At 35.7% G+C, this 112,702-nt stretch overlaps 4 protein-coding genes across 8 annotated transcripts; 2 read left to right on the top strand and 2 right to left on the bottom strand.

The window, feature by feature from the left end:
- Positions 1-231: 231 nt before the first annotated feature.
- Positions 232-13,850, bottom strand: LOC121419323 (iodotyrosine deiodinase 1-like). Of its 2 annotated transcripts, none has more exons than XM_041613734.1 (5): positions 13,295-13,850; positions 4,515-4,712; positions 2,316-2,536; positions 1,740-1,835; positions 232-1,434 (listed from the first exon to the last, which is right to left on the bottom strand). In XM_041613734.1, the coding sequence occupies exons 1-5, from the start codon at positions 13,578-13,580 to the stop codon at positions 1,252-1,254; spliced, it is 984 nt and encodes a 327-aa protein (XP_041469668.1). In that variant the 5' UTR covers positions 13,581-13,850; the 3' UTR covers positions 232-1,251. The 2 variants fall into 2 exon arrangements, with proteins under 2 accessions (XP_041469668.1, XP_041469667.1); XM_041613733.1 differs by having other exon boundaries at positions 4,515-4,715; positions 13,295-13,832.
- A 6,798-nt stretch (positions 13,851-20,648) lies between these two features.
- LOC121419322 (potassium channel subfamily K member 2-like) lies at positions 20,649-25,729 on the bottom strand. Its single transcript, XM_041613732.1, has 3 exons — positions 25,124-25,729; positions 22,322-22,707; positions 20,649-21,758 (listed from the first exon to the last, which is right to left on the bottom strand). Exons 1-3 carry the CDS (start codon positions 25,584-25,586, stop codon positions 21,591-21,593), a joined length of 1,017 nt encoding a protein of 338 aa, XP_041469666.1. The 5' UTR covers positions 25,587-25,729; the 3' UTR covers positions 20,649-21,590.
- Positions 25,730-29,613: 3,884 nt separating this feature from the next.
- On the top strand, positions 29,614-55,789 carry LOC121419321 (ribosomal RNA processing protein 36 homolog). Its single transcript, XM_041613731.1, has 10 exons — positions 29,614-29,722; positions 34,617-34,661; positions 37,971-37,986; positions 42,508-42,568; positions 43,855-43,935; positions 44,123-44,189; positions 45,106-45,210; positions 45,674-45,748; positions 51,338-51,455; positions 52,175-55,789. The coding sequence occupies exons 1-10, from the start codon at positions 29,711-29,713 to the stop codon at positions 52,318-52,320; spliced, it is 726 nt and encodes a 241-aa protein (XP_041469665.1). The 5' UTR covers positions 29,614-29,710; the 3' UTR covers positions 52,321-55,789.
- Positions 55,790-56,632: 843 nt separating this feature from the next.
- LOC121419320 (mirror-image polydactyly gene 1 protein-like) lies at positions 56,633-89,114 on the top strand. 4 transcript variants are annotated; one of them, XM_041613728.1, is made up of 11 exons: positions 56,633-56,849; positions 61,522-61,595; positions 62,397-62,573; positions 63,978-64,642; positions 66,570-66,675; positions 67,180-67,364; positions 70,605-70,775; positions 71,439-71,525; positions 82,619-82,713; positions 83,241-83,471; positions 86,080-89,114. In XM_041613728.1, exons 1-11 carry the CDS (start codon positions 56,635-56,637, stop codon positions 86,144-86,146), a joined length of 2,073 nt encoding a protein of 690 aa, XP_041469662.1. In that variant the 5' UTR covers positions 56,633-56,634; the 3' UTR covers positions 86,147-89,114. The 4 variants fall into 4 exon arrangements, with proteins under 4 accessions (XP_041469662.1, XP_041469661.1, XP_041469664.1 ...); XM_041613727.1 differs by having other exon boundaries at positions 61,522-61,691; XM_041613730.1 differs by lacking the exon at positions 56,633-56,849 and adding an exon at positions 57,013-57,053.
- Positions 89,115-112,702: the final 23,588 nt, after the last annotated feature.

The following is a 112,702-nucleotide window of genomic DNA, read 5'->3' as shown; positions in this document are numbered from 1 at the left end:
TAAATCTGAATAGCCTTTTGAAAATAGTCCTAAGAAGCAACAATACAACATTTTTTATGGATAAATAAAATAAGCCGTAGCTACCCATCATATTCAACGATGAGTCTAATAACATTTCAGCTTGAAAGAGGTAGATGGTATAAATTATCTGTCCTATTTATGATACTACAATAAAGAATCTGACTATCTGAAATTCAAAGACGCATTCCTTTCTGTTTTATCATGAGACAAACATTCATATTCATAATATTGTGTTCAAATTTTTACAAAATATATTCCTAAATTTTAAAATGTTATGGGATGTTACCTGGTCACTTACATTGAGGATATCAGCCAACTTTGTCAACTTAGCGACCAAACTACGAATACGATCAGATTCACGTCAAGATTTAAATCTCAGCACTAACATCGAATTTCCTGGTAATAATCATGACCTGTCATTGAGAACCATGGATAGGTGGCATACTGCATTCTCTAACATTTTACCGATGGGGGCAGTATAATGGAATACAGAATTAAGCAGATATTATAAATTTTTGCTATTTAACTTCATAAAATAATTACATGTTAGGTGCATGCTCATCAAACTCTTAAAATCAACATCCTATAGTACGAACGCAAAGTACATTTTTCTTGTATAATAAATAGATTAAGGCCCGTCCGTCACCTCTGAATTTGTCAATGAAATTGATTGCCAATATAAAGTCTTTAAACATTAAAGTTGTAGCTCTAGTTAAGAACCACTTTCCGCCGGCTTTCGATCACAACTTTGGCAAATTCGGCCGTTTACATTAACAAGGCAACCATTACTGGACAGTGTTATACCATCTAATTCGAAAAGATCCTAAAAATGTAAAACCGTCAAAGTTAGCAAACATATTTGGCAACATCCAAACGATGAGACCTATCATTACGGTCGCTACACACTTTTAACATAACCTATTTATTTATTGGCATACAGATGTGTGTGTGTGGGGGGGGGGCTTGAGGGCCGGCCAAAAAAATTATGAAAAGGAAAAAAAAGTGATAAAAAGAAAGAAAAGGGAACGGAAATGGTGAGAAACTATACAACTTTCCGAATGGTAATATGCCAAAATCTGTAACAATATTAGGTGTTTGTAATAAAAAAAAAATAGCTCGCTCGCAATTTTTAAAGGGTTCCCCCCCCGAAACGCCAAGTCTGCATGCCCCCTCAAAATTGTTTGCTCATTACACTTCTGTAACACTGTATGAAGACTGTATAAATGCTCTTCATTTGACGATGAGAATTTGATCCAATGGTTTGCGTTTAAAATCAGGAACGGTAGCATCTTTAGCAGGGTAGCCAACGGGTAGAAGTAGTAGCACCTTTTCGTTAACTGGTCTGTGTAGTAGAGCACGCAGTTTGGGTCCAGCATTCATCGGGGTGCTTGTTAGAGTAACCAAACCAGCATTCTGGGGAGAAAACAAAATATTCATGAGAAACATTTTGATGGTCAAATTACATATAAAATATGGTTTTCAGCCAATCAGATTGAAAGATTTCCTATCTAAATAACGATGACGCCGCCCCTGACAAAGAAATGGGTTTTTCAGTCTTTGGGGGACATTCAAGAGCATGGACATCAAGGCAATCCTGAACATCAATATGGTTATCATTTCGATAACACTGGCAGTGAGAAAAGGACAGTAAATTACAAAATTACATAGGTATACATAATCAGAATCACTCCCGATTTTCTTTGGTGGAAACATTTTACCTGAATAGCAGCGAGTAGGAGTCCCACAGATATTCCCACACTCGTCTCATGGTAATAATGCGTTTTTCTTCTTCCATCAACTCGAAACCCATATGACTGTTAAAACAAACAAAGGTATAGAAGAGGGAAATTAATAATAGATCATTGTCGTTATTTTAATCAGACAGTAGACCTTGGCCTACATCACCAAGGAAATTCTTCGATTGGCCAACTCTTCTGAATTCCTAAAAACGTGGATCGGTCATTGGCTAAAAATCCCGCTTAAAATCTACTTACACTATCCGTCACAACTTACTCCTGTATTTTATGAGAACGAACAGGTGTGTGTTCATTAAGCATAAAGCATATCACATAGCACGAGAAAGGATCACCAGTCGTATCTTACGAACAGCTTTATGAAACACCACCAACATGACCAAGGGTGATATTCTCAGTCCAAGATGCATCTTGTCTACAGTACTTTAAAACTTAGCACTTTAACCCTAATTATTCCCGGTTTTTTACATTAGGACCTACCTTCACATGATGCCTTCTATTAATTTTGACAGTTTTTACCTAGCTCTTTCTATAACTTACCTGTTTGAAGACAACAATGAGATAAGGAGCAGTCTTTAGATATGGCTTTCTCCATGAAGTTCCTACGCTTTTGAGATCATCAAGCCAGGTTTGACCCATTCTTTTCTCGTAATTAATCTTTTCTTCTGCTTCAATGATCGTCGCTATCTGTTCTTTGAGGTCTGTATCTTTCACAGCCACGAAGGTCCATGGTTCAGTGTGCGCCCCACTAGGACCAGTTCCTGAAAAAAAGTAAAGATGTGCATCATGCATGGTGACGATCATGATTATGAAAATAATAAGTAAGCAGTGGCGTACAGACTCGGGGGCTTGTGGCTCTTGAGCCCCCAAATCTTTCACGACCAAGATATAAAAAAGTAGAGAAAAGGGAAGACAAAAGAGGGAGATGTGATATTATTTTTGTAAATATTATTCCAAAAATCTACCACAAAATTTCATGTTTAAAAAAAAAAAAACGTCGAAATTTTTGCTCGCTCGCTACGCTCGCAATTTTTTGATTACTTTTGCCTGATACGCCGTATCTAGCCCCCTCAAATTTTGTTTACTCATTATACTACTGCTGGTGAATATATGATGGACAAACTATAATAGGCGAATCGGATGTAGGATGTGGAGGGGTGGGGGGGGGGGGTAGTTAGCCGTGAATGTCCAGATCGTGCCTGTATGCAGAGCTGTTTGTCAGTTACGCACAACATACACGGGACTGGTAAACTTTTTTTGCGCTTAAGTAGATTCTCAATAAATTATATTCCCATCAACTAACAGCTAAAGTCGAATCTTTTTAGAATAAAAGAAACATTGTTAACAAGCGTTCGAATGCTGCTTTGTTATTTGTCAGTATTTCATTTTAATTATAGAACACTCATTCAAATTATGAAATTCTGAGTATATCATTTAGCATGAGAAAATAAAAGATCTCCAGTCATCTGTAACTTGATAGTAACGATAGTGAGTTCAATATTTATTTATATCATCAATATTTCTGCTATTACTACTACCACTGCTATTTACACTCTGATATTGGTATTGTTTCCACTTGCACATGCACTTCTACTACCTCTTATTAACATGTGACACAATTATTCAAGAATTACTATTATAGTAATTCTTGAATTTGTCTCTGCATGGGCATATATCAAACTCCTCTGAAAATCATTGACCGGATCGTTAATGCAAATTGCATGTTCTGCCAAAACCCTTTTATAATATGCATTTATACAGTGCGTATCAAAAAAAAGTTTACACTTTGAAAAAGCCCTGGGAATTTAAAAATATACAACATGTGGGTAATTTTTTCACATATAATCTTTGGTTTGGGTCTCATCTATCCAATGAAAGTAAAAGTTTTGACAGAATGTTACACTTGAGTGAGCACTGTTCGTTTTTGTAAAGCTCGCAGAAATCTGTTTGCGCAGAAATGCTTGTTTTCACGCTGTGTCAAGGGGAAAGGGCGAAATCAAACTCACCCTGTGAAGCATTTCTCATAAATTTCCCAAGCACCTTTAGCCAAACGAAATAAAACGGATATATTCAAGCATTTTGTGACAATTTTCAACATTTAGTAAGCACAACCTTTACCCTTTTGTGCCAGCTGAATCTGAGGACATAACTGAATCTGAACAAAATTTTATATCAGACATCTCCAGCATCTTTCACTAAGTTTTTATCATTTAAAGTGGGTTTACATTTCATTTTTCATTTAATACTTGTTTCTTCACACTTTTCCCAAGCTTGATAATGATTAAAAAAATGGAAATCAAGCCTAAGCCATTTCATGTAAATCACAACTCAGTGTAAAGCAAATATCGTCACGATGGCCTCAGTTTGTGGGGGAGTGGGGTGGGGTGCAATGCACTCTTCGAAGTGTTTTGGGCAAGTAAACAAGTCAAACAAGGTCGAAGATATCTTCAAATCAATTTTACTAGCTAAATTCCACGTGTTCTTCATGATTAAGGTCTACTTTTATTCGCATAACTATTTCAAAGTTCTGCGCAAATCATTTTTCACTGACTATTCAAAAGTAAGTGGTGCTCGCTCAAGCGGAAATATTTTTCGAGAGTTATATCGTCATTTGCTTAAATGGATCTGTACCAAAGCTAAAATGTGGAAAAATCGTCAGAATATTACAAACATATAATTTTACAGGAATTTTTGTAAGTGTAAACTTTTTTTTGATACGCACTGTATAGGCCTACATACCTGCAGTCCTTATAAGATTCCCGATGACCGCTGCTGGTACTGGATCCGTAGAGAACATTCGTACGGAACGCCGTTGATTCATGTCGTGGTAAAATTTCTCCGACCGCTGTGTCATTTCTTCGTCACTGTAACGCGGTAAACCATACGGTATGTGACGCCCTCCTGAGGCCAGTGCTTCCCAGTCAACGTCCACGTCATTATCTGGATTAGACGAGTTGAAAATCAAGATACATAGGAGGATGAAATGACGATAAAAATTATTTGATTGATAAGATTTGTATGCTCTTCAGGTCAAAATATAAAGCAAAATACAATATTTAAAATGTCCCCTTATATATAGGTTTACATATATAACAAATTTAAGTTCGCATATCGCTCACGCAATATTTGATATTTGCTAATGATTACAAAAATAATTCTTGTCTTTTAGGTCTAAATATCAGAAGATTTTAATCGTATATATGCGGTTTGCGCTCGCGTTTCTTTATTATTTTTGTTCGGAGATATACATGAACGTATCCTCTTTATCATTTCTCTGTATGTCTAACAGCGCTTAAAACCTTCCTATTTTGTGTCAATATTACATGGAAATAATAATAAACATTTTTTTATGAGAAAAGTGACATTATTAAAATAAGTTCTCAAATTGTGTTCAGGAATGAATAATCAACAATTTTCGCGCTCACGTTATTGAGATGCGTTTCCTATCATGAATTTCTACGACAGTCCTTTGAAATTTCCAGTTCTTCATGCCAATATACCTGGATACCGAATGACTCACATTTTATATTTTGTGGCTCCACCCAGTGGTGAATCAATGTAGGAGCATATCCGGCCTGTGCTCCCCCCCCTCCCTTCAACAAAAATTAATGATTGTTAGATTGTTAGGGGAATATGTCGTGCATACGCAAGTGAGGCTCATTTTTGTTTGTTTTTGCTCGTCAAATTTTTATTGACAAAGATCACTATTGATTGGGAGTGACCTATTTTTTGCGGGGGTGAGGGCTTGTTATTTTTTTTCTGTATAAAAATGCCACCACCCTTGGAAAATCCTGGATCCGCCCCTGGCCCCTCCCCATGCTGCGACCCATGGTACGCCTTTGGTAGCAATGTTCTATTGACGGCACTGTGCTATTGGAATTTGTATTTGGATGCGAACATTAATTTTGTCACTTGACTGTCTTAAAGGGGAAGTTCACCCTGACAAAAAGTTTATTGTAAAAATAGCAGAAAAAATAATAACAAATATTGCCGAAGGTTTGAGAAAAATTCATCAAATAATTAAAAAGTTATTAGAATTTCAATTATTTGATTTGTGACGTCATATGCGAGCAGCATTTCTACAAAGCGAATGGTAAAAAATCAATGAAATGTCATTTTCTCAGAAAATTGAAAATGGTTTTCAATGTAACTTTTGTATATCAATAGACAAATCATTTCACACCCGATCATGAAAAGAAAACAAAATAAAGTCATCAGGAACCATACAAAATTTGAAATTCATACATTTTATATTACATAACACATGTGGCAGCTGCTCGTTTATGACGTCACAAATCCCAAATTTTGAACTCTAATAACTTTCTTACTCTTGAACGGATTTTCCTCAAACCTTCACCAATATTTTTTACTATTTTTTCTGCTATTTTTACAACAAAGTTTTCTTCAGGGTGAACTTCCCCTTTAATGATGCTTTGTAAAAGAGGAAATTGTGTTTCCATTTCAGCTCCCAAACTCTAAAAATATATGTTTTGTACTCATAAGAATAGACAGACGGATTGTCAATTCTTTCTATGCATCAGATCTGAAATCATCAATGACAGGAAATATTTAGTCAAACAGTGGCATACGTAATTCCTGTACATAGCATTCGTAGTTTAATGTTTTGTATCAGTACAAAAGTCACATTCTTTTTTTTCTTTTTAATTTATGTTTATGTTCAGATGTTATTTCAATGTTCACACCCCTCATTGTTTCTTTAGTTAATTTCTATTCCATGTTTTTGGCATTACTACAAGTACATACAGGGGCATAGGAATGATTTTCAAAGTGGGGGGGGCTGACCATGCAAAAAATCACGATCGTATATGGTCATATTTGCGTTTTTGTACACGGTTTTGGGAAAAAGTGGGGGGGGGGCTGAAGCCCCCCGCCCCCCGCTTCCGCGGCCCCTGGACAAGGAGAAAAAAGGGTTTTATTCCAAAGTGAAGGTGTTTTTTTATCATAAAAATTGAGAAAAAATTGGTCTCAAATTTCTACATAGCATACCAACCTTATTTCCAGACAGATCATTGGGGGTACCCCTCTTCCCAAGGCCGTGAGTTCAGAGCTTACTCATATGCTGTAACTATCTAATGCTGTCACAACACATTAAATGACAGCTATCTATTATGTCGTGATTAATGAGTTTGCCATGGGTACGAATATTGCTCGGGTCATGTGATGTATCACCTGATCAACAGGCTACAGTCACACCACTTCAAACAGACTGATTGTATCTCATAGGTGACAGTGTATAGTTTTGATCGGTCTGGACTCCGTAACCAAAGGTTAGCGATATTGCTAATTTAAAACAACCATTCCGATTGGTTCTTAGTCAGTCCACGGAACAAAATGCGCATACAACGATGATCTTGGTAGGCCAATTCATTTAACGATTAATCGCTGGCCTTTGTGTTACGGGGCCCAAGTCTCGATTTTACCCGTGTTACTTTGGCATTAGGCCTTGGGACATGAAAGGTGAATTCATGTTGGCATGTATGTACAGACATAGGTACATAACCTAGTCCTGATAGACGAGGAGTATTGATGAATCATTGCCTTTAAAACATGATCAAGGTCAATATTATATTATTTAGTCAGGATAACCATCTGTGATTCGAATGTCTAAAAAGTGTTTTTTTTTTAATTCAGATTTATGGTCGGAGATAGTAGAAATCAAAGCCCGATGGTATCGGTTGGTTATCATGGTCATGTAAGAACTTTTGGGATGTTGTTCCACAGGTTCTACATTCATGTAGCATCTGAGCAAAGCACATCCCTTTTCTAGTACGGTTTGAAAATTGACTGGTTTAAAAATGTTGCAATATATAAGGTGTTCAGTACACATTCCTTCCTCATTACTAAACATGCTAAAGGGGACACAATAATGGGGCATAAGTATTGGTGTACAACTTTGGTCTGGAAGAAGGATGTACCCATAAACCCCTGTGGGGTGGATCGGGCCTGGGTGTCAAAGTTTGGTATATAAGGTTTGTAAATCTTTGGAACACTGCTGATCATTGGATCTGGATCTGAATGTGTACGATGCAGGGCCCTCCTGGGCATAGACGCATCGGGTAAATGAATTGGAATCTAATTAAAAATGCTCCATTATTCAATCTCGTTTAAACCCACAAGTCAATGAATATTAGATTATTCAATATGAAACCATGGTTCCGTAACAATAAGTGAGACGAGAAGTTCACAATGAGATCATGAATGATGACCAACGAAGTGTGACTCGAAGCCATTTGATTAACATACGAATTCTGAGTAACACTAGCACATGAAAAACAGTATAATAATTCTTGGGTTTTTTACGTTTGTTGAGTCGATTATAATGTTCATCTATGAATAGATATTGTATGAAATCAGTTAGTGTTAGTATTTCAGTTTCTTAGTATGCCACGTAATTGGAGTTTTTGACAATAGCATAAAGGGGGGGGGGGGTAAAAATTTCTGCGTGGAATGTGCGTCAATGTACAATGTACATGTGATTTATGTATAGTACAGAGCAAAGATCAAATCAACGATCGTCTGCTTTTAATGTCTGAATGATAGGACAATCCTTCATTGTAAATAATATACTAATATCCATTTCAATGTGAACAAAGTACAAAGTAAGTTTGATTAAGCAATCGGCAGTCGAAAAAAAATTAATTCATCTGTCAAATGATTTGAGTTATTCCAAACCAAATGAAACATAAGTGAACTCTTAGAACATGCAAATAGAAACATGAATGTATGCATTTTGTGGTAGATGTTTGAGTTAGATGCATTATTTGACGTTTAGCTCTCTTTAACACAATGAATTGCTCTGACCTCTTCATTCACAAAATAACACTCTCAAAATAACAATAAAAAGTATTCACTTTAAAATGAGTACCTAGAACAAGAAATTTCCCATAAGCACAATCGTTTACGGAAACTTCCAGAGGACAAAAGTGAATTCAATGTTGATGCAACAATTACTGACATAAAAAGGTGTGTTATCGATGTTATTTTTTTTATAGACTCCTATTGTAAAGGCACGTCAAAGGATAACAACTTGTGTGAAAATTGTTGTAGTTTTCTTTCATAACCTCCGGCCAGAATCATGAGAAGTTCGCACAGGCAAGGGTCTAATGGCGTCAATCACACACAAACTTTACACGTTAGGAGATATATATATTTTTCGTTTTGAGAGTTGTTATGAATTTTCCTCTTTCCGATGACATAAAAAGACAAATATTAACCGAACACTGACAATTCATAACCAGAATGTTACAAAATTAATAACGGTCTTGATGATGGTCAAATCCTCATTATTAGTGTACATAATTAATCCTCATGTAAATACAAATTAAAGATTATAAACAAAAGGCACATAAATCATACATAGTTTTACAGCACAGGCAAAAACTAAAAAAAGCACGAAATATTATATCAACAATTAAATGTATGGACGAGTGACAACCTTTTATATGTTGCATTTACCACTTTAAATGAATCGATCCAACGTTTAAATTGTTGGATTCAGCTTTATACAATGTTGGATATAACATTTGGAGAAGGTTGCCACTCTTACAACCTCTCAGTTGTTAATTTAACGTTTCAGTTAATCAACTGAAACGTTTCAGTTTTTAACGTTTCAGTTAATCAACAATTAAATGTATGGACGAGTGACAACCTTTTATATGTTGCATTTACCACTTTAAATGAATCGATCCAACGTTTAAATTGTTGGATTCAGCTTTATACAATGTTGGATATAACATTTGGAGAAGGTTGCCACTCTTACAACCTCTCAGTTGTTAATTTAACGTTTCAGTTAATCAACTGAAACGTTTCAGTTTTTAACGTTTCAGTTAATCAACAATTAAATGTATGGACGAGTGACAACCTTTTATATGTTGCATTTACCACTTTAAATGAATCGATCCAACGTTTAAATTGTTGGATTCAGCTTTATACAAGGTTGGATATAACATTTGGAGAAGGTTGCCACTCTTACAACCTCTCAGTTGTTAATTTAACGTTTCAGTTTTTAGAGTGGAGCAGCTCGTTTTGATTGTTGGTACGCCTCCTCAAATCATCGTTTTGATCCAAGTCATTTCATAGGTTAAGTCCAGGTAACTTTTAAGACCGTAACATACGTTCGACAAAAGTGGTCTCTGTTCACAAAAACACGAAAACTTGTAATTTTATGCCATATGATACAGGAAACTTTCGGTTCTTCATTAATGTTTCAAATATCCCTGCATATTAAGAAACTTATTTTGAATAGACTCCCAATGGTGATGCAGTTTTCATTTTTCTTATGCACCGTCTATACGCAAAACGACGACATTGGCATCTGATCTGCCCAATAACAGGTAAAAAGAAAATTTGATAATTAACATATCAACTAGGTATGTGGCGTGGCTTGGTCAACATTTCATGAAAGTAAAAGCTTGGGGTTGACATTATTCAAGGTAAAGAACAAGGATTCGAAAAATGATAAGCATTTTTACTTCCTACAAGGTGAGAACATGGGCGGATCCAGGATTGTCCAAAGGGCAAAGGGGGGGCATTTTCTCTAGGAAAAATTAGATAATAAAAAAAGAGGGCGGGGGCACACATCCGTTTTAACGGCATTTTTTACATAACAAATTTTAACTGTGCCTCTAACGGGGGGGGGCACAGCCAGCCCGTGCCCCCCCCCCCCCCATTGAGAGGCACAATTAAAATCCGCCAGTTGGTGAGAAGATCATTAAAGGGCATTATTCCGCTGCATACTAAGACTTTTTAAAACCGTAAATGAAACTTTTACCAACCTTTTAAGATGTAATCTTGCACCATAAAATGAGCAGCTTTTCATCTTTTAAGGTGCATAATAAATGAGCATAAAATTATTGCACTCATTAGCACCCCAACCCCTAAGGTTCAAATTTGAATCCATATTTCTCTGTGAGTACACATCAAATTGTCATTTTATTATACGAAACTATTATCTTATCAAACTATTTACATACTTGGAGGTGTGTATGTACTTTTCCATGATAAAACGGGGCCCAAATATAAATTCCTAAATTTATGTCACGAGGGTCCAAAGGCGTGAGCGAGCAAAAATGTATCGTGGAAGGTTAAACCATGGAGCTTATCCTTCATTGAAGTTTATAAGTAAGGACTCCAGTATGCCAAGAAACTTCGCAATGATCATTCAAACGTGACATCTGTCGTAAAAAATAATTGCATCAATGATGGAAACAATATGACTAATGACATATTTTCATGCATATTGAATATCAATTAAAAACTTATGAATTTTTAAATCTAAACATAGCATCTGAAATGAGATTTTGTACCAAACCAAAATAAATTCCAGTTAGACTGATATGAACACACAAGTGGAACGCTAGCAGTCTCACCTGCATTACGCAATTCGATGCAGCAGCAGTGATGCCTTTGAAAACAGCTAATTAATAAATATTCACAGAAGAAAACACTAATATGATAATAAAATAGCATGTCCATTGACCCAAAATGACCTTTGACCATAATCATGTGACCTAAGACATGTGCAAAATAATCATTCATACTTGATTACCTTTATGTCGATGTTTCATGAGCAAGATCCATAAATTTTCTAAGTTAGATGCCAATTCAACACGTACTCCTCAAATGACCAGTGTTCATTGACCTTTAAATGACCTTCGATCTTGGCCATGTTCCTGAAACGCGCACATGGTATTCAGGGATGCATTGCTGCTCTTATGTCCAGGTTTCATGAACTAGATCCATAAACTTTTAGAGTTATGATGACAATTCCACAAATACCTCCAACATTACCAATGTTTGTTGATCCTAAATGACCTTTGAACTTGGTCATGTGACCTGAAACTCGCACAGGATGTTCAAAGATACTTGATTGCTCTTATGTTTAAGGTTCATGAACTAGATTCATAAAATTTCAAAGTTATGATGACAATCCCTCAAATAACCCCAACATGGCCAAATTTTGTTGACCTTAGGTGACCTTTGACCTCAATTATGTGACCTGAAACTAAGGCAGGGTCTTCAGTGATACGCTATTACCCTTATGTTTAAGTTTCATGAACTAGGTCTATATACTTTTGAAGTTATGACATCATTTAAAAAAATTAATATTGGTTAAGATTTTTATATTGATTCCCTCAACATGGTCTAGGTTCATTGACCCTAAATGACCTCTGACCTTGGTCATGTGACCTGAAACCCAGGCAGAATATTTAGTAATACCTGATTACCCTTATACCCAAGTTTCATGAACTAGGTTTACACACTTTTTAAGTTATGATGACATTTCAAAAACTTAACCTTGGTTAAGATTTCAATGTTGTGCTGCACTCAACCCAGGTGAGGTGAATGAGTACCTGATAGGAATAAATTCCTCGAACGCTCGAGTGCCTAGGTAGCCAAGCTAAAGCCGGTATATATAGCAGGGCCCAGTGGGAGAGCTGTTTTCAGAACTGAAGTGGCTACCCTGGGTAAATATACCGTTATTAATATTATTGTTGTTGTTATTTCACAGGGAACCCTTTGGGTTCTTAATACACTTTATAGGTTCTTGATGGTGTAAAGAACCTATACAAAATTGGTTGTAGTACCAAAAAAAGCTCTAAAGGACATTTTACACTCTTAAAAAGGTTGGGCAAAAAAAAACAGGCCCAATTTTTAACCATCACTGGGCAAAATACTGTCCACAGGGGCCGCGGAACGGGGGGGGGGGCTGACCATGCAAAAATATCACAATCATATGGTCATTTTTACGGGGTTTTTTTTACACGGTTTTGGAAAAAATTGGGGGCTGAATCCACCCAGCCCCCGCTTCTGCGGCCCCTGGTCCACAAAACTTTTGTTAAATCTGCCCAACTTGGGTAATAAAAACTAATAATTGGGTAATGCTCAATTGGATTATTGCCCAGAATATTTATATTTTTTACCCACATACATTACCCAATAAAGTGGAGTATGTTGCCCAACATTGCAGAACCCTTTCTCGTTCCTATAAAAAAGTTCCAAATACGGGACAAAGGAAGGCTCTAATAAGTAATTTTTTCTAAAAGTGTATTTTTTGCTTCGGAGCCAGAAAACTCGATCTGTCTTTCTTTGGCTACGGTTGATCGCAATTTATGATAGCTAATCTTCACTTCTATACGATCATCTTACGATGTAATTTAGTCTGCGATGTAGGGGACATCTAGAGGTGGTTACGAGCTCGATTTATCGTACCTGCTTTCATTTGTAAGGCCTCTTAAAAAGAGACAAAGACAAGGCCATACAGAGGCCGTAATGAGGTTATTAGCAATCGTACGAAGGTCGTGAGGAGATGCAAGGAGGTCGTACGTTGCCTCGAGGAGGGGAGGAATTGATGGTCTCCGGTTTGTTCCCTCACTCCTACGCAAGCATCTAAATACAGTAATCATGAATTTTTAATATTTCACCAAAGCGAGTCTCAAATTTGCTCGATTTTTTGTATTCTTTCTAAAAATCATGAGATTAGTAAAGAGTTGTCTTACCTCCAGTGTCGTCAACATCGGTTGGTTCGCACGATTCAAGTTTCGTTTGTGCATCGACAAGGCGATCGATGTCTCCATTCGCAACAGAGCGTAATTCAGCAACATTGTTATTTTCTTTGACAGTGTGATCACGGTTCTTTCCCAATTGTTTGGCTGATCGGGACCCATCTCGATCACGGATTACATGAACAAAGCTCGCGACGACGAATCCAATGATGATGGCGAGTATATGCGACCAATAGGCCGACAGGAATGGCGCGTATGTGTCAAACATGGTGTCAATCATGAGACGAAAACTGGCAAAAATAATCAGCTCCCAGACGGAATCTCGAATAATCGTAAAGTTGATGGAGGTAATAAAGCGAAGATGTTGTATACCCGGGTCGTACTTTGTGAAATAAAATAATGCACACGCCAAAATGTCGACTGTAGCACAGCCACGTAGTTTTAACTAAATTGTCTGTTGAGAGCAAGCGGAACGATAGATCCGTTGGCCCTTTGATGCTCCCATGCAACAATAGGATTTACGGAGCACGTTATTGACTCGGTACTACTATGACGTAAGCTACATCAGAAGAGCTGTAATCTTAGCGATGAAATCGAGTCAGGGCATCGATTCGGGTGCAAATAAGTTGTCGAACATCGCATGCCTCTGGGAAGCAGGGGTGCTGAATCACTGACCCCCAAGATTTGTCTGCCCATTCAAGCACCCACTGGAAATATGGTAAATGTGCTAAAAAGTAGAAAATTAACGCAAATCACCTTCATTTGACATTTGGAGCAAAACCCATGGGAGTATGGCAGTGAGTCCAAACTTCGCGCGTGTCCAAACTTCGCGGACGGTCATTATCTCCAAAACTAGCCAATATCCTTAAAATCTGACATCATCAATGTGAAAAGCGACCTAAAATTACCCTTCGCTGAAAGTTTCTTTAGGATTAGTCCAGTAGTCATGAAAATATTGGCAAAAGATCGGCAAATTTGTCACCGTTAGCGCCCGTTTTGAAGAAAGCAACAAGCATCACGATATCACCATTTTACAAGCAGAAATCATAAAAAATGTGAGTTAAATTTGGTACTAACCTATTCCATAGCATTTTGCCATCAATCTGATATAAATATTTCTTTTTTTGAGCTTGAGTCTTTGTTTGAATCTCCACAAAAGCTTTGGTGCGCGAAGTTAGGTCACACTTTTTCTGAACGGTTTTCCAGCACAGCCCGCATTCGCCGATCGGAATAGAATTTTGAGATCGCGATACCGGCGAAACCCCGTGACCTACTTTACATTTTCGTCCATGATTTTATAGTTTACAATCTTGCCGTCAATGTGGTAACTATTTCTTGAATTGGTTTTGTATAAATTATGAATAATTTGTGGACAAAATTAAGCCTGATGAATATTTTTGAAAAGTGCGCGAAGTTTGGACACCCCATCATACATGTATCGCAAAGTTCATCAACATTTCCATCCGACGAGATCTTACAACATTCCTTGATTTTGATTAGTTGAGGATTACTGTTTGTATGGTAACTGTCGGATAAGACAAAGACTTGTCGGATAGAACGTCTGACAAGTCCTTTCATGAAACACTCCCCAGCACCCCTCTTAAAAATCATTCCCAGTGCCCTGGGGTGGTATTCTGAGGTCATTTTATCTTTAAAATATTTTATTTTATCTCTTAAAATGAAATTGGTATTCTGAGATGACATTTATATCTCAGATAAATTTACAATTTTATCTTGCGTATAAATTTTATCTTGCGTAACTTTTAATGATACGCAACAAAACAGTGCCTGCGTAGACAAAGGCATCGCGTATATCTGGGTATTGCAACGCAGATGTGCTTGCGCCCAAGATAGTTTGAAGAAAAAAATGAAATAAACTTAAAAGAGGGTAGGGGCTATTTTATCTCCGCGACGTTGATTTCACCAATATTTCTAGGTGAATTAACCCCAAATGTTGACATGAAAATGAAGAAAAATTATATATTTATTAAGAATAACACCTTAACGTTATTCCTGTACATTAAGAAAGTATTTCAGAAGACTTGTCTTTACTAATATTGTCTTTGAAATGATGCTTGAAAAGATGCGATACAGAACTCGAAAAAAGATGAGAGCATAGTCCTTTTTTACCGTGTTTACACAGGGACACGGCTCGGGGGTTCGACACGCGAGCCGTGTCGAACACGGCAATTTTATGCTGTGTAAACGCGATCACTGTGATCCGCGAGCCGTGTCGAACACGGCTTTTTTGATCCGCCAAAGTCGTAGGTTTCAACCCGCGAGCCGAGTCAGACTCGGCAATTTTTTCGTGTGTAAACAGAAAGCCGTGTCGAACCCTCTTGACCTAGGTCACTGCGCGCGCTTTCACTTTTGGCATTGTTGTTGTTCGCACGGACAAGATTCGATTCCGGCGGTGAATTTCCCGCCTTTAATTTGCGACGTCATAATTCTTCTTCCGTTCGAGATCCGCGAGCCGTGTTGAACTCGCCTTTTTATATGTACGTATAAACGCGATCACAGCATGCCCTCTTCGCAGCGTTCGACCCTGCTTGAGGATTCAACACTCGAGCCGAGTCATGTGTAAACACGGTATTTGTTAAAAAGAAATCTCTGTAAAGACGCGCGAGCGAATAGTGCAAGCGTATTTGAAGTCAAAAATTAACGCAATCTCACCCCTTTGCCACACCTAATGGATTTCCATTGGTTGACTGACACGAAAGAGCTATAAAAGCGCGTTTCTAATTGGATATTGATTAAAAAGTAGGTGTGTCTTACAGAGATAAAATGAAGATAAAATGGTTCTCAGAATACCAATTTGGAGAGATTTTAAGGGCATTTTATCTCACTGATTTTAACGGAGATAAAATATTTTATTTCATCTGAGATGATCTCAGAATACCACCCCTGATGGCCGGGCCCTTGCACAGAGGGAGCTGAAGGGCGCCGATACAATGGGAACCAAGATGGGGCTGGGTTGAGCAGTGTAAGATTATGTTTCAATTGGAAACCAACTTAAAGGTCAAGTCCACCTCAGAAAAATGTTGATTTGAATCAATAGAGAAAAATCAGACAAGCACAATGCTGAAGATTTCATCAAAATCGGACGTAAAATAAGAAAGTTATGACATTTCAAAGTTTCGCTTATTTTTAACAAAATAGTTATATGAACATGATGAACGAGCCAGTTACATCCAGCATTTGAGAGAGTCGATAATGTCACTCACTCACTATTTCTTTTGTTTTTTATTGTTTGAATTATAAAATATTTCAATTTTTACGAATTTGACGATGAGGACTTCCTTGCCTGAAGCACAAAATGTTGAAATAATGTAATTCCACGTGTTCAGGGAGGAATGAAACTTCATTTCACATGACAATGATGAGGAAATAAAAATATTTCAGATTTCATATGATAAAATACAAAAGAAATGGTGAGTGAGTGATGTCATCAGTTCCTCATTTGCATACCGACTGAGATGTGCATATAACTGTTTTGTGAAATGAAGCGAAAATGCCATAACTTTCTTATTTTACATCCGATTTTGATGAAATTTTCAGTGTTATGCTTGTTGCATTTTAGTCTTTTTATTCAAATCAATTTTTTGTTGGGGTGCACCTTGTCCTTTAAGTGCGAATATTTTCTTTTTATATGCCTCAAATTGAAAAGCAGGATATGCCTATTAGAATAAGCAAGTCAAATAATCTATTATTTGATGATTAGAATGAATATAAATTATCATAATTCAAATTTTGATAGACTGAAATCCATTAACTTTGAATAAAGATAATTACTTGCATACAAAAATTTCAGGAATTTAACATGCAAGAAGCATAATCGGTTTTGAATCTTTGCCAGTCGTAAGACTCATTGCTTTTTTTCTTCATCAAGTTATTCAATATTCAAAATCAAACAAAGGAACATATAGAGGTGAATGCATAATAAAAAGGAAATAATCCCAGATCAGGAACTAATATAAGATACATGAAGGCAACAGAGGTAACTTACAGAGAAAACGGATCATAATAATATAAACAACAGTTCCCAGTTAATCGTAATGTTCTCACTTAATCGTAGAGTATTCGTGGTGATCTAATCATAGTTTTCTTAAAGGATCGCACGATAGTGGAAACGAGGTATAGACATTACTACTACTATATAGGACATATTTTAACTTCAATATTTATCATAAAGTTTAGAAATAGATTATGATTTGGAGAGGTTTCCATGTGCAAAAATCAATTTTGTGTACTTCCCCCTCCCGTTAAGCTGAAGTAATAAAATATCAGGTTACAGACACATTTGTTTTAGGCTCCATCATCGAATTTGAAAGAGAATAACCATTATTTCCGCCGAGCGACAATGCCGTTATGTCATGTATCAGACACGAGAAACAATATTTATAACAACTGTGAATATCCTATATTTAATTTGTGTAATGCATGAAGAAAAGTGGCGCTTGAAAATGATTTCGGGTGCCTGAAATGGGAACAGGCGCAATATTATTTTATATTCGGTGGCTTTGATAGCTTGATAAAGTGTACACTGTCTAATATCACTGGCAAAGGTATTTCATATGACTGTTGATGTGAACAAGATGTGTACAATTTAATGTTACATCCTTATCGATTAGCAGATTTTGCCGCATGAAGACATTTGATTCCAAGTTTGGAATACCGTTATATCTCCCAAATGCATTTAGCTTGAATATCATTTGAATTTAGTGAATTGAACCATTATGAGATAAAGCTGACAATAAATGGAAATTATTCAAAGCATTGCACATGAAAAAATAAACATGATAAACAAACGAACAAAAGAACATGTGAATAAATAAAAAAAATAATCAAAAATTACCTGTGCAATTTATTAAGATTCTATGTTTAGAAGAAATAAAAATGCGATCCTTTATCGGCTGCTTTTCAAAAGTTGTTGTGGACATTTATCAGTTTTCTGCTTATTTAAAAAAAAAAATCTGACGAATTGCGACTATGATTACTATACCACTGACGTTCGTGCTGAAAAAAATAATATTCATCTTTGCAATTTGCGATATTCAACATCTTTAAGTATTACAGTAAGTGGGCTCTAATAGCATTTTTCCAACAGATGTCACATCCCCACTGTCTTGTTCTTTTGTATTTTATTACATGAAATTAGGTTTATTCATTTTTTTTCCTCCAAGAACTACAAAAATTGGATTGACAACTGATTTAGTGCATTAGATATTATTGCTGCAACATATTTCCTTATAAGGGAGACATATTATTCACACAAGTATGAAATAATGAAAAAAAAATATGATTTTATGTAATAACATAAGAAAACGGAATGTGGGGATGTGACATCATCAACCCACCTAATGAATATTCATGACGACTGTTTTCACAAAATATTGCTAAACTTTAAACTTCAATAACTTTGCTATTTGTTGTCCGATTTTGATGAAATTTTCGGTATTTTGGTTAGTGAATTCTACTCGATGTAATAAGATTTAAATATTTTCAGCCCGGACCATCCCTCTAACTATCAATAGCTATTTTAAACTCCATTTTTGGAAGACATCTTTGATTTTTGTTTTACACACCAGGCCACTGGCTGTCCTTTATAATTGTCCCGATGTACTTCTTCACCCTTAAAACCATGAAATAGAAACCAAATTAAAGCCACTTAAGTGAGAAATTGATGAATTGTGGATATTGAGCCTACCTCAGCCATTTGGGGGCCATCTTTGATTTTCCAGGTAAACTGGTGTACTTATATACACTCTGACTTGTATCAGCAAATTCTTTTCCCCCTAGACCATGGAATATAAACCGAATTAGGATTCTAGTAGATGTGGCGGCCACCTTGGACGCCATCTTGAAAATAAAACTATCCCGGATGCCGATTTGGGTAGATTTTTAGTATTTTATTCCTGACGTCAAATACTGCCAGAAACAGTTTAAAAAAAAACTTTTGTTGCAATTTGTACCGGGTCAAACCATGTATTGACCCTTATATTGTCCTTATTTGAGTGAATACCACCCATGTCAGTTTTTATATTGTTGATGGAGCTAGCTATCCATCTAAATTAATGATTTCCGCCTTCGAGTAAAATTATGTTCGTTTTCTGGAGAGTTTTGAATGATTTTCATTCTATCTTATTTATTCATGCGTGTATTGGTATATACATGCACATACAGATATTGATCAGTAGCACACGCTGAATTGATCAATTTTCAAATTCATGAATCACAATATGATTACAGATTAAATAAAAACCAAAATCGTAAATACAGGATTGTATCAAAACTTAGTCTACTTGCAAGATTATCTCACGACATGGAAGGTAATATAGAAAAAAGGGGATAGCTTTGCCGGGGAGATAGAGAGAAAGAAAGTGACTGGGAGAAAAGAAGAGAGAGAGAGTGAGAAGGTGGAGAGAGATGTGTGAGAGAGAGTTGAAGTGGTACTGGAAAATAAAATGAGAAAATTGAGTAAAAGAGAAGGGGAGAGTCGAATGAAAAACATAGACGTAAAAATAAACGATAGTTAATCATGATAAGCAAAATACATACTAGGCACATACATATTTAGATACAAACAGAGATTTCCACATTGTAATGCACTCAACCCAGGTGAGGTAAATGGGGTACGGTAGGAAGTAATCCCTCAAAAAGCTGTGAGCACCGAAAAGCCGGGGTAATATCATGAACATAGGAGCGCTTTGAGCATCTAACAAGGTGGATACGTGCGCTATACAAATTTCATTTATTTTTTTAAAATTCTCATTTAATACATTCAACTTGAGAATCATTAAGATAATAAAATATTTCAACAAGACAATAATTGCAGTCATTCTAAACTTACATGTATGTTTATACTCCAGAATGACGATGGAAAGCCAAAGAAAAGATTCCCCCAAAAAAAGAGAGAGAGGGGGGATACTTAGTGAAGGGTGTGCAAGAAAGTCATAGAGAGGGGAGAGAGAAACAGAGGGGAAGGGGGGTGCATGTACACAAGGTATACTATTTGTATTAAAAAAAATGGAATCAGAAGGCATGCTGATATGGTACCATTGAGATTGGCTCATTTGCCTGTATATAAAAAATACAGGGAGATAGGTAAATCTACTTCATTTTCTTTGCAAATTGAGGGTTGGTGGATTGACGATATCTGTCAGTATTTTACTTGTGAGGAAATCAGTCATGTTTCGCAATTGTCTAGTGCTAGAAAACGGGCCATGTGTATAAAGTTTTTATAATTGTTAGTTTCGTAATTTCTGTCCAAAACTTAACAAAAGTGAGTCCCTTCTGGAAGATATATAATGAAGTGAGTTTGCCTATTACTAGAGCATCATAGTAATTAACGTTAAAAAAAATCATAGGACCTATACAATTATATTGACTACCCGCTTTGGAACACATTTTAATTTATCAGATTATTTGATGGTGATAGAAGTGTGAGAGACAGGGGAAGCATATCAGAGAATGAACCTGAACAGTACAGTCGCCATATTATTAGCTAAAGTTGCCTCCGAACAATCTACGAGATGCTTTGGAAACAATTTCTGCAATGTGTAGGTTTCATTTGAGATCAATTTGAAGAGTAACTGCTATTAGTTTGATATTTCGAACAACATTAAGTTGGGTGGGGTTAAGGGGGAAATTAAGACAGCTAGTTTCTTTTAGAATAAGGTTACATTTTTATGGTCTGGGAAAGACATCGTCATCACTACACCATGTTGGCCATGTTGGAAGACAATCAAGAGACAATCGCAGTGTGTAATTATCGTAACGTTTTACTACTTTTCCAATATCAAATCAAAATAAGTTCCCAAACTGGGAAATTATGAATGCGCCCCTGACATATATTGTAGCTTTCCTATCATGTCCAATAAATTGTATCCCCGAGTACGTCCAGACCGACACGTATTTTGTGACCGATATGGCGTCAGTAAACCATAATAATATACTTGTGTCTGTGAAAACTACTTGAAACAGACTTGCAGAATCTCACCCCATTTCCCAATCCTACTGGAAAGAACACAATGTGGAACACATTGTGAAATCACCTTCATACTGTAAAATCTGAGCATTTCAACAGTGTGAATCCACATAGTCGGCCATAGGTCAACACGCTGTAAACAGTCACACCGTCGAGGTGTCCACAATGAAAATATCTTCTCACTGTTGAATTTGAGTGAATAAATTTTTCACATACTCCATACTGTGAACACACACACTGTGTTCGTTTCAGCAGAAATCACAATGAGGATTCCCAAAAACGTCAAATTCTTCCAAACTCGACTTAGTTATTAACCCTCTGCTTCTGTTGCCGCCGTTTAGTGATATTTTTAATGTATCGGGAAAGACGAGTCGAGATCAAAATGAAGAGCTCTTTTTGGAACTCTCTGAAACTGTTGACAAATGAGGTCACAGCGCCAAGGCACATGTAGAGGTAAGAGAAGATCAAGATCTGGAACAAAAAGAAACATATAAAACTTTAGTCAATTACAGAGTGATTTTTCGTTGCTCACACCACTTCCAAAATGGATGAGTCAGATCGGATTGCTTTAAAATGATGATTTCAACATTTGGTCTGATGGTATAGCTTAACAAGATTTCTAACTCACAGGCTTCATGATATTGTCTCTGGCGAAAACTGCTTCTATATAACACCTGCAAAACAATGGACCTACTACATAGATTCATGGCAAAACATATCCCTAAACGTAATCCTAATCCACACATCTCAAACTCTAGCATAACCATGATAACCCTAATCTTAACCATATCATGTATAAATTAATGCAGAAGCATCGACATGGGAGCTTATATTGGCCATTTCTGATGGTAGGACTGCGAGTTTAAAATCACATGACCCTAACTCTGCAATAGCACTATTTCGTGTTGTCAAGCATCCCATGTATAAATCCTAAATTCCTGGAGAAAAGTGTCAGAACAATCAGAAGCAGTCTTAGGTAGCATCATTGGTCTACTAGTCACATATCATATACCCCTAAGATCAACATGACTTACTCTTAACAAAACCAGCTGAAAAACAGAAATTCCTGAGAAGTCTGGTCGAATATCTCCGAACCCTATGGTGGTCACAGTCTCAACGTTATAGTAAAAACTGCTTGTGAATGTCCAGTTTTCCTGCGTGAAGGAGTATGCTAAACTGGGCGGGATGAGCATCAGTATGACGATATGATATAACAAAGTCATATCAGCAGAAACAATTCCAATTTTTGGACAGTGATTCAGACAGATCTGTAGACCCATACTGATTCTGTTGAGGCAGAGCCTCTGAAGGATTTGACCCACTGAGCTAATTAAACTCCATGTAAGTAAGATGCCTACGACAGCGTAAGGCATGCAGAAGATCTGAGCCAGTCCCGTACGTGGAGAACAATAACCAAATCCTGAAGAAAGTATAAAGACAGATAAACAAACCCTAAAATAGTTATCATGGTTCATGAATATATATAGTTGCCCGTGGGGGTGGGCATAACTCAAGTCTTATTTCATCTAAATGACAATATGAGTGAATATCAAAAAAATCGGAAAGGACCCCAAATTACAACATTAACATTTTCGGTTGACTCATGATGTCCATGGGCTGACTGATAATAGTATACAAATAATGAATGTATATGAGTGTAATGGACAAAATACTTCATGAGGTGAAATATGAAATGAAGAGATCATCATTTATTTCATCTTTCACCGAATAGAATATTCTGTCCATTGCACGAATGGAAACATTCATTATTTGGTTTATATATGAAAACTAAAAAAAAAATTTTTCCTATGAATTTTATGAATTTTGAAGCAAAATATGCTCATTCGAGCTCGGTCTTTTGATTGTCGCGCAAATACAGCATGCGCGGTGCAAACACGTGTGCAGTCTCGTTGCGCGCGTGCAATGGACAAAATCGTATGGATCCAAATTTCCAAATTGCACGGTTGATGACGTCATTGTAAAATGGGATGAATGATCTATATCAAACAACCAATCAAATGACAACCATTAACACAGTCAGCTTCATTATATCTATATTTTGATTACCCAATCTTCATTTGGTATCCGTGGGTTCACCTCATCTCAAGCACAAATCTTTTGCCTTTTACTTTCCGTGCAGCCAGTTCGGGATTTAACAAAGAGAACACAATGCTTTTTTGTTGACCCAAAAGTTCGGTTCATAATCTATTCATAAACAGATGAAGGTGCGCATCCCATGACGCAAGTATATTCCTTATTTTGAGTGTGGGTTTGTAATTCAATTCAATTCAATTTATTTCCATTCTTCAAAATAATACAAATAAGTACAAGATAGATTGATTCAATTTAAATAATAGCATAAACAAATTTCAATATTGAAAAAAGATGATATACATATTCGAAAATGATTAAATATAAATTAACATACATGTCAAGTTTAAATCAATATAATCAATATCATTAAATATAATTAAATCAATGCAATTATATATTATATGAAGAATGGAGAGGTCCACAGAAAAGCAAAGCTTGTAGAATGTGGACCCCTCAAAAAAATAGATACAAGGAATATAGAAATATACGTAAAGATTAGTTATAATTGAACAGTTACCATTAACATAGTCAATTTCATATATCTTTATACAACCCATACAAAGATTCTTGTATTTTGATTGGTTGAGAGCCATTTAATATTTGATCCATTTTGTGCTGCATGCAAATTTTATTTTCCATTGCACGTCGATCGTGCATATTTTTCTATTTTTCCATTGCAGGGTTGAGCTATCTCGTTCAGTGTGTATAACACTAATCATGTGCGTGTACGTACATTTTGGATGTGTGTGTGTGTGTGTGTGCGCGCGCATCTGTGCGCACTCAGATTCATGAATCAAAATGCGTCACAAAAGAACAAAAACTATTATCAGCTTTCACCTTTCAATCACCTTTCTTCTTCTCTTTTCCATTTTATTCGTCTTTTTATTTTATTTCATTTTTTTTCTCGTCTTCCCCTGTATTGTCACAACCTGATAAATCACGGGGGGGGGGGCAGGGTGTCACCTATACTACTGTAAAGTGTAACGCCGCATCTGCTACTTCTTGAACAACGCTTCTCATTATCGGTTTGTACATTCTATATTATGTAGATTACGGGCATACACTGCCCCTTCCAGCCCTTAAGTTAAACAGTATGGCCCATGGCACAGATTTTTTATATTCATTATGGTGATATCACACGAGTAGCCTACAACTCCCCCATTAACACTAAAAACATACGCACATTCAAGCCTATGTTTTGCTCATTCTGATGATATAGGACATATAATCCATGATATAATGTTGAGAAATGATCTGTATTATATGTCATCTCATAAAATTGAACACTGATGATCTTGCGATATAGACTAGATAAAAGATGGAAATTATAAGTAGGGAGGTTGCCTTATCTTGTTTGTAAGTTTAAAGCTAATAATACATGTATATATACTTAAACATCAGTCTTTAGGACTACCCCTACCTGGCCCCTACACCCATTAAAATCCCGCCTATGGCTCTTGTCAAAAGGAATAGGATTTCTAGTAAAATGTTTGTTTAAAAATCAAAAGAAATGTTTCATTTCACTTTATTTGAAAGACTATGGAAGTCGGAGAAGAGGCATAGGCCCTATTTTATATAAACGTATTTTCGTGTTCGAGTAAATTGCTTTATTTAGAGTATGCTTGAAAAGTATGTTTTCTAGTACATTCCCCTTTTTATCTTCATCTTATTGTATTTCGTTTCAATTCCATGACCATTCTTAGCCTAGAGACTCAACGAGCTTGTATCATCATGAATCTTACCAACTGTAGTCACCACTGTTAATGCAAAGAAGTAAGAGCGTTTTACGCTCCATGGACGGTCAAAATAAGTGTCATCGACCGTTCCTGTGCTGAGTTGGGAAGAATAAGGATGACCGCTCGAGTATCCCCCGTCTCCTATGGCCGTGGTCACGATCCTCATCATCTCAGCAACATCCTCCTCCTCAACGCAATCATTTTCTGACGAAAGTCGTCTGAGTGCTTCGTGAAAGTCTTCATACGCCTCCAATGCAGTCTTACGCTCGAATGTGGTAAAAATTACTGCTCCAACAAACATATATGCCAACACAATTGCAAAAGTAATCAAAATTATCACCCATTTTGTCTTTTCCGGTGGCGATATTTTCCCTTTGTCTTCATCTTCATCTAAATTGTCTACAGTCTCTCCCCCTATACCACTTTCTTTCTCCCCATTTTGACCGTCGATTATCACGATATCTGTCATTTTCTAGTCATCATCAACTGCTTACAGATCGAAATGGAAACACGAAATCACGATATAGTCCATCACCACTAGACCGAACATAAGAAGAGGTGTCAATGTATATCAACTACCTTCTCTGTACGTTATAACTTGAAATACTACCAACGTTATTACGTAAGATCACCTAATTTCAGAGCTCATATATATATCCACTCCATAATATACCTCTTTTGCAACAATTATGCTGGTGGACTAGTTACGTATTTTCCAATATCTGTCTGATTACCAGATCAAACCGATTGGATACTAGTGGTGGATCCTTCATTGACCAGGTGGACAGTCCACCTGGTCAATAAAGGATCGTGGACTAAGCCAATGATCGACGTCGAGATCAACTGAATCTTTGAGTGTGAATAAAAAACCCAGAATCGCACTGCTTCATAACCATGTAACCATGGAGGTATTTGAAATAAGGTTTCGAAAATTTTATCTGCACAACTCTGATAGCAACATGCCTTACAGAACCTACGGCAAATGTATATATACATACATACATACATACATACATATATATATATATATATATACATATATATATATATATATATATATATATATATATATATATATATATATATATATATATATATATATATATATATATAAATTATATATATATACAGTTGAGGCCGAAAGTTTACATACACCCATGGAATTCAACGAAATTTGTTCGCTTGCCAAACATCGTAAAATTTACTATATCTTCAGAAATATAAATACTACCATGACAAATTTGGTATCAAATGAAAGCACATGTTTAGCTCTTTCACATGATGGGGATGCCGTTGAGATTAAAGAATATTTCAGTTGAAATTTTCTTTGAAGGAAAAAATTAATATTCATGCCAAATGTATTCTATTGTTTGTTATTATATTTTCAAAAATCGTTTCATAGACATATATAAATTCAAATCTATGATTTATATTACACTTTCTATCATGATATGTCACCACTGAACAAAAAATTTGAAATGTTTGTGTTGAGAAGTAACTAGCACAAATATGGAAAAGTTTTTGTCAAGTTTTTATTTTTAATTTGTAAAAATATGAAGATTCTTGGGGGAAAAATGACACCTAAATATTTTTCAGCTCCTAATGACAAAGCAATGTGATGAAGGGGCATGACGTACGCATTTGTTTGATATCAAATTCGTCATAATAGCACAAATATTTCATAAGATACATCTGAAAGGTTGGAGGAGTGACAACATTTTCTAAATGTTGCTTTTACCACTTTAAGTGGTTCTACCTAACACTTAAAATGTTGGATTCAGCTTTATACAAGGCTGGATTTAACATTTGGAAAAGGTTGTCACTCCTCCAACCTTTCAAATGTTGATTCAACATTCGAATTTTTAGAGAGTATATGTATACATATATATATCACCAGGGGCGGACCCAGCCTTCGCCAACAGGGGGGCGGAATTTTTTTCAGCCATATTTTCCCCGACCGGCCGCTCGAAGATGATTTTGGGTTTCTATAAAGGGGTAGTCCTATTATAATAGTCACTTCTTAGCTTTAGTCTTATAAATCAACATAAATATATAATATCATAATCCTAATTTATATAATGCGAGTGCGAAGCGCGAGCTTAATTTTTTGGGGGAAATCTTGTGTATTTTATCCTTAAATTTGAACATTCTGGGCAATGTCTGTTATCCTGACAAAGATGTGTATGCAGCTTAATAATTACTTACGAATGCGAAGCGCGAGTAGAAATGAACTGATGGAAAAGGTGCATGTTAAAGACTACATTAGCCATGAAGACGTTACATATTTTGAAAATCAAATCAAGCGTGAGCAGATTTTTTTTTACTTTTTTACCTAAAGAAATGGAAATTCTAAGCACTTAACTTAAACAGAATAGGTATGTATCTGAACAATTGATGCGAGCGCGAAGTGCGAGCGGAAAATTTTGAGATTTAGACCTGCTGAACGAGACACTTGATTTATTCATGTTTTGTAAATCATGAAAGGTTGAGTAATTGGGGATCTTCCTAGTTACATTAATTAGTGCAAAGTGCGGGCAGAATTTTTTTATATACATTTTGAACTGATCGAAAAGGTACCTGTTAAGGATTGCTTGCACTCAGCCATGAAGACGTTACATGTTTCAATAATTAATTAATGCGAGCACGAAGCGCGAGCTGAAAAAATGACATTTCTACATAAAGAGTGGAAAATTTTAATCAATCGTGAACAGGATAGCTAAAAAACTGAACAATTAGTGCGAGCGCGTAGAGCGAGAGAAAAAAAATCGAGATTTAGATTGACATTTCTACATAAAGAATGGAAAATTTTAATCAATCGTGAACAGGATAGCTATATAACTAAACAATTGATGCGAGCGCGAAGCGCGAGAGAAAAAAAATCGAGATTTAGATCTAAAAAACAGTACACTCTATTCATGTTTTGTAAATTATGAAAAGAATTAGTAATAATGGATCTTCTTACAAGCGGCGAGCACAAAGCGCAAACAGAAAATTGTTGGTATTGTGATCCGAAACTGGATAATGATTTGAATAGAGAACAAGTTGAGTATCTGAATATCTAGGCATTATACATAATTAACAATTAACTATCATCTTTTTTTAATGTATTACTTTATATAATCACTTTATCACTTTATTCACTTTATCATGCTTTATACGTCCTTATTTTAATAATATCATATGGACTGATGATTGTATATGTATTATCACCATTGACTGTTTTTAATTGTATATAGTTGTATTGTTTGTTATCCAGGGCCTCATGGAAGATCAACTTTTGTTGAATGAGCTACCTTGGTGAAATATGAATGAATAAACAAATAAATAATCTTTTATTATGAAAATCAAAGCGAGCGCGAAGCGCGAGCTTAAACTATTTGATATTCCAATGTGAAAAAATTCAATTTCAGCTCTATACTTTTTCACGCACTTTAATTGTGAGGTGGAAAATAAAGACTATCTTCCTATTCATCTTGCTAAGCGCGAGATGAAACAACAGGGAGAATTTGATTATTGAATTAATATCTTATTCATCAATGCCTAATGAGGTCGCAAAATCTGATGATATTATGGCCTGATAACTGGACATTTCTAGCACTTTTGTAATTATAAATAGGATGCATTAGTTAATATATTTTTTACCATTAATGCGAGCGCAAATTGCGAGCCTATTGTTTTTTTTATACATTGTAATGAAAAGGGAATTTTAAGTATAGTTTGTTGTATAATCAATAATGACACATACATAACTCGCCAATCAAAATGCGAGCGTGCAGCGCTAGCTGATATGTTTTGACAATTAGACCTGAATAGGGGATATTCGATCCGCGGTGAAATATGTTTTGTATATTGATTTCCAAACTTGATAGTTAAACTCCATGTTGAATAAGAAATGAAAGTCACCTAAAAGGCAATGCGAGCGCGAAGTGCGAGCGAAATTTTTATGTAGTGACATGAAAGTTTTTTTTAATTTTCCAAGTCTTCCCCTCATCTTATTTTATTCACTCGTCTCCTCTTCTTTTTTCTCCTCTCTTTTCACTCCCTTTTTTTCTCTCTCCTTTTTTCCTTTTTTTGCTCCGCCAATGGGGGGGGGGGGCTGGATCCGCCTATGTATCACATACACATGGGGTTGGGCAAGACGACCCAAATCATTGAGGGCCGTTGAAGCCTTGGGTTAGACCTGGGCGTTGGGGTTTTAGTTCTTGACCACGACATTGGTGATACGATATTTGGGTTTTGCCATGTATGGGCGTGGGGGTGTGTGTATTTGAGTTTTGTCAGACGTGTATCAATCAGATATGCTTATTCACGTCTGCATGGGACCGACCTTTAACGTCACCATCCGAAAGACGTGACCAGGGCTCGAACCTCGAACCTCTGCATCAATTATTTGTAACTTCCCCACAGCTTGGATTACACTAACAGGCGCATTGGCCTACTCCTCGCATTATTATTTCAATTTTAATTTGCGAGGTCTCGGACGCATTCGTACGAAGGATTATTCTATGCATGCGGCATGCCCGATTTATACAGTGCCGGTGGCTGTGGTTTCTGAATAAATCTCAAACTAAGGTCGAGTTCTGTTGATCAAGAATGGCAGAAAAGGTATTTGAATGATGTTTAGCCTACTAACGTTATCTTTGACAATACATATGTTTTGTCAAATTACTAAAATTTTCATAAGCTTCCTTTATAAACAACAATCGACACAAGTCAAGGGCACAACTACCCCGACAACTACAAGCGCAAGCCGAGCGGCTAGCGGAGGACGCCAGCCGGCGCTGCTCTGGCCTGGTCAACGTACGGTACCGTACCGGTACCATGGGTATGGTTGGAACTACCCCTTATCGACCACCTAATCTTCTAAGCATCATATCTGCGAAAATATTCATCAATTTTACCCAGTTTTCGTCTCATTTGTGCTGAAAATTAAGCAGATCAGATTCCCATGTTTCGCACGGCGACTCCGATTAATTAAATCCGCGTATATATCGACGAACAACAAATACGACGATTTTACATTTGCTCATTTGCACCCATCTTTTGAAACCGACCACCCGCGATACACTAAGTTTACGGCCGATTCTTGTCGCGGTGGCGAAGAATTTTAACTCTTCCAAATCAGTTCTATGATGTCAACATGCTAAATGATCGTCTCACTACTTCCATTGCGAGCTCCGGTACATGATTCGACGATTGACGACGGAAATTTGTTCTAAAGCCGTTTCCTATCGGATTTCTTGGTTTTTCAGCGGGGTTTGGGTCTGGTCAATACAATTTTGATTAATTCTACTCAATTTATACTTTTTGTTGCTTCCTTTTTTCTCGTAAAATCGATTTTTACCGTTTCTATGGACACTGCGCCTACTCTCCCGCGCGTATCGTTTGTAATACGCAATAATTTTAATGCGCGCAAGGTGGTCGGTTTCAAAAGAGGTGGTCGATATGTGGTAGTCTCACCATACTAACCTCGCATGTATGCACTTGTTCACTGCTACCACCCTGCCTGTGGGGAATCTACAGGTAGGACTATGGTTAGACCAAAAGCTTCGGTCTCTGTTTTGTTGGTTGTTCAGCTGAACTTCGTTGGCTTCACTCACCAAATACAGAGACCGAAGTTCTAGCGCGATCTGTACAGGGGACTCAATGGCCATATGTTTATGTACTTATTACTTAAGATCGGATAAAACGGGGAAGTGAATTTGCGCGACAGCCGAGGTAAGTCACTGTTTTTGTTCCATTTAACTTCATTTTTCTCCGTTTTTTGGCAATTGATGCCAAGAGGATATATAAATTTGCACTCTGGTCACTATAATTTTCGAAATTTTTATTCATTAAAGACAAAAATTGAAAAGCCCCGACGGGGGGATTTTGCATTGCAAGTCCCCTAATGGTGGCTGCACGATAGCGAGCCGTCTGTGTACGAGGAGAAATAAAAAAGAAAAAGTTAAAAAACTCCTCGAAACAGACGGCTGCCAGCTGTCTAGACTATGGTATGCCAATGTTGTACAGAGCACACACTTTAAAAAATCATTAAAATATCACTTTTGTGACCAAAATTACTAATTTCCATACAGTTGCAATTTATTTTTCATAAGTAACTTGGGAATAATTTTTGTATTCACCAGAGCGCTCAAAAACTTGAATTTGGGGCATATTTTTTGGTACGCCCTCTATTGGTGGAAAGTAATTAATATGGCAAGAAAATTTTCATTTTTTTATCTCTATTTTTAATTAAGAAAAAAATAATTTAAAGAATCAAATTTAAATAAAAGTCAAGTTGTATGAATAATAGGTGTAATGGAGACTGTCAGTGTAAAAAAATCAAGCATTTGCCCCAAACGAAAAGAAAAAATAAGCCAAACATTGCCACCCTTATTTTGTCACACATGGAGATATAACTGAGAACAAGGTTATATCATAACCTTGTTCACAGAATGAGTGCATGTATGATGTTGTGTGAGTGTGGGTACCTAGTCTTGAGGACGCAATGATGATGATTTTTTTAGATATGTCATATACTTCATCATTGACGTCTTGACACTCTCTCCATAGTGTCTTAAGCGAAGGACCAAAACAGATGGATTTCCCCAAGAAATCCATCTTTTTAAACCGAAATCAAGAAAATTCTATCAATTTTATTAATTCTTACACCTTTGGTTTTAAATATCATTACATAAAAATATAAAAAAATGAAGATTTCTTACCTAACTGATGCCGCGTAGACCTCTCGTTCCACATGTAAACAACGGAAATACAATAGCGTCGACCCTTGAACCGCTTATGTATGACGTACTTCCGAAAGCAATGCCGTCTAACGAACAATTGAGAGATAAAAATTCTTATTTAACAAATATTAAAATTTATTTCGTGATCATAAATAATTAATATATAATAATATGAATTATTTTCAATCAAAAAATAAATTCTTATATTTGTTAAATAAGAATTTTTATCTCAAAATTGTTCGTTAGACGGCATTGCTTTCCGGAAGTACGTCATACATAAGCGGTTCAAGGGTCGACGCTATTGTATTTCCGTTGTTTACATGTGGAACGAGAGGTCTCCGCGGCATCAGTTAGGTAAGAAATCTTCATTTTTTTATATTTTTATGTAACGATATTTAAAACCTTCCTACGCATTAGGCGTAGGAAGGTGTAAGAATTAATAAAATTGATAGAATTTTCTTGATTTCGGTTTAAAAAGATGGATTTCTTGGGGAAATCCATCTTTGTTTTGGTCCTTCGCTTAAGACACTATGGAGAGAGTGTCAAGACGTCAATGATGAAGAAGTATATGACATATCTAAAAAAATCATCATCATTGCGTCCTCAAGACTAGTGGGTACCCCTGCTCGGCCCGGTAGCTACAGCTGGCAGTGGCAGCCATCTGTTTTTTTAACATTTTAATTTCTTTTTATTTCTCCTCGTACACAGACGACTCACTATCGTGCAGCCATCAGGGAGTTAACGATGCGAAATTTCCTCGATGGTGCTCATCGATTTTTGTCTTTGTTTAGGCCTATTTCATTTTCATAAAAATAAAGAACTACCAAAATGAAGATTCTGTTTTGCCTTTTGGTCTGAAATGCACCAAAACTGGAAAAAAATAAACCTAAAGGTCAAGTCCGCCTCAGAAAACTGTTGATTTGAATCAATAGACACTCATTCAATGAACAAGGTTATGATAACCTTGTTCTCAGGTTATATCTCCATGTGTGACAAAATAAAGGTGGCAATGTTTGGCTTATTTTCTCTTTCCTTTGGGGCAAATGCTTGATTTTTTTACACTGACAGTTTCTTAGACCTGTTAATTCATACCGCTTGGCTCTTATTTAAATTTGATTCTTTGTATAATTTTTTCTTAATCAAACATAGAGATCAAAAAATGAAAATTTTCTTGCCATATTACTTTCCACCAATAGAGGGCATACACAAAAGTATGCCCAAAATTCAAGTTTTTGAGCGCTCTGGTGAATACAAAAATTATTCCCACATTACTAATGATAAATAAATTACAACTATATGGAAATTAGTAATTTTGGTCACAAAAGTGATATTTTAATGATTTTTTAAAGTGTGTGCTCTATACAGCATTGGCATACCATAGTCCTACCTGTAGATTCTCCACAGGCCAGATGGTAGCAGTGAACAAGTGTCAATAGATAGAGAAAAATCAGACAAGCACAATGCTGAAAATTTCATCAAAATCGGATGTAAAATATCAGTAGAGGCGCTGGTCCAAAAATTGGGATTGTCCCAGAAAACAAGGATATCCTCATAAACCAATACAAATCATGTCTTGATAAATTGAGACTGTCCTTGTTTATGGGGACGTTTTTTTTCACTTCCCCCTACGGGACAAAGTCAGCAATTACGGAAATTGAGAGTGCTAAAAATAGATTCAGTGACCTCAATTCCCCCCAGTTCACCATCTATTTTTCATGACTTACCGTCTTCCAATAATCTTGTTATGAAACGTGATATGTTTACATTGACTAGCACACTTGATTGGTGTAGGCACTTGACAGGTGAATGAACTTTCCTAGATTTCTTGTGTGAAGAAATCCTTATAAACTGAGACAGTCCCTGTATGTAAACTGGGACGATCCCAATTTTCTGACCAGCGCCTCTACTGAATATCAAAGAAAGTTATGACATTTCAGAGTTTCGCTTATTTTTAACAAAATAGTTATATGAACGAGCCAGTTAAATCCAAATGAGAGAGTCGATGATGTCACTCACTCAATATTTCTTTTGTTTTTTATTGTTTGGATTAGGCCTATACAATATTTAAATTTTTACGAATTTGATGATTTAGGACCTCCTTGCCTGGAGCACAAAATGTTAAAATAATGGAGTTCCACGTGTTCAGGGAGGAATAGCCTGGAGGAGTCTGGGGAGTAAAATCCTCTACCTATGTAGGGTTACTCCCCTAACGCCTGGCTCAGCTTTATATGCCTGGCTGTAGAGGAAAGGATTACCCGTGGTGAACCTTGACCTAAATCACCAATTTTATTATTTGTTTTTCAATTTTCACCCAAAGTTATGTACATGGGCAAGTTTTATGTTTACTTTTTTATATTTTCTAATTTTCATTAAATAAATAGTAGTAAAGTTGAAAAAGTTAAGAGCAAGAGCGTTCACTTACCCTGTCTGTTTACGTCGCCATTTTTCTTTCTTTTGTTATCGATACCTAGATACCACACGCGTGCAGAGCTGCAACCTAGATTTTAAAAATACATTTGCCGATTATTATCACGATTTGTAAAATATTTGTTTCGGTTGATAAATATAAAGTAATTTATATGATATTTATTGATTAAAACAAATATCTTGCGATTCCTGATCTATCGGCAGATGCAAGTATTTTTTTAATCCAAGTTGGCAGCTCTACACTGTAGGTAGAGCCTTTGCGACCATTGTATGTAGTATGGGGATAGCACCACACAATTGTTTACACCAATTCTCTCACTTTTCTCTTTTGATGTATGCTCTAGAATTCTCATGGACTTGGTAAAAGACAATCAGATAGTGATAAATTGGTAAGTGTTTATAATTTGAAAACAATCTCAGGTGGTGTGAACACATGCTTTAGATGTGGATTTTTTAACTGTAGCATTTTGATCAATTAACTGTTTAATCTGTATAATTAAGCTAATCTGTCCTATGGCTTATCCATTTTCATTGATTCTACTTTGGTAAATTGACATTGACCTTTGAGGCATTTCCATAGAGATATTTTAAAAGTACATAATTAGAAAAAATTGTATTTGAACAACAGAGAGTGATAATTGAATATTTTCCTGATGTTTGAAAATATAAATATGACTCAATGTTTATACAAATTACAATGATCAGTTATGTGTTACAAAAGAATGACTTTTATATTGTGTTTTAACAAAACAAATTTTAATCCACTCTTTATACTTGTATAGATCTGAGACCCAGATCTGAGATTGTGTATCTACAATGAATCCAATCTGGCAGGCAGAATTGAGCTTGAATTCTTTGTCTTTATAGATCTCTAAAGTCAAAGATCTCATAGAATACAAAAAAACAACAAAGTACTCATTCATTTATCAAAAAAATTGAATGTTGAAAAAGATAAAATAAAGTTGGCGATGATATACTGTATCATGGGAGTAAGAGATCCAGATCATGAGTGGATTTCTTGGTATTAGTATCAGCCTCAATGTCAAAAGTTATTTACAAAGTATAAGTTTATAAATTTCATAAGTAACCACAGATGTTTAACATGTGGGTACCTCTTGAGTTTGATCTTCTATCCTTTGAAAATTGGAAGGATGATTGCATTATGGAAATGTAACATTTCTTGTAAGATTATTGTTTGGGCATATTTTTCTTGTACATGTAGTTCAGATTGATTAGTTCAATTGTGATGTACACATTTTTGTTGTTGTTTTGATCTTGTTTTCAAAACATTTGCTCATGTTGATATCATTAGTGGGCGATTCCACACTAGAACTTCAAAAATATCATAAATTTCAACATGCTTTCAATAAGTCATAAGTAGTGTAATATTTTACTATGATACCTAAATTTTATGAAAATTATGAGTTTTAACCAAAAGTGAAGACAGATATAGTTTTAATTGGGGGAACAATGGAATTTTAAATTTTCAATAATTTTGCTAATTAAATAGTCAAGTACAAACACAGCCTGAAACAATTATTTGCAAAGCAAGAGAAGATTGAAAATATTGCAGATCAATAGAATAATATATCATTGATGGTTCCAAATAATATCTACAACATTTTCATGATCCATAATAGGGGCAGCCCTGATTTTTCCGAACCTATTTTTGGCAATGTCCCGTACGACACATGACAATGCAAAAGTTTTTCCTACAATTTTATTTTTGATGATGCAATTTCATAAAATCAGTTTCTCTTTGTTTGACCCATGGGTGATCGATTTATCCCATAAGGATCTAATTACTGCCCTTCATTTTTCAATTATTGTCCTATTAAAAGTTGTCCCGTACGACACACGCTGTGTCGTACGGGACATGTCCCGTACGACACACAATATAATAATGCATTTAATTGCAGGATTTTGATTCAGAAACCATAAATAGTAGGCATATTTAAATTCATTTAATTGATTTAACATAAAATGAACTGAAAAAGTATTTTGTTTATATCCATAGAACATGAAATAGGTGATTCTAAACATTTTAATTGACTTCATGTAGGCTTATTCTTTTGTGAATCCCTTCAGCTGAACTGGTGATTTTCACTGATCAGAGCAGGTTAGTTTCTTTTCATTGAGCATGAAAAGAAAACTATAAACTATAATTATTTCAACCTAGCCTGGAAGATGACTTCCTCTTGCATGCTAATGTGGATTTATTATAACTGTATAAGATGTAACAAAAAAATACATATCAATCATCATGGTCATCTATTTGGACTTCCCTTGATGATCACTATTTTTATATACAGTATTGAAACTCCTTACTTTTTTCAAGTTGTAAAAAAAATCTGGAAAATAAGACAAACCATATGGTTTCATGAAATGCAGATGGGTTTGAAAAAGTAGAACCGCATTTCTTTAGAAAAAAAATTGTGGAATTACAAGTGACAGTTGTGACATATATCATGTAGATATACATTTTATATAAAAAATTATAACATTTTAGCCCCATAATTTACACAAAGTTTCATTCATTCATTGTTTAAATAGTGTTTGGAAATCATCAATTAATTCCCTAAAATATAACTTCACACAAAACCTCAAGTTTTTCAGCTCGTAAAATGCTGTGAACACTTGTACATTTCCCATCATGAAAAAAATTATAACATATTGCTCCCAAATGTATATAGATTGAGGTTACTTAATTATATTGTCCTGAATGACTACTTATTAAAAGATTTTTCATAAAAAGGAAGAATTTAGGGGCAATGCTCCTTCTGATTGATAAAAAGTTCATTTTTTTTATTCAGGCTGCCCAGTACAACACGCAAGTGCCCGTACGACACACAAGTGTCCCGTACGACACAGAAGTGTCCTGTACGACACACAATTGTCCCGTACGACACATTATTTTGTTTATGATATATTGACAGAAATATTCAGCTAATAGCGGTTTCTAACCTAATGAATGTCTTAGTTTGATAGGATTATCATTATCATCAGCCAAATAATGTGATTGAAGAAGTCAAAGTGACATAAAGTAAGAAAGTTTGGCTTCAATTTAGAGATGTCCCGTACGACACATTTTGAATGTCCCGTACGCCACAATGTTCTCGAAAATTATAATTTGCTTTATTTATTCATGAATGTTTATTTTGGTTTCTTTTATAAATGTGTTTGTTCTTGGGTAATTGAGTGTCAATTTGAGTTCAGTTTCTATGAAATTTATCTGCCCAACTCACAGAATTTTGAGTACAAACTTGAGGTTTCTAAAAAAGCCACTTTTTCTGCGTCCGTACAACACATTACTATTTTAAATCTGTATTATACAGGATATGAATTCAAGTCATGTTAAGTCTTGGTTTTTCTAACACTCTGGTAGTACTTGATGATCACCTATAGTTACTGGAATATTTTTTTGTTTTTTCTTGTCAAAAACTGTCAAATGTTCTCTCAATGTCCCGTACGACACGTATGGAATCACCCTAGTGCTCAAGGCTATGCTGTAAATCAAGCCAGGAATCGAACCCTGGACTTCCACAATACAAAACAGTTGGATAGTTTATACGTTTTTTTTATCCATTTTGCTTGCCTGTTTGATCTGTGTTGGCTCATAATGAAAACATTAACTACCTAACAGCAAAACTTTATCTTTACCTTGTTCTCTCTATTTGTTTTCTACATTTCCATTGCAGAAAGCAATCAGAAAAGGTGGGTGCTATAATTTTTATATCTTGCATGTACATGTAGATTTCAAAATACATTAGTTTTATAGTTTCCAAGAGAATTTCAATACAACCTATTTTTTATGTTTTAGAGCCTAATTAGGTTAGTTAGAGTATTATTTGTGCATTTATAGGTTTTGCTGATGTGGTTTACGGTACACCATGTGGAGTGTTATAGAAGCAGTGGATAGAAGAAGAGAGGAAGTGGATAGGCGAGAAAGTGGAGATTTTGAGAATAGAGTATTCTTTCTTGAGAATAGTCCTGAAAAGGACTGTAAACCAGAAGGAATGTTGAGTGAGAACAGCTTGAGTAGTAGAGCTGATGAGGAGATGCTGGCTTGCGTCGGCGAGTAGAGATGATGAGTAGTAGAGAGACTCGACGTTTCGGACAGGTTGACTCTCCGTCTTCAGGAGTGAGTGTTCGCTCGGCGTGCGGCGGTACTTATGGCGTGCGTGCGGACGTGGGGGAAAGCTCTATGCCGGCGGTCACGGCGGGTTGACGTCGTAGGTGGCGCTCTGTGTGTGGGTCGGCGGTTTTGGCGGGAAACGAGTGGGCGTCGTATGCGGACGTGGTGAGTAGACGGCGGCGTGAGTTACGGCGGTGTGTGTGTGTGTCGGCGGTGTGTACATCAATGGTGGCGTTCTGTGCGTGTTGGTCGGCGGACTCGTCGGGTGAGCTTCGGCGGGAGTGAGTGGGTGGCCTGGTGTACGGATGAGGTGTTGGGTCGTCGGCGGAGGTTGTAGCGAGGTGTCGGTGGCGGTGGTGTGTGTGTCGGCGGAGTCCCTGGTTGAGTTGGTGATGCAATCAGACTGCTGTGTTGGGTAGGAGGGCTTGGTGGAGTGACGGTGGACGGCTGGTTGTTTGTGGATTGGTTAGAAGTTTGATGGTGACGTAGGATTGGGTGCCAGATGCTGTTGATGTGGAGGCCAGGATCTTGAGGCACAGTGTTGTGTTGATGTATCTCAATGGCTTCCCTGACCCTTCTGGTATTCCAGTGCCGGATGTTGGTGATTAGGTGGCTCCTTTCCCATTCTATGCGGTGATTCTCTTGTTGTGCGTGCTTGACGATGGCGGATCGGTCCCAGTCGCTGCGTCGGTGGTGGGTCTTGTGTTCCTTGAGTCTGGTGTCGAAGTCCCGGCCGGTTTCCCCAATGTAGACTTTACCGCAGTCGCAGGGGATCTTGTAGACGCCTGGTTGTTTGTTGGATGGGTGCTTGTCCTTATGAGAGTGAAGGATGGAGTGTAGTTTTCGAGAGGATTGGTGTCTGACGAGGATGTTGGCAGAGTGAAGGATGCGTTGTAGTCGGTGTGAAGTCTTGCCGATGTAAGGTAGTACTATGGTGGCGACGGGCTTGGTTTCGGATGGGTTTTCGGTGCTGTCGGTGCTGGGTTGATGGTTGGGTGGCTGAGTCTTGATCCTTCTTCTGGGGTAGTGGTTGATGGTGGTGAGTGCATTGGTCACGTGCTTGAGTTCTTGATGTAAGTGTGCCTTGTCGCTGAGTTGGTGGGCTCGTCTGATGAGTGTGTTGGCGACTGATTGGTGGATGGACGGGTGGTGGTGTGAGCGGAAGTTGAGGTAGCGGTCTGTGTGGGTAGGTTTCCGGTACACCTGGTGAGATGGGAATCCAGACGGTGTCTTAGTGATGAGAACGTCTAGAAATGGAATTGAGTTGTCGCGTTGGGTCTCCATGGTGAACTTGATGCTGGGGTGCTGGTTGTTGAGGTGGTTGAGAAACTGGTGAAGGTCGGGTGTGCTGTGCGGCCAGATGACAAAGGTGTCGTCGACGTAGCGGAGCCAGAGTGAAGGAGGTTTGTCCGCAGTCTTGAGTGCTTGGTGCTCAAAGTGTTCCATGAAGATGTTAGCGATGATTGGTGAGAGAGGTGACCCCATGGCTGCTCCTTGTAGTTGTTTGTAGTAGTTGTTGCGCCATTTGAAGGAGTTGGAGTTGAGACAGGTGAGGAGGAGGTCGTGGATCTGGTCTGGTGTGAGATTGGTTCTGGATGCTAGGTCTGAGTCTGTGATCAGGCGTTGCTTGATGATGTCACATGCTTGGTCTACAGGTACGCTGGTGAAGAGGGAGACGACATCAAAGCTGACGAGTGTGTCGGAGGGCCGGATCTTGGTTTTGGAGATGACGTCTATGAAGTGCTTGGAGTTGGTGACATGGTGCTGGGTCTGGCCTACGAGTGGTTGGAGGATGTTGGCCAGATGGCGTGCTGTGTTGTAGCAGGGTGACCCACGAGTGGAGATGATAGGGCGGAGAGGAGTGTTAGGCTTGTGTATCTTGGGTTGTCCGAATAAGATAGGTGACTTGGCTGAAGACGATCTGAGTTGGAAGTAGAGTGCCTTGGGTAGTGCATCAGATCGGTGTAGGGTCAGCAGTTGTTGGTTGATTTTCCTTTCGTTGGCCTGAGTTGGGTCTCTGTTGAGTTTGGAGTAGGTGTCCTTGTCTTGGAGAATCTCTTCGATCTTGTCATCGTATGCGTCTTGGTCCATGATAACGGTGGCGTTGCCCTTGTCAGCCTGAAGGATGTGAATGGCTTGGTTACGTCGGAGGTCCTGGATAGCAGAGCGTTCGTCTTTGGATAGGTTCTGTTTAGGTGGCTTGGCGTCGGAGAGGGCATTGGTTACCTTAAGTCTAATTGCGTTGGCGGCCTCTTTGGAGAGAAAGCGGAGCTTGGGTTCGACTTGCTGTACGATGTCGGAGAAAGGGATCTTCTTAGGAGCTACGGCGAAGTTGAGTCCAACCCACACACAGAGCGCCACCTACGACGTCAACCCGCCGTGACCGCCGGCCTAGAGCTTTCCCCCACGTCCGCACGCACGCCATAAGTACCGCCGCACGCCGAGCGAACACTCACTCCTGAAGACGGACAGTCAACCTGTCCGAAACGTCGAGTCTCTCTACTACTCATCATCTCTACTCGCCGACGCAAGCCAGCATCTCCTCATCAGCTCTACTACTCAAGCTGTTCTCACTCAACATTCCTTCTGGTTTACAGTCCTTTTCAGGACTATTCTCAAGAAAGAATACTCTATTCTCAAAATCTCCACTTTCTCGCCTATCCACTTCCTCTCTTCTTCTATCCACTGCTTCTATAACACTCCACATGGTGTACCGTAAACCACATCAGCAATTGTACATGCCACCATGCAAACCTTCAAACAACATCTGATTTATCAGTTTGTTGATATATGAGTTCTACATGTATACTATACTTAGGACAGTTAAAAGATAAGGAGAATTGCTGGCCTCTCAAGTCCTTACTGGTATATATTAGGCCAGTATGTACATGTATTTTTTTTTTTGCAGGAGTTTCTGCATTTTATTCGGAAATCAATGATAAATTAACATGTTCACATAATTGAATGAATACAAATTAAATGTGACAATTTAAAAGATACAATGTAAATAATACAAACAAGACTGATAATTAAATCATACCTAAGCATGTGATATAGTTCGGTAAAATACAGGGGCCAGCTACTATAAGCACAGAGGTGCTTGAAGCAATAGCAGCCAGTATTGTGGACTAAATTCTTATGTCTATTGATTTCATTGTCAATCTTTTTGTAACGGTTAAGAGCAGGATCTTTTTAGTGAGTGGATATGTATAGCCCCGAAACCTATGCCATGGGGGTCCAGGGGGACAAATAACTAGACAATTTCCAATTCATCCAATTGCCAACTCGTCTAATATCATTTGGTCTACCATCAGTTTGTCCACTATCCACATGGTCTAATTGCCAATTTGTCTACTCACCATTTTGTCTAATAATCATTGCGTCCAATTGCCATTTTAGTCCATATACCATTTGGTCTAATTGGACTAAGTGTTAATTGTGCAAAATGAATGAAAATGAATATTAGACCAACTGATTATGAGACGAAATGGTCATAGATGAAATGGTGATGAGACAAAGCGATGATTGAACCTAATGGTGATTGGACCAAGCGGTTGTAAGACGAAATGTTGATGGACGGAATAGCACTAAACTAAATGAAGGTAGACCATGTGGTGAGTGGACGTGTTGGCAGAAGACAAATTGGCAATTTACCGTTTTCACAGTATAGGCCTACAGAGTTTAAAAAAAACTACAATTGCATATTTGTAGGTGAGAAGTCATAATATTTTTCCTTCTGTGAGTTTTGAAATAGTACTGGGTGGATTGGTGTGATAATTGCCATGAGTGCTGGTTGGAAAAAGAACCTATTGTACACATGGAAATGACATTCTGATCATAATTTAGGTTTATGTCCAATTTCAAATGTTGCAAGGGTCAAGATTGTATGATGGATTACTGGGATCATCATGTACATGTGAGTGATTGGATTTGGTGGTCAAAACTCACACTCTAAAAGGTGTTAGAGGTCATGGCTTATTATCAAGGCAGATTGTCACATTAATCTATTGATTGAGTGTTTGTAATGTATTTTTGATATCTGGCAATCACAGTCCTGAGTATTCATTTAATCTCATTTCTTCTTTTATTTCTGCGATTAGAACTCTCAGAAGTCCCATTTGGTGAATTACAGAAACTGCAAGAAAAAATTGGATCCAAAAAGTGAGTCAAATATTTCAGGTTATGATTTTAGTCTAATTAACAGTAACTATCATTAAAGCAGATACGAACCAATAGTGCCATCCTGAGTCCTCAACTACTCATACCTGGCCAGTTTCCTGACCCATACTGCTAGTGTAGTCTAGTAATTTAGACCCACTTGAATGATAACATGCTAATTAACTAAGTTTTTACCGCAATAATTATGTTACCAAGTAGCAAAACAATTACTTTTCCTCTAAAAACATTTTAGTTTCTAAATACAATTATAGGTCAATTTATTCTCAGTAGTATTAGTAGATATATCTGAATATATTTATTTATAACACAGTCAGTGAGAGACCACACACAGTTCACTCACCTTGAATACTTGGTATAGAAGGAGAATTTACTTTTTTTTTCATTTCTTGAACGTCACTTAAATAGCAAAAAAAAAAATTTTTTAACTGGCATGGTAAAAAATACTGAATTTATGTAAATGTAAATGCAAGGTGGAAATACATGTGTGTGATTTATTTCGAAGATTTAAACATTTTGATCAGCACAGGGAGCTCTTGTCTCTACCCATTTATGTGCATATTTGTGTGAGTTGTTTCATCATAAAAACATTGTCAGGGATTCTGTCTTTTACCAGGAGAAATATTTTTGCTGTGGCTGATCATGTTTTAGGTACTGTATCTTAAGTTGAGACCATATTTCTTAAAATCATTGTTCTGCTACCACAAGCTCTTTGAAAATAATTTCTTTGCTAATCCTCTGATAATAAATCACCAGTCTCTCTTGTTAGAACTCAGGTTTAATTCTATGAAGGGATTAATACCCAACCTAGCCATCTGTCTCTAGAATTGATTGGTCAATTAAGAGCATCCTTTACACCCTTCTTTCAAGATTAAATTCTGTTTCGTGTTTTCAGAGTGGGACTAGTCTTAAGGGATTGTGTTAATTCAATAAAGTCTACATTTAATTTAAGAAATGTACCACACACAGCAAATTATTAATTCTATGGTGCCAGATCACAGAAAAAGGAGATAGATATTTTGGTCTGAAGAGGTAATTTAAAGATAAGGGGGGAATAATATGTTGCTGATTCCCAAAGATATCAATATTTCAATGTACTTGGTTTAAAACTTTGTGGCAAATTTTCTGGTATGTTTGCACCATTATGAATATGTTATTATGCTTGCAGAGAAAAAAAAAGCTGTATGCAATTGCAAAGTTTGCCTCATGATACACTTGTGTTTATATCGGCTGTATATTAAAGATAGTTTCTTTTAAAACACATTTCACAGGTACAATGAAGCCCTATTTGGCAAACAGGAGCAGAAATCCCATGATGCATCTAAACCATTCAAACGTGCCAATAAGAACAGGTTAGTGATGTGTTTAACTTTGATTTATGAGACCCTGTGATATCTATGCAAATGAAGATGGCCATTACATTCATTACAGTATATCCATAAGATCCATGCTGACATTAGATTGCAACAATATTTTCTGTTATTTCGTAACATTCTATGTCCTGACATTAATTTCAAAGATTCTTTATGATTTTTCTAGACCACGTGAAGAATCTTCTAAGAAACCTGTATCAAGATTCAGGAATGTGGTAGAGGTGAAGAAACAGGTCAGTGTTCATAATCCTTTTGTCACACAAGAATGATTCATACATTCAATGATGCACAAATCTTGGTCTGCTGCAAAGATATTAAGCTGAATAATATTTCTATAGGCCTGAGTGTTTTATGTAAAATGCCAGAACCTTTCCAATGTGAATTAAGTTCTGGCAAAGTCTTTCCAATTCTTGTCCTTATATAACAAACGACAGCAGCATCATTAGGCCAATAAAATCAATCTGAGAGTAAAATGTTTGGTACCAGTAGGGATGTACGTCTTGGAAACATTTCAGGATATTTATTATTTATGTTAAATTTTTGCAAAGATGCAACTTGTGCACATGTGCTCTTCCACATGTTAAAAGAACTATATAAGTATGTTAGGAGATATATGCATGTTCTAATATACATTTCAAAGTTCAGACAACAATTAGAAATATGATTAAGAGATTGCATCTTTCAACTAAAAAGTCACAGAAAAATGTTTTTTAAGGAAAGATTCCATCGTAATTGATATACATGCTGAGCCTGAGCGGCTGAATTAACTCACTCACATGCATGCCGACTATGATCTAGGTTGTGAGTACATGACACATGCGCAGTGTCTTATAATGACATGAACTTACACCAGTTTACTATGGTAACTTACAATTCTAAAACTCCTTATTGTAGAATAAGTGATTTTGGATGGGAAAGTGAGGAGGTGCTACATGCTATAATCCTGCTTTGTGATTTCATTGATGATGGTGTGGAAATCAAAGGGATTTGTGGATGTGGCCGAGACTATGCATTGAGCAATGATTTATTAAAAGCAATATTTTTTTCTCTCTCTCCCTGTCTATGACACATGCCTGCTCTCCAATCAGTTACTCTCAATAAATTTTACATTCATCTGACCTTTTTTTTTTCTCTCACTCTTTTTTTCAGATGGCAAGAGATCCTCGGTTTGATGATCTGTCTGGAGATTTCAGGGAAGAAACATTTGAAAAGAATTATCAATTTCTTTCTGACATCAAGGAAAGGGAGAAAGGGGTGAGCTTACAATTAAAGGGCCCTGTCCCCTTTGTTAACAGCTTTATACCAATTTCATTTTATCTTTTTTCATACCTAAGCCGTTGAATATGGAGTTAGGTGAATACTTTGGTAAAGAACAGTTCCCTAAGGCATTTACCTATACTGAAAATTTGCCACTGTTGCTTTTTTGTATTCTCTATGACAGTTATGCCCCTCCCTCAGCTTATAGGCTCTTTCTAGACATATCATTGGGGCTCATTGCTGGAAAATTAAATTAGGGTTAAGTCTTTATATTACAGATTGGTGTGAAGTGGCCAGAAGAAAAAGCAATTTTTTTCAAAATTACTTTCAAAGATTAAATATGTGGCACAAAGACAGACTTATGATAATTCACATTAAATTTTTGGTAGTGGAATGTTTTGTCTATAATAATCATCATTATGATTGTATTTTTCCTCTTTTTTTATCTAATATTGTATAGGAATTGGAGAAGTCAATGAAGGAAACTAATGATCCTCAGAAGCAACTCAAGATTCAAAGATATCTCTATAAATTGGTGAGTTGGATTTTCTTTCTTTGGTTGTCCATTTAATTCTTAAAACTGTGTATCTCAACCAGGAGTGTGATTGATGGCACGGTTTCCACAGTCATGGAAAGTCCTGGAAAAATTTGTGGTCATGAAAAGTCAGGGAATTTGGAAAATTTGTGAAAAAGTCATGGAAAAGTCATGGAATTGCATTTACTTCTTGGCTATGGCAGCTTTCCAGATTGTCCTGTCTCGCAACTCTCATACTCTGCTATTATAATTGGTGTTCATGATTTCCATTTTTCCCAGTTTTGTGACATCCCAAATTCTGCATAACTCCTGGGATGTCACAGGAGGTCATGGAAAGCAGCAATATAGTCAATTAAAAGTCAAGTAAAAGTCTTGGAATTCTGTGATGGTTATTAGTTAAGAAAAAGCTATATGGAAATGGACACCCCTTCACAGAACCTACAAATACAATGCATGACTTAGTAAAATATTAATAAGGAGCATTGACTTTGAAAGGAAAGAAAGATAAGCATATTTCAGTATTGATTCTTCCATACCTACCAAGGTGATGCATTGTACAATTTTGATAAATGATATATGCCTTCGCTGCACTGGCTCCCTATCAAAAACCGGATTATCTTTAAGATTTTGTTGCTTGCCTTTCATAGTATTCGTGGATCAGCACCACAATACAGTCTTTCATTTACCAATCACTACAGACCAGGCAGATCTTTGCGCTCATCCACCTCTGGCTTCCTTGTCATTCCGATAGTTTCAAAAACTTTGGGGGAAAGATCATTTGCTTTTGCATGCCCCACTTTGTGGAATAGCCTTCCTGAAGACATAAAAAAATGTACCTCTGTCGAAACTTTCAAAAATCTTCTAAAAACTTTGCTATTTAACTCTTAGCTCTTTATGCGCCTTGAGCACTCTACAGAGTGGATTTGGCACTTTACAAGTCTCATTATTATCATAAAATTCTATATTGGGTTATTGTTGAATTGACCATGTTGTAGTATGCATGCAGGGAACTAGTTAAGATGTGGCTTTGTCTTGGCAATATGATTAACCCTAATACTCCCGGTTACACTTCGTAATTCCGAAGGTTCTTTATTCCGAAGGTTCGTAATTCCGAAACACGTAAATTGCCTATACCTCGATGTTCGTTAATCCGAAAACGAAAAAGGGTTCGTTAATCCGAACATTTGTGGCGTAATTCCGACGATTCGTTATTCCGAAGGTTCGATAATCCGAAAACGAAATAAGGTTCGTTGTTCCGAAGGTTCGTTAATCCGAAAACGAAAAAAGGTTCGTTGATCCGAAAACGAAATAAGGTTCGTTTTTCCGAAGGTTCGTTAATCCGAAAACGAAATAAGGTTCGTTTTTCCGAAGGTTCGTTAATCCGAAAACTAAATAAGGTTCGTTAATCCGAAAACAACATAAGGTTCGTTAATCCGAAAACAAAATAAGGTTCGTTAATCCGAAAAATGAAAACCGGGAAAGCAGAGGCAAGGGGAGGGGGGCGGGGGACACTTTTGCCGTTCAATTATTATGAGGATGGGAAGGCAAGGGCGGCCGAACGAATTTTCGTTGGGGGTAAAGCCAAAAAATGACACTCATACGTCAAAATGGGCACTTTGGTGATATTTTCACCTTAAGATTATCATCTGCTTGAAGTCATTGTGTGTTTGATAGTGATTAAGTAGAGAAAAACTTTTTTGAAGTGACTTATTATGGCAAAATGTATATTTAGGCTTTATTTTTCGGGAGAGAGTATAATGAGCGAGCGGCTTGGTAAAACAAATTCAAGGGTGAAGTTGTATAACGTTTTTTGTGGTCAATTATTCTTAAAATGGCATTATTGCGAGGTGTTGCGAGCGTGAATCACAAGCTAAAACTTAAGGTTATTTCAATAAAAAATGAAAATTAGTTTTTAAAAATCCGAGCAGATTTCTGCTGTCATTAAAAAGATGTGCATCTAACTAAAAAATTAACACGAGCGCAAAACGCGATCTTAAACATATTGACCAGAAAAGGAAACTGTTAAAGAAAGCATTTAGTGACCTTTTTAGGATGCATATTTCACCGATCGAATGAGAGTGCGAAGCGCAAGCTGAAAATTTTCAATATTCCAGCCTGAAAACTTAATTTAACTTGTATACTTTAAAAAGAGTATTTTATTTCGAAAAAAAATATGAAAAACGGCATATTTATTTTTGAAAAAGGAACTTTCCCATTTCGGAAAATATTAATTCCCCTGTTTTTTATTTCATTTTTGATGCCTCCTGCCTCCCTCCCGGCGGATCCAACTTTCGTCAAATAGAGGGGGGGGGCAATTTTTTTAGCCATATTTTCCTTGATCGGCAGTTTAAAGTTGATTTTTGTTTGTTTCTTTGAAAGGGTAGTCCTAACAGTCAATAATTAGCTTTATCCTTATGAAATAAAGTAAATATGTAATAACATGATAAACCCTTTTTAAATAATGCGAGCGCGTGCTACATATTTTTGTTAATATGATGGGCAATATGTTTGTGATCTTCAAAGCGAGATGCCTATGTAACTAAATTTAGACAATAACTGCTAGCAAGAAGCGCGAACAGAATTTTTAAATATATAAGCTCTGACCTGATCTAAAGGGGACATTTTAAGAACTTTTTGCAGTTAGCCATGAAGACGATGCGTGTTTTAACCAATGGCGGCGGAACTTTTTGTGGGGGGGGGGCAAAGCAAAAAAAAGGGGCCAATAGGGGCAATTTGGTGCAAACGGATATTTTCACCATTAGATTATCATCTGTGTAAAGAGGTTGTGTGTTTTGTAGTAACTAAATTGAGCACAAATTTTTAAGTGATCACTAAAGTTATATATTTACGTTTCATTTCTGCGAGCGTAGAGAGCAAGCGGTTTGAGGGAAAAAGTCAAATCTGAAGATGTAAAATTCACCTTTTTGGTCAATTACTGTTAAAAGGGCGTCCTTGTGAGATGTTGCGAGCGAATCACGTGCTCAAACTTTTGGAAATTTCATGTGGGCCTAGAATGATATTGATAAAGATATTATTTACCCAGGGAAGCCACTTCAGTTCTGAAAACTATTCTCCCAGCTATTATTATTTTTTTACAAGAATGCTTAGTATTTCCAGTTTTCAGGTTTGAAAATCAGAAAAATTTGGCTCACGTTTCTCGCTCGCATCAAGTATTGTTTATTGAGGAACTCATTCTATTCCTGGTTACAAAAAAGAAGTATGAAATGTCCAGTTTTCAGGTTGGAATATCACAAATTTTAAGCTTGCGGTTCGCGCTCTCATTATTTAGTTCGTGAGATATATATTCTATTCATGAGTCACTAAATGCAGTCCTTAAAAGATTACTTTCTGAAGCCTGTTGCATAAAACTTTTTACCTGAGAAAACTCTGGTAAAAAATGAAAACTAAGGTTAGTCTGATTTCCGCCATTGACTTTAGCACAGGGCAAAAACTCCTGTAAAAACAACCTGAGTTTTCTCAGGTAAAAAGTTTCATGCAACGGGCCCCAGGTCAGTATATAAACAAATTACAGCTCGCCCTCGCATTAGTTCTTTAGAAAGATACACATCTTTCTCGGGATTACAAAAAATGCTCCGAATGCTCACTTCACGTCTTGTTACATGAAATGTCTACTAGTTTGAGCTTGCGATTCGCTTTCAACATCTCACAAGGATCATTATTAGTATTATTTTTATTTTTATTACCAGCAGAAGCTGTTATTAAAAATGACGTCCCCTCCAATACAAATCCTATTATCTAGAGGTTGCTCGCACGCTTCCAACACACTTGATCCCCTGCATCTTTAATTAAACCATTTGCTTATAGGCAGCAATTGCTCAGATAAAATCGAAATTAGCCTATGCTTGATCAGGGCGTCTATGCTTTGGCCCCAACACACGCATGTATCATCGATCGTTATTGCATAATATCGTGTAATCTTGTAATGACAACATCGTTTTTGTTACCAAAATGAATTATTTTCATTTTCGGAAATACGAACCTTATTTAATTTTCGGATTAACGAACCTTATTTCGTTTTCGGATTAACGAACCTTATTTCGTTTTCGGATTAACGAACCTTCGGAATTACGAACCTTATTTCGTTTTCGGATTAACGAACCTTCGGAATTACGAACCTTATTTCGTTTTCGGATTAACGAACCTTCGGAATTACGAACCTTATTTCGTTTTCGGATTAACGAACCTTCGGAATTACGAACCTTATTTCGTTTTCGGATTGACGAACCTTCGGAATTACGAACCTTCGGAATTACGAACCTTCGGAAATACGAACCTTCGGAATAACCGAACCTTCGGAATTACGAAGCTTCGAAATTAGAATTACGGTTGTATGCGATACTCCCGGGGAGGGCCATAATGGCCCCCCCCTCAACAATTTTCGCGATATATCTGCTGCGCGAAATTTTTTCACCTCGCAGCTCACTGACTTTTTACATTCAAGTCTCGCACAAATTTTGAGACCAAATTTGTGATGCCCGGGTACGTGGTTACGACATTACGCAACATTATGCAAGTGCATGTCAGACCCAAAATTGCTCATAAACGTGATTTCATGTACAAATCCAATGCAAATTGCGTATTTAGCCAAAATTCATAAATGTTTCATTATTTCTACTTTTACTGATTAAACTTAATTAATTTTGCCTTGTTTATGATCAGAATTATGTCTGGAACAATTTCCATTGAAAAAACAATAAAAAACAAAAAGTAAAAAAACAAAGAAATACATAAGAAATTCATAAAACAATAAAATACATAAGAAATTTATTTCCAAACCAAAGTTTTTTTGAATTACGTTTGTAAAGAATGCTACAAAGAAAATTTTTACCAAAAATTAGCATTCTAGGAGCTTTATTTAGTGAATTAGAGCAAAAAGTATGATTTATGCATAAATTAGCATAATTAATTCATATAAAATAAAATCTCATTATTTTGGAAAATTTTACCATACAGCCTTGTAGATTACATCGCACACTACCAGCGTGCAAATTTTTGCGTCGCTCGCGCGATCGGCGGCCGAGATCTTAAGGGGGGGCCATAATGGCCCCCCTCGGGAAAGACAAGAATCAAAATACCCAGGGAGATTTAGGGTTAAGAAAATGTTCTGAGTTCATTTGTAGTCTTTGAAATAGAAATTTTTGACTTAACTCTTCAATTTTCTTTTATATTGGATTTAATCCAGATCAATTCAGATATTTGGATTTCAATAGATATTTGACCAGGCTGAAAGTGATATAGATTTACACTTTATTGACATCTCTGCATTGTCAAACATTACAGACCTTGTCACCTATCAGAGACAAATCATTTCAGGAAATTATCTTATAAACTGTTTAGACATTGGCTAGAGCAATTTAAAGTAGTATACTTATACAATCTGAACTTATTATAAATTGGCTGTAGGAATGTAGGCATATGAAGGAAACGAACATGCTTAAGAATTGATTATGAGCAAACAGATTAAAGAGGTCAAATTAATGCAATACTTGAAAAGATGGTGTCATACACTACTTTGTTTTTCTGTGTAAGTCCCCCTCTTACTATACAATGTTATTCTCATTCATTTAGGAACAACAAGAAAGGGCGAAGAACAAGAAAAACAGTGCCAAGGAGTTGGAAAAGAAGTACATGAGAAAAGAGAAGGAACTTGTCAAACAAGGGAAGAAACCATTCTTCCTCAAGAAATGTAAGTTGAGTGGTGATTATGGATGCATGGCAGTCCAGTTGATAGAGCAATATTTTCATTAAACAATAAAATTTGGTGGAAGCAAGGTGATATATTATCGTTCTTTGGAAAGGCATGAATCCTTGCCAAGTGTAGAGGACCTAGGCCATATAACTCTGTTCATTAATATTTATAATATTCCTGTTCACTGATATGAATTATATTTTATATGTATGTCATGAAGCTAGTTTGTTTATCTTTGACTCCACACTTGATGTAAAGAGGCATCTTCAGTAATTATCACATTGGATAGCATGTAACTTCTACAACGAATATGATGTTTCTCTTTCCACAAAGTGATGGTATTATGATAAAATTCATTTCATTAGTCTTGAATTTATTGCATATTTAAATATAATAATCCGTAGTTGTGGCAATATTATTGAGATTCAGTTAAGCCTACAGAGAAGGAAGTTTTTTTTTTTTACGAAGTGATGAGTGAAAGCTGTCTCAAGTGTTTAATGTGTTCTGCTGAGATCTGTCAATTTGTACAAGTTCCTATTATAGTGTTGCATTTATGATATCCACTTTCATACAGCAGGGACCTGATAATATTCCTGGATTTTTTATGAACAATTTACTGAAAGCCAATATTCATGTCTCCATAAAAGTGGTTACATTGATGTAATTAAAGAATGTTAATCCATATGTTATTTTGTTGGTCTCTTTGTTTGAAACAGCTGACAGGAGAAAGTTGGAGCTTGCAGAGAAATTCAAAGCACTGAAGAGGAGCGGGAAGGTTGATAACTACCTTGCGAAGCGGCGGAAGAAAAATGCTCAGAAGGACCGGAAGAAGATGCCTTCCCTTGTTCATGATGACAGCTGATTATTATGACATGAGATGAATTAACTACCTGTGTGCATCTCACCGCATGGGCTGCTCTGATGGAAGGAGAAAAAAGTTTTGATTCCTTTCTTAACCATGTTGCATGATGGAATATGATAGAAAAGGACATTGTGAATGAAGGCACTATTCTACAACTTTGGTGCAGTACAGCAATGCATTATTCTAAGACATCAAGCTTACACGAACATTGGAGACCAAGAAACATATCACAAGATAGAATCTGTGTCAGTTGTGAAGAAAAGATTAATGTTTGCACTAATTCAAGTTTGTTACAAGTGGCATTGCAGACACCATTCTATACTACCACTGCAGTCCAGACATAGTACTTGGGTGCCATGTGATTCTCCCTGTATTCTCTCGCCATAGGTATGGGGCGTTGCCGCCTGGTAATAAGACTTACAATTATGGTAACTTTGCGGTTATATCAACTACCATGGTAACAGGGCTCAACAGCCAATCCAAATCAAGTTTCTATGATAGTTACCATAATGGCAAGTTTAATATAGCTGTAGGTCTATATTATATGAAGCAGGTCCATGGTCAGCTTCTAATGACCAAGGATGATACTTCAGCATTATTTGACATCACATGATACATGTAGTAAGGTTTCAAGTACATATATAGCTATTATACCAAGTTATTTTACTGTAACTGTTATAATACATATCTTAGAAATGAAGGTATTATAGTTGTAATTGTATAGATGTTATCCTAGATCTATTGCCTTTTATTAGCTTCTCTGATTTGAAGGTAAGGAAAAACTAATTGTACAAATGGGCAGGATTGCAACATCAGCGCACAAAGGGTTAAGAATCTGTTTCACTGACGCAAGCATATCTCTGCTCTTTCATCCACTGATCATGAACACATGCTATAAATGCCTGAACTGTGGTTGACAAAATCTTTTTCTCTATTAATTTCAACATACAGTATCATGAATTAACAGATTTTTCACAGTCTCCCACTCTCCTGCTGAAGCCTTGATTTATCTGTTTGTCTTCTGATTAAGATGTATTTTCATGCTCTGAAAATGCAATTAAAATAATATGTGACATTAATCATTGTTGTCTTACTTTTGAAAGTTTTTATATATCACTTCAGTTTTTTTTATTAAAAATAATCAGTTTCACATTAAAAATAATTTGATGAGGTTTCCTTTTTCTCAAGCTCAGAACTAGAGCGTGTAAGTTGATTCATTACACAAGAAATTTATGAATATAATAACCAGATCAGAAAAGATGTTGGACTTCTTAATCACCAGACAATAATGATCAGGAAGTTGTGCAGGGGTCTGTTGCAGAAAGAGTTGCATTCAAACGCAAGTAAAAAAAAATCAATGCAAGTCCCAAATACACGCCGTTGATTGGTTGAAAAACAAGTTGCGATTTATTGCAACTCTTTCTGCAACGGGCCCCTGATCAGATATTGATTTTAATGTTGTTCATCTGGTATGATTGTATTATGTAACACAATCTTATGCTAACAAATGGCTGACCTCACACTTGGGTCGATTATTACAAAATAAATGTTTCTTTTTATGAGATCAGCAACATGAAATTCATATCAAGCAAGCATATAAAAGATGCATCAGGGTGATATGAATATAACCGGTAGTAGGACTGTAGAATAAGAAATGTTCAGAATCTTATTTTTTGTCAATAAAGAAAAATTTCGGAAAAGGTTAATAGCAGTTGGTTATTTTTGGCAATTATGTTCACCTATATAGGGTTCCTATTCACTCTATATTATTATGGGATGCATCATTTCTCCTTCCACACCGGCATGATGATGATTACTTTTCACAAAATTTATGTTGGTGGAGGGAGAGAAGGAACCTGAATGGGAAGCCTGTGATGTTGACCTTAAAAAAAATTTGTAATAATTTGTTGTATGCAAGGGTACATAGGATTCTAGCCAGAAATATGGCCATACAAAGATTTTTATTCCCTCCGGGGGGGGGGGGCATGTGTAAACGATATTGAAAAAAAAATAGTGAATTGACCGAACTTGTCTTAAGGGCACTTTTGCATTTTCTAAAGTAAAATTGAAAGATTGTGTGCACACTTTTGGTGAAGTTTGTTGAAATATTCAGATAAAAAACAAGTTTTCAGAGTTTCTTTTGGGGCAACTGCCCCCTGCTCCTATGCTGCATACATCCATGTCTATAAGTATGCTATTGTTGAGAAGGAAACCGGACATTTCATAATGTCTTGTCTTTAGGGCAAAAACAAAAATTCTAGATTTTTCCTTGTCACTATCCATCTTAAATGATTATACTCATATTTGTAATATGATTTATGAATAGGGTATTTCTAGAAATAGGGTTGTGACATTACCTTCCAAAATATCAATTTGAATTGTTCATCAACAAGAGAACCCACCTACCAAGTGACAAAACTTGCAATTGTAAATAACTTGACTTTATTAACACATAACATGGTAAGCATTACATTTGGCTTTTTTAAGTATTGCAAAATTTATACAGGAACAGGAGAAACACCCATTGCATTTGCATTTGGAAATAAGCATAATCATTTAAGATGGATAGTTACAAGAAGAAATCTAGATTTTTTTATAACATATATTTTGACCATGCTTGATTAATATTTCTTGCCCTGTGCTCTTACAGGTACTGCAGTGCAGGCATGAATATTTAAATGTGTAATGGAATATTGTTCCACACTCCAAAACCTATTCAGAGGGGCACTTACTGCATTTTTTCCAAAATGAAAAGAATTTTGTCAAGATGACAAGAATTTCATTAAAAGGTTATTAAAATTCATGTAAGTTGATCAGAATATAGCTCAGACATAGGGAGGGTGGATGATCCCCCAAATGATGTATATTTCTGCCATGGATGGTGATGAATTGTATGTTTGATGAACACTAAAATGTAGGCGAATGTGGTGTGCTGTTGAGAAAGAGATGGGGGGGGGGGGGAGCAAGAGGGGTTGCAAATGAAAATATTGAGACTGAGAGTGGAGGAGAATGAACAAGTGAAAAATGTCAGGTGGGAGATAGCCTTGAACTTTATTATCACAAGGCCTGTTTTAGTTTGAATCTATGTAATAATAAAGCTTTATCAGCTTAAGAGCAAGCAACATGCTGCTTTAGATCACTGGTATATGGGGAGCACTGCTTCCCACCCCATTAGTTTCATGATCAAGAATAAATGAAAAGAAATGAAAATGGTTAAAATAAGATGTCAAAATATATCAATTGGTACTGGAATCCAAAGCCACAGGAAGTTGAACATTTAAACACTTGAGGTGAAAGAAGCATAATGCCTGAATGGACTCAATAGCAGTAGAGCCATGAATGACCATCTCAATTCCATTGGTTCTTTTTTTCATTTTGTGACTTTGGATTCTGGAATTGATTTGAGGGGCTACAGCCTCTTTGTTATTAAACCAATCTCTTAATTATTGACATACATGTGCTTAATAAAGATTATTAAATCTAGCCTACATTTTGTCAAAATTTTGTTCACTTTGACTGAGTGGAATATGTGCAGTGTGCTTGGGAAGTTTCTTTGGAACCCAGTTTATATATATATATATATATATATATACCCATATTCCGCCCTTTTCTTTTCCTTTTTTTTTGGGGGGGGGGAGTCGTCCATAGAGTCCCAGGCCAGATCTGTATGCCAGTGGGGGGGGAGGGAGTCCTTTAGACAAAAGTTTCAGTATTTGTCAGCTACATTTTTTTTAACCATACAGATTAGATCAATCAACAAAAACTAGATCAATTGTGCGGTTTGAATATAATGAGCAATTTTGAGGCTTTAATCGGTTTTTATGATTATTAATTTTTATGCACTGTTTTATTTTTCAATTTTTTTGTTTCAATTTATTTTGTATGTTCTGTACTTATTTTACATTATGAACCTGCTGGAATTAGGAAATCTAACAAAAATGATATTTAGGGCAGGCCTACATAAACATGAACATACCCTAGCTCGATCATCCTGCAATTTCTTTTTTACTTTATCTCTTTCTAACAATTTCTGAAAGGAATGGTTTCATTTGATTACAATAAAATGAGAAAAAATGATGATCATCGTGTGTATACATCAACACGACACGATCATCATCTTGTACTCCTTTAATTTTATCATCATGATCATACTTCATTATAATTCAATTATGTTCGTTAGTTGGGGTGGGGTGATAACACAGACCATCCCTCCATGAGGCTCCCTCAAAAGAGCACCAATCAATTCAAGAGCTCTGTCACACCCTTTGGTCACACCCATGGCCACACCCTTGGACACACCCATCAAAACTACCCATGAAGCACCACGGCGCGGCCACGGCAACGTTTTCGGCGTCCAAAATGGCCGATAAGTCTTCTGTGAACGATCACAAATTTCGAATCAAACAACAACCTCACTTCGTTGCTTCCGCTAGCAGTCCACCAAGTGATCATATTATTGACCAGATTCATCAGATTTCACACCAGGCACGAGTTAAAATATCAAGTTTGAAGCAAGAAGTTGCAAAGAAGTGAGTTGTTTATGTTTGAAGTGCCTGTGCTGTATGTGGCTGTTCAGTGTACCGACTACGGTACCGGCACTGGCTTTGCGGTAAAGCCGCTGCTTGCCGATCCCTATACGGCTGGGCCTTGGCGCTCCATCCACGCACTCTCCGGCCCGTTTGGGAAAGCTAACGGACGGACGCAGAGATGCCAAGTTCAAAGACCAGCTACGCGTGAGATTTTCTGTGAAAAAGACTGAGTGAGATCACAGACATTGTGTGCAATGTATATGGGGATAGACTGATAGACAAGAGATTGAGGGGATGAACAAGACTAAGAGTCCAAAAATAAAAAATGCTTGAGCCTTGAGTCTCACGCATAATTAATGATCCTCAAAATTGGTGATTTTGGACCAGCATGACCAGTATACCCAGTTGTTGTGTGTCCGGACAGGTTGTATGTCCGGACGATCGATTTTAGAAAGTCATTTCGAAGAATTTACAAGTGAAGCTTCATCAAGTTTTAGTATGATGGGGTGTCCAAACTTCGCGCACTTTTCAAAAATATTCATCAGGCTTAATTTTGTCCACAAATTATTCATAATTTATACAAAACCAATTCAAGAAATAGTTACCACATTGACGGCAAGATCGTAAACTATAAAATCATGGACGAAAATGTAAGTAGGTCACGGGGTTTCGCCGGTATCGCGATCTCAAAATTCTATTCCGATCGGCGAATGCGGGCTGTGCTGGAAAACCGTTCAGAAAAAGTGTGACCTAACTTCGCGCACCAAAGCTTTTGTGGAGATTTAAACAAAGACTCAAGCTCAAAAAGTGAAATATTTATATCAGATTGATGGCAAAATGCTATGGAATCGGTTAGTACCACATTTAACTCACATTTTTTATGATTTCTGCTTGTAAAATGGTGATATCGTGATGCTTGTTGCTTTCTTCAAAACGGGCGCTAACGGTGACAAATTTGCCGATCTTTTGCCAATATTTTCATGAATACTGGACTAATCCTAAAGAAACTTTCAGCGAAGGGTAATTTTAGGTCGCTTTTCATATTAATGATGTCAGATTTTAAGGATATTGGCTAGTTTTGGAGATAATGACCGTCCGCGAAGTTTGGACACGCGCGAAGTTTGGACTCACTGCCATACAAAATGGGTGCTATTGCAGTTTCGCACCGGCTGATTACCAGCACACCTACATGTAATCACCAATAGGATGGGGGGTCGGGTGTCCGGACACTTTATCTTTTTGAAGCCTTCTTTTTTGTCTGTGGATTACACTAAAAATATGAATTCATTACTTGTAATCATTTTCTATTTTGTTCTTTATAATATTTCCTAACATTTTGTACTAAAAATTGATGAAACTTCGCTTGTAAATTTTTCCAAATGACATTCTAAAATTGATCGTCCGGACACACAACAACTGGGTATACTTGTTCCCAAATGTCATGACAAGTCTCTCAGTCACATTTCGATGTCAATATATCCACCACTTTTCAAAATATTGTGATCGGGAATGGCTGTATTTCGGCTTCGATCTCAACGTCGTTGATCGACACGGCGTAGACATCGCTTCGCGGATCGCTTGGATTCACCGTGCACCGTAATGTTGAACTGAAGTTAGCAACCAAATCTATGTTCGTATGATTTGGTTGCTAACTTAGTTCAACATTACGGTGCACGGTGAATCCTAACCCAGGGAGCGGGCGGGAGCTTTCTGGGTTAGGTGAATCCAAGCGATCCGCGAAGCGATGTCTACGCCGTGTAGAGCAACGACGTTGAGATCGAAGCCGAAATACAGTCATTCCCGATCACGATATTTTGAAAAGTGGTGGATATATTGACATCGAAATGTGACTGAGAGACTTGTCATGACATTTGGGAACAAATATTGGTGATGAGGTATGCTGGTAACCGGCCGGTGCGAAACTGCATTAGCGCCACAAAATGTTAGGAAATATTATAGAGAACAAAATAAAAGATGATTTCAACTATTGAATTCATAATTTTAGTGTAATCCAAAGACAAAATAGAAGGCTTCAAAACTATAAGTGTCTGGACACCCGACCCCCCATCCTATCTAATTCCTCAAACGCATTACTCACGGTTGATTTCAAAACATCACATATGTGAGGGTCGCTGGTCAAACAGCATGAATATTCTATCGATAGAGGGATCTATCTGATAAATGAATATGCAAATAACAAACTTTCAAAATAAAAGCAAATCACATTCACAATCAATTTGCTTTTATTTCGAAAGTTTTGTTATTTGACCAAATAGACAGCAAGATTGTACAATGAAATATTATTTGTTATCGTGATCTCGGATATTGGAAATAGACTTGGTGATCAAAATCGGTTCCTGAGCACTGCACAAGTGCACTGGTAAATGTCGCCCTCTGTTTTTGTACAGTATTCCAATAGAAAGCAATAGAAAATATTTTCCGCTTCTCAGATTTAAAGTGGCGTATGAAATATGACTTTTTTGCTAAAATGCCTTGTAGATAAATAACAATTACTTTTGTTACATGTATTTAATGCATAATTCTGAGAAAATCCAGTGCAAAAGATAATATTTTTATCTGCAACATTGTCCTGACATGGGAATCTTAATCCTACTAGGCAGGGAACCATGATTCGGCATGAGATCACCTATAGACCTATGTGTAGGCCTGTATGTATGTAGGGGAAGGCGGGGTAAGTTGTGACAGTTTTTGCTTTTTGCATGTTAGAATTGATATGATTAATAATCTTGTCGAAATAAGTACCTTGCCTTGAAATTTCATTCTTCTGAAATATTTTCCACCTATATATAACTTTCTACCCCAACACTGAAAGTCATCATGACCTTTGAAAAAACCGATGTCAAATGGCTCAACTTGCCCCATATATGGGGTAAGTTTGAGCCACGTTCTGGGGTAAGTTGAGCCACAAAAACTATGTACAAAGTGTATGGGGAGAACCAGCATGTCAATTTTTTGTTTAAAGTCTTTTCACTTGCTAATTCTCTATAAATACTAACATCCTGTAAAAGGAAAAGAGCAGTCATGTAAATTTGCTCCTTTCAGCCTGCATTTCAATCGATTTTTATGGTTTGTTTGTTTTTTAAGATACATTACCATAGGAATTACCATGGCTCAACTTGCCCCATGCTGTTTGGCTCAACTTACCCCAGTCCGAACTTAGTGCGATAATTTTGTATCCACACGTTTATTATGCATCCATCATATAAAAGACTATGACAAGAATGAAGATCCATACCTGGACTAATAATGTTGTTATCATGTCTTTATTATATTTAAAGACGTGTGTGTTTATAAAGCACTTATCTATTTCACACTCTTTTTTACTTTTTTGGCTGAAATTCATATTTTTCCCTCTAAAAAACTACTTTTTTGTTTCAAAGTTGGAAACAATGTGGTGGGGTTAGGGGTTATGCTATGGGTCATCAATACATGACACCACCACAATGTCTGACTCATTCATTATTGGCCTGGGGCTGGTGGCTCAACTTGCCCCTATGCTCAACTTACCCGCCTTCCCCTATACAGTACTTAGTGATCTCATGCCAAGTATATATAGGCTGTGGTACAGGCATGAAAAAGAGATTTTAGGGGATGATCAAGAGTCCTTAATGTAGGACCCTTGGGGCCTATGGCTTGAGACTTGGTATGTCTGCCTAGAACCAACAATAAACCATCTGTCCACTCAGAAAATTGATTGTTTGTTGTTAGAATTTTTTACATGTAAAAAAAAGATTGAATACACAAAAGGACAAAGGTGATTATTTTCCATTTGATATGTGAGTCCATCACATATCAAAAGTTACAGTTTTAGGTCTAAACCACACAAACAAAAATTCAGCTTGCACTTCAGTACTGACATTGATTACATGTAGAATGTCCCTGTTTCAGGTTTAAGAAAAAACCCATACCTTTCATCTCATGCATTGCCCTCTCATAATTTATTGAGCATGAGACCATTCCTGCTCAAAAAGTGCATAGCATGTGCAGGTCTAAATCTTAAAAAATTGATTCCCTTGGGGGCCACTTACATTGACAAGTGGATACCATGTGCAACCAAAAAAGCATATAAAAAGGATGTCTTTTTAAAGATAGGGCACGTTATGTACCTAACGTAATAAGGGTGTCAAATACACTAAAATAATGAAAAAAGGGTATCTTTCGCTAGGAAAGCTACGTGTTAAGGGTCAAATTTGCGAGGGTATAAAAAAGACTACAAAAGATGTTTTAAGGATGTACTTTTCCCCTAACTATCAACACTACGTGTTCAGAGTCCGATTTGCATGAGGTGTGGAGGTGGGGCCGTATGTAGGAAAGGTAAAACCGATGTCTGTGACATAAAACAATTATCATTGTACTTGTTTAGGGGTTTAATTCAGGGGATACTTGCCAATGGGTATCATTTTGTTTCCAATACTTGTTAAGGGTAGGGTTTCACATGCCAATATTTGTTAAGGGGTGCATTTTCAGAATATGGAAAATACTTGTTTAGGGTGCTTTTCGAGACCCCATGGTCACGCAAGGTATCCACTCGCCAAAGGAAGTGGCCCCCTGGGATTGATTCATGGGAGTTCTTTAGGATGTCCAGGAAAGCTGTGAAATTAAAAAATGAGCCACTGTTATTAAAGAAATATCTGTTTTCTTTTCCTTTCAGGGATCAGGACGTGAAGCGAGAGCATGCTATGAGAAAGGCAGCAGAAAGACGTGACCAGGACAAGACTACAGAAGGTACATACATTGATCCTTATGCTGGCTCTAGTCCATCAGTGAATGAAGAATTAAAACAATGGTTGTCTCCTGGGGCTCAGCGAAAGAGATTGATGGGTACGGCAAATTTACACAGATGTTCCCCTCCTTCTCATTGCTCATTTACAATTCATTAATTTCCATTAATGCATTCAACATTTTCTACCTGGATCATTTCATCTTTCACCTCATCAAGTATTCTGTGATTTCTGTCCATTACACTCATAAACATTCATTATTTGTATACCGGTAGTAATCGGTGTTTTTTTTTAAGTCATTGAAAAAATTATCCATTTAAACACTCTATTTTCCTGAGATCTATTGTTTAAATTTAAATGTTTCTTTTATTTCTATATTCTCACAGCCCATAATTTTTTAAGGTCTTAGGAGCATCTCATGATGTTAACATTGGTGACACATATGTATTATGAAACACATGAATTGCTAGATGATTTATTTCCTTCATAAAGTAGAGTGTTAAACGGACCTAGAGATCTATTTATGGAATGGCAGTATGGCACTATATAGTCTTTTAAATATTTCGATAAAAACATCACTTCATATCTTTCATATTCCTGGCTCTGTTTGCATCTCATCTTTACATGAGTATAATATATGAGAATAAATCACTTTATTGCTCTTATTTCCATTTATTTACAATTATGGATACCTTAAAAAGCAGGCATACTGAAGCTTTTTGACATGCACTCATCGGAGTAAAATTTCTTTCTGACACATATGATGTTGGTTAAAAGATGGAAGTGATTTGATATGTCCAAACAGGAAGAGGAAACTCTCCCCCTGAGAGGAAGGAAAGGACCCCAACACATAGCAGACCAAGACATCAAGGTGATGAGGCAGAAGGTCAGGAGCAGATGACGGCTGATAGCTACTACAGCTCAGAAGAAGACAGAAGGATGGGAGAGAGAAAGTCAAAGAGGCGTGGTCAAGGCAGAAAAGGTGAGGACTCTATTCTGAAAATAAAAGAAAGATAACCATTTGATATAGTGGAATAGTGACTACAGACAAAATAAAGGCAAGAAAAGAAAAGGATATGATTAACTTACATGTATGGCCAGTGATGTAAATATAATGGTTAGCACTATAGGGTTAATGCTTAAAAAACCCCCCCCCCCCTGACTGTGGAAAGCTCTTAGGTGATTTATCAACTACTACTAAAAAGCCTTTTGTCTCTTAAAGTGAAATTTCCTTCACATTGCTAAATTGACTAAAGAACTTGTATTTAAAAAAAAACTAGATTGCTGCAATGATTATGAATACATTAGATTTTAATTCGAGATTCATTCATAAAATTCAGAGCCATATTTTTACAAAGAAACCCACAAGCATCATTTCATCCTCATGTAGACTAAGCGGGTGAAAAGCAAGAAAGCTCCTGCCCTTTTAATCCTGCATTCCCAATTTGTTGTTACTATGGTGAATATGCCAGGATTAGCAATTAAAAGGTGCGTGAGGGGGGGGGGGCTCCTGGATGATAGACACAGCATTGACTTTTAGATAACTTTCTGTAAGAGTAGTAATTCTGCTTGCTGCATTTTTAATTACTGTATAAAGTAAACCATAATAATGCCCCCCCCCCTATCAAATTTATGTCGGTACTTCCTAACGCCTTAATGTTTTGAAACAAATTTCATGACTTATATCTCTGATCCTTCCTGCACATTTTGATACCAAATTTATGGCGATCGGACCTACCTTGTGGGTGTACCGAACACCTGTCGCTGAAATTTCGCTATTTCTCTATATACGACTGTGTATAATCCTGTGGACGAAATCAGAAGCTATTCCACTGTATGTAAATACTTTTCTAGGAAGTATCATCATTGTTTCAAAAAGTTTAAGTAATTACCACACACACACATACCCATCTGAAAACACTTGATGAAAAACAAAGAAAAACGCAAGAATGGAGAAACAATAAAATACATAAGAAATAATTACCACAACATTTCTTTTTCTTTCAGGAATGGATGAAGGAGTTATGAAAGATATTTTTACTCAAAATTGCTATTCCTAAGGCTATATTTAGTAAGATATACCAAAATCCATGTTTTCTCGTATTAATTAGCATAAATTACAAAATTAAAAAAAATAAAGTACTTTTGTAAATTTAGTTATACAACATGCAGATTACATAATCCTTGATCCTTCTGCATAATTTTAAGGCAATTGGGCGACCTATGGTTGAGATCTCATGGGGTGGGGGTCCATAATGGCCCCTCCCTGTAATAATAAGCTTTAAAGTACCCTAGAAGTATTAGGGTTGAATTAAATTATAGCGTTTATGCTGCATTATTATTTGAAAATGTTCTATTTCTTTCTTCTATTTTCTTTGATACCCAGACTATGATGACGAAGAATGGGATGAAAGGTCCTCATACAATAGAAGAAGGCATGATCCATCAGGCTGGTATGCAGAGTATGGCCCCCCTCCACACCCTGCTTATACTGCTCATAACCCTTGGATCAGCCCGCATCGTGTGCCTCCCATTCCATCTTATGACCCACGTCTCCTTCACACCATTGGACCAGAATACCCTTCTTATGCCATACCTCATCACGCAGCTTCTACACCGGCTCATCAGCGCAGGCACAGCTCGGGAGAACCCAATCATGCATTCACTGTCCCAACACTAGTGATTCCAACCCAGACCAAAGAGAGTGGTCAGGGAGATCACTCAAGGGGTGTTGCAGACATGGCCACACTGCAACATTCCAGCCCTCAGAACCAGTCCTCAGTAGCTCCTCAACAGATCCCTGTGACAATCCAGATCCAGCAGTCTCCTAGTAGTACCCAACAAGACAGATCTCCACAACCATTCACCTCCATGACAGAATCCGCAACAAAAGGAGATTCCCGGTTGAATACGAGTGATAGGTCAGATACTGTGACCACTGGGGTAGGAACCAGTCCTCTCCAAATGCCTGTGATGAATGCACCCTTTGATGAAAGAGGGCTTCCAATGTTGCTAGAAGAGCTTGGAACTACTAAAGATAAGAATAAAGTAGTAAGTAATAGTGTTACTTGATTCATTTCTATTTTTTCAGTTGACTAGAAAGCGGGATATTGTAGTTTTCTAATATTGAGTTAGTATATACATGTATTGCCCAACGTCAAAATTCCTAAAGAGATACCTATTCATAAGCATAAATGTTTATTGTTTCATTAATTAACTGACAAGCCTAATATCTTTTCATCTGTTTGCATACTGTAACTTAGGTTGGAAGAAATCATATATCATGGGACAGGTAAACACTATAAACAACAATATCGGTATGTGGGACTAGAGTGAAATTTCAGAGCAGATTATTAGTATATTTGGAAGAGTTTTAAAGGGTAAAGAAATAAAATATCATTGGTTTTAACCCTAATTCTCCCAGGGGGGGCCATAATGGCCCCCCCCCCTCAACAATTTTCGCGATATATCTGCTGCGCGAAATTTTTTCACCTTGCAGCTCACTGACTTTTTACATTCAAGTCTCGCGCAAATTTTGAGACCAAATTTGTGACGCCCGGGTACGCGGTTACGACATTACGCAACATTATGCAAGTGCATGTCAGACCCAAAATTGCTCATGAACGTGATTTCATGTACAAATCCAATGCAAATTGCGTATTTAGCCAAAATTCATAAATGTATCATTATTTCTACTTTTACTGATTAAACTTAATTAATTTTGCCTTGTTTATGATCAGAATTATGTCTGGAACAATTTCCATTGAAAAAACAATAAAAAACAAAAAGTAAAAAAACAAAGAAATACATAAGAAATTCATAAAACAATAAAATAAGAAATTTATTTCCAAACCAAAGTTTTTTTGAATTACGATTGTTAAGAATGCTACAAAGAAAATTTTTACCAAAAATTAGCATTCTAGGAGCTTTATTTAGTGAATTAGAGCAAAAAAGTATGATTTATGCATAAATTAGCATAATTAATTCATATAAAATAAAATCTCATTATTTTGGAAAATTTTACCATACAGCCTTGTAGATTACATCGCACACTACCAGCGTGCAAATTTTTGCGTCGCTCGCGCGATCGGCGGCCGAGATCTTTATGGCCCCCCCCGGGAATGACAAGAATCAAAATACCCCGGGAGATTTAGGGTTAACATATTTTGTCAATATTGTACTAATAATTAACATATTCGAAAATCAAGTCAAAAAAAATATTTGCCCAGGAGTCAAACTAAAAGTCAAAAGGTTTAAGGTCATAACATTATAATTGTTTTGGATTTCTCTCTGAATTTCCTTTTGAATAGTACCAGTTCCATTGAAATTGGTCAACACGTTACGACACAATGGCCATTGAAACTTGAAACGTCACGTCCATTTTTGTCAAAACAAGGAGAAAAGGGCGGGCCGTAGCATGTGAATCTACGGCCCGATCGTAATAATTTTTTTGTTTCATGCTTGACCCATGGGGATTTTTATGTGTCACAAAATTTCAACAAATTCTGAGAACATAGGGTGCAAAATTGCATATTCATTGTGTAAATTGGCATGGAATTACCCTTCATTGGTAGAGATCAACTCTTTGGTGTGATGTTTTAATGATGTACATGTATCATTGATAAATTCACTCTACTATTTAAAAACCATTTTGAAAAACAATGTCATAAGCATTAATTTATCAGAAGAGGATTACAACTCGCTCTCATTGGAATTATAAGAAGAAATTCTAGATTTAGTGGAATCAGTGGAGCCTTCAAAATTATTTTTCCAGAAAAGGACATTCTACATCTCAGTCTCTGGTATTACTGGCTTAGAGGAGACAAATAATGACTTTACTGTAATATACATATAAGAGTAATATAAGAGTAATACAAATTGTACAGTGCAGCATTTAATAAGTAACACATTTCTTCAATGAATACCATAGGCCTACATCTGCCTATAAGTTAGTTGCTTTCTTTTCTTTGATTCTTAGTTATCTGAGAAGTGTTCTGAAGCAAAGCTAGAGATTGAGTCTTTAAAAATGCAGCTTGGTGTGAAAGATGCCATGTCAGAAGCAGAAATAGCAGCCAAAGGAGCAGGTACAGTATATACCGTCTTGCTTAATCTTCGTAATTAGGCTTGAGCCTCCAGCATCAGAAACCCTTTGTCACATCCCTTCCTTACCCCACCCTTCTCCCACTCCCCACACACCAACCACATCCTTATTATGTCTACATCGCAGCCTGTCTCCATTTACATTTTGTAATAAGCCTGGCTATTTAGTCACGGTTCACTGTCTAAAAACTTCATAACTCTTTTTGTGTAATGATGAGGGTCGAAGGTCATGTCTTGTTTTAATGGCTCATTCATACAATAGCTAAAGAACCATTAGACATATCAAGAGTAAACTTGGTTCATGTGTATAATATGTGTGAGAGATGATGATCTGATTGTCATTAAGGGGTTATAACATCTGAGGTCCAGTATCGGGTACATCCTGCATGCAATCTTCTATTTATTTTTCCTCTTTCTTTTTCTCTTTCACACATACACACATTCACCTACACACACAATGTTCTTCTTTTCTTCTCTCACTATATCAGCTCTAATAGAAGAGATATACACTGCTCAGAGGGAGCATGATGAGGCCATCATGAGCCGCCTAAAGCTAGCCAATGATGAGAGAGATGATGCCTTTGCCAGACTTCAGAGGTATCATTCTAAAGATGGCTTTGATTCTGGGACAGATGTCAATTCCAATGAAGAAGACAACATTCCTGCTGATGGTGTAAGTATACATTTTTTTAAACCCTATAACACCTGCAGATTATACGCATAAAGGCAATCTCTCACTAGAGGAAACAATAAAACTGGTAAAAAGTAGGCATTGTTCCAAACAAATTTTTATAAATTAACTTTTGTTCATTACAAGTTATATTTATTTTGTAGCGTAGGACCTGTTGAATAAAATGGTACATGGCAAATTTGAATCAGATGTATAAATATTGACCTTTGAGAAATCAAAGCAAAAGTTTAGGTTTCTGCCGCCCCAGTCCCACGCCTTCAAAAAAATTTAAGTATTACTGACAGAATGAAAATAAAACTAAAATTGTCACCATATCTGGGATAAAATGTGTCAAACATTTATTCCAACTCAAATCTGAATCGTCCACATCGATTTCGATGTCACTCTGTGTGATATCCGACGTTTTGATGAACTCTTCATCAAAACTCTTCGACAGAGTAATTCATTTTCCAAGACGTGGACGCAGCCATCTTTGTTGAGATCAACTGCACAACAGTCTGGAACTTGCCGATGCGTGTCAGTCGAATTTTCTCTATTATACTCAATAGGAGCATACACTTATTTATGCAGATCTATACAGCAGCCAACCTATACAGTATGCACACGCAATGTTAGCACGGTAAAGCATGTACAAGAGCAGGCCTCGAAATGGGATTTTGGGGGGGCAAGGCCACTTTTTTGAGGGGCACTTTTTCACTGAGGCCAGGCAGCAGAGGGCACCAAGGCCACTTTTTAAGGGGCATGTAATAAATTATTTGTAGGTGTTACAGTTTCGCGGCGTGGGGGGGGGGCTTTCCATAGTCGATGTTATACATCAGATTCATTACCAAACCACATTATTTACTTAAGAAAAAATGAACTTTAATAGTCTGACAACATTCACTGTATAAGGTTTTAAAAAAAAGTTTCATTATTCTTCAGAATCACTTCAGGACAGGATAACACATCATTGCATTGCTTTGAGTCTTGAATTTGACATCCAACATGTAACATGTACATATTAACAAATCAAGTAGAAGTACCTCTGGTAGAAGTAAATTAATTTCATCTAATTCTTTATCCAAATTACCTCATGGCATGCCAAGTAATTAAGTTATACAAAGGTAGTATCTTGAAGGTAGACCAGTAGCAAAAGAGAATGAAATGTGGAGATAAAAGCCAAGCACTGTAACTTGTCCACTCTGCAGTCAGAGACCTGGCTCTAGCTATCTTGAATGTAGACAAATTGAAGTATGAGTTAAGATGAGTTAAGAACTTATCCTGCCCCAGCTTCTGGATAAGTTCAGATGTGGAGATGTAAACTTGTACACTCACTCTGCAATCACAGAACTGGTTCTAGCTACATGTATCTTGATTAAATGTAAATCTGATTAGCACCCAAGAAAGTATCACCGGTCGTTCGTAAGTTGTTCGTAACTGACGAACAGCTTTATGAAACACTCCCATTCAAAGTACTGTACTTACGCATCGCGCGCGCTCGCCAGGACAGTACAGCGCACGCGACATTTGTGTAGTACACATACGGAGCTCGCGCTCGTCCATTCTTATGCTGCAGCTTACATAGCATATGTAAAGCGCGCTAGCGGCCGGCCGGCCGGCCAGCTGTGTATAGCTTGCTCATCGTTTGGCGCGGCTTCGCACTAGACTGCATACATGCACTGGACGTCGCTGGTAAAGCTAATGTATTGAATACTTTTTGAGATCGGAGAAAAGTTTTCCTCGCTCAGAAAAAAAGGTGCAGACTTTCAAAAGGGGCACATTATATATCAGAAAAAGGGCACATTTATGAGTGGCCGTAACTTTTAGCAAAAAGAAGAAGGGCATGACGGCCAGTAATGGGGGCATTGACGGCCATGGCCGTCGATGGCCGTCGATTATTTCGAGGCCTGCAAGAGATAATATAGCGCAGATAAAACGCACGGGCGGTTAAGGGCGGTTCAGTGTGTAACAGGAAGGGTGGTCTCGGGCGGTTCAGGGGCTATTTGGTTAAAGCATTTCAAGTTTGCAGAGACAATTTGTTCCAGTGTCCTTGGAGCTGTAACACAAAGCTTATTACTTGAATACAGGGTTGTTGTTTTTTTCTCTTGATTACATTAATCATTATGTACATATCATTTGCACAACAATCCCTAAGCTTTATGTTACAGGCTTTAGTTTTTGCTTGTCAGTGACAAGACATGGAAAAAATGAGATGCTGTGAATTTTTGTTTTCCTTTTCAAAATGTATGAATAATGCAAGATGAAATAGGGTTATTCCCATTTGGCCAAAGATCTATTTCCTTTTTGTGAATTCTTCCACATCCACATGTAGTATGAAATAGATTTCCCTTCATTTGAACATGGTACAAATCACTGTGGGATAGTAATACATGTTGGAAAGGTCAGGATCAAATAACCTACATGTAGTTTAGATAAAAAGATACTGTTTTGTGATGGCTTATTTCAGAATTACACTGAAATTATGAAAATCACGAGTGAGATATCAAGTGATTTTCAAGGCAGATAATACAACCTTTATTATTACATGTATTAGGATTTTATTCGGCACTATCAGAAATATAAAAAAAACAAGTCAGCATGTACAATGCAAGAATAAACATGCCCATTCCCTGTCTTCAACCCTTGTTTTGTAGACCCCATCCGCAAGGATACTGTTGAGAAATCTCACATCTCTCAGATACATACATTTAGGATGTTAAATAAGGCACCATGTAGCGGCAAGTCACAATCTCAGTATGTTGTGAAATACATGGCCCTATGATCATAAAAATTAAAAGAGTAAGGGCATGTTGATGTAGTGGTCCACCTGCATACCTCTGATTGATTTTACTTTCAGTGATACAATTTAGTTTTCACATTCCTGGCCAGGAAAAAAAAATAACAGCAATTTTGCCCCCAAAATGATCTATAGAGAGCCCTTGACCATAAAGAAAGAGCCCTAGAAAATCCCAATTCACTGCTATATTAAAGCTTATCCAATATTGCAGATTTAAGCAATAGATCTTATATAGTAGCCAAACAGAATGAACAATTAATTTTTTGCCTGTCCCTGGTACTAGCAAAGTATTGAGATGGACACTATTTCTAACGATATTTAAAACTGATACATATTTTTGTTTTTAACAGAAATATGGCGCAATGTAAGTGATGTGGATGATCATTTATTGCTTTTGTAGATAATTTGTTCTGATGCTTCCATGTTTCTCTTCATCTCACGTCTAGAGCCTCAATAATTTACTGACAAGGTTGACAGTAGCTGATAACAGATCATCAATCAACAAGTACGGTTCAGCCATTGTTGGACGTATTTCAAAAACCAAAGGAAGGAGAGAAGAGATCACCTCAGAAGAGATGAGGGCCATACTAAAAGAAAAGGATATCGCTGTAGCAAAGGTATGCCAGGGTATGGTTTGGGAATATCTCTTCATATTTGCTCAGTTATTCTTAACCAGTACCATGGTTTTAAACCTCTTGGCATCCGCCATATTGATAATTTTTGAGGATGGTGTTCTTGGTGACAATGATTGACATTTATTAATCAGCAAAATAAGCATATCATGCTGTCATCAGAGGGTTCTTTATCCATTTTAGAATCCAACACATGCTGATGAATCTGAGACATCTATATCATGTTTTCTCAAAATTGATATTCTGGAATGCATTCAGTTGTGAGATCAATAAAATGTAAGAAAATACATGTTGGTAAATTCACCATCAATAAAATACCATAGAATGAATTTCCTAATCTGATGTTGGTAGTCGATTATTTACATTTACAGTTAAGAATGCTATAAAAAACATTTTTTACCCAAACTTGGCATGTAAGAAGCTTTATTCAATGCATCAGAGCAAAAAGTATTTCATTCTTACAGCAACCGCTCAATTATAGACAGAGCATATTCATTGTAGAATATGATATGCTGAAATATCAGTGTGTGGTACAATATAAGACAGCAGTCCATAGTAAAGGAAATCGCCTTTAAGAGAAATTTCTAAGAAAGAATGGATGTTATTCAATTTTGTCATATTTCTTTCTTTTCTTTATTTAATCTTCAGTGCAAAAAGCTTGAACGGGAAGTAATTGAGTTGAAAAGAAACAGAGAAAGCTCTAAGTCAAGGAACAACAATGAAAAATCTCTGAAGGTGGGTATTCCTCATATTTAGAATATTTTTAAACTGTAAAAATTTCAAACATTTCATTATTTGTCAGTGTACTATGCTCTTCAGCACTTTTTTTTATTATCCTTTTCCATTTTAATCCACTTTCCACTGATGGTGTTTTGGTTGCAAAAATTCTCCAGGCATTCTTTTTTTTTTTTTAACAATACTTCTGTCATTTAGTGTTCAATGAATTCAAGGATCTGTACTAATGGGTTTAGGATTATGAGGTCATCTTCTTTCTTACACCTAACAATTAAATATTCCATCTTTGGTCAACAGCTGAAATGATACATATTTTCAATGTATAGAAGGCTATTGCTTATGTTTCCCATGTTTTTTCTGTGTGTCCTAATGATTCTTAAATGACTTCACATGCTAAGATTGATAATTTTGTAAGAATAAGATGTAAATTTTTAAAAGTACATTTTCATGTTATATATTTTTTTCACAAAACAAAAAAATGTAAGTAGAAATAACATTAATAGTATACATGTACACATGAGCAATCCAGTTTGGTCACATGTTATCAAGGTAATATTCATATTTGCTTTAGATCACTATAAGTTAGCAATTTAAATATGCGTTCCATGAGGAATTCAATCATGTTTTTCATTCTATGGGCTATTCCACAGTTACTCACGTTACATTTGGAGACACCTTGACTCATACTTGGAGCTGTAACTCCATTATTATTGATAGGAACTAAACATCTTATCACAACAAAGTACACAGTCTGACTATCCTTTGTATAAAAACAAAACTTGGGAAATTCTATTATGCTCCTGGCAAATCTTTGGAATGTGTCGGTTACTCACGTTACATGATTTGGACATGCATAAAATGAAAAGTCGACATAAGTGAAAAGTCTCCTCATACAAGGCTTTTATGAAAGTTGATTATATCCATTTCAAAGAAGTATATTAGGGAGACAAACTTTGTATATAATTAAAAAAATAAAGAACACATGGTTTTTACTTGGGGTGCAGATAATATGGTTACTCACGTTACGGTTACTCACGTTACATTTTGTCCATGTATGGTTAACAACACACATGTCATTAAAAAATTCAATAATGTGTGTAAAATTCATTGCTAGGAACATCAAAAAGAGATTTTATACCAAAAATTGGAACAATTGGAGCTTTATAAATTATTAGGGAGTAGGAGGGAAAAGTATGATTTCGCTTACTAATTATGCATAAATTAGCATAATCACTTAATACCAATTTGCATGAAATAAATTACTGTATAATATTGTAGATTATGTCCAAGACAACCTGCATGCAAATTTTCAGCGTGATAGTGCGCTCAATGGCCGAGATCTCAAGGGGGCATGGGAGCCCCCCCCCCCCGGCCATATCAACTCCCAAAATACCCCGGCCTAGATAGGGTTACAGGTAAGGGCATTCAATGTGTTGTTCCAACACTTTAAAGTTTGGTTAATCAAAATCAAGTCTTACTAATGCACTCTCGCATTGTGAATACTTCTACTAATATTCAATTTTTTGTGTGATTGTATGACCACTGATATTTTGATGAACAAAGAGTCGCATCAAAGAGATGTACCCTCATTTTGCTTTTAATTAATCAAAAATAACTTCTCAACTCACCATGACACTTAAAACTTGACATCCCACAGAAAATGTTACCGAACTGAATAATTTTTACTGGTTACTCACATTACATGATGGTTACTCACGTTACAAAGTTACTCACGTTACAGTTTTTCTTCATCATTTTTATAAAAAAATTGTACTTTTTAATGATTTTGATAGTCATCACTGTGTCAAAGATTGTTTGAAGGAAGAGAATTTAAAATCCCACCAATTAACTGTGAAGAATTTTTCTCTCAGAAAATAAAGTCAGTTTTTTTTGTTACTCACATTACATCACCTGAGCAGGTTGCAATATTCATTTTTGGATGAGTACTACAAATTTGCTTGAAAAGCAGTTGTGTATTTTAAGTAATTTGACTCTTCTAAACTTCAGAAATATATAAAGTGGTATGTTGTTGCAATAACAAAATGGTAATAAGGCATATTTCATTTTTCACTATTTTTCTTGTATTTTGGTACAGAATGGAAGACACAACTTTTGACCATTTTTTTCAAAAGTATTTCTTGTTCCTGAAACTATCATATATGAAGGACTTAAAGTATTAAAAAATTCCAGAAAATATTGAATTTGAATTTTTAAGCTCATGTCCACCAACCTGTGGAATTGCCCCTATACAATAATATTAATTGGCATTTATATAGCGATTTATCAATCTACGACTGTTCAAAGCGCTTCACAATTATTACCCGGTCACTGGATTCATAGCATTGCAAGCAGACTGTTAGGCGCAAACTTGCTAAACCAACCACAATGACGGTTGTTTCCTACCGGTACCCAATTAGCACCTGGGTGAGAGTGGCAAAGTGTGGATTGATGCCTTGCCAAAGGGCGCTAGGGCATGGTGGGATTCGAACACACAACCCTCTGATTACAAGGCGAGGGTCAGAACTGCTACACCACGTCGCTTCCACAACAATGTAAAAAAGAATGAAATCCCAGTGGAACTTGTATGATGATGGTGGTGGTGTAGATGGTGATGAAAAAATAAAAATAATGGTAAACCCAAACTTTTCAGACTGTCCAAACCTACAGTATCATATACCTATCATTATTGTTCTTGAAAGGTTTGTCATATGTGAAGTTGATGATACTGTGAATAGTTACAAATTTAAAGGTGCACCATGCTGCCCAGGTATGTGTGGTATGAAACATCATTCTTTTTCTTTTACTTACAAATTATAAAACAGTAGAAATTGACATTCCATGTGAATGTTTTTTAGTACAAATTTCGGCACATAATAAGGAAAATGGCTGCATCCGATTATTTTTGCTCCATTGTAATTGATGAGATTTTTATAAAACATCTTCATTTTTATACCGGTATTCTGAACATTTATCATTTAGGTGAACTGGGATGTTATATTCTCCATTGTGTGTTATTGTACGGTAGAATGATACACCCAGAAAAGATGAGAGTAAATGTTTTTGAAAGCTTTACGTAATGGAAATATTGAAATAGAGAATTTTATACTAGCACTCTTTTCTTGATTTGCTGGTATGCAAAGTGAAATACTGCCCTCTACGACCTGCATCTATCTCAAGAGAGTGATGTTTGTCAAGAGCAAACATCATCTCAATTCACCATGGATAAAAACACACCTCCTTAGTTACAAGCTCCACCTCTCATTTGCATTCTATTTGCATATTCATTATGACCTCCTGACTCTGTTGCTAGCAGTCCTAACTTGCATTCCGAGACACTACTGCTGGCTATGCAATGTTAATAGACGTTGATGTTTTCTGTATACTGCATATATAGCATACATAATAAGATATATTTGGGAAGTGTAGTTGGATTTATTTTCTGGAGTCCTATCATTTTGTAAACACATTGTGCTAGTCTCCCATAGCAATCTTTTATCAAAGACATCTTATAAAATGCTGAAAAATAATGTATGCACTATAAATACATGTGAATCTGCATATATTATAAAGCTGAATCTAGAACCACAGAAATCAAAGACATGAATAATGCCTGCTTGACATGTTCAGGGTCCCGTAGCACAAAGGTTAGGGATTGATTGTACGCTTGATTTTCACGATTGATTGTACATTGTAGTCAATGGAATCAATCGTTGAAAAATGTTCTACGATCATTGCTAAGCTTTGTGATACGGGCCCCTCGTCTTGAAAATAGCTTCCAATTTACTTCAGCCTATATTTGACTTATAAAAATATATGAAGATGGTCGATTTTAATAGGCAGACTTATTTGTGTGAATTAAAATTAATCAGGAATTTCCTTGAATTGAAGTTGATCTGATTATGATCAATATCAGAATATTATGGTGAAGGAGGTTTTTTTTTCGGGGGGGGGGGGGATAGGTAACACATTTTGCTAGTAGAAACATTTAATCAAATATAGTGTGATTCAGTGAAATTCAGCAATTGTTTGTTTCATATCTAAAAACATTTATTTAAGTAAGTATATACTGTACAGTGTGATGTGAACATTTTGTTTATCCCTTGTACCAAGCCCTCCAGATAAAATACATTCCATGGACCTACAATCCATGGGTGCTCTAATTCTGGTCTCATTAGAAACATCTGATAATTGAAGAAATACTTTATTACATTTGAATTCTTACTTTTTTCTCAGCACCCTTTATTCTTTCATAAGAAAAATTTTTTTTTTAATATTAGGTCTTACTTGGAATAACCTTGAAAAATGCATGGGCACACCTTTTTCGATCGAACTCTTGGTCATCTGACATGAAAAGTATTGCGAATCATCTCCAAGAGATATTGCTTTTTTGTGCCCATAGTTTTTCATTTCCTTTATTCTTTTTCCGTCTTCGTCTACCCCACAAATAGAATGTATAAGTTTTAGTTTGATGAAGCTGATGTATGACTATGCATAAGTTTTTTGAGTTGTATTGGTTGAGGTATCATTGAAGGTGAAAATGAAGAAAGAAACAGAGAATAAGAGGAATACTCCTATATGCATATCATTTCTGGCCAAACAAACATGTGTTCCTTCAGCAAACCAACAATCTCTCTTCAAACCGGTGAGAAATCCCCAAATCGCACGTACCCATCCACAATCTAATGCATTTCTTCAATTCCAATAATAATATTTCTTACCTCCTTCTTTCCATTTATATTGAATGAGAACACACATCTCAGAGGAGCTCAAATATTGACTAAACTTTTTCAGTCTCCTTTTCTCTCCCTCTCTTCCTTTTTTATTCCGCCCTCTTTTGCCGTGCCCTAAGGGTCATGCCGCCTATTGCGATTTCATTTAGCGGTATTTCTGTTTCACAGCCATCTTTTTCTCAGCCCCATATCTTGATATTTATTTTGTGGTTTCAATTTTTTATTCGATTTTAAGTGCTTGTGCAAGTAGTTTTTTGTGTTTCATTATTTCCTTCAGAATGTATTTGATATAACTTGGCATGCATTACTTTGAAATCTTGTGCCATTTTCCTCCACATTTTATTTTTCTTATAATGGCTTAGTTATTTTTCAACATATGCATTCATGCATGATAAGAAATTAAAGATCAAACTCCAAAATGAGATAACTTTAAGAAGACGTTACTAGTCCTGTAAGGGTCTATTATTCCCATATATACAGTATTTAGTTCTGTGCATTACAATTATTGTGATAGGTTTTCTTGGTTAAAAAAATGTCTATGATATGAAAATACCTTCAATTATGCAAGGGTTTAAGAGTTCTTCTTTTTTATTTTAGGCTTATCAGGTATTTTTAAAGGACAAGTCCATCCCCCAAAAAAGTTGATATGAATAAAAAGAGAAAAATCCAACAAGTATAAAACTGAAAATTTCATCAAAATCGGATGTAAAATAAGAAAGTTAAAGTTTCGTTTAATTTCACATAACAGTTAAATGCACATCCTGGTCGGTATGCAATGCAAATGAGGAGACTGATGACCACATCCACTCACTATTTCTTTAGTATTTTATTATATGAAATATTCAAATTTTCTACTCCTTGTCATTGAAATAACGTTTTATTCCTCCCTGAACATGTGTAATTAATATTGTTTAACATTTTGTGGTTCATTCAAGTTTGTCTCATTATTGTCAAATCTGTAAAAGAAATAAAATATTGTATAATTTGAACAATGAAAAACAAAAGAAATAGTGAGTGAGGGACATCATCGAGTGTCTCATTTGCATGTAACTGAGTTTTGCTTATCACTGTTGAAAAAATAAGCAAACCTTTAAAATGTCATGACTTTCTATTTTGCGTCCAATTTTGATGACATTTTTAGTGATGGCAGTTTGATTTTTCTCTATTCAAATCAACATTTTTCTGGGGTGGACTTGACCTTGTAAAAAAAGTATAATATCCTTGCTTACCATACCAGGTAGACAATTCTCACTGATATTTGCCATTTCAATCATTAACAAAATATTATTTTACATTTAAATATAATATGTACTTTTAGCAGTTCTTTGTGTCATTTTATTGTTTGTTATGTTTATACTTTGCCTTATAAGTCACATTATTTTTGCTTTTATCATTTTGTTATTATCATTATTCATATCAATTTTCATTGTTATGGTTGTTGAGTTGTTTTTGTCACCACCACCATCATCATCGCCATAATCATTATCAGCATCATTATCCTAACCACCATCACCATTATCGTCATAATTATCATCATAATCTTCACCATCATCATCCTCATCATTGTCTTTTGTATCTGCACATCAGTTTCATCCATTCTATTTCTTAATCATACACATGCGTTGATCATGATGGACATGTAATTAATCACAGCTTCCTTGGATACGTATTTCATTATCATTCATTTTCATTTTATGTTATTTATTATTTTATTCTTAATATTTGCAATTGATGTAAAAAACACAAGACCGTTAAATTGCAGTGGATCACCATGTTTGTTAGCATTTAATGATGTTCTATAAATTGAACTACACATTTTCCAACTCTGTATGATCAAGGATCACTGTAATTTCATGCATTTAAAAACAACAAAATTGAAGAAAAAATATGAATGTAGGAACAGTCCTCAGAAAAAGCTGATGGTAATTTATGTATATTTTGGTGTTAGCTGAAAGGAAATACAGAAGTACAAACAGTATTATTTGTTGATGAGATTCAATATTTTCTAGTTATATTTACTCTAAATCATAATTGTTTACCAGCTGAGTGTCGATGTTTGCATGTTTGTTCTCGTTGGTTAATGAGGTGATATCACAATAACTCACAGAATTGAAGGGAATAATTTTTGAATCAACAACTAGCTATCCAATCAAACAATAAAGCATGAGCTCTTGTGTATCTGGTAGCTAATAAACCTATGGTGTTATCATTACTCTTTGTTGATTCATTACTGCAGCGATTTCCCAAATCAACATTCCAAGGCTTAATGCAATATTGACTGGAGATTCAAGTGTAAAGTTTGGTTTGTCATTATTAGATTATTTAAAGCTGTTCCATGAATGATTTTAACCAACTGTTTAAACAGCACATTGCATTAATATACCTAGCCAGCTCAGTACTGGATAAGATTCAAGCACAAAATTAAATACCAGCTTGTAGATTTTAAAGTTCATTGCAAATTTGTTTAAGCCATTCAACACAAGTTGAATGTTAGTCGTTTCACGTTCATCATAAGTAATTTTCTTTGCCAACTGGTCGGTTTAGGCATCCACTAATGCCTCTGCGAGTCACAGCTTTAACTAGTTCTAGGTAGGTTAGCCTCCCACTGATTGGACAGGTGTAATCACCATCATTATGAATGCTTACCTTGTTCATTTGACAACCTACCCTCCAAAAAGAAAAGAAAAACTGTCCTCCACAAAAATTATTAAAATCAGGATGATGTATTTATTCTGACAGGGATCACAGAATTCTGTTGGGACCAGGGATTGCCATTGAACATTGTGTTGTGACTATGAGCTGCACATGGTCAGCAGCTGTAGAAAATAACTTGTCTCCTAATGATAAACTCCTAGCATCAGCACACATAATTTCACAATTAGTTTGTATTTTTCTCTCAAATACTCTCTAAAAACAATTTTAGAAATAATTCATCTGTTTGAAAATAATTGAAAGAAATTCAAAATTATTTATGACTCAAAATTTTCTTTTTGAAGGATAAAACTGAAATTTGACCAAAGAGTCTGGAAATCCAAATGACCAAAAAGACAATACAAAATAAATCAGTATTAAAAAAAGCAGATGTATCTGTAACCATGGAATTCAATATGGAATGGGATACAATTTACATGAAGATTCCCTGAAAATTTGGTGAACTGAAATGGATCCATTCAACCTTTAGATCCACACACAGACAGACAGACAAAGACATAACTTATAATGCTATTCACTTGCTTCATGTGCATGGTGGCAAGAAAGTACATGTAAAATCCCAAACTCTATTCAATAAAACATATATTTTCATATGCTTCGCATCATAAATGTTTTAGGCTACATGTATACACATTTATAACTCATAATTAATAGGAATAGTGACATGAAATTTTGGGGATTTACCCAAACTTTAAACAGGCTTTTATATATATTTTTTTTTACAGTAATACTCCTTGGGACTATGACACTCATCCACACTCGCTTAATCTTGCTGTTTACTTGTGTACGTCTGAATAAAATAAAGACAGCGCGATATAAAAAAAACTATCATTGTTATTGTTGCATATGAATACCTTTCAAAATTGTCTCCCTCAATCCATCAAACTATTGAGATGGGATCATCCTTATCATATGTGGATTTTAAATAGTCATTTTCTTTTGTTCAAGATGGATGTATTGCACCTGGTATCTGGTATTACTTTCCCACTCATGTATGAAGCTGCTCTGTAATCTATAACATATATACACTTTGTTCAGATTTTTAAGAAAAAGCTTGAGGCATGTGTGATCACTGATTGATATATATATTTTTTATTATAACTCAATATGAATTTGGGTCAGATTAACATTTCACCAAAGAAGATATTACAAATCACCACTGAATGTATGACAGACATTGAACAACATAACTGGGCGGAGCTAAAATTAATCACTTTATGCTCTTTTAATGGAAGCTAGCAGTTACCATAACATCCATTACTTTTTCTGATCAGTTGAGATGTATGCGTCTGAATGGTCAGTTGGTCACACCATGAATATTTTGTCTGATATTCGTCATCAAGTTTCGGTATAAAATTTTGTCTGAACAGGCTGGTAGTCTAATTTCAATCATTATCTTGTTTACTTAGTGTAATCGTATCTGCTAAAAATAAAATTCAGCAATACTGATGGAGATTGATACACAAGCCATTAATGAGAAAGATATCACTCAACCCAAACGTGCAGTCACATATAACAGGATCCACTTTCTCACAGTCCTAAACATGATGTTGCTGCTTTTTTCAAAAAGTCAATTAATGCTTTTATGCCAACAGCTGTTACATTCAAGCCATTTGTGATTATGAGTAGTTGCTGCCGTGATAAGCCTATTATTAGATTTCAAAAGAGGTTACGTATCTAATTTTTTCTCCCATCTCTTTTGCTCTTTCTGAGTAATTTCATATTCATTCTTTCCCCATATTTCAGTTTTTTCCTTCACTTCTTTTCCTACTTTATCAACTACATAATTAAAAATGTCTTTCTATCCACATATAGGTGCATTTTTGGTGCTTTCCTAGTACTGTTAGTGTTATGCTATATATTTCCACTCCTGTTTCTTCTGACCCCCCCCCCCCCCCCCCCCCCCCCCCCCCTTCCTGGATATTCCCTCTAGTGGTTTCGACTTATTCAGTTTTTCAGTCAAGAACTATTACTGCTAGAAATGTTTTTTTTTTAATGTTACATAAATCACTCAATTGCACTTCATGTCATTCAAGACTCACTTGCCCTGGTTTTTCGCACCTCCATCTTTTGATAGTCTCTATAAATCAGTTGCACAAAGCTTACTGATTGATCATAGAATTGATTTTACCATTGATTGCATTTGTCCTCATGTATAATCAATCATTGATAACAGTCATACAATCAATCCCAAAGTTTGTGTTAAGGGGCCCAGCCCTAGGTATATATATATATATATATATATATATATATATATACCTATATATATCATATATCCCTTGAATGTGAGGAAATATATCATGTGATTATATTGGGATAGGAGAAGATATAGAGCTGTTGGATATTAGAATAATTGGTAAACATTGGGCCATCTTAACAGGTCAACCTCATTTCATTGAGTCAATAGAAGAGATCTGGTGTGTTTGTTGTGATGATTTGAAATGCTCTTTCACAAATCTCAACTCCATCTCATTTCCAGGTTGATAGACAGCTACAAAGAGTGAACAGCAACATGCGAAAAATAGGGCACCTATTTCACATACTTTTTATCCTTCTAACAGACAAGAAACGCTGTTTGGTTATAATTATTTTTGTATGCATAATAATCCATGGTGCCAGTGCAACAACATACATAATGGGATAGATAGTCTTCTAAATTTAAATCACCATTGGTCATTTTTCATTTTGTCAGAATTATTACAGGTGAACCTACCTTTTTTCTTTGTTTTTTTTTTAATTCAGTTTTGGACTGATTTCAAAGTGCTGCTAAATGAAACATTCATTTGCAGGTTATATATATATATATATCAATTATTTTAGTTCCTCATACGAACACCAAAGAAAGATAAAAATGTCTTTTTTATTTACCTTTGGGAAGGCTCCCCCCCCCCCGAAAAAATATATGTGGTTGTAGACATAGATGTATATGTAACATCATCAAACAGCTTGATAGAGACAAATTTGCCTATTAAGATATGTCTCAAATATATTGATATGACTGTATAACTTGTTTAAAGCTTTTAATTGTCATTGGATGATTTTTTTTATGATAAATTTGTTTGAAAATAATTACCAACCCTCAAGAACCTTATGATCCTCATCATCTTATCTCTTACAAATTCCAGTTGCTAAGAAATCATGCCTGTGGAATTCTCTTCAACATAGTTTGAAAACCCAGACTTCAGCGACCACCTTCAAGGGCAAGCTGAAAACATACCTGTTTAAGAGTACTTTTTGAAAGACATAGACTTATTGTTCAGACATATCTATAAATAACTTTTATTGTTGTTCTGCTCTGAAGCGCCTTGAGCATCTAATCAAGATGGAAAGTGCGCTATACAAATCTCATGTATTATTGTTCTTAAAATGATTTTGGTTTTTATTTTATTCACTGGTTCTTTCCATATAAAAACTTATTTTTTTATGTAGAGAAAATTCAAATGATTTTAATGCATGAACAATTATTCCAATGTGAGGAGGTTGTAGAGGATAATAATTAGTGAAAAAAAAATGTTTGAAGCAGTTGTTGAACGAGGGGAAAAAAATGTATTTTGATGCAACAATTCATATTGGATATGGCTTTGTCAAATTTGACTGTAATTTTAAAATATAATCTCTTCTATTTCTTTTTCTTTTCTTTTTCTTAATCAGGCACAACTTGATATCACTCGTGATGAGAGAGATAAAGCTTTAGTTGCTGCCAAGAAGCTTAAGGATGAGATTGAATCATTGAAGGTCTATTACAGGTAAGATTCTTATTGTTAGTACGATTGTGTCCATAAATTATAGTTTTGGGGGCTTTTGGAATAATTTCATTATTTTTTCAAGCTATTTGGTGTTTTCAGAAATGTGCAAAAGTTTCATAGCATAATGATTTGAAGTAGATGGTGGAGATTTGTATAATAATTTAATATTTGTACCTAATTCATGGTTTGTTTATAAAAAAAATCATATTAATGAATTGATTAATATTGCCTCAAGTTTCTGAATAATTGGTACAAGTCATATTCTTCATGTGACTAGTTTACATTATGCATACTAAACAAGACAACATTGTCCCTTGTACCAATTCTATTTTGTTTTCTTATCTCTTTTCCCCTTTTTCCATAAATTTTGTTATGAGCTGATAAAAGTTTTATGAACATTATATCAATTATGATATCAAATTACATGTATGTCTTGAGGTATATAGGTATATAGGTATAGATGCTTCTGAAGTAATAATTTGATAATAAATTTCATACTGCGCTTTACCCCTTACAATATTAATCAGCCTTCACAAGTCCCTATCTCAAGAGGCAAACCTGAGAGATCAATTTAACAACACACTAGGAAGCATTGAAGAGCAAGTAAAGACAAGGGATGAAGTCTTAGCCCGAACCCAACAGAATAATAGCCAGTTAGCTCAACAGGTCAGAGCAGCCAACGATGAACGAAACAAGATGGTCATCCAACTTCAAAGATATGAGCAAGAGAATCAGCATCTTAAGAGTAAAACACAACAGTGAGTTACCTCATAAAATCAACTTTCTGATTATTTGAACTGCTATCCATTGGATCATGTTATGTTTGTGCTGAACAAAATTTGAAGTATGTATACTGAGAATGAATTAGATTAAGGTCAGACAGGCAGTAGAAAAAAAAGTTGAAAATAACATTCAGGCTTGCCCCCACAATCGGAATTCAAACACCCACATACTCTACCCAACAAAGTAAGTTCTACCCAACAAAGTGATTAAAACCTTTTTATCTGATTGTTTCCAATTGCTTAATAATAACATAATACAATATGAGCTTTGAAGGTTTGCATGGTGGTAAGACTGGATGGTGAGACTTGCGTTTACACCATGTAAGTTAGTCCTGAAAGGACTGTTGGTTTATCTTTCTGATTATAGCTCCTACAATTGTTTTACAGTTCTTTTAAGAGCTATTTTCAGGACTACCTTACATATGCAAACCTCACCATCCAACATATTACAATTAATCAAAAGATGAAGTCAATTTCACCTTTGATACATGAAGTTTTATACAAGTGAATAGCAGATTATCACAAAACAACAAAATCTGATAGGATTGTGTATGATCGTAGATTTCTAAAAAGTTAGGAAACTAGGGGGAGACCTGGGATTTTCTTTCATTTCTTCTTTGGTGGCTTTATTGTGGGAGGACAAGTTCTTCTGTTATATCAAATGGGGCAACTTTTTAGACATTCCTGATTGGATATGCTGGATTTTATAGATGTTGTTAACGCAGGATATTGCTACAAATGGAAGGTGAATATCTGAGCAGGATATTAATTATGATTCGTGGTACTTCAATCTGGTTGTTTGTCTTTCAAAATTGTGTATTCCAGGTTAATGAGTGAATCCCAGATTGATTATCTATTATATTCTACCAACCAAAGTAATTAAGTCAGTTTATTGTCAGTTGGTCAATCCAATGTGCAGGAAAGAGGATGGTCCATGGCAAATCTTGCAGATTAAAATTCTTCCTCGGCTTTCACCCATTGGTCATGAGTTAGCATGCACATTTTTGTAGCAGTGAAGATGTGCAAGCCATTTTTTAATGTCAAATACTGGATTGTCATGGTAATGGAATATTATGGCAAAATTGGAAGAAATCTTGGAGTATAATCCCTATTAGACTTGGCACTTATTGATCTTTGAGTGAAGACATTCAAAACATTTATTGAGAGAGTCTAAAAACTGTGTTGCTATGGTAATGGCAAATTAGGAAAAATGCCATTGTCTTGGGTTGGGCGTAGTAATCACCTGTGATATTACAGGGTTTGTTCAAATCTCACTCCATAACAAAGATGATTCTTAGGATTAGTATCATGAATATTGATAGGAAAAACATCCTACTGTCCATCAAGCATTATGAATCTCAAAATCTCTTTCCCTAGTTTTCTCATTGTGTATTCATTTGGATATGATTCTCTGTCAGTCCATCTCTTGTTCATTTTTGTCTCACCTGCGAAGCAAAGTGAGACTATAGGCGCCGCTTTTCCGACGGCGGCGGCGTCAACATCAAATCTTAACCTGAGGTTAAGTTTTTGAAATGACGTCATAACTTAGAAAGTATATGGACCTAGTTAATAAAACTTGGCCATAAGGTTAATCAAGTATTACTGAACATCCTATTAGAGTTTCATGTCACATGACCAAGGTCAAAGGTCATTTAGGGTGAATGAACTTAGACCATGTTGGAGGAATCAACATCGAAATCTTAACCTGAGGTTAAGTTTTTGAAATGTCATCATAACTTAGAAAATATATGGACCTAGTTCATGAAACTTGGACATAAGGTTAATCAAGTATCACTAAGCATCCTGCATGAGTTTCACGTCACATGACCAAGGTCAAAGGTCATTTAGGGTCAATGAACTTTGGCCGAATTGGGGATATCTGTTGAATTCCCATCATAACTTTGAAAGTTTATGGATCTGATTCATGAAACTTAGACATAATAGTAATCATGCATCACTGAAAATTTTGTGCAAGTTTCAGGTCTCATGATTAAGGTCAAAGGTCATTTAGGGTCAATGAACTTTGGCCGAATCGGGGGTTTCTGTTGAATTACCATCATAACTTTGAAAGTTTATTGGTCTAGTTCATTAAACTTGGACATTAGAGTAATCAAGTATCACTGAACATCCTGTGCGCATTTCAGGTCACATGACCAAGGTCAAAGGTCAATGAACTTTGGCCGAATAGGGTGTATCTGTTGAATTACCATCATAACTTTGAAAGTTTATGGATCTGATTCATGAAACTTGTACATAAGAGTAATCAAGTATCACTGAACATCCTGTTCGAGTTTCAGGTCACATGATCAAGGTCAAAGGTCATGTAAGGTCAATGAACTTTGGCCATGTTGTGTTTTTTTGTTGAATAACCATCATATCTCTGTAAGTTTATTGGTCTAGTTCATAAAAAGTGGACATAAGAGTAACCATGTATCACTGAACATCTTGTGCGAGTTAGAGTAGTGTTCAAAGTCAGCACTGCTGCTATATTGAACCGCGTGATGCAGGTGAGACGGCCAGAGGCATTCCACTTGTTGCTTTTCTCTCTCCCTGTCTCAATGTTTTCTTTCTTCTGTCTGTCTAGATTGGAACGTCTTGTGGCAGTGCTCAGGAAGAAAGTAGCTGAAGGGACAGTCAAGACAGTGAGATGAGATCATTCTGCATCAACAATTCAGACAAAAGTTAATAAGATTTAGGTCAAGTTTAAAGAGAAATGCCGGTAGTTGCAGTAAACACTGATTTCATGAGAAAGTCTGTAAAACCAGGCTTAATTGTCAGTATATCATCAAGGATCTAGATCTGGTACAGTTATATAAACTGAATTTTGTGAAATCTTGAAATCTACGCTGAAAAATGTTCACACTGAAGATCACCAACACAGATAAGCGCACATGAGACAGTATTATTATTGCTTTGAATGTCGGCCCGATGCTTGACCCGAATCCTGTGCTTATTTGCTAAATTCTCAGCAATTACACAATTTCTTCCAGAATCCTTTGGCACATATTTTTTATTTATACAAACAGACACTTTGGTGGTCATTTCGTTGGATTCTGTTCAAACTCATTTTGATATCGTTACCACAACTGGCTTTTACCTTTAAAGACTCATAGATTCCAGATATTATAGTGTTTATGAAATATTCCTTTTTTCATGTTCGTCCTAGAATTTGATTAATATGTATATAAATATGTGAATCACATTGTTAATACCTTCTCCGTTACAGTTAACTTTATACCTCTTTAAATTTATAGAATCTTGTTATTTACATGATTACTGATAAATCATGTGTGTAATCTGACATGGACAACGGTAAAAGTGACTTCTATTTTTAGTAGTATCTAAAATATTTGTACTCCAAGTTATCATTACGAGTCAATCGAATATCTTCATCAGTTCTTTTTATATATGCATTTGTTCATGGATGGCTCCAATGATACTATTCATACATTTTACTCAGCCTATTACAAGTTTTAGATATTTTAAAATGATAGACATGGGTAGGAAATACACCTGAAAATATGCAAAATAGTATATGGTATAACATTTCAATCAGGTATACCTGTTTTAAATGATAGTTGTTTGTATAGAATTATTTGGTGAAAATTTTCTTTTAATCATTTATGTTTTGACTTTTGCAAAAGTTCACCTGTATGTGGAGCTCATTCTTGCATTTTCAATTCAGTGTACAGTATATAGTAAAATTTTTGAGTGATTTTGATAGAAACTGAAATCATATCTCTAAATTCTATTCTATTTCCATTCTTTAAAGTTTTATATATTTTTATTCCATCCATTTCTGCATGAAGGGTAATAGCTTTACTTGTATATTCATTATGTAAATCACCTTGATGTCTTTTAGAAATTGTATGTGTGTGTGATCATGATAGATTGTAATCATGTGTGTATTCAATATAAGCCCATCAATCTATACACATTCTTGAGTATGAAAGGATTTGTTTTCAGTTGATTGAAGGTTACCATGGTGGTATGTACAATCATGGAAGAGTTTTACAATATTTGTTTTTTTTTATCCGCACATGTGAGGCATACCTATATTGATCAGTCTATGGAAAAGATAGTTAATGTTTAATGAATGATTGCCAAGGAGAAATTTGCCAATATAATCGTAAATGAAATTTAACCCAGGTTTGTATTATATATGCTTGAAAAATAATCATAGCAAGGTTCCACACTAATTTTTTTTCTTGAAGGCCAGATCGTTCCACCAAAGTCGTTAATTTCATATTTTGGTGGCCCTAAAACAATAGAAAACATTACAATTAATCAAAGTGTGGACTTCTATGGAATTTTGATGGCCCTACATTTATTTTTGGTTGCACTGGGCCACCGGGCCATTGCTAATGTCGAGCCCTTATCATAGGATAAAGTAGAAGAATGCATCTACTTAATTAAAGTCTATACATAGATAGACTACTGCCCCCTCAGTTTTGTTGTTGGTTTTTTTAGATTTATTTCTTTGTCAAGAGATAATATATCATTATAATAAATAATGAAATGATAATATCTTCCACTCAACATGTTATTACCAATACCATTCTGAACTGTGTGGTCCATTTTCATGTCTTATCAAATTAGTGTACTGGTAATAACGATAAAAAATGTTAATTCAAAAAGAATTATTTACCCAGGGTAGCCACTTCAGTAACTATACCAGCGATTCCATGACATTTGCTCCTGCAACAATTACTCCTATGGAAAATCTTTGTGTTAAGCCAAACATAAAACATAACCTCCCAAACTGAATAAACCCTATTCCATATCTTTACATTATTCTGAAACAAAACAACTCTTATTACAATCCTAATTCTAACCCTAAGTCACAGGAGCAAATGTTGTGTCACCATACCAGTGGACCCTGAATAACAGGACAGGCATTTTTTTTTATAAATCGTTAGTATGATGTGGCTTGGATTTGAACCCATGATCTTCTATTCAACTGATTACATGGTCTAACTATACTATCATTAGAATAAATTAATCTCTTACTTAGCGGGGAAAAAAATACATGGGGGCTGGAGGCAATTTAGCCCCCAAAATGCTATTGAAAAAAAATGGATATCCCCATTCATTGCATTGTTAAAACTTATCCAATGTTACAGATTTAAGCAGTAAGTTGTGAAAATAAGCCCTGGAAAAAAAATCAGAATCACCGGATGGACATACATTAAAAGCTTTGGCTTTAAAATACATCAGTCATCATATGTCACGTATATCTTGTTTAACTTGTTCAAGTTTTCAAATAGGTATCATCAAACCAGTGAATCCTTGATAACATTTTTTTAATACTTATTTTTAGTATGACAAGTCAGTCCTTGCCATTATTGATATTCAGAAAAGGAATTGCTGCATACATGTACAATTTTTTTTTATATTTGACTTTTTTTATCAACAAGCTATCTGCTTTTCACAATTAACTCCCGATTTTGTTTCAATGTCAGTTATATTTTACCCAGTTATAAGCCAAAATCATTTTTTTATAAGTGTTATTGTAATTAAATTTCCTGAATACTTTAGTACAATCCACCACAGGTGCTATTGTGACCTGGTTTTCTTTGATGGAAGAACAACCATTCAATAAAACACATGTGGAAGTAAACATGGAGCTTGTGATTTGATTTTCAATCTTAGTACACACACAATATTACCCATGGGTTACCCCAGGTGACAATAGCAGAGAGAGTTGGAATCAACTCTAGAAATCAAATGCAACTCGATTTTCACTAAACTAGAAGTGCATATGTAGAGCTTGTGATTTGATTTTCAATCTTAGTACACACATAATATTACCCATGGGTTACCCCACGTGACAATATAGCAGAGAGAGTTGGAATCAACTCTAGAAATCAAATGCAACTCGATTTTCACTAAACTAGAAGTGCATATGTAGAGCTTGTGCTTGATTTTCAGAGTCTTATGTACTAAATCTGTTTTGCAATGGGACCCAGATCAGACATTGATCTTTGACCTTAGATGTTGATGTTAGTGATTGCAATCTTTGTCGTGCATATAAATTGTATGGTGTCTGTGCAGTAGTCCTGAGATAGCTAGAGTGCGGATATAGTTTGCACAAAGAAAGAAAACACATAATTTTTTTTAATATGTATTTTGAATGCAGTCAAATTCCTTTATGCTTCATGATTGACAATTCATTAGACCGAACAATGGACATGTATTTTAACCTCAGAAGTGAATTTAATGATAGCAGTTGACCTGCTGGTCAAATGGTCATAGCAGTTCACTTGAAGGTCAACTATGTCCGACAATACCTTGCAGCTTACAATGCTTAAACCTACATTGTGACTCTGAAGTGCATTAATTACGGCATATGAGCAAAGTTATTTTAAAGCTTCATAAAAACTTCATTAAATTTGTGAAATTATAAAAATGTCTGGGAGGCAAAAGATAACTTTCTATCTTCAAAAGAGAAAAGCTATAACATCTATCATTTGGAGGTGTGACCTATAAACTTTTTTTTGTGTGTGTATGTCCTATTTTCATGTTTCTTTGTGGTTTTATATTGTGCATATTGCTGAGTTTGGACTGTCAAGAAGCCAAGGATCAGCTGCCCAAGGCCAAAGATGTGTCAGGCCAATTCAGACCTCTGAAGATAAGGCAGAAGGTCACATAATTGTCTTTGATACCAAGGCCAGGCGGATGTTTCATAAAGCTGCTTGTTAAGTTAAGAGCATTTTTAAGTACGACTGGTGACCCTTTCTTGTGGTAAATGGTATATTGAATTAGCGATGGTTAAGCGCGTAAGAATTAAAGGTTCACCAGTTGTTCTTTTACGTCGGTCTTTACTTACAGCTTTATGAAACGGCCCCCAGGCTCGAGGATCATCATGCATGATTGATAGTTAGATCTAGTGACTTGTTACCTTGGTATTTCTTAAATATTTTCTGGCCTTTTCTGGCCAAGTAGTTCAGACCATCTAGGACTACACATTCAAAGTCAATTTCAAAGCGACATAATTGCCTTAAAGGCCGGCCTCGAGAAGAACCACATTTGAAGCACATGAAATAACCAGCCAGTAATATAATAATAATCTGACATTGTACATTTACATGATACTCTCTGTACTACAGTCATTAGTATAGGGATTCAGTCGGCGTTTTGGGTTACCTTTACATGTTGGATTCATGTAGCAATTTTTAATGAGTAGTGTTTCATTTTAACATCATAATCATAACATATCAAAATATGTTTTACGGTGAAAGTCCAATCAAATATTCTTCATTTTGAACAGATTACGCAAATGAATTATTTTATATTTTCTGCATTTTGCGTCTCCAATTGTAAGAAATTAAAATGTTTAATCCTCATGTTCACAAAAAAGACTTCAAATGTCTTGAAAATAAATGAACAATTAAAGTCGGGCTCGGAGTCAATGACATTCCAAAGTAACTGCATGACCAAACCCAATAACAATCAGTACTTTCAAATGAGCATGCATGGTATATGATATGCTGACGAACTTTATTTTTATTATACATATTTATGGTGGCGGTTATTAAGTTAACGCCCCCGTGAGTGTTCCATTGTAATAATTATGGACGTTGAAATGAGGCATTTTAGAGATAAAGAACATAAAAACCTGCCATAAAGTGTCATTATCTGTTGGTAGCTGTTTAGTAGGTAGATCAAAGTGCATCGCTTATCATTTTGCCCTTCACTCTATCTATTGTATTGTCTATTTTTGTAATCATGTTAGATGCACATTTTCGTGAAAATCAAAAACTCAAGGCTGGTACCCGATGCAGGAAGAAAGGGGTTGCCATCAACACTACTCCAAAAATATGACGTAATTGAATTTTTGGAAAATTAGAAATGTGGTTTTGTTTCACTATTTTATTTTTGTTAGTTATAAAAAAATATATATATATTGTGTGTGTGTTTTATTGCACACTTAATACTACAAAGTGCACTGGGCTTCTCACTCTCTAATCGTTTATATCTGGCGCCATGATACCGTTATCCCCACCAAGCCCCCCCCCCCTCCCTCCCTTTTCTCTTTTTCTCTCCCTCTCTTTCCCTTCAAATCCCTTCTCTCATCTCTCCCTCTGTTGCCCCTATTTCGTTCCCTCATTCTTCCCCTCAATCCATCTTTATAATATATCTCTCTATCTCTGCTACCAAACCTCCATCTTTGCCTCTCCGTATCTTGACATCATAAGATGGATTAGTTCAATCCGTTTGTTCTTTGGTTTAAGTTCTTCTCTTTCTAGCTCTTTCCCAAACACAATTATTTACCATTCTCTGTCTTTGTTTATTTTGCTATACCAACCTTTAGAACCACCGGGGCGTGTTTGTCTTTAGCATATTTTAAAGTCACATGTAAAAGAAAAAAAAAGAGGGAAAAGAAGTCATTTTTAAAAGCCTCTTTTAAACCGTCAAATCCCTCTAATCATTCAAACTAGTCAAGGTCGTGACACTCATTCATTTTGTATTATCATTTTAGCTCAGTTCCATTCTAATTCAATCGATGTTTGCACAGAAAATCACTTGGGTAAATCGAATATTTTTGTTTGAAATATCACAACTATTTCCCACAAAAATTAACCCCGAATATTTTTTAAAGTGTTATGTATGATAAGTAGGTCGCCGACTGAAACACACCCCATATTTAATATACAGTATATACGAAGGTGTCAATTGGAAAATGATGAAAACAAAACTCTTTGCATTTCCATTTTGTTTATGTTTAAAACAAAAATGATTCAAAGTAATCGTCGAAGAAGTTCTTAATGATTCCCGAATAAAAACTTAAAATTATTAGATTCTTGTAATATTATTGCAGTCAGTAAAATTTAAGTTATCAATGCCTTTGTACAGTTAGTCTACTCTTTTTAATTATGAACGTGAGACATGAATATCGATCAACATTCAGTGTTTTTTTCTAATACAATTTCATTAAACGGAAGTGAATCAATCTAAAAGGTCAATTTCATCGATAACTCGACATAAATTATGTTCCTGTCTGACTATCCTGTAATTTAATCTCCATTCCATCTGTCATTTGTTATTTTCATGAAAGTAACCTGATAAATCTATTGTAAATCTATGTGTCACATAGTGTGAATATGTTCATATTTTCCTTCATCTGGCATTATGAATCTACAATTTTTGAGCCTTCTGAAAATATACAACGAATGACGAAAATGAATATTTTATTCTATCATTGAATATATTCAGTAATTGATTTCTGTTTGCTTTTTCCAAACAAAATAAGACTTGGAGAGAGTACATAAAATTAACGGTAAGTGCAGAATGTATTCAAGTGATATTCGGTGAAAATTGAAATGCAATTATTTAACCTTTTTACCACAAAACTACAACATGGTTCATTTTTTTTTTGGGGGGGGAGGGTGACTCCACAATGATACAGGGCATTGATTTGAGGTTACTGCACTGTATCCAGTAGACATTACGTCGTACCCTGCTTGCGTTGATTGTAGAACTAGAGAAGACAATATTGATTTTTTGTTTTAGTTGACACTCATCAAAATGAAGTATCAAACTTCAAGATTATCTGCAATCAAATTGTAGACAGACAAACATGTAAATGAATTGTAGTCCTACTTCATACATTAGCACTGCTGTACTGGTCTGCAGTACATATATCATGTATTTGTCCTTTGTAAATGTGCGTAGCCTGTTAATAGTAAGCGCATATAATCTTTACATATTGACACTCCTTCGGTTTTACATATTTGTATATTTACAAATTAATTTACCCAGAGATAATAAGAGAGTATATATAACAAGGTACTTGTCAATATAGAGACTGTGTAAAGCAGTGGCTAATTTGTATTATCTCTTCTCAGTGCAAGTATTTGTAGAACAGTGTTGATATCTGGGCAGTCAAATGTTGAATTTCCGACGTGAATTTGTTGACATCTCGCTGTAGAATAAGCAAATTAATCAGCTATTTAATCTAGCATGAGATGTTGTCATACATAAATACACTCGACTGAGGAGTGTGAAGAAGTCAAGATGCAACTGAACACCAAGTGAGATATATACATAAAAGCATGTCCACTGTCTTTCATCCCGTGGGGCGGGGATATACCCCCCCCCCCACACACACACACACACGCATCCTCACTCCATGAGAGGATCACTCACATATTTTCACCCTATCAACACACTCATTGCCAAACCCTCACCATAAACACACAACACATAAGCTCAACACCCACATTGTCACATATTCAATAACTCACCTCATCTCCTCACGTAAGCTCAATTAACGCTCACATTATGTCCTCAAACTTATTAAATTTATTTGTTTGTCACCAACCTGCTCACAAACTTTCAACCGATGCCCATCACACACACACTTCTCAACTTCTGTCATTTAACACGCATGAACTCTCAACCTTTAGCATCCACTTACCCACCCTCATTACATGGCTTGACACCCACATCTTAACAAGCATTCAACCAATCCTTATCATGCACACCCTCACACACATCACTCATTCTCTCTCATTTAACACGCATGTACTCTCAATCTTACACATTCATTCACCCACCCTCAATACACAAGCTTGACACGCACATCCTCATCACATACCTTCAACCGATCATCATCACACATACCCACACACGCTTTCTCCAACCCTTTTAATAATACACACATAGCCCCTAAACAACATCCATTCACCCACTTTAGTAGGTCCATGATCACACAAGCTAATTGACGCCAACATCTTCACAAACTTTTTTTTTTTTTTTTTTTTTTCATATTGTTTTATTCTGATTCCATGAACAAAAATATATAACATTTCAAATTAACATTTCAAAACACATAATATTTTACATTTCATATTTGGACATTTTTCAAACCTTCAACCAATACAATCATCACACACACACCCGCACACCCACACACAAATCTCTCATTTAGCACGCATGTACTCTCAATCTTATGCATTCATTCACCCATCCTCATCACCTGCACACACGCACGTATATATATGTATATAATATATATATTTATTTATTATTTATATATATTTATATACATACACGCACACACACACACACAGCCTGTTACACACTCAGTACCTTCTTACCACCCACACCCTCACAACCGTTTACAAACCTCTTTTCTCGCTAGTTTGTCCACGCATAGATCTACGTAATCCTCACACTTCTTCACTTGTGCTCTGTAATATATACATACCGCATATTAATACTAGGGTTTGAAAAATATATTAACACATAAATTTCCTCCAAAAGTGGGTTACAATGAAACTTAATCCATCAAGAATCAACAAACAATACAAGCCGGTAGCGGGCTATTGATTTATCAAACAGTTAATACCATCCAGATGTTCTCTTATTCTGTAGTTACTATGGTAACTTACCAGTTGATTTTCATGCATCGCATTCATAAAAATAAGTGATAAATACATTAATATGATTATTAAATCGTTATTGTTTTGTATCATGTTTTTGCTATTTCATGATCTTAACATCACAAAATCGTTAATATATATTTTTGCAAATTTTCTACATTCATTTTTTTAAATAAACTTCGACCGCCTACAGGTTTTTCCGGTATTCATGAAAGTAAGCAAAACAAAACAAATTTATTTATTCAATGTGTTCTTTAATTATGTTTTCAATTGCAAATTAAGTAAGTGTTCGTCTACGACGATATAATGGTTGATTCTTTCTCCTTTTGAAATCATGATTGTAGCACTTGAGTTGATTGCAGAATATATTCTTTAATCACAAGGTGTTCTTGTTGGGCATGCCTTAATATGGTTTCATGGTTCATAATACCCAGGGGTTAAAAAAAATCATGCAGTCATGCATTAAAAGCAAAAATAATAAATACATAAAAAAGAAACCAAAAATATAGTCTAATGTTTCTTGTGAGTTATACTATTATTGAATATTACTGCTATGTAAACTTTTAATCTTCAACAAAGTACTTTTTGTTGAATTGACCCACACTTTGCCGATGCTTTTACCCTACTCTAGATTCTACAAACTGTGATGGCATCTCACACTTTGGATTGAATTATGTGGTTTTGCTGGTTGGCCTTGGTTACATTTTTTCTCCTATTTTTGAGCATAGATGAAATTCAAGTTGACTGAGCATGATTTGAACAAGTCAACCCTACTGAATACAAACACCGCGTTTCAAGCCTGCCTCCTTACAGTGTAACGTATTATCAAGCATGAACAAAGTTGTTAAATCTTGATAAATGTTTAGGAAGCCGTCGTAGATTTTTACTTTTTCACAGAGGCGTGTCATCTTAGAATAAACAATCGCAGAATTATCGTTTTAATTTATATCCCTGTATATGATTCAACTAATTTTAGTTGATATTCAGAATTCTTGAAATTGAAGTTATATGTACGATTTTATATAAGAACAAATATATTATTTTTATAATTGAAAAGAAATAGCGTTCCATTTTCTTCAGGTGAATTACGTCTTTAGTCCTTTTAACATGATTAATTTCACGTTATTGAGCGTTCTAATATAATGCCGATATTGTCCCATTATTTTATGTTTAATTCATTTTTGTTTAATTTAATTATTGGATTAGCTTATCTCATTTCATCAATATGTTTCGGGTCCATAATGGATAATCATTTGAATTTAATTGACATTTCTTGCTCTACAATATAAATGTAATATTATAAATTGTAATATTATAACGAACATAGTACATAAATGAATTCATTTTGAGTAAATCTAGTGCCTTGAGCACCTAACAGAGTGGATACGTGCGCTATATACATCCAATATTATAATTTTATTATCATCAAGAAATGAAAATACCAGAGTAATTATTGGTTTTATAGAAAATTAAATATTAACAATATAGTCAAGTAAAATGAATAATGATGATCGATAAATATCCTTGTGAACTTTTAATGAACTTTTAATAAAGATTCCTTGTAGTTATAATGTCAAGATTGATATCTTTCCCTCGGGCAATTTTAGAGAATTTCCTTCAATTTAGCCGTGTTTGCGGATTACTATTCAATGATTATGTTGTCAGTTATTCATATTTCCATCATAGATCAATTCCAATATATTCTATTTTCTGTCTACCGCAGTGACGTCAGTATGATTATAGCAACATCGATTGTGTAACCACAATATGAATATTCTGACAACTTTTCTCTTGTAATTTGGATATTCATTTCGGCCTGTCATACCACAATAATTAGGGTACGTTATTGCGGACTGAAAAATAGGTAGAACTGTTTGACCTTAGAACTCAATTTGATGAAGGTAAAAAGGGGGGTTTTGATTTCAGCTAGTTGTCCCCATTCAATATATCCCGAGAAAAAAAGTCTGGTGATGGGGATATAGTACATCATGGGGGAATAAAATGAAAGGCAAGGTGGGGGAGAGAGAATAGAAGGCATCAAGGATCGTCAGACAAGCGTGTCGTCTACATGCAACTCAGCCCGACAGAGTCCGGGGATCTTTTGTCAGTCTCACGTACAGTATTGCTAACTCTCAGACCAACACCGCGACCTCAACAATAATGCATACCTCCTCGCCTCATATACCCCTCATCTTTTTGTGCCCACATTTTGGGGTCGAAGCGCGCTAGGGGAGAGATCTTAATACATCATTTTTCATTGTAACCCTTATGTTTTCCTCTCGTTTTGTCCAGACTCTCTCTTTTCTTCTTCCTTTTCTTTTAAATTGAAAATCAGTAATTTCCGACTCTCCTTTTGGTGTTTTATATTGACACATGCCAATCAGGACTGTGTTCGTGGTCTGATCAAAAATTGGTTGGATTTTGAATCGCTTGGCCGTGACCGAAATGTAACTAGAAACCTTTTACCGCACAGACCTTGGATTTGGACTTAAAAATTGGGTCTGATTCGCCGAGAAGGAAGTGGTATACTCAAATTGCCAAACAATTTCACTTAAAAAGGAATGCTAAAAACAGGGTCTAAGGCCACCAAATTTCAGATTTACGACAGTTCTTTTTTTTTGTAGAGAGAAAAGTGCCTTTCTAAACCAAAGACAAAGAACATTTAGTACATTTTTTGTGCAGCAATGTACATTGGATAATATTTTTATTCTGGAAAAATAAGATTCCATACTATATGCAATATATATATTTTATCATTAAATAACTTCAGAGTCAGTGATAAGTTCACTTTTTTTCCTTTCTGTCTGACATCATTTTAGTGAACTTTTTTTCATCTTGGCCATTCTTGTTTTAACCCTTCATTGAATAATGGCCAATGGTACCATTCAAGACGGTAACTGACTTTTTTAAAAATCAAACTTGAAAAATGAAATAGAAGTCAAAGATATATATCATAGTTCTCCCATATTTTATGCTTAAAACTGGATTGATTAAATGTCTTATGGTTTATTATATTGGTATATTAGCACACGCGAGAAGACATAGGCCTATATCATGATACAATTTTTTTTCGATAATCTATTTCCTTGAATGTTGGTGTTTTTCGACTCATATTTATTGCAGTGGGTTTCAATCTTATCTAGTTATGATAAGAAGAGTATGATAAATCATAGGATGAACTTTAAAGGTGCGTGTTCACCTTTTCGAGTGGTTTAGAGGTACACGCCCCTTTTAAGAGAGACGGATGTTGCTATTGTTAGCTTGGTTAATGGTTAACCTACTCCTGTGTAAAATCAATGGTGGGCATGGTCTAAGATACTCTGACAAACCTACCTATATCACGTATTGGACAAGGTTGATCGAAGTGATCAATAATTGGATGAATTCATTATTAATTCTTTTTCCAATTTGAGAATTGGATTCAGATAATATTAATATGAAGAATGAAAATTAATTTCTAAAGTGATTTAGAGTCTTCAACTAATTCAAATACTGCGCTTAAGTTGGTTTCTTGAAATCTTTCAAAGACGAATGAAACCTGTTGAATTCTGTTCTACCATGATATCCTTTTTAATTTCATCTTCCTTGGTAATCGCAGGCCATTTTGATCTGTATCGTATCGTTTTTTTTACAATGAAATATCATTAAACATCATCATTACCAGGTCCCTCGGAGAGGGCCTTAAACATTCTGTCTCCTGGTTGCTTGCTTCCAAGCATTCCTGCTTTCTTATAGGTAAAAAATCACCACCATTTACCACTTACCATTCATTATTATTCTTCTTTTTATTATTGATATCATTATCATCATTATTATTATTAGTGTCAATCATTTGTATTGTTATTGTTATTATTGTTGTTGTAATCTTTGTTGTTATTATTATTAGCGTTATTAATATTATTATTATGGGCAGATAAAAAAAGGTTGCAAACACCCCCTCAATCCCGATATAACTATTTCGCTATTTTAATTCTAACATTTTAAAATTCTATATTTTGCCATGTAATTATGTACAGTGCCACTTTCATGACTGTTGACCATGATAAAAATATTTGTCCTATTCCAGCATTTTTATAGCAATTTTCTTTGTAGTTGATGTATCCTATCAAAATATGAAAAGTTGGTGCCGGGTTGTTGTTTGTTTGTTTGTTTTAATAATGCGATTTCTCTCATTATTAAGACGTATATACAATATGTGTGTATTTTTCAGTTAGCCAGAACGGCAAAAACGCATGGCAAAATTGTTACGCATGTAGCATGGGTGGCTAACAGAACTAAACCCTTTGTATTAAACCTTTACATTTAATATTGTCTATTTCTGAGTAACGACCCCTAATCAAATTGGCCAATTGAATGGTCAGTTTAAAGTTTACTCTTGATTTAGGTCTCTCCACCCCTCCATTCGACTTGGTAATTTGTGGCTTTCAAGCAACAATAAGCCTTCAAGTCTCCTTTTGTTAGTAGCTGGACAAAACCAATTACATCATTAGTATACTCTTAATTGAAGGCATCTACTATGTGTTTAATAATAGCTAGTGTCTTCGTAGTCACTCGATTCTTTTCGTAAAAGCAGGCGGTACAGCTTTCGCAAACAACGTCTTTTAAATAGCTTTTGCCGAGCTACCAATCCATTTAAACTTAAAATACTGGTATCAGCTGGCGTATTATCGATCTAAACTGCACGTGTGTTACATTTTTTTTTTCAAATTAAAACTATATGATTATTATATTAACCTCAATTTGTTGAATTACTTACACATTAAACACTCCCCTCTGTTTCATCAAATGGAAATTTTTGTACACAAGTAAACCTGTATTAAAATACCTTTTTTTCATTGTAATTCGACAAAATATAACAGCAAAAAGACAATAGCAGGGACAAATTAAAGGTGTCATGGGTATACTGTATCACATACAATTTAAGCATTGAACACGATGAAAGCGAGAGAAAGAAGATAATCAATGCCTTCTATTTCAGTTGGTTTCTTAGAGAAAGAATCTACAAAAAATCAAGGTACGGCATATCACTTTTAAAACGATATAAAACACAAAAACATAGACAAAACTCATGTTGGGAATTATAGACCTATATATATTTAGCGTGTTAAGTGTAATGTTGAAAATTTTATAGAAATGCTTGTATTCTCAAATTGAGAAATTCTTTAAAGAATACAAAATCATTTATGAATTTCAATCTGGTTTTAGGAATGGTTATTCTACTGAAACGTATTTCATTCACTTGTTGGATTTTGTTCGGAATGAAATTTCTGAAAGCCGTTATGTTGGGATGATTCTTCTTGTCTTACCAAAATAATTCAAACAGGATTGTTAGATTTATTAATTGCTTACACCCAAGGACACGTGTTAGGAAGCAATGAAATTGAAAAAAGTTGGCCTTTGTTGCATAGACCAATGATCGCAACAACTTATACTTCACCATGTTTATAAAATTTTCTATTCAAACGAATATCATTACATATAAAAAAAAACTTTACACGGTCATCTAGTATTCATGGGTATGAAACGATAAATAGTCAATTTAAATTTGTTGTACCTATGAGAAAGGGTCAAATTGGTAACACATGTTATTATAAAGATATACAACTTTGGAATTCCCTCCCTGATCATGTTAATCGGTTAAGACTTTTTCACATTTTAAAAGAGTATTGAAGCAACACTGAAAAATGTCCACCTCTGTAATGTTAATTTTTCTCTCTAATTTCATTTGAATCGTGTATTCATATGTATAACCATCTTTTGTTGATTGCATGAAGTCTGATGTCAAATTTGTTTGTCTTTGCTTTTTATATATCAAGTAATCCGATTCATGAATCGTGTTTTCGATTCGATGTATCAAACGCCATATAATTGTTATTTTTATTCTTATATTTTAATCAACTTGTTTTGCAATTATTTTTATCATTTTTTGTTGATTTCTTGAAAAATTTTATGTCGCACCTATTTGTTAGTTTATCTTGTTAGTTTAGTGGTCTAGACTTAATTGATGTAGTTTCTAGATTTGATAGGAGTGTTTTGTAAATGTTCTTTTTCATCACTTACTTATGTTAGATCCTATTGGAAATGCCATCTCGGCTTTCATGGGCTATCTTGTCATGCTATTTTGAATACTTCATATTATTCATGTACCTGTTATATTTTACCTAACAAATAATATCAATGCATTTATCGGTGAGAGGTTGCATGCATCGATCCCATTACTCCGATGACAATGATGATATTGGTGATGAGGAGGTATGGTGATGACGTTCGGTTGCTATAGCTGGACACCAGGATAATCATCATAGTGAAACCACAATCTAACCTCACTGATACCATGCTCCTCCTTCTCTATTGTAGTTACTATAACACGCTCAGCAAACTTCACCCCACCAACCACCATTGTATTACCCCTATTGTTCCCCCGATCCGTTCCTTAGAGGACCCTGAAGATGACGAAAACAGGGGCGTTCATACCGACATCTACGTCAATGAATAAGAATGAAGGGGTCTGATTTACTTTACTCCTGCTTCTAAATCATCTCTTTTAACCATCTTCACAGTGAGAAGGTAATAATGGGGTCGAAAGTGAAACCGCGAAGTGGTTCTTAGCCTGGGAGCTCCCCCAAAAGCAGTGAAGTTGATTTGGGGTCTAGGGCAGCCATTTCCAGGGAAACAATGACGACATCGGAACAGCTTATTCCATTTTTATATAACTTCTAGGAATGTGCCCATCAACACCAAACCGTTAGATTTATTTTGGTTACGGTTCATAGTTAACGAGCTATTTTTAGTAACAAAAACTAGCTGTAATTGACAGTGGCGTGATGAGCCAACAATTTCGAGGGGGCGATAATTAGGGGGCGGGGCGGTTGGCGAGCGACCGAAGCAAGAGAGTACAAATTGTTACTTTTATATAAAATATCAAATTTTGCAATAGATTTTGACCTAATATTCAGAAAATAATATCATGTTTTCAATTTTTCTCCTTTTTTCCATGATCGTGAAAAAATGGGAAGAGTGGAAGCGCCCCAACACCCCATCTGTACGCCATTGGTATTTAGGTATTTCTTTCTAGTATATGCCATGTTAGTAGTAGCAGTAACCGTAGTAGTAGTAGTAGTAGTAGTAGTAGTAGTAGTAGTACTACTACTACTACTTCCAGTAGTAGTATAGTAGTAGTAATAATAATAATAATAATAATAATAATAATAATAGCTGCATTTATAAAGCGCCTTTTGCCTGAGGATACAAAGCGCTGCTATTATTACCCCGGCTTTAGCTCGAGCTACCATCACCGGCGCTCAGTGCATGCAATGAATTAATCCTGACAGGTACCCATTCACCTCACCTGGGTCGAGTGCAGCACAGTGCGGATAAATTTCTTGCTGAAGGAAAACACGCCATGGTTAGGATTCGAAGCCACGACCCTCTGTTTGAAAGGCGAGAGTCAGAACCACTAGACCACGATGCGCCCGCTACATGCGATTTCATGTATTTTGAATATATATGGGAGTAGCCGTCGAGTGAGGAGAAACTGCAATAATGGAGATAAGCAGATAAAAAAAAAATCGAATAAAGCAATTGATTTCGTTTTATTCTAGTAATACTTGTTTTCAAATTAAGAACTCCTGAAAAAAATTACTCTCTAAGGTTCAAGGTTCACGGAAAGTAGTAGATATTAATCAGGAAAATGCACCTATTGACACGATTGAGTATCAAAATAGGTAGAAGAAAATGTAATTCAAATTAAATGAACGAGAGTTGTCACCAACCTAAACAAATCGATGAGCAGATTTGAAATATACAAAATAAAAAGTTTTAGAATTCACAGTAAAATTATTAGCTGAAATGCTTTTGATGAAACTGTCAAGTAGAATGATCTTATGAACAGTAAAGATATGAAATAGTTGACGTATGAATAGAAGATACCAAGACATCTAAAATCCCTGCATTTATATTTGTCTGATTTCATTACTCCAAACTTGGCCTTTTGGATTCATCTCCCAGTGCGTATAATCACAAGTTTATTACTGAACATTGACTATCTATTTTGAATGTAATTGTGCAGACTGTCACTGGAGTGAATGAGGTGTTGATTCCTGTGAAAATCTCAGTTTGTTCATTTTGTCATTCGCTCTAATTCAAATTGCAGTTTTCATTTCCTATATAATCTTCCAACGCTTCGAACATTATCCAAATTAACTGCACGTCATGCTTTTAATTTCTTGATTATGAGTTTCACACCTATATAGGATTCAGTCTCTTCCCCTATTCCTCTCTCTCCATCTCTTCCCATATCTCCCTCTCCTTCTCTCTATTTCTCTCTCTCTCTCTCTTCCTCTCAATATATCGGTCGTTTGTTTCTTTCCCTCATTTTCTCTTCCGCTTCAACATTTTTCCATGTATTACTCTTCTGCTACATTTCTTTATATTTTCATCTACGCGACTACGCCTACGTAATATATCCATAATGTGCTGCACTCAACCCAGGTGAGGTACATGCTACCTACAGGCAAAAATTCCTCAAAAAAGCTGTGAGCACTGGAATCGGTAGCTGAGCTGGTAAATTGCCAAGTCGTCCACTCACTTCGTCTAATCAAAAATTCGTCGGTGACCATTTCGTCTCATAACCAGTTGGTCTAACATCCATTTTATTTTCATTCATTTCGCTCAATTAACACTTCGTCCAACTAGACCAAATCGTATATGGAATAAATAGCCATTGGACCAGCTGGTTATTAGACGAAATGGTGAGAGAACGAAATGGCAATTAGACCATGTGGATAGGGAATGAAGAACTGATGGAAGACCAAATGATATTAGACGAGTTGGTAATTGGACGAATTGGCATTAGACCAATTGAAAATAAACCACCGAGCTTATAGAGTGTCTTGAGCACATTTCAAGGTGGATATATGCGCTATACAAGTACCCTATATTATCATTATTATTATTATTATTATTATCATTGTTGTTGTTGTTATTGTTATTATTATCATTATTATTATCATCATCATCACGTGGAACTTCTATAAGCTTATATTGCACTGTCTCTTTCCGAGATTTCCCTCATGTTTTTGAAAAACTAACTTTACAAAAAATATATATATATAATGTATTTATCAGTTTATTTGGGCAGTATTTTCTTGACTTGAAGAAAAGTTTATGTCTTTCGGTGTATGCCAAGTTGATGCTCTTGAAAGGAGGGTGTGGTTTTTGTGGGTGTGTGTAAACGGGTTATGTGGGTGGATAGATTTGGATTTGGTGGGAAGATGTAGGTATGTGTGGGGTGTTTTTGTATGTGAGAGTGGAGAGTGCGTGGACATATTCATCTTTTTTCAAACTTTTTTTTTAAGATTTACTCACTTCAACATTCCGGTTTTTTTTTCATTATTCCTTAGGTCTTGCACCATCAAATCATCTCTTTTCCCCATTTCTTTTTATAATTTCTCTCTCTCTCTCTATACACTTTTCTCCCATTTTCCTCTGCCTTGCTTCAAGTTTATCTGTTGGTAGCTGTCAATCTTATAGATTTGCGTGACCAGGTAATGGAAGAATCTCCGCTCGTCTTCGCCAGCCCGTTCGCTATCTCGCCTTGGAACGGGATCTTAATCAAACATACGATCAGCCTGCCGCTCTACTAGTATCGATCTATCTACCCATAATATTATTGCATCCACGGCTAAAGAAGAAATAAAGAATTCCCTCTTTTCGACATTTTTTCCAAGGAATTTCTTCCACTTTATTTCTATCTCGTCTAGAGATTTGGTTGCATAATTTGGCATGCGAGAGAATTAATTGACGTTAGTTGATGAGGACAAAGAAGAGAGAGATGGAGATTGGAATTCGAAGACGTGTCTTGACCAAAAAGGCCAAAATAAGAAAAGATGGACTCCAGAGCATGATCTCACGCCTGCAACCATTATCGTTATTAGCTCTAAAATCAATAGAATAAGGTTAATGAGGTCCGACGTCATTATATTCGTTCTATTTTACTTCCTACAGCACTGGATTCAAAAGTTTAGAAAGTGTAGCAATCACATCATTGCGGTACTTTGAATGTTGCAATAAGTAGATGAAATGTCTGAATAAGTATTAGATTTGCCATTCTTTATATTTGATGGACATGCGTCGGTATGGAAATAAGTAAATAACTACTTTAACATATCCGGGATTTTTAGACAACCGATAAAGTTTGCTAATACCAAAAGTATAGGCAATGTAAATACTTGATAATTGGTATTTTAGATGAAATATGAAATACAAAATAACGCCTGACTTTACATTGTAAAAATGTTCTTTTAAATTTTTAGCAAGTTGTTTCAGCCTTTTACTTTCAACAATTTTTTGAAAGTGTTGAACTGTTTAAATGTTTAAAGCAATTCGTTCAATGCTTAAAACAGGCTGTTTAAAATTTTTTTTTTATTTGAAAGAGTTTGAACACTTTCAACATATTAAAAAACTCGTTGTTAGAGTTATAGAGGCTCAAAAAACGCGCTGGAAATGTTAACATTATTTTTACAGTGCTATAGTTACAGTTAATGGTGCGTGTTCAAAAATATGTTTTTTCGTTAGATCAAGTCTTGAAACGGTATCATAAGGGTGACATGTAATTACATTATCATTATGAATTTAACGATTAAAATGTATTTTATACTTTTGACAGGAATTTTAGATTATCATTCAAATGCTGAAGTGTTTTATAATGTTAGTATCTCAGTGCTACCGAAGAGTCATGGTATGATTTATATATTTCACTCTATTAAGCTTCCCCTAAACTTACGTAAGGAAAGAACATCCAGGTTTGTTGGGTAGAATAAAGTCAAATGCTGTGTTGATTTCATAGTGTTGTGTGATTAGGTAGGAATATCATTCATGTGAAGAATATAATTATTCTAAATCCTTTTTTAACGGTATTAACAAGAATAGCGGGTTCGTTTAACAAAGCACCTCTGAAGTCTCACGATGATTCTTACCCTAGCTTTAGCATAGCTATCAAAGAGGTGCTTTACCATTTTAAGGAAGACCATTGCAGGGGGTTCGAAACGTGAACCTTGTGATCTATAGTCCGAGACATATTGTCAATGTCAATGCTATCACACTGAGTGAAGTGTCAGAATATTGAACTAAAAAGTAAAGGAATAGAAAGTTGATACTGGGGAAAGTCTGAAGGATAGAAACGAAGACGGTACAAGATGGAACAGGAATAGGAAGAGCATACCAACATGTGACAACATTTTTAAGGGCACCAAGTCAAGGGCATACGTAGAATTCGACACCAGGTATCGATCTAATACCAACCAGCTAACTCTCTGACATTTGAAGTTAACCCATCTTTATTATGAAACCAATAGTCGCAGTGGAATATTCAAGAGGGGTCCTTTTTACACAGAATTGAGATCAGTTTTCTTTCTCTACCACCAATCATCACCATACAACCATCACCTACCGGATCTCGCTTGCTCTTTTACATTTCTTTTCCCATATGTTTGTGCATCGACCAGATGTCCATGTATTGATCTTTTTTCTGTTCTTGTTAGAAAGAAGAGAGACAGAAAAAGAAGAGATAGTGCGCTTTCCTTCCGTTTTTCCCAGCGATAAATTTGCCAAATTCATCGATAAAACCCAGGTCTGACTTTGGCGGTGATGAAGGAAGGCAAACTGTTCCTCCGTGCTATGGCTACAGCTGATGAGGCCGAGAGCGCCCCCGAAGACCCCGGCTATTTCGATGAGAGAAGTTGTCTGTTTACTTTTGAAGACAATCCAGAGCTAGCACCATGGTTATTAGATTAGTTGGCTGCTCGTAATATCAGCCAGATAGCAATGTCGTGGTAATCGTGCGCCTAGGGTATTAAGGGAGGAGAGAAATAGGGAGATGGAGAGAGGTAGACATAACGACGGGACGACATCCTCATGGATGAAAATGATGACGGAGATTAGAATAGGGCGGAGGAGGATGGGGATGAGCATGATTAAAGAGATGGAATCTAGGGAAGACAGACGGGAAGGATTTGGGTCGCTCTTATAGGAACGTGACCATAATCTTAATTTCTTCTTTTATTACTCTTTGTTTCTTCTTTCGCCCCTCGTCGTTGTATAAAGCTCGAAAGAAGTTAGCCGGAACACGAATGAAATCCCCCAGTTTTGATTGGCAGGACCATCGTAAAGACGAATGTATGATATAAATGGTTTATTCATAATCAATTCGTGTCCCAAACTTTTAAAACAATTCCAAAAACAAAAAAAAAGTGGTCGTTTTATTGACCGTTAAATCATTAGATTAATCTTGGTTAGGGTAGATCGATTTTCATACATCTCTTTTCTATGATTGATTAAATTTTCCAATTCATGAAGTTAATCATGGAATATCACCCCCTATTTCGTTTCGATGTTTCATCTTGCTGAAATATTATGGCGAAATGTAATCAATACGGAATATTACAAAGTTGGAAAGTTTACTTTTTCGTATTAAAACGAACATCACTGCATGATTTTCCTCGCATGTATAAAATGTTTTTTTTTGTTATTGATAATTGAGGAATAATAATGAATTGAACAAATTAATGGAAAATAAATTTTGATTTCAACTGTTGAAATAATGAACAATACGATGTATAACAAGTTTATATCATGAAACAAAAGCACGTAAAAACAATAAATCCACCCATACACACCCTCATACACCCCACCCACTCACATGTTTTATACCACTGCTATTCTGTCTGATATTCTTAAAATAATGCTATACCGCCTTCTTTTAGCAGACGATCCCATGGGATAACTTCCCTCCACGATATACGATTACTGATAAATAAAATCATTTCTTTTTACACTGGAATAACTCACTTTCCTGACATTTTCATTAAAAAGAAAATCGTCTAAATATTGACTTATAGCTGATAGATCCCGTTCAATCCGTTGATTACCTGCTTGACTAGATAAGTGAGGTCATTATTAGGGATGATATTCGCCATTATGATAAACATGACTAAACCACAATAATGGGAGAAGAGGAAAGGTTCTCTTTTGTCTATACCAACCGCGGGGAATACCTCTCACAATGAATGGGAACCAATGAGCATATTCAAAAGGACTATTTCCAATTTTAACAAGTTTTGATGCTTTTAACAGCCATTTGTCTGTTATTCCGGCCATTGAGCAGCTAAAATGGAGAAATGTAAAGGAACAATGATAAGAGAACGTGAACGCCACTTGTTTCACAGCACCGCGCCTTTCGTCAGAAGAGTATGGGATATTCTGGTTGAAATCTCTAGCGGTATAGGTATACCAAGATCGTCAGAGCACCCCTAGCTGGCAGCAGGCATGGCAGGTCGGCATGAACGCCACAGACAGACGATCGGTTGCATTGGGGCAAATCAGGCAGAAGACGAAGGAAAGTGGCGCCGTGGGTTGCCCGTTATACATGCCTCCAAAGTCCCGCTAAACCAGTAAATGAGACCCCTGGGAATACCATCGCTTCCTTTTTAAAAGAGTTCAGACTGATTCCTTTGATCCATCTAAAAACATGTATATAGATGACGTGAGTTGATGTCTCTGTCGTATCGTACACAAACGAAAAAAAATTAGAGCATCTATTAAAAAATGAGGCCTTGTGAATTGGTGTACCGACGGTTGATCGTATTCAACCTATTGTTCATCAAACTCGAGCATGAATTGATGTTTACGTCTAACCCTTTTAAAGCCATTAACTTTTCAGAGGTTTTAATATCACTTCTTGAAGTAAAGTCATCTCCCTCCCGCTGTGTCTCATAAGAGCTTCTAAAATGGTTGATAAAGAGTGCACAGCTAGTTTTAACACCATTTCAAGTGCATGTAAACTACTGCACTTAAGGTCTGGAATGGGCTTTTAACTTTTCCATAATAATATTCTTCATTCGGATCATTTCTTTTGTCCTTATTTAAAATATAATTTAAAAAAAGCATAGTTTCTTGCTGACAATATTCGTTTAATCCCCCCTCACTTCTACGACTCAACCACTTTACTTTTTCATTTCTCTCTGCTCATATCCTTATACCTTTCTATCTCTTGTTTATTTTCGCATAGATTTTACCACTTTACCTTTTCATTTCTTTCTGCCCATATATATATAGGAGCAGAGAGAAATTAAAACTTGTACCTTTTACCTTTCTATCTTTTGTTTATTTTGGTATAGATTTTTGCCAGCGTATCCCCGACTCTAAATCACTCCATTCAATGAGACAATACCCTGTTTACTTCTTGAATATATCCAGACAATAGAATGTCAACCCACCTTTTTCTTTCCCGCTTTTTCTTTGAAGAAAAGAAGACAAACGATTTTGGATGAGAGAATCCCAAGAGCAAACTAAAGCTGTTACTCCACCCACGAAGTTATTGTTCATCATCAATCCCTTACTATTCCTCACTCTCCCACTACTTTACTTTCCTTACCTCGGTTTTATCCCCCCACATTATTCCAATAATTGTACTGTCAACATGGCCAAAACTGTTCATTTACCTTATATCATAGTCATTTATCACAATTTACTTTCCATGTTATTTTTCCAAGTTATTTTATTGGGGAATATCTTTTTATCGAAATCAGTACTGATATTTCCTTCACATACACACACCCCTATTATCCACTCAGAACCCTTTTCTCTCCCTTTTATTTTCATATTTTGTGTGTGTTCTTGATTGGTTTATTTGTTTGTGTTTTCATTTAAAATATTTCAGCCCTCATTTATCTAAATATCTTCTGGCAATCTTGATAAAAGATCCTATACTTTTACGACTCATTATACGAACCTAAGTAACTCTTCATACATGTACAGAATATTACCATTTTTCTTTTTAGTTTCCCCCTCTCTCACACCTTTCTCTCCCTCTCTCCTCTATTCTCTCCCCTCTTCTCTCTCTCCTCCTCTCTCTTTCTCTCTTCTCAATCTTTTCATATTCCCTCCCTCCCACCTTTCACAAAGTCGTCAGGAATATCTTATACCAAGGTATTAATGACCCCAACCCAAAGAAAAGTCAAACACTCTTCCTCTTCAGCATTCTTTGGAAACTACCCGGTTGTACCAGTCTTAAACAGAGAGACAAAGAACGAAATAAGAAGAATGCAAAACAATAGCACTCGAGTGTGGCATGGAGGGACCAGGTCTTATTGGGTTATCTCCTTTTCTTCTTAACTTTTCAAGAGTGTTTGTTTTCACCTAGACGACATCGGGACGTGGGAAGAAAAATTTCCTTTTCAAGAGACCTTTGAAAATATGTACCCCTGATGAAATATATTAAAGGACAGGCCAAACTGAATGGTCGCTTTGAAGGAATATCGCTCCCGAGGTACATACATCATTGAGAAAAATCAAATAGATTTAGAGTAGATTGAATATTCGTATATGTATTTTCTGCTAGATGAATATCTAATATATTCCTTGCAGCTATTCCTTGCAATATATTCCTTGCAACTCATCCTTTTACCACACATCCTTTTGATTGCAAGTCAATGTAGTTTAGTAGCTGTATACCTGTATTTCTCATTTTAAAATTATTTAAGTTTTGTCTTTTATAAAACCCTCTCGTCCTATAAAAGGCCTAATAGTGCAACAGTTGAAACTAGTTGACATTACGTCCATAGCATTTTCAACATCATTTTTAACTCGACGCAAGACAAGAAAATCCGCCTCATAATAAATAAAATCATCATTAATCTAAGCCCCTTCTCAATAGCTTAAAGATAATAAATATCATTCCGAAACGAGCCCATGACAAAGTGAAGCTCAACTAATTCTATTATTGACTTGTGCGTCCATTATCTCACCGGCTATAGAGGATCCCATGGCCATCAGTGAGCCAATCAACCATCGCTAAATGCATCCCTAATTTCATTAAAACTTCCATGTCCATTAAATGCAATCCTGGGATGAATGAATGCAGATATTCATTAACGGTTGAAAATCTCGGCTGAATACTTGTATTTCCTCTTTAGTCCTTGTCCGGCATCGCGGAGAAGGGGACATTTTAATGGATGTGATATCATGTCTTTGTTTTTATTTCATATATGTTTAAACCACTTGAACGTGAACCCATTTTTTCATAAAGTATGCGTAAGATTAATGTTTTCAGTTCCATCTGTTTATCAACATGTTCATCTATCTATGTCTCATTCAAGCTCCCATTTGCCCCCAAGTATCTTCTTTAAGATATGAGTACTCAATTCCAACTATTCTTGCTTTTTCCTATACTTGTATTTGCATAATTTATATATTTTTGTCATACCAATACGTTAGTAAAATTATGAATTCATATAAAAAAATCAGAACAACTTAAGTTAGCATATCTCCTTCTTCCCTTCTCTTTACTATATATCTGATAATTGTTTGTTTAAATAAATACACGAACATTCCATATTGACTGGATATTATAATTACACATGAAAACAAACACTCCTTATTGTTAGGTTTTTGTTTTAATAAGTAATGTTTCTAAACATACATGTATATTGTCATTTTATACCGATTTTATTTTTGTATATTTAATTTTGTAAACCCCGATTAGTGAGGAGAGCTTCATAACAGAAACTAGTTTTTCTTTTAGTCATCCTCAGGCACTAGTCGGTGGTAATTTCTTCTTCTTGTACTTATTCTTGATGTCTTTTGCCTGGAAATAAAATAAATAAAAAATAAATAAAATTACTTTACTATGAATTTGTTATGAATTTACTCGTTATGATCCATGTGAATTGCTTTATGTTTGTTTATGTATATTCATTTTATGTCGCACTGAAAACTGTTCGTCTAGAACAGATAACGTGGGCTTACATTATTTGTTTCCCTTTTATCAATAAAAGGTGATTTATTTAAAAAAATAAATAACTCACATCTCTCCCTTTTCTCTCTCTCTCTTTCCCTCTATTTCTTCATTCCCGGATATCTTTCTATCCTCTTCCCTTTCTATTTCCCTACCCTCATCTCAGTTTCCCCTCTCAGTCTCCCCTCTCATCTCTCCTCTCTCGTTCCTCTATTAACTGTAAGTTATTGTACAATTACATATCGCTCCACCGTTTTTCTTAATATATGTCTTACCACTTTCAGAAATTAACTGAAAACTTGCATGCATTTATTAATTCTTCCCCTCTTTAATGGGTTTCTATTTCTTTTCTTCCTATCTTTACTGCGATATGAGCATTTTTTTCATGATGGACACCGGCGCAATATATATATTTTTTTAGTATTGCACGATTTGTTTAGTATTGTATTTGTATCAACTAACTTTCATCATTTTATTCTCTAATAATCTTATTTCTATTCATGTCTTTATTGTTACTTAGAATGTTTGATTAATTTGGGAGTATTTCGAAGTAATACACTCTGATTGGAAAATGCACTCATCAATTTTCAAGGAGAAGCCCGAAAGTTATATACTCAATAGATATTTAATCGTTACTTGTTATAATGTCACCTTGTCAACACAACTATTTACGATGAAACCAATAATTAGTGTGATGATGTTGATATAAGTGGTATAGATTTATTTTTAATTCCAAACCTATTTGTAAGAGAATATGCAACAGATTTATCTGTCTAGAATCTGCTTTCATATGTTGTTATGCCTTGGTGAGATTCTCCATGCTTTTCATCTTTAAACCATATGATCGAGGATTCTCAGTATGATATTTTATCTAGATACATCCCCCTAATTAACATAGGAAAGGTATTTACTGTTATACATAACATCCGTGCTAACGATATTCTTTTGCTATTAGCAGATTAGTACTGTTCTCCACTGTTGCTTGCCAATAAGAAAATCATGCATTTAAGAGTATGTCAAAACTTGTA

Source organism: Lytechinus variegatus, chromosome 7 (assembly GCF_018143015.1).
Source record: "Lytechinus variegatus isolate NC3 chromosome 7, Lvar_3.0, whole genome shotgun sequence".
NCBI lineage: Eukaryota > Metazoa > Echinodermata > Echinoidea > Temnopleuroida > Toxopneustidae > Lytechinus > Lytechinus variegatus.
Note: the sequence above shows the minus strand (reverse complement) of the source record. Positions and strands in the feature narration are given on the sequence as shown.

Coding starts and splice junctions, on each gene's coding strand:
- LOC121419323 (XM_041613733.1), bottom strand. CDS start 13,580: ATGATTGACACCATGTTTGACACATACGCGCCATTCCTGTCGGCCTAT. Junction 4,716..13,294: donor CGATGTTGACGACACTGGAG/GTAAGACAACTC, acceptor CGTCTAATCCAG/ATAATGACGTGGACGTTGAC. Junction 2,537..4,514: donor GAATCTTATAAGGACTGCAG/GTATGTAGGCCT, acceptor ACTTTTTTTCAG/GAACTGGTCCTAGTGGGGCG.
- LOC121419322 (XM_041613732.1), bottom strand. CDS start 25,586: ATGACAGATATCGTGATAATCGACGGTCAAAATGGGGAGAAAGAAAGT. Junction 22,708..25,123: donor AACAGTGGTGACTACAGTTG/GTAAGATTCATG, acceptor TACTTTCTTCAG/GATTTGGTTATTGTTCTCCA. Junction 21,759..22,321: donor TTCAGCTGGTTTTGTTAAGA/GTAAGTCATGTT, acceptor TTTTTGTTCCAG/ATCTTGATCTTCTCTTACCT.
- LOC121419321 (XM_041613731.1), top strand. Junction 42,569..43,854: donor GAAAAAATTGGATCCAAAAA/GTGAGTCAAATA, acceptor CACATTTCACAG/GTACAATGAAGCCCTATTTG. Junction 44,190..45,105: donor TGGTAGAGGTGAAGAAACAG/GTCAGTGTTCAT, acceptor TCTTTTTTTCAG/ATGGCAAGAGATCCTCGGTT.
- LOC121419320 (XM_041613727.1), top strand. CDS start 56,635: ATGAAGCACCACGGCGCGGCCACGGCAACGTTTTCGGCGTCCAAAATG. Junction 67,365..70,604: donor ACAACATTCCTGCTGATGGT/GTAAGTATACAT, acceptor TCTCACGTCTAG/AGCCTCAATAATTTACTGAC. Junction 70,776..71,438: donor AGGATATCGCTGTAGCAAAG/GTATGCCAGGGT, acceptor TTTAATCTTCAG/TGCAAAAAGCTTGAACGGGA.